Source organism: Heterodontus francisci, chromosome 23, assembly GCF_036365525.1.
Source record: "Heterodontus francisci isolate sHetFra1 chromosome 23, sHetFra1.hap1, whole genome shotgun sequence".
Classification (NCBI taxonomy): Eukaryota; Metazoa; Chordata; class Chondrichthyes; order Heterodontiformes; family Heterodontidae; genus Heterodontus; species Heterodontus francisci.
The window spans coordinates 52,700,084-52,844,262 of NC_090393.1; the positions used below are offsets into that span (position 1 = coordinate 52,700,084).

General features: G+C 44.8%; 1 protein-coding gene across 5 annotated transcripts; it reads right to left on the reverse strand.

Annotated features, from left to right (window-relative positions):
• Positions 1 to 14,697: 14,697 nt before the first annotated feature.
• Positions 14,698 to 100,256, reverse strand: si:ch211-102c2.8 (trichohyalin). Of its 5 annotated transcripts, none has more exons than XM_068055279.1 (17): positions 100,215 to 100,256; positions 99,112 to 99,210; positions 95,511 to 95,603; positions 93,454 to 93,566; positions 90,119 to 90,254; positions 89,386 to 89,556; positions 88,791 to 88,910; positions 86,330 to 86,578; positions 75,233 to 75,334; positions 69,342 to 69,524; positions 67,787 to 67,918; positions 64,701 to 64,948; positions 61,786 to 61,924; positions 58,320 to 58,522; positions 51,811 to 51,886; positions 15,939 to 16,160; positions 14,698 to 15,540 (listed from the first exon to the last, which is right to left on the reverse strand). In XM_068055279.1, the coding sequence occupies exons 1-17, from the start codon at positions 100,230 to 100,232 to the stop codon at positions 15,484 to 15,486; spliced, it is 2,361 nt and encodes a 786-aa protein (XP_067911380.1). In that variant the 5' UTR covers positions 100,233 to 100,256; the 3' UTR covers positions 14,698 to 15,483. The 5 variants fall into 5 exon arrangements, with proteins under 5 accessions (XP_067911380.1, XP_067911378.1, XP_067911381.1 ...); XM_068055277.1 differs by having other exon boundaries at positions 58,320 to 58,567; XM_068055280.1 differs by lacking the exon at positions 89,386 to 89,556 and having other exon boundaries at positions 58,320 to 58,567.
• Positions 100,257 to 144,179: the final 43,923 nt, after the last annotated feature.

Genomic DNA, 144,179 nt, shown 5'->3' on the forward strand with positions numbered 1-144,179 from the left:
CAATTGTCATGTCAATTACAGTTTTACATTTACAGCAATTGAGAATATTAACGATACAGTTCGAGGGGCTTCCCATGGTTCCAGCCCCTCAGTCCAGCTTGGTGGGGGAACCTTACACTGTGGTCTTTCCCCATTGAGCCTTTGCTGCGGCTGCCCCAAGCTTTAGTGCGTCCCTCAGCACGTAGTCCTGGACCTTGGAATGTGCCAGTCTGCAACATTCGGTGGTGGACAACTCTTTGCGCTGGAAGACCAGCAAGTTTCGGGCAGACCAAAGGGCGTCTTTCACCGAATTGATAGTCCTCCAGCAGCAGTTGATGTTTGTCTCGGTGTGCGTCCCTGGGAACAGCCCGTAGAGCACAGACTCCTGTGTTACAGAGCTGCTTGGGATGAACCTTGACAAAAACCACTGCATCTCTTTCCACACCTGCTTTGCAAAGGCACATTCCAGGAGGAGGTGGGCGACCGTCTCTTCCCCACCACAGCCAACGCGGGGGCACTGTGCGGAGGGGGCGAGACTTCGGGTGTGCATGAAGGATCTGACGGGGAGGGCCCTTCTCACCACCAGCCAAGCTACGTCTTGGTGCTTGTTTGAAAGTTCTGGTGATGAGGCATTCCGCCAAATGACTTTGACGGTCTGCTCGGGGAACCATCCGACAGGATCCACCGTTTCCTTTTCCCGTAAGGCCTTGAGGACATTCCGTGCAGACCACTGCCTGATGGACCGGTGGTCAAAGGTGTTTTTCCGCAGAAACTGCTCCACGAAGGATAGGTGGTACGGCGCCGCCCAACTGCATGGTGCGTTCCGCGGCAATGTGACCAGGCCCATCCTTCGCAACACCGGGGACAGATAGAACCTCAGCACGTAGTGACACTTGGAGTTTGCGTACTGGGGATCTACACATAGCTTGATGCAGCCGCACACGAAGGTGGTCATCAGGATGAGGGCCACGTTGGGTACATTTTTCCCGCCCATGTCCAGAGATTTGAACATCGTGTCCCTCCGGACCCGGTCCATTTTAGATCCCCAGACGAAGCGGAAAATGGCTCGGGTGACTGCCACGGCGCAGGAGTGGGGTATGGGCCAGACCTGCGCCACGTAGAGCAACAACGTGAGCGCCTCGCACCTGATGACCAGGTTCTTACCAACAATGGAGAGAGATCGCTGCCCCCACATGCCCAACTTTTGTCGTACCTTGGCTACTCGCTCCTCCCATGTTTTGGTGCACGCCCCGGCACTTCCGAACCATATCCCCAGCACCTTCAGGTAATCTGACCTGACGGTGAAGGGGACAAAGGATCGGTCAGCCCAGTTCCCAAAGAACATGGCCTCGCTCTTGCCGTGGTTAACTTTGGCTCCCGAGGCCAGTTCGAACTGGTCGCAGATGCTCATCAGTCTGCGCACGGACAGCGGATCCGAGCAGAAGACGGCGACGTCATCCATGTACAGGGAGGTTTTGACCTGAGTGCCTCCGCTGCCTGGGATTGTCACCCCTCTTATGCTCGCATCCTTCCTAATAGACTCAGCAAAGGGTTCAATACAGCAAACAAACAAGACCGGGGACAGAGGACAGCCCTGTCTGACTCCAGATTTGATCGGGAAACTTTCAGATTCCCACCCGTTGATTGACACTGCGCTACTGATGTTTGTGTAGAGCAGTTGGATCCAATTGCAGATTCCCTCCCCAAACCCCATTTTCATTAATGTGTTCCTTGCCCTCTAAGTGTCCACAATCATGTTTGGACCTAGCAAATACTGGGATATGCTGTTCAATGGTTGATGCCACCTTTTGGTCAGTGTGTAGGGTGTGCAAACAGACAAGCCCTTTTGATCGAGAATACTGAATGAATGTCCGATTCTTCAATCAATTCACCATCTCCTGCCTCAAACCAAATACAGCTCTGATTATAATCAACAACAGCTCCCATTTGGTGTAAAACATCGCTTCCCAAAATTCCACATCCATCCCTCATGCACATAAACATAGGTTCTTGAACTAATAAGACAGTTTGTCTGACCGAAAGATTAATAACAAATCCCAAGTAAACCAAAGCTTGAGCTGCAGTTACAGCAGTAACAGAAAAACAAGCCTTCTTCACCACAGCATGGCATTCAGGGTGTGGGTTATGAATGATGGTCACAGAGGATCCAGTGTCTACAAGCGTAGGTTGCTGTCGGCCCAAGGTGGCAAGACAGGAACCAATGGACATCCGTTCGCATCACTTCTGAACCCCACTTCAGACCACGCGTGAGGGGCCTGACCCCTTCAGAGCAGGTTATCTCCTGCCCTTGGGGTAGGTGGCAAGATGTTTGTGCCATCGGGCTGCTGCCCTATTGTGTGGAAATGAAGGTCTGCATTATAGTAGACAATTAGACAGGCTAACTGTATCAGCAGCCATCTTTTCCAAATTATTTGCTAAGGTGTCCACCTTAGTTTCAAGGGCACAAAAACAAGAAATGCTGGATTCACTCAGCAGGTCTGGCAGCATCTGTGGAAAGAGAAGCAGAGTTAACGTTTCGGGTCAGTGACCCTTCTTTGGAACCTTCGGGTCTTCACCCGAGTGGTTCTTGGAGGCTTCCTCCTCGAAGGAATCCCAATCTACCTCTGAGGAATAGGCATAGTTTGGATCACCGATACAATTGCCTGTTGTTTTCCCAATTGATTAACTCATGAATTTTAAGATGACGTTGTCTGTGGTCTGTTTCTCGACGGGGCTGCTGAAGGGCTTCCCTCAGAGCACCAGGCGAGTCTTCTAACTGCTGACCAAGTTTTTTGTTCTCCTGATTCATAACGTCTCACTCTCACTTAGCATCAAGAGACTGCGTAGCACTTCCTGCTAGTGCAGTGGTGACACACTGCTGCTGAATTATTGCTGACGGGCTAGCCAGTTGCTGTTGTAATGCATTCATTTGCCATTTCTGATCTTGAATTGTTTTATCTTTTTCTTGCACTGCCTGGTCGTTCCGTTGCACACAATAAGATGCCGCATAAAAGATGAGCTTAAAAGCATTAGCAACCTTTAAATTCTTCTCATCAACCCGTTCTTGAATAAAACAAACTACTTCCTCATACAGAATACGATCCCTAGTTTTGTTTAACCGCTCTGCAAGTCGGACCTGTACGTCCTCCATTTTAACTTTACTTTTGTTCTTGGCTTGGAAAGCCTTAGAAACAGGTTTACTCGCCTTAACTTACGTTTGTGAGAGAAAACAACTACCTGACTAGGCAAGTGACTAAGAGTCTCTATCTCAACAAAGACAAGGGGCTGGATTTTACGGTGGGCGGACGGGAGCTGGCCACGTCGGTAAACGTCAGCGGCGAACTTCAGTCCCCAGGCTTTAATTGTTCCGAGGCGGGACTTCCACCCGCTTGAGGAAGGGAGTCCCACCTCATTGAGCTGCCGGCCACTGCTGGGACTGCAGCTGTGCCGAGGACATGGAGCCAGGAGTCCAAAAAATTTGGTTTGCCTCGCTGGGGGTCATCGGTCAGGCCCCGGCGAGGCAAGGGTGGTTGTTTGGGGGGAAGGGGGGCCGTCTTGGGTCCTGGGGGTGGTTGGGGAAGCGGGGGCGGCACTCAAAATTGTCAGGGCCCATCCCCGGGGCGCGGAGAGGCCGACAGCTTTTCCCAGGCGGCCTTACACCCGCTTGCCACGCGTAAAATCCGCATGGAGGCGAGCGAAGACCCTTAAGTGGCCTGGGGGCGGGCAGCCCGTTTATCACCACTTCGGTTCATACTTCCCGAGCCGCTGTGGCATGGTCTTCTCATTTCAAGTGTTCTGGTGACTGTAATCTATCTTCTTCAAGTTTTTGTGCATTGATGTTTCTCACGTTCCTTCTTTTATCCTTCTCTATTGCTTCCTTCAAATCATATTAATCCATTTTTCAACATAGCTGATATGATTTGTCAGAGTTGATGTCATTATTCATACATTGTCTCTCTCTCTCTCGGCTAGCGGGTACACACTAACAAATGGATCCTGTTTATTTTAACAAGTTCTCTACAAAAGTTTACAAAGATCACATTTAATTGTCTTATCTCAAGGCCATTTCTGCTGTAATTTTCTTATCTCGAGGCCATTTCTACGATTGTACCACAGCAGACACAATGTCTTTCAGAATCTTTGCAACACAGCATACAAATATACATTTCATATAGCAAACATAATTTCAGACATAAGGTATACAACTTAACCATAAAGAATGCATTGATACACAGAGTACAAAGTAAAACTAACTATTCACTAGCAAAACTGTAACACTTCCTGAAAGTATCCCACTTTAAAATATAGCAGCTCATGCATTCTGCAGCAGACAACTTGCACAATTTCATTTAAGCAATACAGTAAAAACAAATTAACATAGCAGTTCATTAACCCCATAGTTCTTACACTACCAGGGTGAAATTCATGTCACCTGGAAATAGCAGTGACTGTGCAACCCCTGTATCTCTAATGAGAACAATTGGCTTGCCTTCCTTCCCAGATAAATCTGGGGATATTTCACCCTCAAACAGAAAACTTCTATAGTTTTCTGCAACCTGATTCACTCTATCAGTGAATGGGAGAGAAGCTACCTGCTTGATGTTAACATAACTCACTAGCACAGTATTTCTTTGGGGAGGAGGCGGTGTGCGGGGAGACAGCATTTGACTGTACAAATGTGACAGGCTTGTTTTTACACTTCCAACACAGCCTTCACATGCCCTTTTTTATGACAAAAACAGCATGTTGGCCCCCTCGAACTGAAATTGTTCTCCGGACTTTATCTTTTACTAACCTGAGGAGTGACTGTGTATTTACCTTTGCCATCTTTCTCAATAGAACCACATCTCTTTTTATTACCAAACTTCCTATCTCTCCAATTTCTCTGAAAGTTTCCAAATTGGAGTCTGTGACTACTGTTCTTTTGAATCAATTCATAATCATCTTCCACTCCTGTGGCTTCCTTTATTTTAAGAACTTTATAGAACCACAGAAAAGCTATGGCACAGAAGGAGGCCATTCAGCCCATCGTTTCTGTGCCGGCTGAAAAAACTAGTCGCCCAATCTGTTCCCACCTTCCAGCACCTGATCCATAGCCTTGCCGGTTACAGCACTTCAAAAGCACGTCCAGGTACCTTTTAGATGAGTTGAGGGTTTCTGCCTCCACCACCGATCCGGGCAGTGAATTGCAGACACCCACCACCCTCTGGGTGAAAAGGTTTTTCCTCATGTCCCTTCTAATCCTTCTTCCAGTCACCTTAAATCTGTGCCCCCTAGTAATTGACCTCTCCACTAGGGGAAACAGGTCCTTCCTGTCTACTCTATCTGGGCCGCTCATAATTTTGTATACCTCAATTAAGTCACCCCTCCGCCTCCTCTGTTCTAAGGAAAACAACCCTAGCCGATCCAATCTTTCCTCATAGCTGCAACTTTCAAGCCCTGGCAACATTCTTGTAAATCTCCTCTGTACTTCTCCAGAGCAATTGTGTCCTTCCTGTAATGTGGTGACCAGAACTGTACGCAATACTCCAGCTGTGGCCTAACCAGCGTTTTTTACAGTTCCAGCATTACATCCTTGCTTTTGTATTCGAAACCTCGGCCAATAAAGGAAAGCATTCCATATGCCTTCTTCACCACTCTATCTACCAGTCTTGCCACCTTCAGGGATCTATGGATATGCACTCCAAGGTCTCTCACTTCTTCTACCCCTCCCAATATCCTCCCTTTTTTGTGAATTCCCTTTGTTTGCCCTCCCCAAATGCAATACCTCACACTTCTCTGGATTGAATTCCATTTGCCACTTTTCCACCCACACAACCAAACCATTGATATCATTCTGGAGTCTACATCTATCCTCTTCATTATCAACTGGACGGCCAATTTTTGTGTCATCTGCAAATTTCCCAATCATGCCTCCCACATTTAAGTCCAGATCATTAATAAATACCACAAACAGCAAGGGACCCAACGATGAGCCCTGTGGAATGCCACTGGAAACCGATTTCCATTTGCAAAAACATCCGTTGACTACTACCCTTTGTTTCTTGTCACTGAGCCAATCCTGGATCCAACCTGCCACATTCCCCTGTATCCCATGGGCTTTTATTTTTCTGACCAGTCTGCCATGTGGGACCTTGTCAAATGCCTTACTAAAATCCATGTAGACCACATCCACTGCACTACCCTCATCAATCCTCCTTGTTACTTCCTCAAAAAATTTAATGAAGTTAGTAAGACACGACCTTCCCTTAACAAATCGATGCTGACTATCCCTGATTAATCTGTGCCTTTCTAAGTGGCACTTTATCCTATCTCTCAGAATTGATTCTAATAATTTATCCACCACCGAGGTCAGACTGACCGGCCTATAATTATTTGGCCTATCCCTCACACTCTTTTTTAAACAATGGTACAATGTTCGCAGACCTCCAATCTTCTGGTACCTCGCCGTATCTAGTGAGGATTTGAAGATGATCCTCAGAGCATCCGCTATTTCTTCCCTGGCTTCCTTTAGCAACCTGGGATACAATCCATCCGGCCCTGGTGATTTACCCACTTTCAAGAATGTCAGACCCTCTAGTACTTCCTCTCTCATTATGCTTATTGTATCTAATATTTCACACTCCCCCTCTTTTACTACACTGCATATTCCCTTTCCTTTGTGAAGATAGAGACAAAAAAACTCATTAAGATCTCTGCCCACATCTTCTGCATCCATGCATAAGTTCCCTTGTACATCTCTGATAGGCCCTATCCTTTCCTTAGTTATTCTCTTGCTCTTAATGTACTGATAAAATATCTTTAGGTTTTCCTTGATTTTACCTGCCAATAATTTTTCATGTCCTCTCTTTGCTTTCCTAATTTCCTTTTTAACTTCACCCCTGCACGCCTGTAGGCTTTCTAAAGTATTAAGTTTTTTGTGACTGTCATAAGCTTTCTTTTTTTGCTTTATCTTACCCTGCATGCTTCTTGATCACCAGAGAGCTCTAGATTTGGCCGGATCACATGTCTGTGCCTGTAGAAACTCGCTTTTGAATGCCTCCCATTGGTTTGCCACTGATTTTTCTTCAAGTGCTGTTAGGGAGGGAGTTCTAAGATTTTGATCCAGCGACAGTGAAGGAACGGCGATATGTTTCCAAGTCAGGTTGGTGTGTGGCTTCGAGGGGAACTTGCAGATGGTGGTGCTGCCACACATCTGCTACCCTTGACCTTCTAGGTGGAACAGCTCCAACAAAACTCAAGAAGCTTGACACCATCCAGGGCAAAGCAGCCTCCTTAGACTGTGACCCCTGGTCCTGGACTCCCCCGCCATTGGGAAATCCTTCGAGTAACTAGTCTGTCCAGTCCTGTTAGAATTTAATAGGTTTCTATGAGATCCCCTCTCATTCTTCTAAACTCCAGCGAATACAAGTCTAATCAACCCAATCTCTCTTCATACGTCAGTCCTGCCATTCCAGGAATCCGTCTGGTGAACCTTCGCTGCACTCCCTCCATAGTAAGAACATCCTTCCTCAGACCAAAAGTGCACACAATACTCCAGATGTGGTCTCACCAAGGCCTTGTATAATTGCGGCAAGGCATCTTTGCTCCTTGCAAACCCAAGACCTCTACCACCTAGAAGGACAAGGGTAGCAGATGCATCGGAACACCACCATCTGCAAGTTCCCCTCCAAGTCACACACCATTCTGACTTGGAACTATATTGCCGTTCCTTTACTGTCGCTGGGTCAAAACCCTGGAACTCCCTAACAGCACTGTTGATGTACCTACCCCACATTGACTGCAGTGGTTCGAGAAGGCATCTCACCACCATCATCTCAAGGGCAGTTAGGGATGGACAATAAATGCTGGCCCAGCCAGCAACGCCTATATCCCATGAACGAATGTAAAAAAAAAGGTCATGGGTTTGGAAGGTACCATCAAAGAAGGCGTGGTGAGTTGCTGCAATGCATCTTGTATATGATTCACACTGCTGCCACTGTGCATCAGTGGGGGAGGGAGTGAATGTTGAAAATTGTGGATGGGGTGCTGATCAAGCGGGCTGCTTTGACCTGGATGTTGTTTAACTTCCTGACTGTTGTTGGAGTTGCACTCATCCAGGAGTATTTCATCACACTCCTGACTTGTGCCTTGTAGATGGTGGAAAGACTTTGGAGCGTCAGGAGGTGGGTTACTTGCTGTAGAATTCTCAGCATCTGACCTGCTTTTGTCGCAACAGTGTTTATATGGCTTGTCAGTTCAGTTTCTGGTCAATGGTCACCACCAAGATGTTGATAGTGGGGGTTTCCGCGATGGTAATGCCGTTGAATGTCAAGGGGAGATGGTTAGATTCTCTCTTGTTGGAGATGGTCATTGCCTGGCACTTGTGCGGCGCGAATGTTTCTTTCCACTTATCAGCCCAAGCCTGAATCTTGTCCAGGTCTTGCTGCATATTGACACAGACTGCTTCAGTATCTGAGGAGTTGTGATGGTACTGAATATCTTATAATCATCAGCGAACATTCCCACGTCTAACCTTAGGATGGAGGGAAGGTCATTGATGAAGCAGCTGAAGGTGATTGGCCTAGGACACTACCTTGAGGAACTCCTGCAGTGATGTCCTGGAGCTGGAGCTGTACACTCTCCAGAGATGATTGTCCTCCAACAACCACAACCATCTTCCTTTATGCTACATATGATTCCATTCAGTGAAGAGGTTTCCCCTGATTCCTATTGACTTCAGTTTTGCTAGGGCTCCTTGATGTCACAGTCCATCAAATGCTGCCTAGATGTGAGTTCAGCTCTTTTGTCCATATTTGGACCAAGGCTGTAATGAAGTCAGCAGCCAAGTGGCCCTGACAGAACCAAAACTGAGCATCAGTGAGCAGCCTGTTGTTTAAGTGCCGCTTGACAGCACTGTCGACAACACCTTCCATCACTTTGCTGATGATCAAGAGTAGACTGATGGGGCGGTAATTGGCTGGAATTAGTCATAGTCCTGTGAAGACTCTTCTGAAAGAGACAAGTATGCCACCAAAGCTTTTGCTATGAAAACACTCTGTAGAAGCATTGTCCAAGATGATTTAGGCCAACTCAGATTTGTGGCAATTTTCTCAAAGGACACTATGTACATTTTTACTCCATCCTCACTAAATTTAGATCCCTGTTGAATACTGTTTGCCAAATCAAAACTATGAGTAGTTTGCTCTAGGTCATCCTCAGTTTTCTCCTCCAATACATGTTCATGGACTTTGAGCTTTTCCCTTTCTAATTCTAATTTCTCCCTTTCGCTTTCTCTTTCAAATTCAAGTTTTTTCATTTCTCTTTCTAATTCTAATTCAAGTTTTCACATTTCTCTTCTCTTTCCCTTTCCAATTTCATCTCTATTTCAAATTGAATTTTGGTTAGTTCTACTTGAACACGAGCAGAAACATCCGTTTCTTTATCAAGCTTCAAGTCAGGAGCCAATTCTTCAACGATCTCTGCCTTCCTAGACCCTGATTTTAATCTGACCCCTAGGTTCCCTCCTTTGGCTTCAAATTATCTGTTGTCAACTGTTTCAAGACACTAAGAGACAAACCCTCTTTCTGCACAAAAGCCTGAGCATCGAAGGTACTCATGTTGATTTCCCACTGAATACAGTAAAAATAAATGTGAAATCTTGTTTGTTTAAATTCTGGAAAATTCCAGTGAACTGGTTTCACAGCTTACTTTGGATTGATCCTGGATGAGCCCCCAATTTTGTTATGATCCCCATGGAGACCAACGAATCAAAAGAATCAAATTTGGCTAACGAGCCCAATAAAAACCAAATGGATAAGATGTCACTTTTATAACTTTAACAATCAAAGCAAAATTAACATAAATTAAACATGAATTACCAGACAAATCATGGTCAAGATATTACAAAATCACTATGAGATACAAAAAAGATGGATCTCTCAGATTTACTGAGCAGTCCACTCAGCATGTATGGTACCAAATTACAGTCACACAGTTCTTCACAACTCTGAAATTCCTCAGGTAAGTCTCCAGATCCTGTCTTCCAAGATGCAGCCACCAATTCCCAACTGACAGAAGTTCCCCTTTACCTCCACACTGCACAGGTACAGTCTTTACCAAAAAAAGCATAAGTCTCCAGAACCTTCTCAGTTCTGCTCAAGACAGGCTTGACGGCATAGATCAACCAGTATTCCCTTTATCAGTGCCCTTCAGTGACAACCTGTGCACCGTATGGCCAGGTCTGGTTAATCAGTTGGTCTAAATAACGGAAACTGCTCCTAGATTCAGTCGTCACTTGCTTCAACCTGTCTGTAAAACGCATCTTCCTGCCATTAGAGCCTGGATGGTTCTGTCTCCTTTTTATCTGCTTCCAACCAATTTTGTTCCCCTAGCAACCTGAAGTTTTTGTTGAAATTTCTGTTATGATAGTCTGTTCCAAAAAAAGAAACAATCTTTGCAATCAGGATCAGTGCACCTAACAGAACATTCAACAAGCCATGGGTTCAAAGGATAGCTTACACGTTCCCCAGGGTCCTGCAGACTGCAGATTCCATGACACTAAGGCTCCTTGATGCCACACTCGGTCAAATGTTGCCTTGATGTCAAGGGAAGGGAAATTACTCTAATGTCACCTCTGGAATTCAGCCCTTTTATCCATGTTTGGACCAAGGCTCTAATGAGGTCTGGAGTGAAGTAGCCCTTTGAAGGTGGCAGGATATATTAAGAGAGCAGTCAGCAAAGCATATGGGATCTTGGGCTTCGTAAATAGAGGTATTGAGTATAAAAGCGGGAAGGTATGCTGAACCTTTATAAAGCTCTGGTTAGACCACAACTAGAGTATTGCATCACCAAACCTTAGAAAATGTGAGGGTGCTTGAGAGGATGCAGAGGAGATTTACCACAATGGTTCCAAGGATGAGGGATTTTAGCTACAAGGTTAGGTTGGAGAAACTGGGCTTGCTCTCCTTGGAACAAAGGCAATTGAGGGGAGATTTGGTAGAGGTGTAGAAAATTATGACATATCTAGATAAGGTTGACAAAGCTGTTCCCATTAGCTGATGATACAAGGACTAGGGGGACACAGATTTAAGGTTTTGGGCTAGAGATGCAGGGGGGATATGAGGAAGAACTTTTTTATGCAGCAAGTGATAATGACCTGGAACTTGCTGTCTACGTGGGTAGTGGAAGCAGAGATGATGAATGATTTCAAAAGGAAATTGGATGGGCACTTGAGGGAGCTAAACTTTCGGGGCTATGGGAATAGAGCCAGCAAATGGAACTCATTGGATTGCTTTACAGAGAGCCACCACAGACTTAATGGGCTGAATGGCCCCCTTCTGTGCTGTAAATGATATTATGACACAAAACTTGGAAATATTATGTACAGTGAGGAGGAAAGTAATACACTTCAAGAGGACATAGACAGGCTGATGGAATGGGAGGACACCTGGCAGATGAAATTTAACGCAGAGAAGTGTGAAGTGATATGTTTTGGTAGGAAGAATGAGGAGGGGGAATATAAAATAAAAGGTACAATTTTAAAGGGGGTGTAGGAACACAGAGACCTGGGGGTATATGTGGACAACTCATTGAAGGTGGCAGGGCAGAGTGAGAAAGTGGTTAAAAAGGCATATGGGATCCTGGGCTTTATAAATAGAGGCACAGAGAACAAAAGCAAAGAAGTTATGGTGAACCTTTATACTGATTCAGCCTCAATTGGTGTATTGTGTCCAATTCTGGGCATCATATGTTAGGAAGGATGTGAAGGCATTAGAGAGGGTGCAGAAAAGATTTACAAAAATGATTCCAGGGATGAAGGACTTCAATTACATGGATAGATGGGAGAAGCAGGGATTGTTTTCCTTAGAGAAGGTTGAGAGAAGATTTGATACAGATGTCCAAAGTCATGAGGGATCTCGGCAGAGTAAATAGAGGGAAACTGTTCCCATTGGTGGAAGGGTTGAGAACCAGAGAATACCCATTTACGGTGATCAACAAAAGAAGAACAGTGACATGAAGAAATTTTTTTTCTACGCAGCGAGTGGTTAGGATCTGGCTGAGAGTGTGGCGGAGGCAGATTCAATCGTGACTTTCAAAAGGGAATAGGATAAGCAACTAAAAAGAAAAAATTTGCAGGGCTACAGGTGAAGGGCGGGGGAGTGGGACTAGGTGAGATGCTCTTAGAGAGAGTGGGCACGGACATGACAGGCCAAATGGCCTCCTGCTATGATTCGAAGTGAATTCCACATCCTCACAACTCTGTATAAAGAAGTTTCACCTGTATCCAAGAGAGGTTCAGACAAACACATTAAATATGGATATTATATTTACACACTAATTTTAGGGCCGATCAAAATGTTAGTGAAAAGCAAATGATTATGTGACTTTGAAGTGCTGCTTGCAGCAAGCATTCTATATTGTGGAATGCTAAGTGAAAGCCCCATCTACTGGTATAGAAAGACAAATGCAACAGATTTGGCTTTTTGTTGGGTCATTCTTGTACTCATCTTGTACTGCCTAGATTATGTCAACTCTCTGGAATGGGATTTGAATCCACAGCCTTCTAACTCAGAGTTAAGACTATCGCTGAGCCAGACTGACACAATCCTTTGTCTGCAACTTTAATGGAAAGAAAAATTGTTGCCAACTCTGATTGGAGGCATTCCTGGAGGGCAACTGCCTCTGTATGTCCTTTTGAAGTCTGTCACTGTTCCCCTCACAGTTCGCAATAGTTCCAAGTTTTGTCATCTGCAGATTTTGAAATTATGCCCTGTACACCCAAGTCCAGGTCATTAATATAGATTGCGAAAAGCAGTGGAGCTAGTACTGACCCCGGGAACCCACTGTAAACCTTCCTCCAGTCTGAAAAACAACTTTTCACCAACACTCTGTTTTCTGTCACTCAGCCAACTTTGTATCCTTGCTGCCACTGTCCTTTTTATTCCAAGGTCTTCAACTTTGCTGATAAGAATTATTTGGCACTTTATCAAATGCATTTTGGAAATTCATATACACCACGTCAACCGAATTACCCTCATCAATCCTCTGTTACCTCATCAAAAAACTCAACCAAGATTTGCCTTTAACAAATCCCTCCTGGCTTTCCTTAATTAATCTACACTTGTCTAAGTAACTGTTAATTTGCCCCAGATTATCATTTCTGAAAGCTTTTCCACCAGCGAGGTTAACTGACTGGTCTGTAGTTGCTGGGTTTATCCTTACATCCTTTTTTGAACAAGGGTGAAACCTTTGCAATTCTTCAGTTCTCTGGCACCATCCCTATATCTATGAGTTAATGGTTGAGGCAGAATGACATTTTCTCAGAACTGCATCTGCTCCACCATTGTATGTTCACCAGCAGCGCTCCATAAACTGTTCACACACTTAGCAGGATCAGCACTGAGGAAATTTCCAGCCTATGACAATGTTTAAGATTAGATTGGATGGGAGAAATGAAGGAAAAAGGTTGGAGATATGGGAGCAGGATGGATAAATGTGATTAGAACTATTTTCGCATGTGGAGAGTAAATGCTGACATGGACTGAAGTAGCCTCACTGCTTTCCTCCTTCGCCCTCTGCACTGAGCAACTTCTCATTCTTGGTGATTTCAACCTCGATCTCAACTCACCTTGTCCTCTGTATTCACTGACCTGCCTTATTTTATCCCTCATATAAACTCTCATAACCATATTCACGGCCATTTTGCTATCTCTCGTCGCTTCTCTATTCCCATCATCTCAATCACAGACAAGACCATAACTGATCATTTCCCTCACCACTCTTCAACCCCCTTCTCCCTTCATTGTCCCCACTCTTTACTAGTTATTAAGGCTTTCAACTAATTTTCACCAGCATCAAAAACATTAGAACTCAGAGCCACAATCCCACTCAGCATGCCCCATAATAAAAGCAAGATACTGCAGATGCTGGAAATCTCCGCTCAGTCCGAAAGCATAACCCCAAGCTTCCGGTTGCTTGCCATTTCAACACTCCCCCCTGCTCTCATGCCAACATGTATTTGGCCTGCTACAGTGTTCTAGTGAACATCAACGCATGCTCGAGGAGCAGCACCTGATCTTTCAATTAGGCACTCTACAGTCTTGCGGACTGAACATTGAGTTCAATAACTTCAGAGCAGGACTGGCCTTTTAAAAAAAATTTTTTTAACCATGTGCCTGATTTTCATGCAGTCAGAGTTGTTACTATTCTGCTATTAACATTTACTCTGGACTAATGCTTTGTCTTTCACCACAAGCATTAACACACTCTTTGCCTTTGTCCCAGGACAGCTTTGTTTTTTAATCTCTCCTGCCCTCTGCCCAATCAAACACCTTCCCCTTTGTTCTCTTCCCCCATCCTCCTCACTTGCTTAAAACCTAATTCTTTTCTCACATTTGCCAGTTCTGATGAAAGATCACAGACCTGAAATGGTAACTCTGCTTCTCTCTCCACAGTTGCTGCCAGACCTGCTGAGTATTTCCAGTACTTTTTGTTTTTATTTCATCGTGCCCCATATCCCTATCCTGCCCCCATCCGATTTCAGACTTGTGTTAGTAACTTCATCAAAGCCAGTTGGATCACATCAGTTCAGTTTTAAAGCTTCAGTTAATACAAATGCAAGGCTCATTCAGTGTCATTGTGAGCAGTAGGACAGCTGCACAGTTCTTCGGTAAAGGAATAAAGGACTCAATGATAGTAAAACAGAATTTAAAGTATATTCAAATACAGTTGCAATTGTAGAAAAAAAATTAAGAATACAGTGAAACTCCTTACTTTAATATTATACAGATATAGTTTTGCTCATGACAATACCCACAGAGTGTGTTAGCAGGATGGATTCCTACCTAGGCCCAAGGCACGCCTTCGTGTCATAATAACAGATTGGCAAAGGTCTCGGATTACATATAAACTCACTCTGCAACTGGCACAAACAAAGTGAGATCATACTTTCTCCCCTGACTGCCCCCTCCCTACTAGTTCTCAAACAAACCCAAGAGCAAAGGCAAAAAACAGACAATATAGCCTGTCAGACCTGAATTAGCCTCTCCTCCAGAGTGGAGCTCATCAATAGGCCCCAAGTCCAGAGGAGATTATGTGGGTTAATGGTGGGTGGGGAGGTATGGGTAGCAGGAGGGAGACATTTAAAAAGTAAAATCGAAAACACTTCGCGCTATACTGGACATGATTTGTATTGGTGTTCCGAGCAGAATTAAACTTGTACTAAGCACAGATACACCCAATTGGCCATCCCCCTTATGTGAACATACAACAGCAATGGTGTTCCTTGGTCCCTTGAAAGAGTGCACAATCAGCCCATGACATCATCAATGTGCACTACTGTCCAGTTGCCCACAGCGTGACTACGCTCCAACTCATTGAGAAGCTCTGGCATGTTGGCCAAGGTGTACTGAAAGTAAGTACGCACCCTGAAACAAGCTGACAGGTCACGTTCAGCGATGGCCTGTTCCACAGTGTCCATCTGTGGAAGGCGTGGCCAGCACTGTCTTGAGAGGTTTACAAATGTCACTTTCTGCTTTCCTTTCCCGCGAAGCACAATAATCTTTCTGGTGTCACTCGGCTCTGGGGAGGAGAAAGGAATAAGTAAATGTTTTAATTAATAGAACGGAATGGAAAGATTATGCAATGCCTGTCCAACAGTCAATCCTTCGCCAGTGATAGGCCTCCAAGTGCATGCAGCATTATCACTGGGCATGGCTGGCAATATTTAAATGGATGCCTGACCTAGAAAGGTTGCCACAGTTACCAGTAAGTTAGACAGGAAGTCCTGCCCCACCAGACTTTCATAGCATTGCTGCCTGAGAGGAAAGACCTAGTCTCTATGCCAACTCCTAACTCGGTGCAGTATTCTGTTCGATATTATTGTACAAGCCACCTTTCCTGAGCTAAATGCCTTATTGGTCGCCATCTCCCTGTGAGTCCTTTATCTCTAGTGTCCAACTGCTCAGTAAACTACTAACCATCTCTCTGTATGAGCTGCCAGCTGTGACATGCAGAATGTCTGGATCCTTTGGGTTGGCTCCATGGTAGGTAATGTTTTCTGCTCGGAGCTGCTTCACACGGCTCTGCAAATGTCGAAGTAGCTTCAGTGTCCCAAAATCCTTCTGTCTCAATGAGACCACTGCAGAGGAAGCCATTGATGGGGTGAAGGCAGACCGCAAATGTGAAGTTTCACTGTGTTCCTTTAAGGAATACAAACACACACGCATAAATAGATATATATATATAACTCAAAGTGCAGTATAATTCTGTTTGACTTTGCCACATGCGTATCTGTATCAAGGTCAATGTGTACCTGAGCCAGTGAACACTCAGTTTTTTCACTTGCTTTGTTTACTACTTCTGAGGAACTATGTCTTTCGAGACTGGCTGAAGGACTGGACAAGCACAGAGTGATTGGTTGAATGATTGGAGATGGTGGACTGGAAGATGGAGATAGAGGGACGAATGCACTGAGGGGTTGGAGGGATAGACACAGTGAGGGGTTGATTAGAGGGAGAAACACACTGAAGGATTGGAGATGGAGGGAGAGAGCCACACTGAAATGTTGGAGCTAGAGGAAGGTGTACACTGATGGTCTGTATGAAAATTACCACTTTATACTGAAGGCCTAGTGTCAGACCATCATAATGCTATTAATTCACACTTGGACTCAGCCTTCAGAGGTGTCCTGGGGCAGAAGTACAGTAGCCTCACTAAGTCACAAAGAAACTGATGTTCAATGGCCCAAAATACTGAACAACAATCACAATATTTCCAGTTAGGGATTAGAATAATTTTGGGAAATCGGTGAACATTTAGAGTTATGGATTGTTTCAGTCAGTTTTGTGCAGAGATCGCTAACTCATTCTATTTTTTTTGAAAACTAAAAAGACATTTATGTGGGAGCAAAGAAGTATAATGTTGGGTAACTAAGTGCAAGCTCATTGATGCCTGTGAATTATACTCAAGACTGCCACTGGCTATAAAGTAGAACATGTTATATTTCACAGCACTGTCCTCTCGGACCTTCAATAAATGAATATGCACACAAAGCCAGTATCCAATTAAAATCCACTGTGCTACTGATGGCGCAGTAATTATATGGATCCAACTACACCACATGCTGTCAGCTGGGGGCTGGAAGGGCTCCCATCTTCTCAAAATGCAAGTTTTAAATGTTACTGCCAACTTATTGAGCATTATTTGAACTCACTTGATATAGGCTTCATTTACTGAAAACTTGATGGAATCTGAAGTTAATAAGAGATAAAATATACCCTATCTCTCAGACTAAACCTTCACAAAAGGAAGAGCTACAAAAATACAGGCAGGACTACAGAAAGCAACAAAACAGAAAAAAAGACAACGAAGGGTTAGAAATAGATCAAAGGAATCACAGCTAGTTTAGAGATAGAGAACAAAGATGCTACAGGATTATAAAGTAGGGGAGATGGGTTGGAGGACTACAGACAGAAGGAGAGCTAGACTGAAGAATTGGGGACGGAAACAGATGAATTGAGGTGAAAGGAGAGATTAATTGATGGATTGTGGGTGGAAAGATAAATTGGAGTTGCAAGGATAAACAAGCTTAAGGATTGGAGATGGAAGGAGACACACTGATGATACTGTTTAGCCAGTCTTTCCTTTTGGGGGCCAATTTGGTGAAATTGTGAAAATGGGCTAAATGGGTGCTGTGCTGATAAGAAATCCCTGTTAGAAGGTGTGGATTTAGTTTGCAATTTTGGGGCTAATTGATGATAACCAAGATTTAAACATGCCTGTCCCTGCTAAAACAGACACCTGCACATTTAGCACTCAAGCGCTGATGTAATTTTCCATAAAATGTATAAGTAGCTTCCAATTATCCCCTTCCACTGAAGGCGTGGAGTGTGCGAGCTGGCAGACAAGTGAATGTTGAAGGATTGTGCAGGGACAGAGAGAGGGCACCCAAGCTCTCTAACGTGGCACGAGAGGTCCTGGTGGAAGAGGTCCAGGGAAGAAGAATGGTTTGTACCCGCAAAGGGGAAAGAGGCCTCAGAGGCAGCTAATGTGCCGCATGTGGGTGGTGGCATCTAGGAGCCCCAGCCCCAGAACATAGCTCCAGTGCCGCAAGAAATTTAGCGATTTGACACAATTGGTTAAGATAATATCCCATCTTACAAACACACTTTTTTATGGTGGTGGATGATGCACTTCCATCACCAGCATCACAACCTGAACACACATCATCCACCATCTAACTAATACACTGATTCACACACCCCACACTACTGCATCCTTCACAGGCACTGCTCACACCTCAGATGCAGCTCATAGCTCTTTAACCATATGAGGTATTACACACACAACACACCTGCCAAAACTTTCATTCACAATCACCACTCTTTCTCTTTCAGGATAGGATAGCACATAACAGGCAGCAGCAGGACCTGACCGGGTTAAGGGAAAGCATGCCTACATGACATTTTTAATTCATTCATGGGCATGGGTCTTGCTGGCAAGGCCAGCATTTATTGCCCATCCCTAATTGCCCTTGAGAAGGTGGTGGTGAGCTGCCTTCTTGACCTGCTGCAGTCTATGTGGTGTAGGTACACCCACATTACTGTTAGGTAGGGAGCTCCAGGATTTTGACCCAGCGACAGTGAAGGAATGGCGATATAGTTCCAAGTCAGTATAGTGTGAGACTTGGAGGGGAACTAGCAGGTGGTGTATTCCCTTGCGCCTGCTGCTCTTGTTCTTCAAGGTAGCAGAGGTTGTGGGTTTGGAAAGTGCTATTCAAGAATCACTTCCCTTGAGGGAGTTTTGAACATGGTTGGAGGGGGAGTGGGAAGAAGTTATGGCCATGAGAAGAGCAGGAAGCATATGGCCTAGACGTATGTGGCCATTCTAGCTTCCTTATACCTCTTTTTAAAATCTAACAATTTTTCAGTTTGCCTGAAAATGAGGGACTAAGTGCTACTAATGGAGGGGCACCACTAATATATGGTAACAAAAACCAAAAAACTTAAAAGGTAACTTAACAATTCAAATTAAAATAACATTCCCAGGGTTGATGGTGCATTCCACTCCCCCCTGGTGCCCACCAGTCGCGCAAGGCCTCAAGCAAAACAGCAGACACTGTGTGCTCCTTCTCCAGGGACACCCTGGTATGGACAAAGCTGCGGAAGAGAGGCAGGCAGTCAGTCAGACTGAACGACCCCCTTGACTGCCCACTGCCTGGACTTGTTGATGGCCACCTTGGCCAGGCCCAGGAGCAATCCTACAAGAAGATCCTCCGATTTGCCTGCTCTCTGCATCGGGTGGCTAAAGATCAGGAGCGTGGGACTGAAGTGCAGCCGGAACTTCAGGAGCAGCCCCCTCAGATACTAGCTTCCTTATAGATGCACAACTATTCCTGATCCCTCATCCCACAAACTTATCCTCACTCCGAAGCTCCAGATGGTCTCAGCACACACACCTTTCTATCGTGGCTACAAATACTGCACCCTTCTAGTTTTATCATTGCATGCCCCTAGGAGCAAGATCCAGTTTGTCCCCCCCACCCCCCAGAGGAAGTGGAAGATACCTTGTACTCCCACACGACTCCCTGAGGAAAAGGAGGAGAGTGAGGAAAAATGCACTGCGTCAATCGGCAGCCCTGTCGCAGACACCAACTCAGAGACTGACGCCATGTGTAACTTAGAGGCTTGGTTAGAAGAAGGATTATCACAGTGGGATGCATTGGGCACTAATGGGCAAGGTGTTACCTTACTGGGGGAGCAATATTGCATACTAGTTCTGCCGTAGAGGAGTTAAACGAGGACCTCATAGGACAAAGCTTCCGAAGAAGGCTGATGGGTCTGACAAACCAAATGCTTGGTGCAATTGACAACCTGTCTGAAAGCTTATAGGTTAGGGCTAGGGAGTTAGAGGAGTCCACCTTGGACCATGGCTTGATGCAAAGCCTGGAACCCATTCTGTCCAGCATGGAGAGGCTGGCCAATTCCTACCAGCAACATGTGAAGCCTGAAATCATGCAGCATCTGATAACTGAGATTGTAGCTTCCAATGCAGTCATTGCAGCTTCCATGGAATGATAACGTGCTGTGATGGAAGCTCAGATAGCTGCCATGGTGGCTCTGGGCTCCTTAGTTGAAAGGGGCCTTCAGTATGTCTCCAATGCCCAGAGATGAGATCTCCATCAGAACACTGGGCTGGCTGAACAGAAGCCTTAAGGCAGTGGCTATTGGCCTCTCTTCAGATGCCAGCTTTGCTGCTCCCTCCTCTGCCATACCACTGTTGTCTGTAAACCAGGCAGGACAGAATGCTGAGGCCCATGTTTGAGGCAGGGATATCATGGTCCAGAGCCTCTCGAGGGCGTCGTAGGAAAACATCTGAACTGCCGTTAGAAGCTCAGCTGCCATCCACCTTGCCAGCTTCTGCCATTGGGATTGCACTTAATAGAATCATTAAAGATGGCAAGCACACTTATAGAATAGCCAGTAGAGGTAAGCATCAGAGTGAATAGTTTAGTATTTATTATGTGGTGTGCCCATTGTTTGCTTTTGCTGCAGATAAAGATTGATTATTGAAATAGGGTAGTGATGGAATTGGTGGTCCTTTTTATTGCGATCTTCGTGGGGAACGGGTGGGAAGGGGTTGAAAGGAATGCATGCAGATAACAATAGCTTGCATTTGTATAGTGCCTTTAACAGAATAAAACGTCCCAAGGTGCTTTACCAGAGCATTAACAATGAGCCACATAAGGAGATAATCAGCCAGATGACAAAAAGCTTGGTCAAAAAGGTAGTGTTTAAGGAGCATCTTAAAGGAAGGAAAAGCAGTTCAGAGGCCGAGAGGTTTAGGGAGGGGGTTCTGGAGCTTAGGGCCACTCAGCTGTTTCAAACCACTGCAAAAAAGTTGAGTAAGAATAAAACCGGACAGACCAGCTGTCAATGAACTAAACACCAGAAATGACAAAGGCACACCCTGCTTAGACAACCCTGCAAAGTCCTCCTCACTAACATCTGGAATCTTACGACATAATTGGGAAAGCTGTCCCACAGACTAGTCAAACAACAGCCTGACATAGTCATAATCACAGAAGCATACCTTACAGCCAATGTCCTGAACTTCTCCCTGGGTATGTTCTGTTCTATCAGCAAGCCAGGTCCACCAGAGGTGGTGGCACAGAGATATATAGTCAGGAAAGTGTGGCCCTGAGAATCTGCAGCATTGACTCCAGATCTCATGAAGTCTCAAGGCATCAGGTCACATATGGACAAGGAAACCTCCTGTTGATTACCAGCTACCGCCCTCCCTCAGCTGATGAATCAATGCTCCTTCATATTGAACACCACTTGGAAGAAGCACTGATGGTAGCAAGGGCACAGAATGTACTCTGAGTGGGGGACTTCAATGTCCATCAGAAAGAATGGTTTGGTAGCACCACTACTGACCAGGCTGGCCAAGTCCTGAAGGACATATCTGCCAGAGTGGGCCTGCGGCAAGTGGTGAGAGAACCAACAAGAGGGAAAAACCCGACTTAACTTCATCCTCACCAATCTACTTGTTGCAGATTCATTTGTCCATGGCAGTATTGGTAGGAGTATCCACCGCACAGTTCTTGTGATGACGAAGTCCTGTCTTCATACTGAGGACACCCTCTTTCGTGCTATGTGGCACTACCACCAGGCTAAATAGGATAGATTCAGAGCAGATCTAGCAGCTTAAAATTGGGCATCCATGAGGTGCTGTGGGCCATCAGCAGTAGCAGAACTGTATTGCGCCACAATCTGCAACCTCATGGCCTCACTCTATCATTATCATCAAGCTAGGGGACCAACCCTGGTTTAATGAAGCGTGTAGGGCAGCATGCCAGGAGCAGCATCAGGCATACTTAAAAATAAGGTGCCAACCGAAGCTACAGCACAGGACTGCATTAGCATGCGGTTTAGCCTGTTCAGCATTATAGACAATCCCAAAACCAATGGATCAGATCAAAGCTCTGTAGACCTGCCATATTCAGTTGTGAATGGTGGTGGACAATTGAACAACTAACTGGAGGAGGAGGCTCCACAAAGATCCCCATCCTCAATGGTGGCATCACTCAACATGTCAGTGCAAAAGCCAAGGCTGAATTGTTAACAACCATCCCTAGCCAGAAGCACCAAATGGCTAATTCATCTCGGCCACCTCCTGAGGTCCCCAGCATTATAGATGCCACACTTCAGCTGTTAAATATTGGGAGGAAATGTAAAGAAAGACAGACAGAGCAAGATGGCCAGATCACATGTTTAATGAAATCATCATGCACCGGGCATGCTCATAACATAGGAATACAGTTTTTTTTCCCCTAGAATATGCAGTTTGCCTTTAAGGCTTGCAAAGGATCAGTTTTGCTTTAAGAACCAGCAAGCCTCGGAAGTTACGTTAGAAACAGCCATTTGGAGACCGAAATTCAAAGGGTGCATTCTCATTACCATAGATATAGCCACTGGGAGTGAGTTTCATGCGATACATTTGTTACAATTCAGTTTTGAACTGACTTTTTTGTTGAAGACAGTTTGTTCTAAGACACACAGAGGACACAGATAGCTGTGGTGTCAGAGCCTGGAAAAAGAGCTCTCAGCCATTTAAACTGAAGGAAGAGGATTTTAGTCAGTTTAATTATTGTCTCTCAAAATTCTAAAAAAAATTCAAGCTAAAACAGAGATCTCTGATAATTTAAACTGAAGGGAGGGAGGTTAGACTGTGACAATCTTTTATCCCTCAAAAATTCTGAAGTAGATTGATTCTGTTGAAAGTATTTGCAAGTCTTTAATTGTTGAAATTCGCTGGTGAAGGAAAGCATCACCTACTGAAGTTAGACTATGCACTGTTGTACTGTGGAAGAACCTTTTTTCCTTCATTGGACTGCATTGTGAGGACCTGAAGCAACATTGGACTGTAAATTTGCCGCAACATTCTGTGAGGACTTCAAGCAACATTGGACCGTAAAGTTGCAAGGACTCTAATTTTTTCTATTTAAAATGTTGTTTATACCTTCATAGTGTTTTAGAATTTAGTTCTTCTAATTAAAGAGTTAATTTGTTGATTTAAAGACACCTGGTTTGGTTAGCCTCATTCTGGGGGTTAATAGATGGCACAATTTGGCTGGGTCTCTCTTTAATTTGGAAAGTTTTAAATGATATATTAGCAGATCTGTGGAACGACGGGATTGAATTAACAGTGCGTTGGTCCCATCACAATCAATCAATTTGATTGAGGGCTTTGACAGGAGCAGTCAGTCGTAACATATTTATTGGGGGCTCATCTGCGACTTGAATAACATATTAATTGGGGGCTCACTCAAGATTTGAATCATATATTAATTTGGTTTCTGGATTTGAATCATATCTTAATTGGGGGCTTGCTCGCAGTTGAATCATATTTGATTCGGTGGCTCGCGTCTGGAATCAGAATCAGACTAATCTGGAGGGCTCACATTTGGAATCATAGTAATTACTCATCTCTGGGATAACATATTTAAATTGGGGTCTTGCGTTTGGCATCAGATTAATTGCTCTCGAGTCTGGGATCTTATCAATTGGAAACTTGATTGTTGGGATCTAAATCTGACACCAAGTACAAAGAAATTAAAAGAACCAGGTCTCTTGTATAATAAGGTACAGTCGATACCATTGCTACAACCACTAATGCCACAACAGAGTTTTTGGGAAAGCAGAATGTTTCCCTGAGTGACTTGATAACTTCAACTAAGAACAAATTAAAAGAATTGGCAGCGAAATTGGGGTTGGAATTGAAATCAGGTGCCAAAAAAGCAGAGATAATTGAGATAATAGCCGAACATCTGGAATTAGTAGAAGAAGATGATGATGATGTTGATAATACAGATGAAGGGCAATACGAGGAACAAGAAAGGGAATATGAGAGACATGAAGGTAATAGGTCCAAGACTGATGCAGTGAAATTGGCTAGGATTCAGTTAGAAATGAAAAAACTGGAGCTTCAGCAGGAAAAAGAAACAAAAAAACTTGAGGCAAAAAAAGAATTAAGAAACCTTGAATTGGAAAAAGAGGAATGGGAGAAAGAGACAGCATATCGGAGAGAAAGTGAAAGAGAGAGAATTTAGGTTAAAAGAGGTGGAACTAAGACAAAGGGGTAGTCTTAAATCCAGGGAAAATTAAGGTCAGGAAGAATCCGAATTTAGATCAGGACCCAGTGAGAAGTTTTTCAAATTTATATAGGCTCTTCCTAAGTTCGAGGAAAGGGACGTAGAGGCATTTTTCATATCTTTTGAAAAAATAGCCAAACACATGAAATGGCTGAAAGAAAACTGGACATTGCTCATGCAGGGCAGGCAGGTAGGCAGAGCTCATGAAGCTTAAGCCATGCTTTCTGAAGAGGCTTCTGCAGATTATGAGATGGCAAAAAAGGTTATTCTCGCTGCGTATGAGTTAGTCCCTGAAGCTTACCATCAGAAGTTTAAGAATTTACGGAGATTGACTGGGCAGACATATTTAGAATTTGAGAGGGTGAAGTAAATGAATTTTGACCGTTGGATACGGGCATTAAAGATAGAAATGACATATGAGAACCTTTGAGAATTAATTCTCTTAGAAGAGTTTAAAAACTCCATTCCTTCAGTAGTGAGAACTCATATAGATAACCTGAAAGTTTTGAAAGCTAGGCAAGCAGCACAGATTGCTTTTGAGATGATTTTGAGCTTGTGAATAAGCCAACCTATTTTGTCTGTCACCGCCATAAACCCGAGAAGGATAGAAAGTGGAAGAGTGAAAGGAAGGCAAGTAGACGGGGACAGGAAGGAACAGCTGGGAATGCCCCAAGATCACCTCCTCAGGTCAGAAAGGAAGGTGCTGAGGGTAGAAGTGAGGTTCACAAGCCAAAGTGTTATCATTACAACAAAACGGATCATCTTCGTTCAGAGTGCTGGAAATTGTGAGGTAAACCCATAGGGCTTGTTGGGTTACGCAATGTTAGTGCAGAGGAAAAGACTCCCTGACTGAGAGTATAGCAGACCAGGATATAGCTTTAACGACAGCTATGAATGTGAAACCAGATACTAAAACGAAGAGGAGTGTAGAGGTTAAGAATAAAATACCTGAGAGTTATAATGACTATTTGTCAAAGGGGAGAGTAACTCCATATCCTGTAAGTGAGGCAGGAAAACCTATCATTATACTCAGGGATACAGAAGCAACTCAAACACTCTTGCTGGGGAAAGATATTAGGTTTCCACCAGAGAGTGCCTTGAATGCTAAAATTTTAGTAAATGGAATTGGCAGGAATATATATCTGTACCTTTGTATAAAGTACGTCTAGAGAGTGACTTAATATCTGGGATAGTAACTGTAGGTGTTGTCCACAGTTTACCAGAAAAAGGAATTGATCTACTCCTAGGAAACAATTTGGTTGGATCAAAAATAGCAGTTTCTCTTATAGTTATAGAGCAGTCAACTGAAATTAAGGAAACGGAGCATTTACAGGAGCAAGTTCGGGGAATATTTCCTGCGTGTGTAGTTACCCGAGCAATGGCTAAACAGGATCCAATGTCGGAGGTAAAAGGGACACCATAAATAGATAATCAGGCATCTGAAACCTTATTTGAGGATTTAGATAATCCAATGAAATGTTTAACAGATCGTCTATCTTTGAAGCACAGCAAGCTGATACAGAGATCTACCAAATAGTACAGACTGTACTTCTGTCAGAAGCCGAGGTGAAAGGAGTTCTGGAAGGCTATTATATGGCAAACGGGGTTTTGTGGAGGAAATGGAGACCGCCTCGTAGACCTGCCAACGAAGACTGGACAGTTGCTGAACAGATAGTCGCACCACCTAAATATCGACAAGGATTATTAAGGTTAGCACACGACTTTCCTTTTGTAGGACTTAGGGGAATTCAGAAGACCAAATCACACATAAGCAAACATTATTACTGGCCAGGTCTTACAAAGGATGTGAGACAATTTTGTAGGGCATGCCACACCTGTCAAATGGTGGGAAAATCACAACCTACCATAAAACCAGGGGATGAGGTATTAGTGTTGTTACCGTCACAGGGAGAACCAGTGAAAGCACGGCTCAGTGGCCCATACAGAGAAAACAAAAGAGTGGGTAAGGTAGATTACTTGATTGACAGCCCTGATCGCTAGATGAAGAATCGGTTGTGTCACATTAATTTGCTCAAACCATATTACCGCAGGGAGGAGGATAAGCCAGTACAGGTATGTCAGGTAATCAGGACTGTGGAAAAGGAAAAGGATAGTGAGGATGAGGGAGAGTAGGCCTAGGAAATTCTCAGGTTGAACCTCCAACTATCACATTAGTGAATACAGAATGGCTAGGAAAATTAAAAAATTGGCTTTTACACTTAGAGGCAAAACAGCGTGAAGTCCTAACCAGGGTTTTCACAATGTTTCAAAATGCTTGTCGGGATAAACCAGGATGTACAACCTTAGCCACACATGATGTGGGTATAGAGGGAGCCATTCCTTTAAAACAACATCCTTGTTGCTTAGGTCCAGACAGACAGGCCCAAGTGGAAGCAGAGGTACAATGCATGCTGAAGGGCAGCTTAGATGAACATAATCAGGACAGCTGGAATTCGCAGGTGGTCTTGATGAGTAAACCTGGGGGGACGGCTCAAACTTGCATAGACTCAAGAATAGTCACTGTGGTAAAGAAGGCAGACTCCTACCCAAATTCTCATTTCAAGGACTGTATGGACAGAGTGGGCAACATAATGTGTCTTAAGGGGACAGATGTGTTGGAAGGATACTGTCAAATTCCTTTGACACCCCAGGGTATGATAAAAATCAGCTTCTGTTACACCAGGCAGGGTTTCCCAGTGTCAAGTGATGCCACATAGGTTAAAGGGTACTCGAGAAACTTCTCAGAGAATAGTGAACCCTGTATTGGTCAGTCTTCCTAGCTGTGCAACTCAACTGGCTGAGGTGATGGACAATAGGGACACTTGGAAGGAAAACACGAAACAATTGAAAGACTATGCTTGTAAATTTGAAATTGGGTTAATTGGAACAATCTTTTGAAAATTAAAAGCCGAAATGTTCTGGTGGAACTTGTTGCTGTAATCTAATCATTTTTTTTTTAGAAATGTGTATATCTGTAATGCGTGAAAGAAAAATGTTAGCGTTTTTTCAATTTGTTTTTTTTTAACCTATTGTAATGAAATCCATTTCAGGAATGGCGTTTCATTCCGCTAGAGGTGGAGGTGTCATGGTCCTGTAGTTTTTTTTCTGGAACATATAGTTTGCCTTTAAGGCTTGCAAAGAACCAGCAAGCCTCAGGAGTTATAGGAAGGTGCATTTTCATTGCCTTAGAAATAGCCATTTGGAGGCTGCAATTCAAACGGTGCATTCTCGTTACCATAGATATAGCCACTAGGAGTGAGTTTCATGCGATACATTTGTTATAATTCAGTTTTGAACTGGCTTTTTAGATGAAGACAGTTTGTTCTAACAGAAACATAGAGGACACAGACAGCTGTGGTATCAGAGCCTGGAAAAAGGAGGATTTTAGTCTGTTTAATTATTATCTCTCAAAATTCTAAAACAAAAAGTCAAGCCAAAACAGAGATCTCTGATAATTTAAACTGAAGGGAGGGAAGTTAGACTGTGACAATCTTTTATCCCTCAAAAACTCTAAAGTCAGATTGATTCTGTTGAAAGTGTTTGCAAGTCTTTAATTGTTGAAATTCGCTGGTGAAGGAAAGCATCACCTACTGAAGTTAAACTACGGACTGTTGTACTGTGGAAGAACCTTTTTTCCCCGCATTGGCCGACTGTGAGGACTTTAAGCAACATTGGACTGTAAATTTGCCGCAACATTCTGTGAGGACTTCAAGCAACATTGGACCGTAAAGTTGCAAGGACTCTAATTTTTTCTATTTTAAATGTTGTTTATATCTTCATAGTGTTTTATAATTTAGTTCTTCTCATTAAAGGGTTAATTTGTTGATTTAAAGACACCTGGTTTGGTTAGCCTCATTCTGGGGGTTAATAGATGGCACAATTTGGCTGGGTCTCTCTTTAATTTGGAAAGTTTTAAATGATATATTAGCAGATTTATGGAATGATGGGATTGAAATAAAAGTGCGTTGGTCCCACCACAATCAGAATCGTATATTTTGACTGGGGGCTTTGACAGGAGCAGTCGGTTATAACACTATGTATAGGTACACTAACTACACAGCTACCAACAAACAAATCTTTGAAAATATGCACACTTGGCAAAATAACAACTGATTCTTTTTCTTTAAACTATATCTGGAAATCAAGTTGAACAACTGGTTTACAAAGTCTCCTTCTCACAGGTTTTGGTGTAGAGTCAGGTTTTGGACTGTCTGCTTTCAGTTCAGGACTTACATACAGAAGATCTTGTTTCTTTTTCTGAAGCTGGTACTTCAGACACTGAAGTCTGAACTGGTTCACACTTTGGCAAAAGCGCACGATCAAGTTGGTCATGCTAAGGTTTTGGATCATCCCTTGCTGGGATCATGGGAACACTTCTCACTTTTCCACCAATTGCAACTAAGTACCTCTGAGTACCACAAACTTCTACAACATTTCCCACATCCTACCTGTGTGACTTGTGAGGGGGGCTCAGAACACTAATACGTTCATTTCCTTTGAAACTGCATTCTCTTTTATTCGTGTCGTACTGACATTTCTGACCACTTTTTTATTCAACTTTAGCTGTCAAATTTGGTGGCACTAAACTCAAACATGTTCTTAATCTTTGCTTCATTAAGAGCGCAGCAGGTGTATACACTATAGTTGAGTGTGGACTTTTTAAATATTCAGTAGAAAATTAGCTAATCTCTGTTTCATGCTGAAACTTGAACATCCATGCAGCACTTGCTTCTTGAGTGTTTCTTTGATTATTCTCACAGATCTTCCTGCTGCTCCATTTGATGCCAGATGATATGGAGGATTGAGGGTATGTTTGATACCATTTTGCTTTATGAAATTCTGAAAGAGCAGAACGAAATTGGGGACTGCTATTTGAGGCAAGCTGCTCCAGTCAACCGTGACAGCAAAAATAAACCGTAACTCGTCTATTGTCCTTTCAGCATTGATGTTTTGACCCATATGCTTTACTTCGATTCACTTAGAGTGGCTTGTCACTTTCCTTTTTGCAAAAGTTTACATGCGCTCTTTGAAATGGACAAGTCGCCTTCGACCTTGGTTGTAAAGGAGTTTTTGGTGACTTATTCCTGCAATTTTGATAAATGGTGCATTTGCTAACCAATCTTTCTAGATCACTGTCTAGACCAGATCAATAAACAAAACTTCTGGCTACGAATTTCATGCCAAATATGCCCAAGTGTTCAGTATGAGGTTCTGCCAGTATCTTGTCTCTTAAAGAATTAGGTACCACCACTCTGTGACCCCACTTATTGCAGCCCTGTTCACATGACAACTCATTAACGTTGATTGTGGAATAGTTTCAGTTCCTAGGCTGTACACCAGTCAAACTCTGTCCAACAATTCAAACTCTGTCCATAGAGTCTTTTTAGAACTAGGTCTTTGAGTTTCAGTAACAATTTCAGTTGCAGCGATTGGAAAATCCTCATCCACAACTCCTACTGAGAAGATTGCAGCTTCACAGCCTACTTTTGAGTCTTCATGTTGCAAACGCAACAGTGTGTTAGCTATAGCATTCTCCTTTGAACTACAATATTCAATGTTTTAGTTGTACTATGAGAGAAGTACAGCCCATGGCTGCGTCCTTGACACTGCCATTGTCGGTATTGCAGACATTGGACCAAGAATAGCTACTAGCAGTTTATGATTTGTAACTAGCGTAAAAGTTTCTACCCAACAACTGGCGAAACTATTTAGTTCCAAAGATGATTCCAAGGGCTTCCTTTTCTATCTGTGCGTAGTTGCGTTGACTCTTGGTCAGAGTAAGTGATGAAAATACTATGGGCTTCTTTTGACCATCATCCATGTCATGACTGATTACTGCTCCACTCCAACGTTTGAAGCATCATATGCTAGCTTCAGGTCACGATTTGTGTTGTGATGAGCAAGTAATGCATCACTGGTCAAGCTTCTCTTACATGCATCATAAGCACATCTTGTGCTTCAGACCATTCCCATTTCACAACTTTCTTCAACCACTCATGTAGTGGAGGTAACACCATCGCAAGCTCAGGCAGAAATCTCAAGCAATATTGGAACATGCCTAGAAATGACCGAAGCTCAGACATATCTTTTGGTTTTGGGGCATTGACTATTGCCTCTATCTTTTCTTTTACTGGCTATAGTTCTTTTTCATTGATTTTCTAGCCAAGGTACACTGCCTTAGATTGTATGAAGGCACACTTGCTCTTTTTCAATTTCAGATTGTGATCATTGAGATTTTTTAACACTTTGCCCTACACGTGAAGATTCTCTTCCTCTGTTGCAGTCACGATCAACACATCATCCTGATTACACAAGCAATGCGGCAGTCCTTACAAACTCTTATCCAATGTAGCTTGGAAGATTTTTGGAGAAGACTTCACACCAATAGGGGAACTCCATGTAGGAATATAACTCCATGTGTTTATCGTGAGATACTGTTCACTCTCTTGATCCACATTGAACTGCGCATAAGCATGGGACAAATCCAACTTTGTGAAAAGCTTGGATCCAGCTAACTCCGCATACAAATCTTGAGAGGTCAGTAGTGGATACTGCTCATCATCTACTGCCTGGTTGATTGTGACTTTGTAGTCCCTGCATAGTCTTACGGTTTTGTCTGACTTGAGCACTATTATAATTGAGGTTGCCCAATCACTGTGATCAGTTTTCACTAGCACACCATTCCTCTCAACCTGGGTTTTGAGAGCATAAGGAACTAGCCTAGCCTTGCAATATACTGGTTTTGCATCAGGCGTGATTCAGATGTGTGCTTTCACACCGATTTTACCTTCATAGCTGTCCTCGAAAATGTTACTGTAACTATTCAATAGCTGATCAAGCTTCTTATAGAGTCATAGAGTCGTACAGCATAGAAACAGGCCCTTCGGCCCACCGTGTCCATGCTGACCATAATGCCTATCTATACTAATCCCACCTGCCTGCATTAATTCCATATACCTCTATGCCTTGCTCATTCAAGTACCTGTCCCGATGCCTCTTAAATGTCGCTACTGTTCCTGCCTCCACCACCTCCTCAGGCAGCTCATACCAGATACCCACTATTCTTTGTGTGAAAAATATACCCCTTTAAAACCTCCTCCCTCTCACCTTAAATCTATGCCCTCTAGTTTTAGTCACCCCTACAATGGAAAACAGACTCTGGCTATCTACCCTATCTATGCCTCTCATAATTTTATATACCTCTATCATGTCCCCTCTCAGCCTCCTTCGCTCCAGGGAAAACAGACCCAGCCTATCCTATCTCTCTTTATAACTCAAGCCCTCCAAACCAGGCAACATCCTTGTGAATCTTTTCTGCACCCTCTCTAGCTTAATCACATCTTTCTTGTAGCGCGGCGACCAGAACTGCACACAGTACTCCAAATGCGGCCTAACCAACGTCGTCTTGGTCGTCTCAACTTGGAAAACATGCTTCCAGTCTAACTTCAGCTTACAAAACCAGTCTTTGCCCATTAATGTTGGGTTGTTGACATATCCTATTACAACAATGGGTAACTTGAGGGACTTGTTCTTATATTGGACATTGCACTCCATTTGTTCACCCATCTCTTACACCTCACAAGGATAGATTTTCAACTGAACTGTGCTCTCAGTTAGAGGTACGCCACTGAATATGCTCTCGTACGTGTCCCAACTCATAATGGAGCAATCTGCAGCTGTATTGATGTGCATATTGATGTACTGTTGTTTTACCAATACCTTTGAAAAAATTGACTCTGGCAGTTGAGTGATTGCCAGTGAGATAAATGGTGTACAGCCCTAGCTCCTCTTAATTTGAGCACTCTGGGTTCACTTCAAGATCTTGTTGTAAAATAACCTTTAGGGATGAGTGACCATAATATGATAGAGTGTTACATTATGTTTGAAAGTGAGGTAGTTCAATCTGAAGCCAGGGTGTTAAATTTGAACAAAGGAAATTATGAAGGTATGAGGGACAAATTGGCTGAGGTGGATTGGGAAAATATATTAAAAGTTATGACAGTATATAGGCAATGGATAGTTTTTAAAGAAATATTACATACTTTACAGCAACTATACATTCCTTCAATTTGGATGTGGGGGCCAAATGTAGTATTTTCAAGTTCGCGGATGACACAAAAACTAGGTGGGAATGTGTGTTGTGAGGAAGATGCAAAGTGGCTTCAAGGGGATTTGGACAAACTTAGTAAATGGGCAAGAACGTGGCAGATGGAATATAATGTTGAAAAATGTGAGGTTATCCACTTTGGTAGGAGGAATAGATGTGCAGAGTATTTCTTAAATGGTAAGAGATTAGTAAGTATAGATGTACAAAGGGATCTGAGTGTCCTTATCAACAAATCACTGAAAGCTCACATGCAGGTGCAGCAAGCAATTAGGAAGGCTAATGATATGTTAGACTTTATCACAAGAGGATGAGAGTACAGGAATAGTGAAGTCTTGCTTCAATTGTATAGAACCTTGGTTAGACTGCACTTGGAGTATTGTGTGCAGTTCTGGTCCCCTTGCCTTAGGAAGGATATTATTGCCATAGAGGGAGTGCAATGAAAGTTCACCAGACTTGTTGCCGGGATGGCGGGACTGTCCTATGAAGAGAGATTGGGGAAACTGGGACTGTATTCTCTAGAGTTTTGAAGAATGAGAGGTGATCTCATTGAAACCTACAAAATACTTAAAGGGATAGACAGGGTAGATGCAGCTAAGAGGTTTCCCCTGGTTGGGGAGTCTAGAACCAGGGGACATTATTTCAAAACAAAGAGGAAGCCACTTAGGACAGAGATGAGGAAAAATTTCTTTACTCAGAGGATTGTGAATCTTTGGAATTCTCTACCCCAGAGGGTTGTGGAAGCTCAGTCATTGAGTATGTTTAAAGCAGAGATTGACAGATTTCTAAATACAAATGACATAAGGGGATATGAGGATAGTGTGGGAAAAAGGCATTGAAGTGGATGATCACATTGAATGATGGGGCAGGCTCGACGGGCTAAATGGCCTATTCCTGCTCTTATGCTCTTAAAATTGTGAATTTCATTCGTGTTACACCACTGCTTTCCAATACTACTCGAAAGAGTTCTCGTTCCTGTTTTGGCCTTCGCTCAGCAAGCAGTTGCAATAAGACCTGGCTTTTGGCAATAAAATCATGTAGCTTTTCTGTACTGACATGCTTGTGCCGTGTGGTTGCCATTACAGCAATAACGAGTCACTAAGCTTTTATCAACAGCACTCTTCAGATCAGGTCTCCCCAGGTTAGACTTAGCAGAAGCCTTCTGACAGTGGAAACTGTACTAGTCACTTGCATTGGATGAAATTCCCGAGAATTCTTTGATGCGATTTCCATGGTAGAAGCAATCTTACTCCCTCGCTCAAACATAAACTTTTGTGCGTTTAGTGATTGACTGGATTCTTTCATCCACCGATCCACATACGGCTCTGTCTCGAAATGCATGGTCTAAAAATGTACAAAATTTGCAAAGTAATGACAAATTCTTCAATGCCACAATGTACTCACCAACTGTTTTGCTACTTCTCTAGTTTCTGCTTCCAAATTTGTAGCTTTCTGCTATCTCTATAGTGGCTTAGGCTTAAAAATGTTCTTCAACTTAGTGATAATTATTTTGAATGGACCATCTTTTGTCTTGCTAGGAGCAAGAAGGTTTGTTAGTGTGCCATACATTTCTGGGCTAATCTCTGTTAGCAAAATTTCTTTCTCATGTTCAAGAATTGCCTTATTCTGAGTCTGGGCCTCTTCACTTTCACCTTCAAGTTCTAATATATTATCAGCTCTGAAGGACATGTCCATTCTTTCAATGTACGAACCGAATGGTTCTCAAGCTCTATCATACATTCCTAGCCTTCCTATGTATCCCGTGGATGCAGCAATTTTGTCCCCTATTCAAATATAACACTTTATTGTGGCTGTCTGTAACAGTGATACAGAAGCTCAGTCAGCCTAATCGGAACAAATTCACCAAAGCCCATGTAGTGGGTAGTTGAATAAAATGGACACTATGACCCTGCAGAATTCATTCCACTGAGAAACAATGAGCCTCAACACAATTTAGTCGAATATCTTCACCCTTGCAGGTAGGTCGGTCACTGGGAGCTAGCTTATTTTGTTCATCATGGTCTCTACTGCCATTTGCTACAAAAGGTTTTGTACTTTAATCCCATTTCATCATCAAAATCTGTTATATATTGGGAGAAACGTGTAAAGAAAGATAGACACCAAAATGGTCAGATCACATGTTTAATGATGTCATCATGCACTGGGCATGTCCATAACTTAGGAATAATTTACATCAGGCAATCTGATTTACTGCATGTGATATCAAGAAATACATGAAGGCACTGGATACAGCAAAGGCTATGGGCCCAAACAACATCCTGACTTGTGCTCCAGAACTAGCCGTGCTCCTAGCCAAGCTGTTCTAGTTCAGCTGCAACACTGGCATCTACCTGACAAAATGGAAAATTGCTCAGTATATCCTGCACACAATAAACAGGACACATCCAATCCGGACAATTACAGCCTCATCAGTATTAATCATCAGCAAAGTGATGAAAAGTGTTGTCAACAGTGCTATCAAGTGACATTTACGAATAACCTGCTCATTGATGCTCAGACCTGTTAGGACCACTCGGCTCCAGACCTCATTACAGTCTTGGTCCAAACATGGACAAAAGAGCTGAATTCCAGAGGTGAGGTGAGAGTGACTGTCCTTGACCTCAAGGCAGCATTTGACTCAATAAACCCTAGTAAAATTGAAGTCAATGGGAATCAAGGAAAACTCTCCACTGGCTGGAGTCATATCTAGTACAAAGGAAGATGGTTGTGGTTGTTGGAGGCCAATCATCTCAGCCCCAGGACATTGCTGCAGGAGTTCCCCAGGGCAGGTACTTCAACCCACCCATCTTCAGCTGCTTCATCAATGACTTACCATCCATTATAAGGTCAGAAGTGGAGATGTTCACTGATGATTGCACAATGTTTAGTTACATTCGCAACTCCTCAGATACTGAAGCAGCAAGACCTGGACAACATTCAGGCTTTGACTGACAAGTGGAAAGTAACATTCATGCCATGCAAGTGCCAGGCAATGGCCATCTCCAAGAAGAGAGTCTAATCACCTCCACTTGACATTCAATGGCATTACTATCGCTAAATCGCCCACCATCAACATCCTGGGAGTCACCATTAACCAGAAACGTAACTGCACCAACCACATAAATACTGTGGCTACAAGAGGAGCTCAGAATTCTGCAGCGAGTATCTCACCTCCTGTCTACCATTTACAAGGCACAAGTCGGGAGTGTGATGGAATACTCCTCACCTGTATGGATGAGTGCAGCTCCATCCACGCTCAAGAAGCTTGACACCATCCAGGACAAAGCAACCTGCTTGATTGGCACCCCATCCACAACCTTAAACATTCACTTCCTCGAACTTTCATGCACCGGGGCTGCAGTATGTACCATCTATAAGATGCACTGCAACAACCCGCCAACAGCACCTTCTAAACCCACCACTTCTACCCCGTGGAAGAACAAGGGCAGCAGGCATATGGGAACACCATCACCTGCAAGCTTCCCCTTCAAGTCACACACTATCCTGACTTGAAAATATATCACTGTCCTTTCATCGCTCATTTAAAATCCTGGAACTCCCTCCCTAACAGCACTATGGTTGCACCTAGACTGCAGCGGTTCACCACCACCTTCCCAAGGGCAATTAAGGATGGGAAATAAATGCTGGTCTTGCCAATGACACCCACATCCTGTGAATAAATAAAAAGAAAATCTACCCTGTCATACCCTCTCAGAATCTTATATGTTTCAATAAGATCACCAATCATTCTTCTAAGTTCAAGAGAGTATGGGCCCAATCTACTCAATCTGTCATCAGAGGACATTCCTCTCATTGCAGGAATCAATCTAGTGAACCTTTGTTGTACCGCCTCTAAGGTAAGCACATCCTTCCTTAGGAACCAAGACCAAAATTGCACACAGTATTCCAGATGTGGTGTCACCAAAGCTCTGTACAATAGCAGCAAGACTTACTTATTCTTTGCTTACCTACTCATTTGCGTTCCTAATTGCTTGATGTACCAACATGTTAACTTTCTGTGTTTCATTTAGAAGGACACCCAAATCCCTCTGAACACCAATATAGTGTCACACCATTTAAAATGTATTCTGTTTTCCTATTATTCCTACCAAAGTGAATAACCTCTAATTTTTGTACATTGTACATTCTCGAGTCGTTTTAAACAGACTCTAGAAGCTGGCTGAGCGTGTCTACCCTGAGGCACAGTGTGGCTTTTGAGCAGAGAGATCCACCATTGACATGCTGTTCTCCCTTCGTCAGATACAGGAGAAATGCCGCGAACAACAGATGCCCCTCTACGTTGCCTTCATAGATCTCACCAAAGCCTTTGACCTCGTCAGCAGACGTGGTCTCTTCAGCCTACTAGAAAAGATTGGATGGCCACCAAAGCTACTAAGTATCATCACCTCATTCCATGACAATATGAAAGGCACAATTCAGCATAGTGGTGCCTCATCAGACCCCTTTCCTATCCTGAGTGGCGTGAAACAGGGCTGTGTTCTCACACCTACACTGTTTGGGATTTTCTTCTCCCTGCTGCTCTCACATGCGTTCAAGTCTTCAGAAGAAGGAATTTTCCTCCACACAAGATCAGGGGGCAGGTTGTTCAACCTTGCCCGTCTTAGAGTGAAGACCAAAGTATGGAAAGTCCTCATCAAGGAACTCCTCTTTGCTGACGATGCTGCATTAACATCCCACACAGAAGAGTGTCTGCAGAGACTCATTGACAGGATTGCGGCTGCCTGCAACGAATTTGGCCTAACCATCAGCCTCAAGAAAACGAACATCATGGGACAGGATGTCAGAAATGCTCCATCCGTCAATATCGGCAACCACGCTCTGGAAGTCACCTACCTAGGCTCAACTATCACCAGTAACCTGTCTCTCGATGCAGAAATCAACAAGCGCATGGGAAAGGCATCAGCTGCTATGTCCAGACTGGCCAAGAGGGTGTGGGAAAATGGCGCACTGACATGGAATACAAAAATCCGCGTGTATCAAGCCTGTGTCCTCAGTACCTTGCTCTACGGCAGTGAGGCCTGGTCAATGTATGTCAGCCAAGAGCGATGTCTCAACGCATTCCATCTTCCTTGGCACCAAGTGGCAGGACCATATCTCCAATGCAGAAGTCCTCGAGGCGGCCAACATCCCCAGCATATACACCCTACTGAGCCAGCAGCGCTTGAGATGGCTTGGCCATGTGAGGCGCATGGAAGATGGCAGGATCCCCAAGGACACATTGTACAGCGAGCTCGTCACTGGTATTACACCCACCGGCTGTCCATGTCTCCGCTTTAAAGATGTCTGCAAATGAGACATGAAGTCCTGCGAAATTGACCACAAGTCGTGGGAATCAGTTGCCAGCGATCACCAGAGCTGACAGACAGCTATAAAGGCGGGGCTAAAGAGAGGCAAGTCGAAGAGACTTAGCAGTTGGCAGGAAAAGAGACAGAAGTGTAAGGAGAGAGCCAACTGTGTAACAGCCCCGACAACCAATTTTATCTGCAGCGCCTGCGAAAGAGTCTGTCACTCTACAATTGGCCTTTGTAGCCACTCCAGGTGCTGCTCCACAAACCACTGACCACCTCCAGGCACTTACCCATTGTCTCTCGAGACAAGGAGGCCAAAGAAGAAGACTCATCTGCCTCCTTCTTGCCTACTCACATAATCTACCTGTCTCCCTTTGTACACTCCTTTGTGTCCTCTTCACAGCTTACTTTCCCACCTAGCTTTGAATCGTCATCAAACTTGGATATATTGCACTCAGTTCCTTCATTTAAGTCATTAATATAAAAACATAAGAAACAGGAGCAGAAGTAGACCTTACGGCCCCTCGAACCAGCTCTACCATTCCATACATTCATATAGATTGTAAATAGCTGCGTTCCAGCACTGAGCCATGCGGCACCCCATTAGTTACTCCTTGCCAACCTGAAAATGACCTGCTTATTCCTACATTCTGTTTTCTGTACTTTAACCAATTCTCTATCCATGCTAATATATTACCCCTACCCCACAAGCCCTTATTTTGTATACCAACCTTTTGGGTGGCATCTTATAGAATATCTTTTGAAAATCCAAATGGACAATATCCACTGGTTCCCCTTATCTATCCTGCCAGTTACATCCTCAAAAAAACTCTATTCGAGTTCCTTTTCATAAAATGCTGCTTCATCATATTATGATTTTTGAACTACCCTGTAGCCACTTCCTTAATAATGGATTCCAGAATTCTCCCAACGACTGATGTCAGGCTAACAGGCCTGTAGTTCCGTTTTCTCTCTCCCTCCTTTCTTGAAAAGCGATGTTATATTTGCTACCTTCTAATCCACTGGGACCGTTCCAGAATCCAGGGAATTTAGGAAGATCATAACCAGTTCATCCACTGTCTCTACAGGAACCTATTTTAGAACCCTAGGAAGTAGGCCATCAGGTCCATTATTTAAAAAGGGTGCGAGGGATAGGCCAAATAATTATAGGCTGGTCAGTCTGACTTTGGTGGTGGGTAAATTGTTAGAATCTATTCTGAGGGGCAGGATAAACTGCCACTTAGAAAGACACTGATTAATCAGCGATTGTCAGCATCGATTTGTTACTAACTTAATTGAGTTTTCTGAGGAAGTAACAAGAAGGATTGATGAGGGTAGTGCAGTGGATGTAGTCGACATGGACTTCAGTAAGGCATTTGACAAGGTCCCACATGGCAGACTGGTCAGTAAAATGAAAACCCTTGGGATACAGGGGAATGTGGCAGGTTGGATCCAGAATTGGTTCAGGGACAGGAAACAAAGGGTAGTAGTCGATGGATGTTTTTGTGAATGGAAAGCTGTTTCCAGTGGCATTCCACAGGGTTCAGTGTTGGGTTCCTTGCTGTTTGTGGTAAATATTAATGATTTGGATTTAAATGTGGGAGGCATGATTGGGAAATTTGCTGATGACACGGAAATTGGCCGTGTAGTTGAAGAGGATAGCTGTAGACTCCAGAATTATATCAATGGTTTGGTTGAGTGGGCGGAAAAGTGGAAAATGGAATTCAATCAAGAAAAGTGTGAGGTAATGCATTTGGAGAGGGCAAATAAAGCGAGGGAATACACAATAAACAGGAGGATATTGAGAGGGGCAGAAGAAGTGAGAGACCTTGGAGTGCATGTCCACAGGTCCCTGAAGGTGGCAGGACAGGTAGACAGAATGGTGAAGGAGGCATATGGAATGCTTTCCTTTATTGGCCGAGGTTTATCCTGCCCCTCAGAATAGATTCCAACAATTTACCCACCACCAAGGTCAGACTGACCGGCCTATAATTATTTGGCTTATCCCTCGCACCCTTTTTAAAAAGATGTATAGAATTCAAAAGCAGGGATGTAATGCTAGAACTGTATAAAACACTGGTTAGGCCACAGTTCTGGTCACCACATTACAGAAAGGACATAATTGCTCTGGAAAGAGTACAGAGGAGATTTACAAGAATGTTGTCAGGGCTCGAAAGTTGCAGCAATGAGGAAAGTTTGGATAGGCTAGGGTTGTTTTCCTTGGAACAGAGGAGGCTGAGAGGTGACTTAATAGAGGTGTACAAAATTATTAGGGGCCGAGATAGAGTAGACAGGAAGGACAAGTTTCCCCTAGCAGAGAGGTCAATTACCAGGTGGCAGAGATTTAAGGTGATTGGTAGAAGGATTAGAGGGGACATGAGGAAAAACATTTTCACCTAGAGAGTGGTGGAGGCAGAAACCCTCAAATCTTTTAAAAGGTACCTGTTGTACTGTAACCGGCAAGGCTATGGGCCAGGTGCTGAAAGGTGGGATTTGATTGGGCGGCGAGTTTTTTTTTCTGGCCGGCACGGGCACGATGGGCTGAATGACCTCCTTCTGTACCGTAATCTTTCTATGGTTCTATGGTCCAGGTACCTTTTAAAAGAATCGCGGGTTTCAACCTCCACCACCATTTCTGGCAGTGAATTCCAGGGAATTTGTCGGCATTTAATCCCATTAATTTATGGGATCTGTTGGCCCCTATGCCAATTTGTGCTTGACTCAGGTAGCAATATGGAAATTATTACCTTTGAAGTTCTGTTTATTAATTTGGACCCAAGCTCCTCAAACTCTCTCAGCAGAACCTCATTCTTCGTTCTATCTATGTCGCTGGTTCCGATGTTCACCGTGACAACTGGATCCTCCCCTCCCACTCCAAATTCTTCTTATGCCGTGAGGAGATGCCTTTAATCCTGACACCCATAGGGCAACATAACCTAGGAACTCCTGGTCAAGGCTGCAGAGAACAGTATCTATTCCCCTGAGGTACTGTCTCCTGCCACTACCAGATTCCTTTTCACTTTCTCCACTTTAGTGGCCTTCGATGCAAAGTTCAGTTTGCTCATCCACATAGCCAGCAAAAACCTTGTACCTATGAATAAGGGCAAAGGCCAAGCCTCCTCCAGCACTGCACCTGGGGTCCCCTTACTGGTCTGACTTGCAGTCACACTCTTCTGTCCATGACCACTATCCAGACCTGTACCACTTCCTAAACTAAAGGGTGTGGCTGCCTCCTGGATCAAAATGTTTTGGTAACTCTCCCCCTCCCTGATGCCCTGCAATGTCTGCATCTCAGACTTCAACTCAACAACTCTGAGCTGAAGTTCCTTGAGATGCAAACACTTACAGCAGATGTGGTTGTCCAGGGTTGCAATGCTCCCCACAAACTCCCACCCTTATCAAACCTTGTTCTATTTATTTGATTAATTGAAGTTCACAGGGGAAAAATTGGTTAAGGCCTGCTCATCTGAACATTTTCAGCATGCAGCCCAACACAGAATGTGCAGATAACTGGCTGAACACTCAACATTGCTAACACAATGCAGAGCTAGTGTGAACCTCTTAAAGGCAGCCTGCTACTTTTAATGGGGAACTGCACTCATGCAACAGGAGATGCTGTAGTTGTCGCTGGAAGGCTTGACTGGAAGAAAAAGCACAGCAAATGGAGCAACAGGCAAGAGAGAGAGAAAAAAAAGAGATAATGAAAGAGAGAGAAAGAGAAACTTGCATTTATATAGCACCTTTCATGATCACTGGACGTTCAAAGTTTTTACAGCCAATTAAGTATTTTTGAAGTGTAGTCACTATTGAAATCTAGGAAATGCACAGCCAATTTGCACACAGCAAGTTCCTACAAATAGCAATGTGCTAACGACCAGATAATCTGTTTTTGTGATGTTGATCAAAAGATAATATTGGCCAGGAAACCAGGGATAACTCCCCTGCTCTTCGAAATTGTGCCATGGAATCTTTAGCATTCACCTGAGAAGGCAGACAGTTTAACATCTCATCCGAAACATGGCACCTCCAACTGTGCAGCACTCCCTCAATACACTCCCTCCTGTCAGCCTAGATTGTTCCATTCAGGTCCTGGAATGGGACTTGAATCCACAATCATCTGACTCAGAGGCAAGAGTTCTACCAACTGACGCATGGCTGATACATGGCTCCCAAGTTTCTGATGTGGCATTAGAGGCATTAGTGATGCAGGTGAAAAGGAAAGATGCTATGTTCCCACAGGGAGCCAGGAGACCCTCAAGGTACATCGAGAAGGGAATGGGAGCAGGTAGCCGGAGAGGTCAATTCCCAGAGTCTGGTTCCGAGAGTTGGCTGCAGTGCTGGAAAAAGTTAGTGACCTCACACGGATGGTTAAGGACATTGAATGCATCTTCGCATGACATCTCCAACCCGTCGTTCCACCTACATCTCATGCTGTTCAATGTACCACACCCACATCACTCACTCATCAGCAATCAGGACTCACACCTAACATTTAAATAGTCTATCTCACCCTCACACACGCACCAATGCTGCCGGACTCTCACACATCTCTCGCTGCTTCCTTCAGCTATTCAGCTGCGGCAGGCACATCACGCAACCACAGTGGAACACACTCCTGGCATTCTTCCTTCGCACTTGCAGGATAAGAGAGCAGCAGAGAACCAGTGGGGGACAAGCAGGCCTGTATTGACTGAACCCACTGGAGGAGACACTGCTCTACATCATAGGGACACCTGTTACTCAGACCATTCCATCTGGCATTGCTGAGAACAGTCAGAATGATGGTACGTTCCTGTCTTACTCCCCTTCTTAAATCCCACCTTATCCTCATCCTGCTATCCGGCATGAAGTGCATACTGCAGATGGTGTGACCACAGACCTCTTGCTTTCCACCCTGCCCTCTTGCTTCACCCCAATCCTCCCATTCTGCATTTTTGCTTTCAGATACCCAAGAACTGCCACCTACAGCCAATGCAGCCTCGTCACGAAGGCTGAGAAATACTCCAGTCCTTTGATGAAAAAGCACTGTTACTTGATTCGACACTCATAGTCACCAACTCAGATACTGGAACTGCACAAACTTTAGAGGCTAGTGTAGAGTCAGGATCAGCATGTGGGCTGAACCAATCTGGGGGAAAGGATAGTATGTATGCCAGCTCACCAGAGGATGAGGTCTCAGACAAATTCTGCTGCAGGAGACTCAGATGAGGACTTCGATAAGGTGACGTACAGGAGAAGGCTGATGGGCATAAGCACTGAGATGCTTGCTTGGTGTATTGGTAGGCTTGCCACAGAGCTTCTTGTCACTGTCAAGGATCATGGAGGAGTCCAGCTCCAACTTGGCACAGTGTTCACCCACAGCTTGGAGTCCATCTTTTCCAGTGTGGAAGTGGAGGGCAACTCCATGACAACACTAGCAGACCCACCCATGATGCAGCAGTTGATGGCCAATATCTCAGCTTCCATTTCAGCACAAGCAGAGGCTACCCAAAGCCTCTGTGCTGCAGTGGAAGCTGAGACTGAGGTCATGAGAGCCACGCAAGTTCAGCTTGGTGCCATGCAGGATCAGACTGCTGCCACCATGGCTGTGGATACCAGTGCTCAAAGGGGTATTGAGGCTTGCACAGGAGTCCAGCAAACGGTCCTCCAGCAAGAGGTGAGGTGAGAGTGACTGCCTTTGACATCAAGGCAGCATTTGACCGAGCGTGGCATCAAGGAGCCCTAGCAAAACTGGAGTCAATGGGAATCAGGGGGAAAAACCCTCCACTGGTTGGAGTCGTGCAAAGGAGGATGTCTGTGGTTGTTGGAGGTCAATCATCTTAGTTCAAGGACATCACTACAGGAGTTCCTCAGGCTCGTGTCCTAGGCCCAACTATCTCCAGCTGCTTCATCAATGACCTTCCCTCTATCAGAAGCTCAGAAATGGGAATGTTTGCTGATGATTACACAATGTTCAGCACCATTCGCGACTCCTCAGATACTGAAGCAGTCTGAATCCATTTGCAGCAAGAGCTGGACAACATTAAGGCTTGGGCTGATAAGTGTCAAGTTACATTTGCACCATACAAATGTCAGGCAATGTCCATCTCCACAAGAGAGAATTCAACCATCTCCCCTTGACATTCAATGGCACTACCATCGCTGAATCCCCCAATATCAACATCCTGGGGGTTACCACTGACCAGAAACTGAACTGGACCACCTAAGTACTGTGGCTATAACAGCAGGTCAGAGACTGGGAATTCTGTGGCGAGTAACTCATCGCTTGACTCCCCAAATCCTGTCCACCATCTACAAGGCACAAGTCAGGAGTATGGAATACTCTCCACTTGCCTAGATGAGTGCAGCTCCAACAATACTCAAGAAGCTCGACATCATCCAGGACAAGGTAGCCCACTTGATTGGTACCCCATCCACCACCTTCAACATTCACTCCCTCCACCACCGATGCACAGTGGCTTGAGTGTATACCATCTGCAAGATGCACTGCAGCAACTGAACAAGGCTCCTTCGACAGCACCTTCGAAACCCGTGACCTCTACCACCTAGAAGAACAAGGGCAGCAATTGCTTGGGAACACCACCACCTGCAAGATCCCCTCCAAGCCACATATCATCCTGACTTGGAACTATATCTCCGTTCCTTCTCTGTCGCTGGGTCAAAATCCTGGAACTCCCTTACTAACAGTACTGTGGGTGTACCTAGACCACATGGACTGCAGCGTTTCAAGAAGGCAGCTCACCAGGACCTACTCAAGGGCAATTAGAGATGGGCAATAAATGATAGTGTAGCTAGTGACAGCCACATCCCTTGAAAGAAATCAACAAAAACGGTTTACTAGGATTGCTGAGGTGCCACCCCACGGGGATTGGCAGTGGTTCCATGGTGTCTCAGTATGACAGTAGTCATACTGCCACCCCTGCCACTCCACTAGTGCCCTTGCTGTTGCCTGTCAGCAAGCTAGCCCAGACGGCTGCCATCCATGCTGAGATAGTGTAGTCAAAAGCCAGGCCCTCAAGGGTGTCCTCCATCTGCAGTTTCCCTCACTGAACGTCAGGAGCCTTCCACCAGCCATGCTGCTTCCTGCCTGTGCAGGAACACTAGGACGGGCAAAGGCATCTATAAGACAGTCTCTAAGAGTATGCACAAAGGTAAATAGCTCAGTTTTGTGAGTAGTATTGGAAGTGTTTTTGGCTAGGATTTTGGCCAAGAGGATGGTCTGTGGCAGACGGATTGAAAAATGGCGAATTTTAAAACATTTAAAAAAAATATTTTTTCTATTTTTATTTTAGAGATACAGCACTGAAACAGGCCCTTCGGCCCACCGAGTCTGTGCCGACCAAGAACCACCCATTTATACTAACCCTACAGTAATCCCATATCCCCTACACCACCTACCTACACTCGGGGCAATTTACAATGGCCAATTTACCTATCACCTGCAAGCCTTTAGCGGTGGGAGGAAACCGGAGCACCCGACGAAAACCCACGTGGTCACAGGGAGAACTTGCAAACTCCGCACAGGCAGTACCCAGAATTGAACCCGGGTCCCTGGAGCTGTGAGGCTGCGGTGCTAACCACTGCACCACTGTGTCGCCCTGTTGATCAACTCTGATGTGTGATGACATCTCAGGGGAAATAGAGTCTGAGTATCCGCTCATGGACAGCCCACACGGAGCAGAGGGGTCACAGATGCCTCCTCCCTTTCTTCTCTTCATCCTGAGGTAGCCTCTGATCACTTGGTGGCCAGGGCTGCACCCTCATGATAGCAAGGAGGATGTAGTAGACCATCACGAGCTTGGAGATATGCTAGTTGAGTACTGGCAGACTCCCCCAAGTGGTCCAGGCAGCTTCAGCACACTGATGGTTTGCTCCACAATGTTCCTGGTTGCTCCATTTCATTACAGGCACGCTGTCCTCGAGTGGTCTGGTAGTGGAAGTGAGTCATAAGCCAGGTGTAGAGTGGGTAGCCCTGGTCACTGAGCAGCCAGCCCCTGTTCTTCATATTAGGTCAAAGATAGTGAGAACGACTGACTGCCACAGGATGAATGTGTCATGGCTACTGCCAGGGCATTCACCGAGGAGATCCTCTGACCATGGTTGCACACCAACTGGATGTGAATAGAGTAGTTACAGTTCATCTTCCCATGAACATATGGAGCCCACAGAGCCACATGCATGCAACTGATTGCACCCTGCACTATTGGGAATTCCGCCAGCCTACCAAATCCTTGTGCTCTCTCCTACTGCTTCTCTCTGGTCAGTGAGAAGATGATGAAGTCCCCGCTCCTTCTGTCCAGAGCTTTGGTCACCTCCTTAATGCAGCAATGAACAGTGAATTGAGAGATGTTGCTCATGTCGCCTTCTTATGCCTGGCAGGATCCACTGGTATAGAAACTATCGTCCTCGCCCTGCTGTGAGACTGCAGGTCGTGTTGTAGGAGGTAGCACAATTCAGTAACCACCTCCTTGGTGAAATGCAGCCACTTCACACACTGTTCCTGGTTGAGCTGGAGATAGAAAAACTGCTCCCAACAGATCCTTGGTGGGTTGGGTCTTCCATTGAAAGCCCTCCTCTGTTTCCCTCTGCACACAGCTTCCCCTCTCTGCTACCTGTGCTCCACTTCCAAATCATGCTGCAGCCTAAGAGGGACTGCAACTATAGCCCCCATTACTGAAGCAGATTTTCTCCTGATCGGTCAACCAACTTTGTCTAGATTCAGCGCCATTCCCTTGAAAATACAAAAAGTTGACAAAACTCCTCCAAAACATAGAACACAGTACTTCCACTAATGCTGCCCCAGCAAAAGTAAGTCAAAAGCACCTCACATGGAAGTTGTATGGTTAGCCCTAATGCTCGTGGGCGTTCCCTCATGCAGCTTAATGAATGTTCAGCTGGAAGTGATTATGAGAGGACATTAACTGGACCTGTGTAGTCCAAAAAAGCAGATCCTGTACCAAGTCAGCTTTAGAGGTTATTTGACATCAAGATCTGCTCACTCTGCATGCTTTCGGTGCACGCATAGCAAGCCCACGCAACACCCTGTCAGCCAGGTCGTGCCACACACACAGGCTGCTCCGAAAGTGGCCGAAGTGTTGTGGCTGTCATTTTTTGAGTTTGGAGTTTCTATAATGCCTGCAGCAGTGGCGTGCTGGAGTCGAATTTCATGGTCTATGTATTTATTCAACTTAGCTTCTAGTTTTTAATTTTTTGACTAATTACTTGGTCTAGTTTACATTAATAGGTAGATTAAATTAAGTATTTACCTGTAACATGAACCACTACAAGTACTGGAGGAAAAAAGCAACACCTCCTTCCCCCGCTGTGCCCAAGTTCCTACTTTCACCAAATTCCTAACTTTTACATAGTTTATGATGCACATCGTTTAAGGAAAAGATAGAGAGGGAAACGGGGAAGTGGAGTAGCTGTACTTATTAGAGATGACATAATGGTGACGCAGCCATCAGTGAGACAGAAATAGAATCCATATGGATAGATATAAAAGATAATCAAGGATCAATCACACTAATAGGGGTAGTCTACAGACCACCAAATAGTGGAAGGGAAGCAGAGGAAGATATATGCAAACAATTTAGGGAAATGAGTAGAAAGCATGGAATAATCATGGGATTTCAACTGCTCTGAAATTAGCTGGTCACGAGAAGTAGGTAAAAGGATAAGAAAATTGAGTTCCTACAAATGTGCACAAGATTCCTTTCAAACCCAGTATGCAAGAAACCCAACAAGAGAGGATTTCTTCCTGGCTCTAGTAATGGGGACTGAAGCAAAATAGATAACAGAAGTACAAGTAGGGGAACATCTTAAACAGTGGAGACCATCGTAAAATATGGTTTAAGTTAATGATTGGAAAAATCATAAGTATGACTAGGACCAGCGTAATAGATTGGAGAAAAGCCGATTTTGAGGTGCTGAGAGTTTGGGAAAATAAAACAGACAATAATATTGGAAATCAATAATGTAGAACAATGGGAAACATTTAAAACAATGTTCAACAGAGTCCAGGAAAATACATTTCACGAAAAAAGAACAAATGAATGAGACACCATGGATGAATAAAGACAAAAGGGAATAATTGAAAGTAAGGAAAGAAGCATACGCTAAGAACACGGACAACAGGAAACAGCAAGACAATGGAGAATACTAAGAGATAAGGAGGGAAGTCAAAAATGAAATTCGAAAGGCAACATGGAGCTATGAAGCTAAATTATCAAGGAACATAAAGTAGTAAAACATTCCATTGGCATGTAAATAAATAAAGGAAAGTTGAGATGGGAATAAGCCACTAAAGGATAGATCGGATAAAATCACAGACAGTGATAGGAAAAGCCAAAAATATTAAATAATTACTTTCATCAGTATTTATCAGGAAGACAGATCAGGTGGACATGACATCAGAGGATTGCGTAAAACAAAAGGAGAATATTAAATAAATTAATAAACTCAAACAGGGTAAAACTCCTGGTCTGGACGGATTATATCCGGTAAGAGGTACCGAGCCACTGCTACACAAAGTTAATAAATAGTTCGAAGAAGTTGTAGTGCCAGAGGATTGGCGGATAGCTAACATTATACCTGTATTTAAAAGGAGAAATATAAACCAGTCATCTTAACATCAGAACTCTGATGAAAGGTCACAGACCTGAAACGTTAACTGAGTATTTCCAGCATTTTGTTTTTATTCTTGGTTAGGCCACACTTGGAGTGCTGTGTACCATTCTGGTCGTCAAATTATAAAAAGGAGGCAGAAGCACTGGAGATGGTGCAAATAAGATTTACAAGGATAATGCCAGAAATGTGAAGTTTCTATTAGGAAAGGATAAACAGACTTGTCTCTTTTCTGTTGAAATGCAAAGGTTGAAAGGTGACCAAATAGAAGTTTTTAAAGTTATGAAAGGTTTTGATAGAGTAGGCACAGAGAGTAGACACAAATTTCCACTTGTGGTGAAGAGCAAAAATTGAAGCCATCAATATAAGGTAGTTGCCAAGAAATCAAATAGGGAATTCAGAAGAAACTTCTTTACTAGAGAGTGGTGAGAATGTGGAATTTGCAATCACAGAGAGTGGTTGAGGTGAGTAGTATAAATGCATTTAAGCGGAGGCTAGATAAGCATATAAAGGGAGAAAGGAATAGAGGGTTAGACTGATAGAGTTAAATAAGGAAAGATGGGAGGAGGCTTCAGCGGAGCATAAACACCAACATTGATTGGTTGGGTCAAATGGCCTATTTCAGTGCTGTATGTTCTATGCAATTTATATCTGCTTGAATGGTCACAGATAATTGCAAAAACAGGAAACACCAAAAAGGATTAAGTGGCACAGTCATAGTGATCTTATACATCAGAGACCAGGATTCAGCCATACTGATGAGTCCAGTATCTTTTATCTACTAGCTGTAAGGATCCTAAGTGAAATGAGTTGGGTGGGTCTCAAACCAGTTCCTAGAAAGCCAGGTCTACTTACAGAATTAGGGTGGGAAATGGAATAATGGCAGCACTGGCACAGTTTTGAACTGAGCCAATAATAATAAAAACAAGAAACGCTGGAAATACTCAGCAGGTCTGGCAGCATCTGTGGAGAGAGAAGCAGAGTAAATGTTTCAGGTCAGTGACCTTTCATCAGAACTGGCAGATATAAGAAATGTAAAAGATTTTAAGCAAGTAAAGCGGGGTGCGACAAGAGATAACAAAAGAGATGTTGATAGGACAAGGTCACAAGAAAGCTGACCAGAAGGTCATGGAGCAAAGGTAAACAATATGGTTAATAGTGTGCTGAAAGACAAAGCTTTAGTACAGATAGTGTGTTAATGGACTGAAAACTGAACAGCGACAAGCACAAACATGAAAAAAAACAGTGGGTAGGCACAGTACAAAACAATCTAAACAAACTAAAATAAAACAAACACAAAAAATATAAAAAAGAATAACTAAAAATAAAAGTAAATTGGGAGGCCAGTCATGCTTTGAAATTATTGAAATCAATGTTCAGTCCGGTAGGCTGTAGTGTGCCTAATCGGTAAATGAGATGCTGTTCCTCGAGCTTGCGTTGATGTTCATTGAAACACTGCAGCAATCCCAGGATAGAGATGTGAGCATGAGAGCAGGGGAGTGTGTTGAAATGGCCAGCAACCGGAAGCTTGGGGTCATGCTTTCAGACTGAGCAGAGGTGTTCCACAAAGCGGTCACCCAGTCTGCGTTTGGTCTCCCCAATGTAGAGGAGACCACATTGTGAGCAGCGAATACAGTATACTACATTGAAAGAAGTACAAGTAAATCGCTGCTTCACATGAAAGGAGTGTTTGGGGCCTTAGATAATGAGGAGAGAGGAAGTAAATGGGCAGGTATTACACCTCCTGCGATTGCAGAAGGTGCTGTGGGAAGGGGACGAGGTGTTAGGGGTAATGGAGGAGTGGACCAAGGTGTCGCGGAGGGAACGATCCCTTCGGAATGCTGATAGGGGAGGGGAGGGGAAGATGCCTTTGGTAGTGGCATCACGCTGGAGGTGGCGGAAATGGCACAGGATGATTGGGTGGAAAGTGAGGACAAGGGGAACCTTGTCGCAGTTCTGGGAGGGAGGGGAAGGGCTGAGGGTAGAGATGCGGGAAATGAGCCGGACATGGTTGAGCGCCCGGTCAACCACAGTGGGGGGAATTCTCGGTTGAGGAATAAGGAAGACATATCAGAAGCGCTGTCATGTCATCATCAGAACAGATGCATCGGAGATGGAGAAATTGGGAGAATGGAATGGAGTCCTTACAGGAGGCAGGGTGTGAAGAAGTGTAGTCAAGGTAGCTGTGGGAGTCGGTGGGCTTATAATAAATATTAGTTAGTTTAGTTTAGAGATACAGCACTGAAACAGGCCCTTCGGCCCAACGTGTCTGTGCCGACCATCAACCACCCATTTATACTAATTCTACACTAATCCCATATTCCTACCACATCCCCAGCTGTCCCTATATTTCCCTACCACCTACCTATACTAGGGACAATTTATAATGGCCAATTTACCTACCAACCTGCAAGTCTTTTGGCTTGTGGGAGGAAACCGGAGCACCCGGAGAAAACCCATGCAGACACAGGGAGAACTTGCAAACTCCACACAGGCAGTACCCAGAATTGAACCCGGGTCGCTGGAGCTGTGAGGCTGCGGTGCTAACCACTGCGCCGCCCAGTGATGGAGACAGAGAAGTTGGAAGGGGAGGGAAGTGTCGGAGATGGACCATGGAAAAGTAAGAGAAGGGTGGAAATTAGAAGCAAAGTTGGGGAGACCAAACGCAGACTGGGTGTCTACTTTGCGGAACACCTCCTCTCAGTCCAAAAGCACGATCCCGAGCTTCCGGTTGCTGGCCATTTCAACACACACCCCTGCTCTCATGCTCACATCTCTGTCCTGGGATTGCTGCAGTGTTCCAGTAAACATCAACGCAAGCTCGAGGAACAGCATCTCATTTACCGATTAGGCACAGCCTGCCGGACTGAATATGGAGTTCAATAATTTCAGAGCATGACGGGCCCCCAATTTTACTTTTATCTTCAGTTTTTTTTCTTTTTTGTGTTTATTTTATTTTAGTTTGTTCAGTTTGTTTCTACTGTGCCTACCCACTGTTTTTTTTTTCCATTTTTGTGCTTATGGCTGTTAAGTTTTCAGTCCATTAACACCCTATCTGTACTAATGCTTTTTCTTTCAACACACCATTGACATATTGTTTGCCTTTGCTCCATGACCTTCTGGTCAGCTATTCTGTGACCTTGCCCTATCAACACCTTCTCTTTTGTTATCTCTTGCCCCACCCCACTTTACTTGCTTAAAATCTTTTACATTTCTTATATCTGCCAGTTCTGAAGAAGGGTCACTGACCTGAAACGTTAACTCTACTTCTCTCTCCGCAGATGTTGCCAGACCTGCTGAGTATTTCCAGCGTTTCTTGTTTTTATTTCAGATTTCCAGCATCTGCAGTATTTTGCTTTTATTTTATGATATTGGAACTGAGCCACTTTGCTAGGGCAAAGGGAACTGTATTCTGTATCAGATCATGTAGTGTTTCCTGGTGTCCAAATGGAGCATGTGTTCCCCTAGCAATAACATCTTACATGTGCAAAAACATTCCTGGGGAGAATGGGGAAAAGCGGGATGGAAATGATTCAAAGGTACAAAATTGACCATGCTGAATCTTTCTTTATGCTCCCCATAATCCCCCAAGAGACCATCTGAACATACCATTTGGACGGTGAAAGTGAGGCAAATAAGTGAAATCAAATGTTTACCAATGGCAATGGGTGGATTTCATTTTCCAGCATTTCGACCTTCCTTTGATGTTCACTCCTATGCTTGTAGAGTCTTCTGTAAAGGGAAACAGTGTTTCTTTGTTACGATCATGTGGGAAACACTGCAGTCCAAGCATATCCTACCACTGAATAGCCATGTGCTCACATCCCAAGTCTTTCTCTTGTAAATTATTTTCCCCTTATTAAATTATGCCACCAAGACATCCTCTTTTTAAATAATATTCCCCCTTCCCCTACAACAATAAACTTGCATTTATATAATGCCTTTAATGTTGTAAAATATCGCCAGGTGCTCTACAGGAGTATTATCAAACAAAATCAGGCACTGAGCCTCATAAGGAGATATTATGCCAGACGACGAAAAGCTTGATCAAACAGATAGGTTTTAAGGCGCATCTTATAGGAGGAAAGAGAGGAGGAGAGGTTTAGGGAGGTAATTCCAGAGCTTAGGGCCTTGGCGGCTGAAGGCAGGGCCGCCAATGGTGGAATAATTAAAATCAGGAATGCTCAAGAGTCCAGAATTGGAGGAGGATCTTGGAGGGCTGAAGGGCGTTTGGTCATCTGACCTAATATCTCCTTTTGTGGCTCAGTGTCATACTATGTTTTATAATGCTCCTGTGAAGCCGATTTTATTACGTCAAAGGCGCTATATAAATATAAGTTCTTGTTGTTGAATTCTTTCAACTTGAACAAGAACCTACTGTTTATTTTAAAATATAATGAGCACCTCTCCTATCCTCCCAGCCTGGCAGCGCTGTTTTAGAAAATATTTTCCCTTTCTCTGGATGCCTGACCTTACTCTTCTCCTAGGACAGGGGTCTGCAACCTGTGGCTCTATAACATGTCATTTGCGGCTCCCAACCTTTTCTAGTTGGATCGCATTGACATGAAAAATGCCTAAAAAAAATTAAGTCAAGAAAAGTGAGGGCCATATTTTTTATGGTGGGATAAAAGGCAAATCATTTTGCTACACTTTATGGTTTTAAATGATTATTTTAATGAGAAACATCATCGTTCTCTAAATAAATCTGTTCAAGTAGTTATAGCTACACCATGGTTATAGACAATGTCTTTGATTCAAGGAACAGGTTTTATGGTTGCAATCATTATTGTTTCTAATATAGCTTAGATGATAAATTATTCTAAATGTGCTGATTGAAGCATTTTGTTTTAATCAAGAGAATCAACAGTTGAAAAAACTGTCTTAATTCTACACATCGTAAGTTAAAGTTTGTTTAAATAGATGACTTTACTAACAAAATTATAGTTAAAAAAAGTCAAACAAGGCAACAATTCACAGGTCTATTTAGTTTTTTGTTCTTCTGATACATAAATCCAATGCAAGTATTTTACTATATATGCAAATTATGCATTCTACCAGAGACACTTGTCAAATTGCCAAGTATTTGGTTTAGAAATGCCAAATTTTCATTTTGTGGCTTCCAATAGTTTTTATTTTTGGCATTTTCTTTAAAAAAAGGCTCTTCAGGTAAAAAAAAAGGGTTGCAGACCTCTGTCCTAGAACAGGTATTGTCCATATTCAGTCCGGCAGGCTGTGCCTAATCGGTAAATGAGATGCTGTTCCTCGAGCTTGCGTTGATGTTTACTGGAACACTGCAGCAATCCCAGGACAGAGATGTGAGCATGAGAGCAGGGGTGTGTGTTGAAATGGCCAGCAACCGGAAGCTCGGGATCGTGCTTTTGGACTGAGAGGAGGTGTTCCGCAAAGTAGACACCCAGTCTGCGTTTGGTCTCCCCAACTTTGCTTCTAATTTCCACCCTTCTCTTACTTTTCCATGGTCCATCTCCGACACTTCCCTCCCCTTCCAACTTCTCTGTCTCCATCACTGGGCGGCGCAGTGGTTAGCACCGCAGCCTCACAGCTCCAGCGACCCGGGTTCAATTCTGGGTACTGCCTGTGTGGAGTTTGCAAGTTCTCCCTGTGTCTGCATGGGTTTTCTCCGGGTGCTCCGGTTTCCTCCCACAAGCCAAAAGACTTGCAGGTTGGTAGGTAAATTGGCCATTATAAATTGTCCCTAGTATAGGTAGGTGGTAGGGAAATATAGGGACAGCTGGGGATGTGGTAGGAATATGGGATTAGTGTAGAATTAGTATAAATGGGTGGTTGATGGTCAGCACAGACACGTTGGGCCGAAGGGCCTGTTTCAGTGCTGTATCTCTAAACTAAACTAACTAATATTTATTATAAGCCCACCGACTCCCACAGCTACCTTGACTACACTTCTTCACACCCTGCCTCCTGTAAGGACTCCATTCCATTCTCCCAGTTTCTCCTTCTCCGATGCATCTGTTCTGATGATGACATGACAGCGCTTCTGATATGTCTTCCTTATTCCTCAACCGAGAATTCCCCCCACTGTGGTTGACCGGGCGCTCAACCATGTCCGGCTCATTGCTGCAGTGTTTCAATGAACATCAACGCAAGCTCGAGGAACAGCATCTCATTTACCGATTAGGCACACTACAGCCTACCGGACTGAACATTGATTTCAATAATTTCAAAGCATGACTGGCCTCCCAATTTACTTTTATTTTTAGTTATTCTTTTTTATATTTTTTGTGTTTGTTTTATTTTAGTTTGTTTAGATTGTTTTGTACTGTGCCTACCCACTGTTTTGTCGACTGGTTGTGACTAACAAGGAAGGGGTATTACTAGATTTGGTATTAATTAATGAGGAGGGGTTACACTGCATTTAGTATTAATGAGAAGGGGACAATGTTGGATTTAGTATTAAGATGGAGAGGTGATATTGGACACAGTATTCATTAATGAGGAATGATTTGGTATTAATAAATGAGGGGGGGCAATACTGAACGTGGCATTAATTAGGAGGGTTGTGTTACGACCGAGGCGGGATCCCAGCACATCAGTGCAAAAGATAAGGCAGAAGTATCTGCAACAATCTTCAGCCAGAAGTGCCGAGTTGATGATCCATCTCGGCCTCCTCCTGAAATCCCCAGCATCACAAATGCCAGACTCAGCCTATTCAATTCCCTCCGCGTGATATCAAGAAATGGCTGAAGGCACTGGATACTGCAAAGGCTATGGGCCCTGACAATATTCCGGCAATAGTACTGAAGACCTGTGCTCCAGAACTTGCCGCGTCCTTAGCCAAGCTGTTCCAATACAGCTACAACACTGGCATCTACCCTGCAATGTGGAAAATTGCCCCGGTATGTCCTGTACACAAAAAGCAGGACAAGTCGAACCCGGCCAATTACCACCCCATCAGTTTACTCTCAATCATCAGTAAAGTGATGGAACGTGCCATCTACAGTGCCATCAAGCAGCACTTGCTTAGCAATAACCTGCTCAGTGACGCTCAGTTTGGGTTCTGCCTGGGCCACTCAGCTCCTGAACAGCCTTGGTTCAAAAATGGACAAAAGAGCTGAACTCAAGAGGTGAGGTGAGAGTGACTGCCCTTGACATCAAGGCAGCATTTGACCGAGTATGGCATCAAGGAGCCCGAGAAAAATTGAAGTCAATGGGAATCAGGGGGAAAACTCTCCGCTGGTTGGAGTCATATCAAACGCAAAGGAAGATGGTTGTGGTTGTTGGAGGTCAATCATCTGAGCTCCAGGACATCACTGCAGGAGTTCCTCACGGTAGTGTCCTGGGCCCAACCATCTTCAGCTGCTTCATCAATGACCTTCCTTCAATCATAAGGTCAGAAGTGGGGATATTTGCTAATGATTGCACAATGTTCAGCACCATTCTCGACTCCTCAGATACAGAAGCAGTCCATGAGGAAATGCAGCAAGACCTGGACAATATCCAGGCTTGGGCTGATAAGTAACATTCGCACCACACAAGTGCCAAGCAATGACCACCTCCAACAACAGAGAATCTAACCATCTCCCCTTGACATTCAATGGCATTACCATCGCTGAATCCCCCACTATCAACATCCTAGAGGCTACCATTGAGCAGAAACTGAACTGGAGTAGCCATATAAATACCATGGCTACAAGAGCAGGTCAGAGACTAGGAATCCTGTGGCGAGTAACTCATCTCCTGACTCCCCAAAGCCTGTCCACCATCTACAAGGCACAAGTCAGGAGTGTAGTGGAATACTCTCCACTTGCCTGGATGGGTGCAGCCCCAACAACACTCAAGAAGCTCGACACCATCCAGGACAAAGCAGCCCACTTGATTGGAACCCCATCTACAAACATTCATTCCCTCCATCACAGACGCACAGTGGCAGCAGTGTGTACCATCTACAAGATGCACTTCAGCAACTCACCGAGGCTCCTTAGACAGCATCTTCCAAATCAGCGACCTCTACCAACTAGAAGGACAAGGGCAGCAAATGCATGGGAACACCACCACCTGCAAGTTCCCCTCTAAGCCACACAACATCCTGACTTGGAACTATATCGCTGTTCCTTCACTGTTAATGGGTCAAAATTCTGGAACTCCCTTCCTAACAGCACTGTGGTATACCTACCCCACACGGACTGCAGCGATTCAAGAAGGCAGCTCACCACCACCTTCTCAAGGGCAACTAGGGATGGGCAATAAATGCTGGCTTAGCCAGCGACGCCCACATCCCATGAATGAATAAAAAATAAATTAAAAAGTGCACCGTCAATTCAGTCCCATCACTCCACAGGTCGCAGCATATTATTAAGTTTTTCCCACCCAACCCAAAAACAGCCAAATTAAACACTCTAGTAACCCCCAGAATAAAACAGACCAAACCATGTATCTTTAGACAACAACAAATTAACTATTTATTAAACACTAAATCTTAAACACTATTAAGATAAACCTATGTCTAAAGACCTTATAACTTCTTATTTTAACCTAACTCCCCCATTCACACACATACACTCAAAAATCGATGGCTAACCGATTTTTAAAAAAGAATGATGTTTTAAAAATTAGTTGTTTCTTAATAAATAAATAAATAAACTGGGTTAATAAGTCTTTGCAGGTTACATTCCTCATGGGTGAGGTATTCTAATGTGAAAATAATCATATGCCAATCGAAGTCTCCAAGTGGATTTGATGAAATAGTCTCTTAGTAGATAGGCATTCAAAACACTTCGGCTGCAGCAGGCATCAAACAGTTCTTTCAACGATGAGCACAGCAATAGGTCTACCTGAATTTTAAAACCGACAGTCTCTCAGTCGAAACTTTACTTCAGCAATACAAATGGTCTCTTCAAAGGGTTTTTTCCTCCTTAGGCAATTAACCTGGTCTGTAGCTCCTTGTAGAATTTTTGCTGAGAGAAATAGACAGCTCTTTTCTTCAGTAGCATGCTTCGCTGGAGACTCTCTCAGAGCTGTTTTTTTCTGGTTTTTCCACAGTTAAATTGTTACAGTACACCATGTGACCTCTGTCTCTTGCTATGGCCTAGGTAACAAGTGCAGCTGGCATACTGCGCCTCAGAAATCCAAAACTTCTCTCCCTTTCTTAAATATACACTGTTTTTAATAGAGTGTTAAAGGCACATTGTTTTAATCCAAGGAGAAAATAAATACAGTTCCATGACAGGTGACATTGGATTTTTTTTATTAATGAATGAGGAGGGGTGATACTGGATTAGTATTAATGAAAGGGTGGTACTGGATTTAGTTTTAAGCAAGAGGAAGGGGAGATACTGGATTTGGTATTAATTAAAAGGGGTGGTAGTGAAGTTTATCATAATTAATCAGGAGGAACAATAGTTAGCATCTATATCGCCTTGTATCTACAATCATAGTTCCACTTAAAATAGTGCACAGGGTTATGTTTTGTTATTCCTCTTCCTATTTTATACTTCTATGAGTTCCTTTTTCAAGGTTGAATATTCTGTTTTTCAAGTGCTTCCTCATAAATCAATCAATCATCTCACACTAGGCTTCAATCTCATGATCCCTCTATCGATCACTTCCAAGGCTTGGGTGTTATCTTTGTGCATCAGTGACCAAATTGTATTGCTCAAGGCGAAGGCAGACCACAGCATTATACAATTTCACCTTCTAGATGGGAGGGAGTAACAATTAAAAACAAATGACATAAAATTAGACAGAGTGTTTGGTAGTGCTCTGGGATGTAATGACATAGACCAATGATATGCAGGTATAATTCTACACTCAACTGAGCTCTTTACATTAGCTGCATTCCTACAATTAGGGACTGAATCAAAGGTCTAGCAAGTCCTCTCCAGGAGAGTAAGAATGCGAGTCATCCCGGGATGCAGTTGTGTCACCTCACATCTGATTCAAAGAGGAGACGTACACCTATGGCTTCCTGATGTGCACAGTTCCCAATCTCAATCACCCTGCCAGGAAGAGATGCTGAATCAACTCCAAGCACTTCCTAACACAGACTGAGGGTAAGAATCAGGAAAGCAGTTTTCATGCTCCACTAGTGGCTGGTTCATGAGAACTGGTAGAAGCCTGGGACTATACAGTCCCAGAAAGGGATTATAAACAAGTTCTTGTCCACATTTAAAGAGGTGCAGATCTCACGTACTTCTCAAGTTCTGTATTCAGTTTTTCCTGAAACTTGCAGGTGTGCTTGCAGGCGGGCCCATCCTTCCATTTGGCCATGTCTGTCTGAACCACTTGTAACGCCTTCTCCTTCTCCTGAAGATGCTGTTGAAGCTTGTGCTCCTCTCTGCCCCTAGAGTCCTTCAGTTGTGGCCTCTGAAGCTTGCTGAGCTCCTCATTGTGATCCTGTGTATTGGACAATGCAGGGTGGGTCAGGCCCAAACATAATTTCTGTAAAACATTATTTAAAAACTTCTAAAACATTAAATAATTTAATGTCTGCCATGAATATTTAAAAGGTCTTTCAATTTATTTTCTCAGACATACAATTTACTTGCAGCATGTGATGAGCAGCCCCAAAAAGTAAAATTACAAATGGAATTTTTGGGCTTTTATATTAGAATCCAATCTGCAGAATGTCTCTCATTCTCTGGGTTCTCAGAATGATAGGGGAGTCACTGCAGTAGATGCTGTAGACTTGCTATTTGAGCTTAAACCTCTCATTTCTATCACTCTCCAACAGTTTGCAATGGATTCTCAATAACCAGCGAGTCCAAAGACACAAAGGAATTGGCCATTGTTTTCCAGTGAACTGTGTTTCTTAAACAAAAATCCTGCAAAACATTGGCGAAAAATAAAAATACAAGAGGAGTTGGAACAATTCCAGTATCGTGAATACCGTGAGCCAGGAGGCCATGGCTTCAAACTCCACTCCAGAGAGATGTGCACAAGATCTAGGCTGACACTCCCAGTGCAGTACTGAGGGAGTGCAACAGTGTCTGAGGTGCTGTCTTTCAGATAAGACATTAAGCTGAGGCCCCGTCTGACTCTCAGATGGACATAAAAGAACCCATTACATCATTTTTTCGAAGACGATCGGGGAGATATTTATTCCTCAATCAACATCACTAAAAACAGTTTATATGGCCATTATCAGAATATTTTTTTAAGGGAGTTTGCTGTGCATAAATTGGCTGCCATCTTTCCTAAACTACAACAGTGACTACATTTCATAAGTGCTTCGTTAGCTGTAAAGAATTTTGCGGATGTCCTGAGGTCGTCATAGGTGCTATATGAATGCAAGTTCTTTCTTTGCAGCACTATTAAGAATTCAGGCCAATTGCAGAACAAGCTGACAGTGCTACAGTGCTGAAATTCATAATCTACCCTCCGTCTTGAAATATCATGTTACTCCTGATATCAAAGAATAACCCAGATTTGGGGAATGGATGGAGTCACTTGGAACATCCTGTCCTTGAGGGCAGCAAGAGCCTCTCCTTTTACTAGCGAAAGTTGTTCTTGCTGTTGTTTGACCTCTCGTCCCTAAATAATGAAAAAAACAAAATAGGGTTTGCAGTAGTGAAGTTTGAAGAGTCGAACCACGATTTTACAGAAAGAAAGGTGGATCTTAAATACCTGCCCTGTCCTTCCTAAAAGGAAGGATTCCCCTACTGGGACTTCCTTATAAAGAATACACCACTTCATTGGGACTACCTCACGGGAAAGTTTCTTATCCTCTTGGTGCTTTTAATTTGCGTGTATATATATGTCTTGTCTTTCAGATGAGATGTTAAACCGAGGCCACATCAGCTCCCATAGATGGCACCAACGATCCCATATTTCCTGGTCAATATTTATCCCTCAATCAACACCACAATAAACAGATTATCTGATCATTATCACGTTGCTGCTTGTGGGAGTTTCCTACATTACAAAAGTGACTCAACTTAAAGGTGCCTATATTCTTCTTATTTAAAAACACAACATTTAAAAGGTACAGAATTTTTTTTTCTCCAATTCCTTTCTGTTGAAAAAATAGTCACGAAAATCCCAAAGTGTGACACAGCCAATGGGGAGGGAGACTTTCATCGTAGCAGCGTGTGCTGTATTCAAATGCAGGTCGCACAGATGAAATATGACATGCTGACTGCTGGACTCTTTTGCTCAAGATTACTTCTGTTAATAGTTGGTATGTGAGTTTGCCCTTAAACTGTTACTCTCTGTTTCTGGCTTGGTTGCAGCTTCTTTTAAAGATTTAAAGCGATTGACATCTTTACCAGCAGTCAGGAGGTTACTGCTTTCATCCACATGTCATAGATGAGAGTTCATTCACACCCCTTTTTTTTAAGCTTACACATAGGCCACAGAACCTTCCTGAAGGCTGAATGTACAATTAATGTAAAACTAATCAGCCAATCAGAAAAAATGCAATGGTTGTGCGGATCACCCATCAAGTCCCTTTCATAGGTGCAAATGTGCTACAACTAACACTGGGGTAGATGCTGTCTTAGTGTGATAGTGTTAAAATAAGGGGGAGTCAGCACGCTGTTTTACATCTCTCTTGACAATAGAAATAAAATGAGGAGAGATATAAAATGGGCTGCAGACTCACTGGCCGGAATTTTACAGTGGGTGGACGGAAGCCAGACTCTGACGTAAATGTCGGTGGCGAACCTGCTTCCACCCAGCCTGGGGATCCGTCCCGTATTTTACGGATCCCCAGGCTTTAATCGGCCCGAGGTGGGACTTCCACCCACTTGAGCGAGGTCCCGCCTCAGTGAGCTGCCGGCCAATCAGCAGGCCGGCAGCTCTTAGACTCAGCGGCATCCACGGGAGCGGTGGCCACTGCGGGGACTGCAGCCCAGCCGACCGAGGAGGATACCGAGGAGCCGGGACTGTAGGCAAGTTTGGGTTGCCTCATCAGGGGAATCGGTCGTGCCCTGGTGAGGCTATGGTGGTCATTTGGGGGGAGGGGGGAGTCTTGGATCCCGGGGTTGGGTTGGGAGGCGGGGGCGGCCCTCAATTGGGCACCCTGTGCCCGATTGCCATGCCCCCCCCCCCCCCGGGGTGCGGAAAGGCCAGCAGCTAAAGCTGGGCAGTCTTTCACGTCCCGGCACACCTGCTTGCCACAGGTAAAATACCCATGGAGGCGGGCAAGGGCCCTTAAGTGGCTACTTAAGGGTCTTGATTGGCCACGGGCAGGCGGGCCGTTTCCCACCCCCCGCCGGACCTCTGTAAACTTGGTCGGAGGCGAAATTGGGGCGGTAGGCCTCCCGGAGCCTGCTGCTAAATTTTACGCCGCCCCCATGCCACCATCTGACCCGCCGGGGCAGCATAAAACTCCGGCCCTATCTCCAGTTTACATTAATTCAAAATCTACCACAAACACTGGTGCCATACTCCAGCTGATACCAGCACTCACTTTTAAAGTGGCCAAACAACCAAATTTGTTTATTGCAGCAGACTTTAAAAAAATACTATAAAAAGTCCACAAAAATCACACTATCGAAGACCCCATACTTACAGAAACTACCCAGTCACTGGGGTTTGTTTGAATGATATGAAGGCAGTGGCTCAAACTTGCAACCCTCTATGCAGAAATCCAAGGCTGCACACTGGAGCAACCAGCCCAGCTTACACAACATGGGTTTAATCAAAGTGTCTGGTACCTTGTCCCTCTGGAGATGATGTACTGCGCACCGCTGGCTTTCCAGCTCCTGATGCAGGTCCATCACGAGTTGGCGCAGATCCTCACCGGCTCTGCGCAGTGTGTGAATGGCTTGTCCCAATGTCATTTGTGTCAGGCTTCTGCAAAGCAACAAGCAGTTGCGGTTAACGGGATAGACTTTCCTCTGGACCTTCCAACAGGTGCTCTCCAGGTGCAGCATACCTATTGGAGGAGAAGCACCTCAGAATTTCCTGTCCTTGACCATTTGTTTGGTTGGTTTGGGCCAAAGGCTTCAAAACAGGGCAGGGTACAGGAGGACAACAACAGCCAGAAGGCAGTGAAGGGGCTGGGGGTGAAATCTTACCAACATTGTTCTGGACTCCACTTCCATGTACTAGCTGCTCCTCAGACTATACAAACTCTTTGGTCTCTCTCAGTCCCAATGCAAGCTCCACTGACTGGTTACTTTGGGTGCTCCTTCATTAGGGCACCCAGTAGTTGGACAGTCAGGAAACTGAGGTGGGAGATGGGAATGTGTTCCCTGACTCATTTAAACAGGTTATGTTGGGCCTGCATCTACTCCAAGTGCAGGCCAAGTATTACCCAATTAGGAAACCCAAGGGAATCCCAGAACTTCCCTTTTACCTCCTTGCTGTGCCTAGGAGCTAAGCATTCTAATAATCACCGCAATGAGGAAGGTTTGCACCAACAATCCCACATGACTCAGTTTGTACCAACTCATTTAACCATTACTAAGACCAGCATCATTTCACAGTCTAGCACAGTGTCATATAAATGTCATGCAGAGTGAACCCCCACCTCATTCACACATCTTGTATCAAAATGTACATCAAATGGCCCAGTGAACGAACAGAGGCACATCTTCAAAGTTCAACTTGCCATATCACATCTCCCATCTTCCGTAAAGTGCAAACTGTGATCAAACTTGCCTATGAAAGATGGTAGAAGTGATCAAAGGTAGCTCACCCCATCACTGAGATCCATGTATAGGACCTCCACGGGTTCTCTCCCAACAAGACACTGAACCTGTAACCCTCTACTCCCTGCTGAATCAGGGATCTTCCCCGGTCCTTTTGGAATTCTGCACTCCTGGTGCTCAGTCACAATCCATTCATTAAGTTAACAGCTCTAAGGGTGTACTATGTTACCCCTTAAGTTGCATGTGACTTGAAGTTTCTTAAGTTTTATATTGATGTTCCTTGGTTCTCGTAGTTCAGCAGAAAGAACCTCTCTACATCGGCCTCAACATTTCCCTTCATAGTTACAAACAACATTGATCATTAACCCCCCTCCCTTCCCAGTTAGTGCTGCCTTTACTAAAAAGACAATGGGGCAGATCTTAACTTTGTGCAATACTGCAAAGCGGGTGCTAGAGACAGCAGCCCATTTGACATCTCTCTCAATTTTTTTTATTTCCATTGAAGTCTATTGTGAGAGATGTAAAATGGGCTGCCAACTTGCCATTGCCCGTTATATACTATCGCACAATGTCAAGATCTACCCCAATCAATTTACCAACATTAAATTATTTCCATACAATAAATGGCATTACAACTGTAGGCACAAGGAGGCCTCAAATGAATTTACTTGTCCAAATGCACTTTTCTGTTAAAGAATGACCTCGCTGTGCTTCTGTTTAGTTTAGAGATACAGCACTGAAACAGGCCCTTTGGCCCACCGAGTCTGTGCCGACCATCAACCACCCATTTATACTAATACTACACGAATCCCATATTCCTACCACATCCCCACCTGTCCCTATATTTCCCTACCTACACTAGGGGCAATTGCTAATGGCCAATTTACCTATCAACCTGCAAGTCTTTGGCATGTGGGAGGAAACCGGAGCACCCGGAGGAAACCCACGCAAACACAGGGAGAACTTGCAAACTCCACACAGGCAGTACCCAGAATTGAACCCGGGTCACTGGAGCTGTGAGGCTGCGGTGCTAACCACTGCGCCACTGTGCCGCTATGATGCAACCTGTCAATCATTAGACTTCGGGTTTTTGATTTGTTGAAAAGGCATCCTTCAGAGTTTGTTTTCATCCAATGTGAACCCTGCTTTTTTTTGCAAGTTACTCTCTTGCTTATTTTGAGATAGGAGCAGGAAAGAAAAGAAAGCAGAGCAAATATTTTCAAGTTAGAATTTTAGAGTCAATAAAGTGGAAATAAATGCATCAGATAGAAATAAATGTAAAATGAAGACTAAAATAAAGCTAGGAGATCAAGAGATCAGCCAGACTGGGGAAGCAGAATGAGCAGAAGGAAATAGTTAAAATATTTTAGCATAGAAATTGCATTGGGGTTCTCCCAACCTCGTCAAACTTGAGGAAGATCCGACAGATCCCCATGGAATTTCAGAGTCTTTACTTTTGTTGAAATTGTATTTGTAATGTATATTTTAGGTGTAGAGAGTCAGTATTGTTAGGTAAGGGTTTGAAGGGATATGGGGCAAAGGCAGGTATGATCTAACTGAATGGCAGAGCAGTCTCGAAGGGCTGAATGGCCTAGTACTGTTCAGAGTGTTCCTATTACTGTAATAAAGTTGCTCCTGATAGTGGAGCAGTTTTATTACTGTAACAACATCTTGTGTCACAGTGTTGGTATGAAAAAATAGCAAAACTGAATAGCCCAGGGGTACAGTCATCTCACTGGAGCTGAGGACAGTTTGTTAATTTATATGTAATTGAATAAAGTAATTTTCTTGCCCACTTCTTCCCTTTTACAGTTAGGTTACTGAACAGTCATTTCTGAGCAGAGTGGATTAAACATTTCTCCTTATCCTTCATGTTTAGCTCTACCTCTTCATTATGATCTACCTCCAGGGGAATAACAGATATGAGTGGGTGAACGAAGCTACAGGGGTTAGCCATGCTGGTGTTAGTGACATACCCCAGTTTACTGCGTGATGGGCTCACGGCTCTCCCCAAGGCTCGCACTTGTGTGCTCTGCATTAGCACCTGAATACGTTCACACTCCATCTTGATCTCGGATATGAAGGACCTCTCCACCCGCTCCCCCTGCATTCTGGCTTCTCTCTCTTTGAGGGAAGCTTCATTGTTCTCGGCCCGCAGGATCAGCAGCTCCTCCTCCATCAGGTCCATCTTCGAAGTCAGCCTCTCAAGTTCGTGTTTTTTCTCCTAAACTCACAACAGGAGGAGAAACTCAGAACAATCCCAAAGAAAATGTGAAAATTAAACCAATATTACATAATATTAACAGCAGGAAAATAATACAACCCCTACTACCTCTACAATAAACTAATAATTATCAGACCTAGCATTACCATGGATCAGACCCAGTAATACTAGGCATCAGACCCAATATTACCATGGATCAGACCCAGTAATACTAAGCATCAGACCCAATATTACCATGGATCAAACCAAGTAAGTTCCCTGGTTCAGATCTAGCAATAGTAGGGATCAGACCCACCACTAATAGGCACCGAACTCGCCAATAGTAGGGACCGGACCCACCAATGCCAGGGACCGGACCCACCAACGCCAGGGACCGGGCCCACCAACGCCAGGGACCGGGCCCACCAACGCCAGGGACCGGGCCCACCAACGCCAGGGACCGGGCCCACCATTTCTAGAGACCGGGCCCACCATTGCTAGAGACCAGATCCACCAGTACTAGGCACCAGACCGATCAGTACTAGGTATCAGACCCACCATTGCTAGAGACCAGACCGATCAGTACTAGGCACCAGACCCACCAATACCAGAGACCAGACCCATCAGTACTCGGGACCAGACCCACCAATACCAGAGAACAGATCCACCAATACCAGAGAACAGATCCACCAATACCAGAGACCAGACCCACCAGTATTAGGGACCAGACCCACCATTTCTAGAGACTAGACCGATCAGTACTAGGGACCAAACCCACCAGTACTAGGCACCAGACCCACCAGTACTAGGCACCAGACCGATCAGTACTAGGTATCAGACCCACCATTGCTAGAGACCAGACCGATCAGTACTAGGCACCAGACCCACCAATACCAGAGACCAGACCCATCAGTACTCGGGACCAGACCCACCAATACCAGAGAACAGACCCACCAGTACTAGGGACCAGACCCACCATTTCTAGAGACTAGACCGATCAGTACTAGGGACCAAACCCACCAATACTAGAGACCAGACCCACCAATACTAGGGACCAGACCCACCAATACCAGAGACCAGACCCACCAATACCAGAGACCAGACCCACCAATACCAGAGACCAGACCCACCATTTCTAGAGGCTAGGCCTATCAGTACTAGGGACCAAACCCACTAATACTAGGGACCAGACCCACCAATACCAGAGACCAGACCCATCAGTACTAGGGACCAGACCCATCAGTACTAGGGACCAGACCCACCATTTCTAGAGACTAGACCGAAGAGTACTAGGGACCAAACCCACCAATACTAGAGACCAGACCCACCAATACTAGGGACCAGACCCACCAATACCAGAGACCAGACCCATCAGTACCAGAGACCAGACCCATCAGTACCAGGGACCAAACCCACCATTTCTAGAGACTAGACCCATCAGTACTAGGGACCAGACCCACCAGTACTAGGGACCAGACCCACCAGTACTAGGGACCAAACCCACCATTTCTAGAGACTAGACCGATCAGTACTAGGGACCAAATCCACCAATACTAGAGACCAGACCCACCAATACTAGGGACCAGACCCACCAATACCAGGGACCAGACCCACCAATACCAGGGACCAGACCCACCAGTACTAGGGACCAGACTCACCATTTCTAGAGACTAGACCGATCAGTACTAGGGACCAAACCCACCAATACTAGAGACCAGACCCACCAGTACTAGGGACCAGACCCACCAGTACTAGGGACCAGACCCACCAGTACTAGGGACCAGACCCACCAGTACTAGGGAGCAGACCCATCAGTACTAGGGAGCAGACCCATCAGTACTAGAGATCAGACCCATCAATACTAGGCACCAGACCCATCAGTACTAGGGACCAGACCCACCATTGCCAGAGACCAGACTCACCAGTACTAGAGACCAGACCCACCAGTACTAGGGAGCAGACCCATCAGTACTAGGGACCAGACCCACCAATACCAGAGACCAGACCAATCAGTACTAGGGACCAAACCCACCAATACTAGAGACCAGACCCACCAGTACTAGAGACCAGACCCACCTGTACTAGGGACCAGACCCATCAGTACCAGGGTCCAGACCCATCAGTACCAGGGTCCAGACCCATCAGTACCAGGGTCCAGACCCACCAGTATTAGGGACCAGACCTACCAATACTAGGGACCAGACCCACCAATACTAGGGACCAGACCCACCAATACTAGGGACCAGACCCACCAATACTAGGGACCAGACCCACCAATACCAGAGACCAGACCAATCAGTACTAGGGACCAGACCCACCATTTCTAGAGTCTAGACCGATCAGTACTAGGGACCAAACCCACCAATACTAGAGACCAGACCCACCAGTACTAGAGACCAGACCCACCAGTACTAGAGACCAGACCCACCAGTACTAGGGACCAGACCCATCAGTACCAGGGTCCAGACCCATCAGTACCAGGGTCCAGACCCACCAGTACTAGGGACCAGACCCACCAGTACTAGGGACCAGACCCACCAGTACTAGGGACCAGACCTACCAATACTAGGGACCAGACCTACCAATACTAGGGACCAGACCCACCAGTACTAGGGACCAGACCTACCAATACTGGGGACCAGATCCACCAGTACTGGGGACCAGATCCACCAGCACTAGGGACCAGACCCACCAGTACTTGGGACCAGACCCACCAGTACTTGGGACCAGACCCACCAGTACTTGGGACCAGACCCACCAATTCTGGGGACCAGACCTATCAGTACCACCAATACCAGGGATCAAATGATGGTATAAGTTTAACCATTCTCTCTAAAGCCGTGAGTCTCAATCTCGTACCAGCTGCATCTCTTCCCTGAGCTGTTTGATCTCCTTCCGGTTCTCTTCAGTCAGCAGAGTCCTCACATTGCTCACAGCCTGATCCATCTCTCGCTGGAGGGAGCGGCACTGGAACTCCAGCTCCTCAATTCTCTGCCAACACAAATGGAGCAGAGTATTAGTGCAGGAACACAGTGCAGAACATATCATTTAGGTTAATCACAGAACACTAGAAGTCCAACACTCTTCTTGTTTTAGCCACTTAAATATTCTCTCTCATGCCCAAGTTATTTATTCTCAAAAGGATGTTCATGTGTTTATGTTAGTGACTAGCATCAAATCCATCGCACTGCCCAGTATAAATATTGGATGTGCAACAGGTAGATGCTGGCTTAGCTCTATATTTATCCTTGGCTATTTGTTAATATATTCTGCTGAACTCTATTGATCTCTTTCATATTGCCCACTGTTGTTTTACCTCTGTCAATATTTTTTTCCAGTTTAACTCCCTTAGCTCCATGCTCATAGCTGGCTTTTTTCCAAACTATTTCTTTGTCTTTGTACCATTTAAACTATCTGTACCTGACCTGTAAGGGTTTGATGTTGGTGCTGTGTGCCTCATAAGCAAAAGATGCATTCTTGGGTGTTTAAAATGGATTAGCTGTTACCATCCTCCATGCTGAGATCTTGTCTGGGTTGAGGGACTTGTAATTAGACAGTGAAAGCCTAAAAGGTGTTAGTTTCTGATCACTTAGCTTGGAATGGAGGTTAGACCTTCAACCATGTCCCCAAGCTTCATTGGACAGTTAACATTCTAATTGGAAAGTACAGAAAAGGCCAAATGATTTCAAATTGTGCACTGTTGCCATTATGATAAAATACTCATTACTCCCAGAGGCATAATTCTTACATTCTGTTGTGTTAAAGAGGCTACTAAAAGTTCAGAACATGGTTACCACAGCAATCTTTTATCCTGACACCAGCTCCTTGACTCTGATAATGTGCTTTTGGAGCCTGGAGGACAGTCGAGGGAGGGTGTAATGCTTTACTGAAGTATTACCAGGCAATGAGACTATACTCTCAAACAGAGAAAAATACACCAGCTATCCTAGACTAACATTAAATTAATGTTTCTAAAATTAAATCAGTGTCAATACCTTAAAAAGTACTTAATCGTCTACAACGCACTTTTAGACATCTTGAGGTGATGAAAAGTGCTATAAAAATGCCAATTCTTTCTTTATCAGCACTTAAGACACATATCATCTTCACTGCACTAACTCCACAGGATGAGTATTTGGTCAGGTAAGATATCCAAATAAAAAATGTCATGTCTCCTTCAATGAGTGAGGCCCTCTTGCAAGAAGAGGGAGTCTCATCCTTAGGAATTATTTTTAATCTCAGGCATTATCTATTATTAAGAGAAGAACAATACAACTATGTCTTACCCCCATCCACATACTTGACACTCTAATTCTAAGTTTTCTTAAGACTGACATGGAGTCTGTGCAAACTTGTATAAGTGAGCTAATCAGGTGCATGGCTGCTAATTTGTTCTGCTAAATTAAATGCCAACCTTCTGCAATTCAACAATTTTATTTTGTAAAGCTAGCGAGTTTCTCTTTTCTTTCTCCAGGTCCTCATTGGCCTGTTTAAGGGCTCTCCCATTCTCCTCTTCCAGAGAAAGACATTGCTGTTGAAGCTGTCCCTCCCGATCCTCTTCGCACCTCCTGTGGTCCTGGGCTAGGGCATTCTGAACCTGAAGATGCACACGCACATATATAGATATATCAAAACAGATGAGCACTCCCACACTCCACGCCAACTCCCACCTCCCACAGCAGATTCCCACTCATCGCAGTGAAGTCCCAGGTTTGAAATTTCTTTTACAAAAACTTTAAAAAATGTTCATTTAGGCAGCAGCTAGTGAGCTATGCCATGGAGGAGGGGGAAAAAAAAACAGTTGAGTGGGGATAGGATCGAACTTAAAACCGATCCACTCATGGCCAAATACTTAGGCTGTTAGACAGACAAAATAGTCAGTGTTCAGCAGCCATGTGAAGAATAGTCGTGTGGGCAAAGTATGAAGGGACATTGATGCTCATGGAACAGCACCACTGCAAGAGCTGGCACGGAGAGGAGGGTCAAACCAAATAAACCATCTGTTACAACCCGGTGAGAAAGGTGTCTCGGGGTCCCTTTCAGACTTCACCTGTTCTTACTGTAACAGGATTTAATTTTAAACACACCGTGTTTTACGTTCCCCCTTGGTGAATCCTTGTTCACCGCTTTCCAATTATAAGGCAAAGGAATGAGCACAAACAGGCTTTCTTAGGTTTAAAGAAGAAAAGTGAAATTTATTAAAACTTGAACTCTAATTCGGTTAACGCCTACGGATACACGCCGCACCCACACTAGCGTGCATAGGCGATACACACAGGCAAATAAAGACAGAAAAGAGCAGAAGAAAAATAGCAGAGAGGTTTGAGGCAACTCTGAAGAGGGTTTTTTTTTTTAAACTGTGCTTCGAGCTCACTGTAGTCCTTGCTTATAGGCAGATCTTGCTTTTCGTTGGGGCCCAGTATTCTTCTTAAACCTTGTTCACTGTAGGAGACTTCTCTCTCGGGGTTCATATGTCTTCAATGGATTCCGAAGCTAGTGAGAGAGATGAGAGCAGACAGGAGAGGCTCTTTACAATCCAGGAGCAAACAGCTTTCTGCCAGTTTAAAACTCTGTGGCAAGTTCAAATTCAAAAAACTCCAACAACCAATTAGTCATGTGACTAAACTGGTCTGACCACATCGGTTTGTGTATTCGGCCATCTTAGCAGTTAACCTGGAATGTGAGCTCCTCCACCTCAATGTCTGGTAATCAAAAGTCCATTGTGGATTGAAAGTGTCAGGAAATAGTCTTTTGACCCTTTTAAGCACTCTCTGTAAATATGCAAATATCTTTCTAGTCAAGGGTCTGGTGTTTTTTTTGAAAGTAAGTTCTTTTTTTACTCCAGTAACAGCTAAAAATCAATGTTCATGTGGCAAAATTAATGTGCCTTATTCTTGGGAGGTGGGGGCCTTCATGACACCTCCACACCCAGGGGAATGAAATGCGATTTGAAAAAAAAAAGGTGCCATTTCATTAAAAGGTTTGAGAGAAATATAACATACAGAAAGAAAACCATGCATTTCTCTCATTCATAACTCTTAAAGCTTATTAAAATTGTCTTTTCTGGGTGCCAGTGCTGCTTTAATTTCCCCTTTTTGGCATTCCAGTAACCAATTGGTTCTTTGGGGATGCTTTTCTTCAGTTTGCCCATTGCCAGGACTGCCTAGGGTCTTGGTTCTGCTGAGGTAATGTTTTTCTCAGGAGAGTTAGTAGTGGGTGGGTCTATCCTGAATTCTCTTTCAGTGCTTTGCTGAGTCATGCAAAGGCTTTTGACTTCAAGGGATGGGTGGTTCCCTCTCTCTCTGACTGTGGGGAGGATTCTTTGTTAATCTCCCCTTTGTTCTCTGGGACATTCCTGCCTGTAGGTATTTGTGCAGACTTGACTACTTTTCTGTGACATTTCAACTAGATGAGGCATCACTCTCACAGTTTCTGTGTCCCCTAGAGGTCTCTCTTTGTCTCTAAAGGTTCATGTAAACACTGTCAGCAACTCTGGTGGGGTGCTTCTAATGTCTGTATTTACATAGGACAATGTGGGGTCTAACGTTTCACATTTTTCGGGGTTGGCTAACCGGACAGCAGGGGTTTTCATCCGGGATTTCTCCCGGACTCCCTTTAACCTGCCCTCTTGATCACTTTTGCTCCTTTTCTTTCTAAACTTTTTGCAGCTGCGTGCCTGCCTGTTCCCTTTTGTTCTCGGTGGGGGTCCCTTACAGTTCACCAGCCCTTGGCTGGAGGGTCCTCCTAACACCGGTACTAGACTTAGGGGTGCAGGTTTCACTGTAGGTTGGGGTTTCCCCTCAACCAGGCACATGTGGCAAGTCCTACAGTACTCCACCACATCTTTGTGGAGTTTTGGCCAGTCAAACTGCTGTCTTATGCGGGCTTTGGTCTTTTGCATACTGGCATGTAGAACCACTGTAGTCTCGTGGGCCCTTCTTAATATTTCTCCCAGTACCTCTGTGGCACCACTAACTGGTGAACTTCTGCCCACTCCTTGCCCTCAGGTCTGTGAGGAGAACTCCATTTCCTCATCAGTACCTCATTCTTTAAATAGCAGCAATCAGGGACTCCCTCTGCTTCACTTTCAGACTGGGCAGCCTGTGCTAACTCTCGCGATACTGGGTCGGCTCACTGAGCCTCTGCTAGGCAAACTCCATTTAATTCATTCCCTGGGTCTCCTAACTTACAGAGAAATTCTCGGACAGGCAGACCTCATGGTCATCTGCCTGCAGTGCCATTGCAGTTTCGTCCGGGGGAGCTGGTTTGATCATGGCCTGACCAACTACACATTCGGGAAACTGCAGGGAACTGTCTCCTGCCACTGCCCTGTCTCTCTGACCTCCTGTGGTCTTTCTTTCACTACTAGGGGGGGGGCTACCACCTTCACCCCCGCCAGATCATTACCTAGGGGCAGGTCAACCCCATCCACAGGCAAGCTAGGGACAATCCCTACAGTCACCGGTCCCGAAACTAGGTCACACTCCAGGTGCACCCGATGTACAGGTACAGGCATACACTGGCCTCCAATACCATTCACCACCACTTTGGTGTTCACTGCACTCTCTTGGGGAAAGATCAGGCCTTTTCCCAGTAAAAGGGATCTAGTGGCCCCTGTGTCCCTGAGAATTACTCTGGGTTTGCTTGCCCCACTCGAGGGGTATGGTGTTACTTTCCCTGCAGACACAAAACCCCGATAACCATCAGGAATCCAATTAACTTCTCCTGCACTGGCCGTAGTGAGCCTCCAGGGTCTCACTCTTACTGCGGTTAAAGCCACAGCTTGTTCTGTGCTTTCCATCAGGGTCCTGTCGTCACTGAGCGGGTGTGCCTTGATTAACCCTACTGGTTTTCCCTTCAGTTTCCAGCAGTCAGCTTTTAAATGCCCTACCTTATTAGAATGGAAGCACACAGGTCTCTGGGTCTCACTCTTGCTCAGAGCACCCTCCTTTTTGTTTGGAGGAAGCGCCCCTGTGTCTCCTGCTTTCCTTTCTCTCCGAAGACTGCCTGGCTTCTATCACCTTCTCACCCTTTATCCTTTTCGGATTTGTGGGGGTGATTAGGAAAGGTTCGTACCTGGGAAACAGACTTATTTTATTTATTTTTATTTAGAGATACAGCACTGAAACAGGCCCTTCAGCCCACCGAGTCTGTGCCGACCAACAACCACCCTATTATACTAATCCTACATTAATCCCATATTCCCTACCACATCCCCACCATTCTCCTACCACCTATCTACACTAGGGGCAATTTACAACGGCCAATTTACCTATCAACCTGCAAGTCTTTGGCTGTGGGAGGAAACTGGAGCACCCAGCAGGAACCCACGCGGTCACAGGGAGAACTTGCAAATTCCGCACAGGCAGTACCCAGAACTGAACCCGGGTCGCTGGAGCTGTGAGGCTGCGGTGCTAACCACTGCACCACTGTGCCACCCAATTAAATTAAAGCAAACTCATCGGCCAGAATGCCCATTTGCCGGGCTCCCTGAACCCACTGCTCCTCTACATGGGTCTTTATTGAGAATGGGAGAGTGTTTTTAAATTCATCGAACAGAATTACTTCTCTGAGAGTCTCATTACTGAGCTGTATTTTAAGAGCCCTCAGCCACTGGTCAAAAGCCAGCTGCTTACTTCTTTCAAACTCCAGATAAGTTTGATTAGCTTGCTTCTTGAGGGTTCTAAACTTTTGGCAATAGCTTCAGATACTAATTTATATGCCCCGAGGATAGCATTTTTGGTTAGTTCATAACTTGATGAACTCTCATCTGGCAACATAAACAGACTGTGTTTGAAGTCTCCCTTGGTGAATCCTTGTTCGCCACTTTCCAGTTATAAAGGCAAAGAAATGAGCACAAACAGGCTTTCTTAGGTTTAAAAGAAAAGTGACATTTATTAAAACTTGAACTCTAATTTGGTTAATGCCTACGGATACACGGTACACCCACACGAGCATGCATACGCGATACGCACATGCAAATAGAGACAGAAAAGAGCAGAAGAAAAATAGTGGAGAGGTTTGAGGCAATCTCTGAAGAGGGGTTTTTGTTACTGTGCTTCGAGCTTGCTGTAGTCCTTGCTTATAGGTAGATCTCGCTTTTCGTTGGGGCCCAGTATTCTTCTTAAACCTCGTTCACTGTAGGAGACTTCTCTCTCTCTCTCGGGAGATGTCTTCAATGGATTCCGAAGCTGGTGAGAGAGATGAGAGCAGACAGGAGAGGCTCTTTTCAATCCAGGAGCAAACAGATTTCTGCCAGTTTAAAACTCTGGCAAGTTCAAAGTCAAAAAACTCCAACAGCCAGTTAGTTGGTCCGATGACATCTGTTTGTGTATTCGGCCATCTTAGCAGTTAACCTGGAATGCGAGCTCCTCCATTTCAATGTCTGGTAATCAAAAGTCCATTGTGGATTGAATGTGTCAGGAAATAGTCTTTTGTCCCTTTTAAGCACTGTCTGTAAATATGCAAGTAACTTTCCAGTCAAGGGTCTGGTGTTTTATTTTGAAAGCAAGTTCTTTCTTTACTCCAGTAACAGTTTAAAAATCAATGTTCATGTGCCTCATTCTTGGCAGGTGGGGGCCTGCATGACACCATCAAAATATACAGGAACACTGGGGCAGTCTTACACCCAGACATTAAACAACACCTAGGGAAGCAGAGAGAGGACAGTTGGGTGGGGAGATAGAACCTGTCTCTAACAGGCAGGTTCTGTTTGGGACGTGCAATCACTACACAAGCTTTCCTTCTCTACGCTCTGCACAGGTGGTGAAGATGACGGTCTACCTACTGAAAACTCAGGTCAGCCATCACTCACTTCAAAATATTAAGTTACTGAGTATAACTTGTAACCACTTCTTTATACAATAATAATCATCTCTGTGCACTTGCCTCAAGGCCTCCATTGTACAATTTGGGGCGGCACAGTGGCGCAGTGGTTAGCACCGCAGCCTCACAGCTCCAGCGACCCGGGTTCAATTCCGGGTACTGCCTGTGCGGAGTTTGCAAGTTCTCCCTGTGTCTGCGTGGGTTTTCTCCGGGTGCTCCGGTTTCCTCCCACAAGCCAAAAGACTTGCAGGTTGGTAGGTAAATTGGCCATTATAAAAAAAATTGTCCCTAGTATAGGTAGGTGGTAGGGAAATATAGGGACAGGTGGGGATGTGGTAGGAATATGGGATTAGTGTAGGATTAGTATAAATGGGTGATTGATGGTCGGCACAGACTCGGTGGGCCGAAGGGCCTGTTTCAGTGCTGTATCTCTAAACTAAACTAAACTACAACTCTTTGCCTAATAAAGATGTGCCTCACCAGCTCCTTCGCCTCCTGCTTCAGCTCCTCATTCAGTTTCTTCATTGACTTCTCCTGGGCCCAGGCCTGTTCTCTCAGGGTCAGGGTTTCTTCGTGCTTGGCCTGATTAAGACACAGTAAACATCAGCCACCAGTACTTTAACTCCCCCCATCCTCACCCCCTCTGTGGCTTCATTACTATGGACTACAGTGTGCGAGGTCTTAACTGGGGCTATTTATAAATATCTCATGCTTTTATTCAGTGTTTCCCCATGACAAAAATTGACTTTTTGTCCATGTTGAAATTTTAGCTTATATAGTCTTACTACTAGAAACATGCATAGAGGTTAATTGTGGCTGTGAGCTATAAGAAAATACACATTACATTAGAATCACAGAGTTAGACAGCACAGAAACAGGCCCTTCGGCCCAACGCGTCTGCGCCGACCATCAAGTACTCATCCAGTCTAATCCCATTTTCCTGCACTTAGCCTGTAGCCTTGTATGCTATGACGTTTCAAGTGCTCTAAATAGTGTTTAGTTTTTTAGTTTCAGAGATACAGCACTGAAACAGGTCCTTCGACCCACTGAGTCTGTGCCGACCATCAACCACCCATTTATACTATTCCTACACTAATTCCTACCACATCCCCACCTGTCCCTATATTTTCCCTACCACCTACCTATACTAGGGGCAATTTCTAATGGCCAATTTACCTATCAACCTGCAAGTCTTTGGCATGTGGGAGGAAACCGGAGCACCCGGAGGAAACCCACGCAGACACAGGGAGAACTTGCAAACTCCACACAGGCAGTACCCGGAATTGAACCCGGGTCGCTGGAGCTGTGAGACTGCGGTGCTAACCACTGCGCCACTGTGCCGCCCACAGTTCTTAAATGTTGTGAGGGTTCCTACCTCTACCACCCCTTCAGGCAGTGTGTTCCAGGTTCCAACCACCCTCTGGGTGAAAACATTTTTCCTCAACTCCCCTCTAAACCTCCTGCCCCTTACCTTAAATCTATGCCCCCTGGTTATTGACCCCTCCACTAAGGGAAAAGGTTTCTTCCCATCTATCCTATTCCCTCATAATTTTATATACCTTAATCAGGTCCCCCCTCAGCCTTCTCCGCTCTAAGGAAAACAACCCTAGCCTATCCAGTCTCACTTCATAGCTGAAATGCTCCAGCACAGGAAACATCCTGGTGAATCTCCTCTGCACCCTCTCCAGTGCAATTACATCCTTCCTATCATGCGGTGACCAGAACTGTACACAGTACTCCAGCTGTGGCCTAACCAGCATTTTATACTGTTCTAACATAACCTCCCTGCTCTAATACTCTATGCCTCAGCTAATAAAGGCAAGTATCCCGTATGCCTTCCTAACCACCTTATCTACCTGTGCTGCTGCCTTCAGTGATCTATGGACAAGAACCCCAAGGTCCCTCTGACCCTCTGTACTTCCTAGGGTCCTACCATCCATTGTATATTCCCTTGCCTTGTTAGTCCTCCCAAAGTGCATCACCTCACACTTCCCAGGATTAAATTCCATCTGCCACTGCTCCGCCCATCTTACTAGCCCTATATATTATGGCAGACAATCTTAATTAATCTGCATCAGGGCAGTGGTCTCTCTGAAACAAGGTGTTCTCATGTTAATACAGTCTGAGTTTGTTTTTAAATCACAGAATGATCAAACCGGGGGCAGACAACTTTGCTACTGTTAAGGATTGGCAGTTTTAACACTGATAAAGGAATACAGCTTTTTGGATCAATATAACTTCAAAGATGGTCCCATGCCACCCAGAACGCGGCTGCAGCCTAGGATAGTGGATTTAATTGACAGCTACATCTGAGATCTTTAAGAAGAGGACAGGGGCACTGATTGGCCATCGTCCTCTTTGACAGACAGCTATACCCTTACAAAATTTTACTGGATGTCAAGCTGGAATCTGGTTAGCTGCAGTCTTGGAGCCAGAAGCCTAACAGCTGAGTTTATTTTAAAAAAGTTTGGGGCCATGAAGGTAGATTGGCCAGACTGAGGCCGAGCAAGTAAGCTTCTGTTTAAAGCCTATGGGCTCAATCTTAACCCTACATACCCCCATGACGAGTGGAGAGAGGATGGTTAAAAATGTGAAAATTGGGTACATATTCCCAACTTGCTGTGTCCGTGCCAGCAGCTATTTCAGCTGCAATGGGTTTTGTAGTATGCGACTGTCCTGTCTCTCACTTCATTAACATATTTAGATCAAGCTTCCACAGAGCAATTGAGAGCCTGATTTCACTTAACAGGGCTTGTGAAACATGACAATAAAGTGGTGGCTGGCTCAAGATGATAAGTACCTTTTACAGCACTTCTTGTGGGTCAAGAGAAGCAGGAGTGTTTTCCCTCATCCCTCAATGAAATCGTCACTCGCTCCTCTGCCAATTATGGCCCCTCCTCTTGTCATGATTGGAGACTTCCCATCTTGAACCCACAACCTTCTGACTCAGAGGCATGAGTGCTACCAACTAAGCCACAGCTGACACCTTGTGAGGAAGATCTAGACTTCGGTTTGGGATCCCAACCTACGGATTGATCTCTTAGTCTCTCCTGTCCCCTACAGGCACACCATTATGACAATACAGTTAATATCTATTTTTTTGGAAATATGTTCATTCTCAGGATGTGAGCATTGCTGGCCAGGGTGGCAGCTGTTGCCCAGGGTAGCAGTTTGATCCAACTGAGTAGTTTGCTAGGCCATTTCAGAGGGTAGTTAAGAATCAACCACTTTGGTGTAAGACTGGAGTTACATAGGCCACATAGGGTAAGGATGACAGGTTGCCTTCCTGAAAGATTTTGGTGAACCATTTGTGTTTTTAGCCACTCAGTTCTAAAAGTAATCACTATGGTGATTAGCAATGGCCAGTAAATATGACCTTAGCACAGTCACCTACATAACAAAAACAAATTTAAAAGTGCTAGTCATAGAAGGGCAGAGTGAAGGAATGGGAGCATCTTTCTCACCTATCACTGACGACAGTTACTGCTTTCCAAGGGGGATAAAAATGAAATAAATGCATGGTATCCAAAAGCAATGTAAAAAAATGCACAGGCATCCTCAAAAAGATAACCTTAGATTGAAATCTCTACACCTCTATCAACTCTTCATCTTTTGTGATTTTCAATTCTTCTCTCACTCGGTTAATTTCAGACAGGTGAAATGCAGGTAAGGGAAATGTTACTGAACATCGCTGACTAACATCACCATCTGAGCGTCAAACTACAAGCCCTAGTAAGCATGATACGTACGCCAAGCCCCAATAGACAATATACTGATCCTGCCCCAACAGTTGACATGTGGGCCTAAGCACCAGTAGTCAAGATACCGACACTGAGCACCAGCAGTTGAGACATCTTCTCAAAACACAGACATTGAGTACCAGTGGATGAAGCACAGGCCTAAATGCCAATAGCTGAGTGTGTGTACGTACACATACACACACAAAAATCATGATTGTCACAGCAAAACTTTTATGTAAAGCATTAAGTTTCAGCAGGATGCAACTGTGCAGCTCTGGAGGCACATGCGGTGAGTTCCTCATCTTGACTGAATCAAGGACAAGAGGCCCAGGGGGGGAGCAGCTTCTATCCTACAGGTGAGGTGTGGAATGGACACAGAACAGCACAGGCCACCAGCCTGAGAGTAGGTCACCTGCTGCCACTGACAGCCTGCAGGTAGTTTGGATTGTTAGGGAGTCGAGAACATACGAAGAAACATGTTAATCAGCTGCAGATGGGCAGAATCAATGGCTGAACACTGGCCAAAATGATACACAGTCACCTCTGAACAGATGGAGTAGAGGCCAGAGGGGTGCATTATGGAAATTAAGCTGCCCAGTTAAATCTGTTCCTGCCTTATTATTGAGTTCAAATCATTACCATGCCCTAGGCATCGCTTACAAAGGAGCAATCATTGGAATGGGTGTCAGTGAAGAAAGGAGAGGAACCTCTTGGAAGAAATGAACACAGTAGCTAAAATAATTAATGATAACTGACTTAGTTCATTATCAAAAAACAGCCTCATGTCTAGTGAACTTAAGTGTATAAAGTTGGCACACAGCATTCAGTCTAATCTAAATACAGAGGCCAAAAATTCTGGATTAAGTATGATAGAAAAGAACCAGAAACATAACAGAAAGTGCATGGTGCTGATAACTTTGACCCTTAAAACTGAATGAGAAACATCTGGTGGCTTTCTCAATGATGTGGACTTTTAGGTCTATGGTATTTAAATATCCATTGGACACAATATGGTCACATTGACCATCTTGAATTTCTCCTGGTTTAGGATCCTGAACCCAATACAGGAACCAGTCCCTCTGTCATTTTTGTGAAGTACAAAATGGTTGCTGTAGACAATGTTCTCTCCTGATTCAGCAACTTTCTATTACACTTGGCACTTACGGTTTTTGACAACACTGTTTCTATGATCGGATCCAGGCTGATCACCCTACAGAATCATACAGGGGTGCTGGTGAAATGAAGAGGGTAACTCTCTCTGATTGCCTTCCAGATCCATGCGCCAGTACTACAACCCACCTAGATCTCCAGTTTTGGGTTCTTGTCTAACCCTGATTTTCATCGCCCCACCATTGGCAGCCTTACCTTCAGCTGCCTGGGGCCCAAGATCTGGAATTCCCTAAACCTCTCTGCTTCTCTCTGAACTCCCTTAAGTTGCTCCTTAAAACCTACCTCTCTGAGCAAGCTTTTGGTCACCTGTTGTAATATCTCTTTATGTGGCTTGATGCCAAATGTTGTCTGATATCACTCTTGTGAAGCACTTTGGGATTTTTTTTGACTATGCTAAAGACACTATATATAAATACAAGTTGTTGCCATTGTTTCCAAACTTGCATACAAATTCCTGCAGGGATACACCCTACCCAGGTCCCAGGTTAGGGGACATCAGGGGAGGGGAAGGAAATATCCACCAAGCAATTTATGTGAGGCCTGCAGAAGCCCAGATCCACAAGATGCTCCTTGGTGGGAGCCTTTCGGTGTGAATACTGAGCAAAAGGGAGGAGATACTCTGGAGCATGATGCTCAGGGATTCTGGGCAGCACCTCACAAAGGCTTCAGCTGAGCGGGGCTTTGCTGTAGACTTCTTGGTGAAGAAAGAAAAGGAATTGCATTTATAAAGCACCTTGATATAGCTCTCAGAAACATCCCAAAGACTTTCACATATATTAAATTATTTTGAAGTACTGTCACTGTTGTTGTGTAGATGAAATGTGGCTGCTTTTGCACTAAAAATGTCCCATAAACAGCAAGGAAAGGACTGATCAGTTAAGTTCTTCTCTTGGTGGAGAAGATGTTGTCCAGGAACTAGCCTGGCTCATCTCGAAATAGCTGCATGGGCTCTTCAATATCCAGCAAAATGACCAGAATAAGTGGCACAGCCTCATCTGAAGGATGGCAACTCTGACAATGCAGCACTCCCTCAGTATTGCACTGCAGTGTCAGTCAAGATTATGTGTATGGGTTTGAACCCATGACCTTCTGACTCAGAGGCAAGAAACAAACATTTGCAAAAGAGGGATTAAAATTAGAATTAGAACATTACTAGCGCAGTACAGGCCCTTCGGCCCTCGATGTTGCGCCGACCTGTGAAACCATCTGACCTACACTATTCCATTTTCATCCATATGTCTATCCAATGACCACTTAAATGCCCTTAAAGTTGGCGAGTCTACTACTGTTGCAGGCAGGGCGTTCCACGCCCCTACTACTCTCTGAGTAAAGAAACTACCTCTGACATCTGTCCTATATCTATCACCCCTCAACGTAAAGCTATGTCCCCTCGTGTTTGCCATCACCATCCGAGGAAAAAGACTCTCACTATCCACCCTATCTAACCCTCTGATTATCTTATATGTCTCTATTAAGTCACCTCTCCTCCTCCTTCTCTCCAACGAAAACAACCTCAAGTCTCTCAGCCTTTCCTCGTAAGACCTTCCCTCCATACCAGGCAACATCCTAGTAAATCTCCTCTGCACCCTTTCCAAAGCTTCCACATCCTTCCTATAATGCGGTGACCAGAACTGCACGCAATACTCCAGGTGCGGTCTCACCAGAGTTTTGTACAGCTGCAGCATGACCTCGTGGCTCCGAAACTCGATCCCCCTACTAATAAAAGCTAACACACCATATGCCTTCTTAACAGCCCTATTAACCTGGGTAGCAACCTTCAGGGATTTATGCACCTGGACACCAAGATCTCTCTGCTCATCTACACTACCAAGAATCTTCCCATTAGCCCAGTACTCTGCATTCCTGTTACTCCTTCCAAAGTGAATCACCTCGCACTTTTCCGCATTAAACTCCATTTGCCATCTCTCAGCCCAGCTCTGCAGCCTATCTATGTCCCTCTGTATCCTACAACATCCTTCAGCACTATCTACAACTCCACCGACCTTAGTGTCATCCGCAAATTTACTAACCCACCCTTCTACACCCTCTTCCAGGTCATTTATAAAAATGACAAACAGCAGTGGCCCCAAAACAGATCCTTGTGGTACACCACTAGAAACTATACTCCAGGATGAACATTTGCCATCAACCACCAACCTCTGTCTTCTTTCAGCTAGCCAATTTCTGATCCAAAGCTCTAAATCACCTTCAACCCCATACTTCCGTATTTTCTGCAATAGCCTACCGTGGGGAACCTTATCAAACGCCTTACTGAAATCCATATACACCACATCCACGGCTTTACCCTCATCCACCTGCTTGGTCACCTTCTCGAAAAACTCAATAAGGTTTGTGAGGCACGACCTACCCGTCACAAAACCGTGCTGACTATCGCACATGAACTTATTCTTTTCAAGATGATTATAAATCCTGTCTCTTATAACCTTTTCCAACATTTTACCCACAACCGAAGTAAGGCTCACAGGTCTATAATTACCAGGGCTGTCTCAACTCCCCTTCTTGAACAAGGGGACAACATTTGCTATCCTCCAGTCTTCCGGCACTATTCCTGTCGACAATGACGACATAAAGATCAAGAACAAAGGCTCTGCAATCTCCTCCCTAGCTTCCCAGAGAATCCTAGGATAAATCCCATCTGGCCCAGGGGACTTATCTATTTTCACACATTCCAAAATTGCTAACACCTCCTCCTTGTGAACCTCAATCCCATCTAGCCTAGTAGCCTGAATCTCAGTATTCTCCTCGACAACATTTTCTTTCTCTACTGTAAATACTGACGCAAAATATTCATTTAACACTTCCCCTACCTCCTCTGATTCCACACACAACTTCCCACTACTATCCTTGATTGGCCCTAATCTAACTGTAGTCATTCTTTTATTCCTGATATACCTATAGAAAGCCTTAGGGTTTTCCCTGATCCTATCCGCCAATGACTTCTCGTGTCCTCTCCTTGCTCTTCTTAGCTCTCCCTTTAGATCCTTCCTGGCTAGCTTGTAACTCTCAAGCGCCCTGAGCCTTCACGTCTCATCCTAACATAAGCCGCCTTCTTCCTCTTGACAAGCGCTTCAACTTCTTTAGTAAACCACGGCTCCCTCGCTCGACAACTTCCTCCCTGCCTCACAGGTACATACTTATCAAGGACACGCAGTAGCTGCTCCTTGAATAAGCTCCACATTTCGATTGTTCCCATCCCCTCAGTTTCCTTCTCCATCCTACGCATCCTAAATCTTGCCTAATCGCATCATAATTTCCTTTCCCCCAGCTATAATTTTTGCCCTGTGGTATATACCTGTCCCTGCCCATCGCTAAGGTAAACCTAACCGAATTGTGATCACTATCACCAAAGTGCTCACCAACTTCTAAATCTAACACCTGGCCGGGTTCATTACCCAGTACCAAATCCAATGTGGCATCGCCCCTGGTTGGCCTGTCTACATACTGTGTCAGAAAACCCTCCTGCACACACTGGACAAAAACTGACCCATCTAAAGTACTCAAACTATAGTATTTCCAGTCGATATTTGGAAAGTTAAAGTCCCCCATAACAACTACCCTGTTACTCTCGCCCCTGTCGAGAATCATCTTCGCTATCCTTTCCTCTACATCTCTGGAACTATTTGGAGGTCTATAAAAGACTCCCAACAGGGTGACCTCACCTCTCCTGTTTCTAACCTCGGCCCATACTACCTCAGTAGACGAGTCCTCAAACGTCCTTTCTGTCACTGTAATACTCTCCTTGATTAACAATGCCACAACCCCCCCCCTCTTTTACCATCTTCTCTGTTCTTACTGAAACATCTAAATCCCGGAACCTGCAACATCCATTCCTGCCCCTGCTCTACCCATGTCTCCGAAATGGCCACTACATCGAGATCCCAGGTACCAACCCATGCTGCAAGCTCACCCACCTTATTCCGGATGCTCCTGGCGTTGAAGTAGACACACTTTAAACCAGGTTCTTGCTTGCCAGTGCCCTCTTGCGTCCTTGTAACCTTATCCCTGACCTCACTACTCTCAACATCCTGTACACTGGCACTACATTTTAGGTTCCCATTCCCCTGCTGAATTAGTTTAAACCCCCCCGAAGAGCACTAGCAAATCTGCCCCCCAGGATATTGGTACCCCTCTGGTTCAGGTGAAGACCATCCTGTTTGTAGAGGTCCCACCTACCCCAGAAAGAGCCCTAATTATCCAGGAAACCAAAACCCTCCCTCCTGCACCATCCCTGCAGCCACGTGTTCAACTCCTCTCTCTCCCTATTCCTCGCTTCGCTATCACGTGGCACGGGCAACAACCCAGAGATAACAACTCTGTTTGTTCTCACTCTAAGCTTCCACCCTAGCTCCCTGAATTTCTGTCTTAAATCCCCATCTCTCTTCCTACCTATGTCGTTGGTGCCTATGTGGACCACGACTTGGGGCTGCTCCCCCTCCCCCTTAAGAATCCCAAAAACACGATCCGAGACATCATGAACCCTGGCACCTGGGAGGCAACACACCAACCGTGAGTCTCTCTCGTTCCCACAGAACCTCCTATCTGTTCCCCTAACTATGGAGTCCCCAATGACTAATGCTCTGCTCCTCTTCCCCCTTCCCTTCTGAGCAACAGGGACAGACTCTGTGCCAGATACCTGTACCCCATTGCTTACCCCTGGTAAGTCATCCCCCGCAACAGTATCCAAAACGGTATACCTGTTGTTGAGGGAAACGGCCACAGCCTTTTTTTTTAGTTAGAGGAGGAGGGTGGGTGGGAGACACTACACGTGTAGTGTCTCGGGTTCAGCCACTGCCCAAATATATAGTTTTTACTTCCCCAGCAGTCCCCTGGTCCTCCGAAAACAAAAGGGAATTAACTTTTAAACTTCCACTGAAATTGACTTCCCAGCTGTAAGCTCGCTCTCGCACCTCCGCTACTGTCAAGCGGCTCCATTATCCTTTCTGTAATTACTCATGTTCTGATTTTCCCAAGCCCCAGCTACTTGTCTCCTCAAAGAATCTTCCCATCAAAGGGTAGCTGAATTAACTGGGAGTTACATAAAGCCTGTGCATGCCAGTGTGTGGAGTAGTAGCATGAAAGCCATGATTCTTGCTCAAGTCCAGAACACGGACTGTCGTAGTGTGGTAGGCTGGCTTTTGGTCTTTGATCAAGGATTGAAACCAACTTCAGAAAGTGCCCTGGCCCATTTTAGCAGTGCAAAAAAGGTCCTTTGGTGAACAAATTCTATCAGGCAACTCCGGGGGTATATTGTCCTAACCCGAATGATGCTTGCTTGTAAATCCAGAAGCCCGGTGCATCCGTCCACTTGCACTCACATTCTGGAGACTAAAGGAAAGACTTGAATACAGCTTCTGTGTTGAGAGCTGGTGTACTATCCAAGAGTTTTACTCCATCTCGGTGGACTTTGTACTTGCTGTCGGGTTGGAGGGTGGCAATCCGTGCAAATTGGTTCAGACCTTTCTGATGGTGGCGCATAGGAATGCAACCTAGATGGAATACCATAAATTGACCTGCTTCAGTCTATGGTCTGCAGGAAGGATTCCACTCTAGGGCTAGGGCCGCTGCAGCCAGCACACTGGGGCTTTGGGTGATGCTCATCATAGATGGCTTTGTATATTTGGACCTTTGGTTTAACAACGGGCCCTCAGAAAGTACATTTCCTCCTCACTGTTCTGATGCTAGAGGCCCAGCCTAACCCCTCCAGCTGAATGTAACATTGTGCCTGAGTCCCTGATATGCTAATATGTGCTATTTGCCTATTTCATTTGCTCTCTATATATGACTCTTGTGTGCAGTACAGGCTTGGCAGCTGGTCTTACCCTCCCAGCTCACAGCTTTTTTTCCTTTTGTCTGCTTGTGCAAAAGAAGCCTACATAATATTCTCTGAATGCATCCACATACCAAGGATGAAAGACTTCAGTTATGCAGAAAGACTAAAGAAGCTTGGTTTGTTCTCCTGAGAGCAGAGATGGTTAGGGGGACATTTTATAGAGGTGTTCAATATTGTGAAAGATTTTGATAGAATAAATCGGGAGAACTGATTTCCATTGGCACGAGAGTCATTAACCAGATTTAAGATAATTGTCAAAAGAACCAGAGAGGGAGGATTTTTTTTGTTACACAGCGAGTTGTTGTGACCTGAAATGCACTGTCTGAAAGGGTGGTAGAAGCAGATTCAATAATAACTTTAAAAAGGGAATCGGCTATATACTTGAAAAGAAAATATTTGCAAGGGTATGGGGAAAGTATAGGGGAGAGGGACTAATTGGGTAACTCTTTCAAAGAGCCAGCACAGAAAGGATTGGTTAAATGGCCTCCTTCTGTGCTTTAAGATTCTATGAGGTTGGTCACAATGAGCCACCTTAGGTAACTTGGATACTTGAAAGAAAAAAGTGTGGACTGGCTAGATGAATTAACAAACCGAAGTTCATTAAACTTATTACTGTAGTGAAGCTGACAATTTCATACCAAACGTTTGGTGCGGAAAGATCAATCAATCAATGGCTGGTGGAAGGGGACAGGCCCAAAGGGCTTTAAATAACACGCAAGAAGATCAAGTGTTGCGCTATCTGCACCATCATGATTACATGCTTACGTGCACGCTCAGTAGATGCTTTCCCCAGAATCATTAATGCAGTCCCATTACCTGCTCCCAGTGCTTTTCCACAGCAGTTACAGTGAGCTGCCGTTCATGCTCCTTTCTCAGAGTTTCCATGGCAGAGAGCTGAGCCTTCTTCTCTGCCCTCAACACCACCACAGTCTCCCTCAGCCTCAACTGCTCAAGCTCCTTCTCCGACAGGATCTTCTCAAGAGCGCTGACCTTCAAGTCACGTTCTGTCAGCTGCGATGAGAGCTCATGGACATGGTTTGAGTTGTTGGAGTTTGGGGCAGCTCTCTGTCAAAATTGAAGACAAGGTAAGACTGTTCTTAGTATGGCAGGAAGGACTGTGCTCAGACCGACATTAATCATAACCTCTTTGTCATGGCCTGTAATCCCAAGCAATGTCTTGTTTGAGAGCGACTCTAAAGAAAGGTGCCAAATCCCTGTACCAAGGATTAATGGGACAAAAGGCTGTGCTCCCCATCACAAGATGGATACAGGTCATGGAGGCCATTTATCCATTTAATGTCATCCAAATATCTCTCAAAAGGGCTTCAGTCCCTTTACCCTACCTGGAAGATCATTTGGGTGTTGATCATTTTTTGCAACAAGAAGTTCTCTCAATGCCGGTCTCAAATTCTCCTTATATTGTTATGAATGCTGGACTTTGTAACATGATTATGTTTTAAAAACTGTAAATTGTAAAAGTTTAAGATGGAGTCAGAGAAGTCAGGTGACCTCACATCAACTCTGCTTAATGACAAGACAGAAATCTTGGTTACCAGGACCACAAAGATCCAAGATCAAAGACTTTTTTGAAAAAACAGAGACTACAGGGGTATAACACTGAACAATGGATTTCACCCTCCCAGATTTTCAGATCGTAAACAAGGAGTCAGTGATTCTGAGAATGCAAATGTGCATGGTAGCTGTTAACACCTGGAAACAATGGAAGGCCGAGATAGCTCTGCTGAAACCAGACTTCTGGACTTTGCATATTGGCAAAGGACAATGAGCTACTGTGATTTAGTCATTAGGCCGGTAACAGTGGTAATCATCCTGATTTGCACATTGAAAGGGTGGATTGGTTGCTAGGGAATGACTTAGCTGGGGATAAGGTATGGCATCATCAATAGTTTCAGAAAAGCCAGTTGAGGTTGCTGAAATGGAAATTTTGCAGGAGGAAGTTCTTGGAAAATTCTCAGATTCTGTAGTGACAAGATCCTTGGCTCATAAGATTAAACAAGATGAGAAGCTTGTGGAGGATAATTGGAGTGTTTGTTTGGCTGAAACTTTTTTCAAGGATTTGGATGGAGGTGTGGGTGAAAAAGGCTCCAAGGGTAGCAATGGTGAATTGTTTAGCAGATAGTCTTTAATTGAGGCACAAAAGACAGACCTTGACTTAAGAAGTTTGTCTCAAACTGTGTGTTCTGAGGCAGAAGCTGAAAAGACCCCTGAGTGCTATTATATCAAGAGTGACCTTCTAATGAGAAAGTGGAGACTTCCCCAGAGACCCGTTGATGAGGATTGGGCTATAGTTCATCAGGTTGTTGTCCCCTAGTTTCAAATCTAAAGAGGACTAGTTGCTCTCGCCTTTCCTCCAACTCAATCATTTGAAACTGAATCAATCTCTTCTGCATGGCTTGACTGTTTTGTTTGATATGCTACACAGGTTGTTGACGACTGAAGGCCAAGGATTTACCCATTGAAGGGAGGGGACAACAACACTCATTGCTCTATTACAACCATTAGTCATACAGGTTTAATGGCGTTGTTTCACACACTCCTGTGCTTTCCTTTAAGCGTAGAAAATTAAGGGGAGATCTGACCAAGGTGTTTAAGATATTAAAAGGATTCAATCAGGTACATACAAAAAAATTATTTCCTCTGGTGGGAGAATCAAGGAGGAGGGGACAAAATCTCAAAATTCTTCTCAGCTAGCCCATTTAGGAGCAAAATCAGGTTGTACTTTTTCCACACAAAGGGTAGTAGAAATTTGGAATTATCTGTCCCAAAGGGCTGTGGATGCTGGGGGACAATTGGAATTTTCAAGCTCGAGATCAATATATTTTTGTTATTTAAGGGTATCAAAGGATATGGAGCTAAAGTGGGTAAATGAAGTTGAAGTGCAGATCGGCCATGATCTAACAGAATTAACGAACAGATTTAACAGGAGCAAGTCGAGAGGCTCAATGCGCTATGATAACCCTGGCTCTCAGTGACATTCCCAGCTCTGCAGTGTCCAACACCAGGAGAGGTGTGAATGCAAATCTAGAAACACATACAGCACTGGGCTGTGAAGGTCAATTATGAAGGTGAGGAGGCCACATACCAAGCTGTATTAGGATCATCATTGATTTGGACTAAGCACCCTTAAAGGTAGGAGCAGAAACATAGAATAAGGAGCAGAGGAGAGTGGTAACCAGTGGTCGCTTCTCTCCCGCTGAGTGAGGCATCGGCCATTAATTTAGATTTGGAGATATTATCTGACAACGTTTGTGCTCACCTCAGCCTGCAGACTCTTCTCCAGTTCCCTAACCTGTGACTCTAGATTGCTGTTTCTCTCCAGTAACTGAGTGACCTCAGCTGTCCTCTGCTCCAGTCTCACCTCAGACTCTTCCAATTGCTGCAGGAAAAGAAATGAAAATGTAGCAGAGATAAGAAATATTCAAAGGCTGGAGGAAGTAGTTAAGCTGATGAAGGAGAGGCATGACAGGACGGGGACTGTCAGCAGTGACATTCCAAACTCAAGCTTTCTCTACACTTCTCCATCAAGAAGTTCCAAATCAGGTACAGAATAAAGATTGGGTGCAGCATTAGCTGAGATGCAGAGTCACCACCTGACAGGATGCCCATGTTCATTGCATTGGGCTCTTAGAGTTATAGAATGATACAACACTGAAACAGGCCCTTCACCCCTTGCTCTGCTGGTGCATTTCTTCCCTTTGCTCTGTTAGTGCAGTTTTCCTTTTGTTCTGCTGGTTTATTTCTCATTAACTCCATTGATGTATTTCACCCATGCTCTGAAGTGTTGCTGCTGCCTGCTCTGCTTGTGCTTTTTTCTTCCCAGTCCTTTCTAATCTTCTTGAAAGTTCCCTTACTTGCTGCAGTTGCTTGATCCTGATTCTGGTGCTCTGCTGCTCAGTGAAGAACTCATTCTTCATGCTCTTGAGCTCCCGCTCCAACTCCTGACGCTCCAGGAAGGACAGGCTGCTCTCCAGCTGCCGCAGACATGCCCTTAAGTCATCGCGCTCCAAGATGAGTGTCGCAATCTGTGGGAGGAGAGGCAGAACAAAGCAAAGGCACAAAAAGGTAAAAATTGCACAATCTTAAGAAGGGAACACAACTGGGGAACTGTCATGACAGCAAAGAGGTAAGGTTGCAGGGAAGGGACATGGCAGCAAGGTGGGAGTTAATAACCAGACGGCATAATTACAATCAGCAGCAAAAGAGTGAAGGGAGAGGTTTTTCACACAGTGGGTTCTTAGGGTGTGGAATATCCTACCAGAAACAGGGGTGGAAGCAGAATCCATAACAGCTTTCAAAAGAGAAGGGGATAAATATTTGAAGGAGAGTGTTTCAAAGGGGACTGAGGAAAGAACAGGGGAATGGCAAAAATGGACACCTCTTTCAGAGAGCTGGCACAGACACAATGAGCTGAATGGCCTCCTTATGTGCTGTGAAATTCTATGGGGCAGATCTTGATCTTGTGCAATGGTGTAATAGGATGAAAGTGAAATTGCAGCCTGTTTCACATCTCTTCTGATTGACTTCAATGGAAATAGAAATCTGTGCAGTACTGACAAATACAGACACTGTATTAAGGTCATGTACCTCGTTCTGCATCCTCCCTTGTGCGTTACTCTGAATCATGGCACTGTGTGGCTTCAGCAGTTCGCGCTCACCCTCAAGGTCTCGCAGATCCTGCAGGCAGCCATCTCGCTTAAACTCTGGCACCACCAGCTCCTTACTGAGGGATAGAGAGAGAGAGAAGCTCAGTGTCACACTCCTGACATGGAAGCCATTCTCTGCCATTGTGGCACTGCACAGCTCCAGAATCATCAGCTCCTGCCTCCCCCACAACACAAAACTTCAGGCGACACCCTCTTGCCAAGTGCAATCAGAAATGTCATAGTAGCCCTACTGACATATCACTGCATAGGCTGCACAGCAGACTGCATCACTGAATAGGCTGTCGGCTTCACCCTCTCACGTGTCAGCCATGGCTCAGCGGGCTGCAAATCTTGCCTCCGAGTCAGAAGGTCGTGGGTTCAAGTCCATTCCAGAGACTTGAGGACAAAATTTAAGCTGACACTCCAGTGCAGTGCTGAGGGACTGCTGCACTGTCAGAGGCATTGTCTTTCAGATGAGACATCAGAGGTCCCATCTGCCCCCTCAAGTAAATCAAAAAGATCTATGACACTATTTTGAAGAAGAACAGGAGAGTTCTCCCACCTGTCCTGGTCAAAATTTATCCCTCAATCAACATCATCAAAAACAAATCTGATCATTATCACGTCACTGTTTATGGGAGCTTGCAGTGCACAAGTTGACTCTGCTACATTACTACAGTGACAACACTTTAAAAGTACTCAACCGGCTGTAAAGCACTTTGTGCCATCCTGAGGTTGTGAGAGGCACCTTATAAATGAAAGTCTTTCTTTCTTTATTTGGGTGCGCTGTGAGTTACTGATTATAGATGCACTGTTGTGTTGTGGTGTGCTACACTACAGGGTAGGAAGGATAACCCACGGGATAGTCAGCCCTCTCGCTTCAGCCACACTTGTGCCCTTTTGAGGGGACGGTTAAAGACATAGCTCCCATGTGCAGGGTCCTCCCTCTCCATGAGGCAGCTCCTCCCTGCAGTGGCATAGCTGCAATAACAAAAACTACTTGAATTCATACATTGCATTTAACATAATAAAACATCCCAAGGCACTTCACAGGAGCATTATAAAACAAAATACCGCACTGAGACACACATGGAGATTATGGCAAATGGCGAAAAGCTGGGTCAAAGAAGTAGGTATAAGGAATATCTGAAAGGAGAAAAGTGAGGCAGGGAAGCAGAGGGGTTTAGGAAGGAAGTTTCAGAGATTATGGCCTAGGTAGCTGAAGTCATGGCCACCAATGGTGGAGCGATTAAAAACGGGGATGATCAAGAGGCCAGAATTAGAGGAGGGCAGAATACTCAGAGCTGTGGCACAAGATTAAAGAGATAGGAAGCAGTGAGGTCATGAAGGAAGAATTTTAAAATCGAGGCATTATTTAACTGGAAACCAAAGTCGATCAGCGAGTGACAGGGATGATGGATGAATGGGCCTTGGTGCATATTAGGACATTCACAGCAGAGTTTTGGATGAGGTCAAGTTTATGGAGAATAGAATGTAGGAAGCCGGCTAAGGTCAAGAGTCAGGTCTAGAGGTAACAAAGACATGGATAAGGGTTTCAGCAACGGATGAACTGAGGCAGGGCCGGAGCCGGGCAATGTTATGGAGGTGGAAAAGGTGGTCTTAGTGATAGTTAGTTATGTGGCCAGAAATACATCTAATAGGAACAGGAGTAGGTTATTCAGCTCCTCCAACATGTTCTGCCATTCAGTGAGATCATGCCTGATCTGCAACCTTTGCTCCATATTCCTTAATACCTTTGGTTAATATAAATCTATTGATTTCAGATTTAAAATTTACAATTGATCAATTGCTGTTTGCGGAAGAGAGTTCCTAACCTCTACCACCCTTTGGGTGTGGAAGAACTTCCTAATATCACTCCTGAAAGTTCTGGCTCTAATTTTTAGACTATGCCCCCTCGTCCTAGACTCCTCAACGAGCTGAAATAGTTTCTCTTTATCTACCCTATCTGTTTCCTTTAATTTCTTGAAAACTTCAATCAATTCACCCCTTAAACATCTAAATTCCACGGAATACAACCCTAGTTTGTGTAATCTCTCCTCGTAATTTAAACCTTGGAATCCAGGTATCATTCTGGTAAACCTACTCTGCACTCCTTCCATGACCATGACTTGAGGTGTGGTGCCCAGAATTGCTCACAGTACTCCAGGTGTGGTCTAACTTGCCCTTTATTTAACTGAAGCATGACTTCTACCCCCTTGTACTCTATTCCTCCAGATATAAAGGACAGCATTCCACTGGCCTTCTTAATTATATTCTATATCTGTTCATAACATTTTAATGATTTATGAACCTGGACCCCAAGTCTCTTCGCATCTCCACTGTTTCTAGCTTTTCCCCATATGGATATCAACATCAACATCAACATCAACACCAAGGTTGCGAACAGTCTGGTTCAGTGTCAAAAAGCTGCCAGGGAGAAGGATGGAATCGGTGGCTGGGGAGCGGAGTTTGTACTGGGGACCAAAGACATTGACTTCGGTCTTCCCAATATTTAGTTGCAGGAAATTCCTGCTCATCCAGTTCTGGAGAAGGAAAAGCTGTCTGACAATTTAGAGACAGTGGAAGGGTCGAAAGAGGTGGTGATAGAGCTGGGTATCATCAGTATACATGTGGAAACTGACATTTAGTTTTCGATGATGTTGCTGAGGGGCAGCATTTACAAGAAAAACAGGAGGGGGGGGGGGGGGGGGGGCGTCAAGGATACCAGAGGTAATAGTGCGGGTGTGAGAAGAGACCTTAAGGTACAGGGGTACGTGATGGCACATCACCCCTAACCCAGACAGGCATCATTTTTGATTGGGAGCAGACTGACAGCAGTCACCTCTGCTTATGCTGCTCAGCAGTCTAGTTCCATGGCCAGCTCGTCTATTACCCTGTTCAACAGGCCATGCAATGAAGTCTTTGTGCATAGAATGAATAACAAGTGGAAAGTTTGCATGTGGGACGAGGGGGAGGGGGGGGTGGATTTGTATGTTGGCTGCCAGTCAGCTGCCAATTTACTCCAACAATGTGTCCACACCTGCAGTGGGCCGCGGTTTGTACCACTGTTGACTGTCTCCTGGTCAGGTCAGGTTCCGAAACAAACCTTCTTTGGTGGAATAAACAGTGTTCAACCACATTTTTACCACAAGGGCTGTTATTCCCTTAACATGGCTAAAACCACCCCCGCACCCCACCCCCATAAAGAAGATGGTCAATTGGCCCCCATGAGTCTCTCTTTAAACTTTTGGCAGCTTGCATGCAACATTGCACCACCTGGCCTTTTCCGCCTCATTCTGTGGCCCTTGCTGTCTGGACTCCAGGGCTGTCGCATCCTGTTGACCTTTCTCCACCGTCTCCTTCAGGGACTGAATGTCTTGCATGGAATACTGGGAACAGAAGAAAAGGAAGTGACCATCGTTAATTCCACAAGGCCAAAGGTTGACCTCCTGTTCACTACAATGATGATGGGCATACCTTACTTGTTCCGCACAAATTGTTGCGTGATTCACGAGGCTTCGCCATCCTCTCACAGATCACTGACCAAAACCAGCGCTTTTGTTAAAGTGGCCTGAAAGGACGACTGCCATGTGGGTGAATCTGTGGAATTCTGCACACAGGCCAACAACAGGTTTGGGTGCATGGAGTTTTCGTGCACATGGAAATTGGAGAGGTTGGTTGAGGACCTAACATGTGGTCCCCACACTGGCTTGGCTAAGTATTCGGCAGTGGACTGGTGAAGGCGGAATGCAGCCTTGTTGAAATGGATAAAACTAGTGTGTGAAATGGTGAGTAAACATGACCTGGTCACAATGGGTGGGGGTGGGGGGTGAAATGAGAGAGTGAGGGAAGACCTATTCATGACATTTTAATGATTTATGAACCTGGACTGTCCTGAAAGTCATTCCGACCTATTCAGTCTGAGAAAATGAATTGGAGGATGCCTAGCAATAACAGTTTTAGTCCCTCACACACAGTAGCTTCATAACCTAGAAATTGATCCAGCAATGCTTCCTTCCTTGTTGGGCTAGAATCTTTATTGATTCTGCTGTACAATATAGAAACCTCTCCCCTTCTTGCTATTTATTTCTACCCGAGCTGATCTTTGGATATTCGAGGACACATCAGAAAACCAGTGGGTGTGTCACCATTTGGATGAACATTGATGACTCTAAGTCTGCTTCAGACAGTCAGGTTGGAGGAATTTTATGGATATGTTGAGACTGACTTCAAAAATCTCGAGTTGCCATGAAGTAACCAAAACCTTTTCTTTCCTCCCATCAATAGATTGCTGCTACCAAAAAAAAGCTTCAAAATATAAGAACAATTACCTACAAAATAGCAGTGTTGCCAACCCTCCAGGGTTGTCCTGGAATCTCCAGGAATTAAAGATTAATCTCCTGAACACAGCTGCGAGCAATTGGGAGAAAAACCATAGGGGCAATAAAATTATTGTGTGTTTCACAGATTTGCTTTGAATACTTTTGTTATTAGTTATAAAAATACTAGAGATGGGGAAAAATGTCTGGTTGGGTGGGGTGCTTGGAGGCGGGAATACATCCAATCAGAGTTGGCGACCCTAATGGCAGCTGTGCCTGGAATTTCTGCGGAAGACCTACAATCTCCCGTTGTACGTTCGGTAATAGATCTGCAGGATCCCCAAAGACTCAACGTCAGTGACCATTTCCACCGGGTCATTTCTGCTGATCCTGATTCCTGCCATAGCTACAGCAGGAGATCAGAAAGCCTGACCGGAAAGTCTAACCCACATCACCACCCCCCACCCCCAAGCCCTGAAAATAGTCTTCAGTATAATTGTGGACCATACCTTACTTTTTAGGCTAAAATAAAATGACAATGCCCATGTTCATTGTCCATTCCTAAATATGGGAAAGTGCACTAAATAAAGTATCAAAAGTCAACATTTTCTTGGGAGAAGAACCGCCAGAACCATTTACAAAATAAATCTTATGCTTCAATATCGTATCTCTCTTCAGGCTTCATGAACTGAATTCACTGGTCCCCCATAATGAGTGTAGGAATGCTGGATCTACCTACAGCTTAAGTTAGTGGCCCACTGCAATTTCAGTCTAACTGCTTGCTTTCGCATGTCAAAAACTCATTCAGGGCAGTTTTATGTGTGGTCAGCTTTTTCAAACTGATGATCAGCTAGTTTCCTAGGTTGCTGTCTATGGTGGAGTCTAGTGAGGGAAGAGAAAATGGGGCACATTATTCACCATACATGTTTTGCACACAAACATGCACAATTGTTAGCTTACTATGGACAGAATGCTAAATAACTAGTGGAGAGAAAATGTGATTGGCCACCTCACCTTACTCTGTTGCAGAACTTTAGATGGGGTCAGGTCGGCCTCTCTGAGCTGAGGTTTCCTCTCGATCAATTTCTCCTCCTCCACACTGAGGCCCTGAGTTAAAGACAAAGGTTATGAGCCCACCAACTGCTCGAGTTTGTAAAAGCCCCACACGGTGTGGCACTGAGCCTTACAGGACAAAGAAATCCCAGTTTCAATCATTGATTCTTCCCGAGATAGCCAGTCTCACCTGGCGTGACCATAGGGCCATTGCACCTGGCCTTAGTATCTTTGGATAGGGAGACAAAAAGTCAACCATAGCTCCCAGTTCTGATAGTCAACCACTGTTGTAAAGTGCACTTGTGTATTCAGGGTCAGGGTCAGAGTCAGGAGTGATGCCTCCATAGTTGAATATATTACTAACACTCATTTGCTTTGGTAGATGGGAGCACCTGTCATCTCCCTGAGATGGCCAGCTGCCTCCTAAGTTTCTGAGTCTTTGGCAAGATGGAAGAAGGGGTGGGGTTATAGTAATAGAGATATGCCTTCACACTACTAAAGGCTCACCGATCTCTCAAACTCCAGCTAGGGTCTGTGGAGGAGTTTCACTGTGGGAATGATCCCAGCACAACTGCCAGGATTGCACCCCCATGGAATTTGGGGGCTAATATCACAGGTAGCAAAAATTGAACCATAAATCAATCACAGTGCATTAGCGTATAAGCCTCAACTCAGTGGCAGCACCCGCACCTCTGAGTCAGAAGGTCCTGGGTGCAAGTCCCACTTGAGAGATTTGAGCACATAACTCAGCCTGACACTCCCAGTGCAGTACTGAGGAGGTGCTGCAGTGTCAGAGGGGCTGTCCTTGGGATGAAACCCAATGATCTTTGCCCTCTCAGATGTAAAAAATTCAAAGAAGAACAGGGGAGTTCTCTCCGATGTCCTGGCCAATAACTAGTGGAGTGCCACAGGGATCAGTGCTGGGGCCTCAAATCTTTACAATCTATATTGTTACAACCAAGGTGGGAGAAATGCACTGTTAATTCAGTCCCACTACTCCACAGGTCACAGCATATCAAGAAAGTTTTCCACCTACCAAAGAATAGCCAAATTAAACACTCTATTTATCCCCCAGAATAAAGCACGCCAAACCAAGTTGCTTTAAACAACAACATTAACTATTTACCGGAAAAGAAATCATAACTACTAATGAGAAAAATCTATGTAGATGAAAAACTCCTTATTTCCTTAACCCTCATACACACACAAATACATTAAAAAAAAAGAGGTTAATCGGGGAAAAGGATTTTTTGGTTTACAGCTGTTTCTTAGGAATAAAAAAGAAAAAATAAAATGATTTGAGTTTATCATGTTCTGGGAGGATGTCTTCGGTACAGTGAGGTGTCCCAGATCAAATAGTTGGATGCCATGCGAAATCTTTCCGGGCGAGGTTGATGAACAGTCTGTGATGGATAAGTGTTCATGGCAATTTAACTGCAACAAGCATCACACAGATCTTCCAGCAGATGTAGCAATGGGTTTGCTTGGGTTTTGAAGCAGCAGTCTAGTGGTAGAAGCTTTGTTCAGGTTCCAAGGTTTCCCAAAACACAGGAGGCAACAGGAATCTTGAGGCAGGGATTCTTCAAAGACTGGAGGCAATAGGAATCTGCTACCTCTGACATACAGGGGTTTCTTCTCCGAAAAGCAGTCTTCCTCTATAGAGAGAAGTAACTCTTTTTTTTCCTGATTCTTTTTTCTCTCTCCAGGCAGACACAGCCACATTTCAAATGCAGGATTTCTTTTCAAGAGATGCAAGTCTTCCTTTACAGACAGAAGTCTTTTTCTCCAGTCAGATTTCAAACTGCCTGCTCCTTGTCCAACTCACTGGTCTTTTCACAATCCAAAAGTGAAACTAACTTCAACAATCAAGTCACATGACAATGATAAATCTTGACCTGTCATTTCCCCGCTGAGTTGCTCGGAAACAGATGCCTTGCAGTCTGTGTATTTCACTCAGTTCAAACCCACCAAGTTTCAGCAATCAACGTCCACAGAGAAAAATCCTTTCCTCAGTTTTTAAAACACCTAGAATTCTAAGCTTTCAATACAAAACTCTTGTAACAATATCAATGACTTAGATGAAGGGACTGAATGTATGGTGGCAAAATTTGCCGATAACACCAAGATAGGAAGGGAATTAAGTTGCCAAGAGGAGGTAAAGAGTCTACAAAGGGATAGTAGATAGGTTAAGTGAGTGGGCAAAAATTTGGCAGATGGAGTATAATGTGGGAAAATGTGAACTTTTCCACTTTGGCAGGAAGAATAGAAAAGCTGTATATTATTTAAATGGAGAAAGATTGCAGAACTCAGTGTTACAGAGGGATCTGGGTGTCCTGGTACATGAATCACAAGATGTTAGTATGCAGGTACAGCAAGCGATTAGTAAAGCAAATGGAATGTTGGTTGTTATTGCAAAGGGAATCGAGTATAAAAGTAGAGAAGTGTTACTACAGCTGTACAGGACCTTGGTGAGACCACATCTGGAGTACTGCGTACAGTTTTGGTCTTCTTATTTGAAAAATGATATAATTGCGTTAGAAGCAGTTCAGAGAAGCTTTACTCGACTAATTCCGGGGAAGTAGGAACTATCTTATTTAGAAAGGTTGAACAGGTTGGACCTATACCCATTGGAGTTTAGAAGAATGAGAGGTGATGTTATTGAAACATATCCTGAGGGGATTTGATAGAGTGGGATGTTTCCTCTTGTGGGGAGACTAGAACTAGGGAACATAGTTTAAGAACAAGCGTTCTCCCTTTTAAGACAGAGATGAGGAGAATTTTTTTCTGTCAGAGAGTTGTTAGTCTGTGGAATTCTCTTGCCCAGAAAGCAGTAGAGGCTGGGTCATTGAATATATTCACGACTGAGTTAGATAGATTTTTGATAGACAAGGGAGTCAAGGGTTATTGGGGGCAGACAGGAAAGTGCAGTTCAGACCACAACCAGATCAGCCATGACCTTATAGAATGGCAGAGAAGGCTCGAAGGCTGAATAGCCTACTCCTCCTCCTAAGTCCTATGTTCCTATGTGCCGCATTGCGGTTTGCGGGATCGTGCTGTGTGTAAATTAGTGGCTGCATTTTCTACAGTGATGATGCCTCAAAAATAAAGTAATTCATTGGCTGTAAAGCGCTTTGGAATGCACTGAGCTTATGAAAGGCACTATACAAATAGCCTCAGGTTCAAAGGGCTGAATGGTCTACTCCAAGTCCTGTCTTCCTAATGTGAGTTTGTTCTTTCTCTTCTTTCTTATGTGTGTGGGGAAGAAACTCATAGATGTGAATCCCATGGAAACAAGACTCTAGCCAGACACACGCCTGTGGACTTGCAGATTCCACTGTGAAGTAGGTGCAGTACTATACCCAAGCAGAAGAACGTGATGGGCTGAATGGCCTCCTGCTGTGCTGTAATCATTGTATGATTCTTCTATGATTCTATGAGACAAAACAATAGCAAGGAGCAATCTGGCTTCTGCCACACCTGTAATGGGCTGTTTCATTTAGGGTGTTGCTTAACTGGATAGATCTGCTAAAGTTCCTCGCACGCTTCCAGGGATGTTACTCACTTGCTGCAGTTTTGCCGTGGATCGCTCTAACTGTGTCTCTTCAGTGCGGATGACATCAACCAGCTGGCACCTCCTTGGTCTCCTCGAAATCAATGGGCGCTGCATTGAAACCAATAAATCAGTCATGAACTGTGAACAGCTCGGCACAAAGTACACCGTATACCATTCTAATTTATGATTTGTGTGGAATCTCCTGCCTGTTCTCATCAAACAGGAGGGTGCCAATTTGTGTCAGGATCTTCCGAGCTGGGGAAAGTGCCAGCTCAGCATAATGCATTGAGCATGCACAGCAAGAAAGATAATAATATTGGCCTTGGAATCAATCCCATGCATCCTACCCAGTAGCCAGTTTCGAAAGGGCACTGGCAGAGGACTGAGTACAGATCAGTCACCCACGAGGCTGCGAGTTCTGTCCAGGTCCCCAGTTTATTTTAGTCTGAGGCTCTCCCTGCTCCAGGCTATGTTCGGCTTTCCCTTTATTGGATCTCCCTTTGCCATGCACATCCCATGCTTGGGGGCAGAGAGGCAGGGAGGGGACAACCAAAGTATTCCTATGCATCTGCCATTCCCGCGCATCCCTCAATCTTGCTCCCGCAGTTCCATAGATGCCTCTCTCAAGTCCCTTTCAAAGCCCAGGTCCCCACCAATGTCACTCCCACATTTCTTTCGATGACACTCCCAGATCTTTACCAGTGCCATTCCTAGGCTACTGTCAATGCCACTCCAAGATTTCTAACAATGTCAATCTCAGGCTACTGTTATTGCTGCTGCCTTGTGCCTGACAGTGCCAGTCCCACATTTGTCAATGCCACTTCCAGGCTTCTGTCAATGCCATTCTGAAACTGTCTTCTAGAAGGTCAGTGACTGTGACCCTCTGGATCCTCTCTCTGATTTTTTTTCCTGGTCTCCCCTCAGTCCTTCACACAGCGACACTCCTATGATCAGATATGGAGGGTTGCAGGGGCAAAGCTAAATTTTACTGTGTGGCATGGTGCATAGCAGGCCAGTCTGCTGTGTCACTGTGCTCTATTCATCATTATAATAAACAGTGATGATACTGCGTGACAGAATAAAGGAGTGCTTAAAGGAGAAATGTGCAGCACCCTGTAAGAGCCGGACATCTCGAGGGGTTTGTTCCGGTTCCAGGTGTGACCCGCCCATTCTTTCAAGCTGGGATCCCACTTAGAGGGGCTACTGGTCCTCCGTTCGCTGTCTGGCTCCATGAAGAACTGCTCAAAATCTTCTTCACCCATGATCGTTTTCTTGGAGACTGTGTCCCTGCAACAACCAGAATATTCTATCTCAGCACCACAGTGTCAAATCCTACCAATCCCCACTCCCCCATTTAACAGCGACAGACAAACTCTGCCAACTCAACATGATCAAGGACAGAAGCAACAGAATGGACCAGGAACACATGCCATATCCTTAGGGGTAGTGTCAGTGCTGAATTAGTTCTATAGGATATGTTTGATTGGATCCACCACCTTGATGGTAAGGCAGACATTGCATTTTGAGATGTAAATGGACAATTCGGGATTTCAATTTCACCCAACACCTTGGTTCTGCAACAGATTCCTGACAAGAGGCGTGCATTTACCTCACGGAGTGCCCAGGCACAGTAAGTAGATTCCACTTCTTTTTTATTAAATTTCTTCTCAGGTTTGGGTGACACTGGTGAGGAAGTATTCACAGTCCATCTCTATTTGCCCTAAGAGCATCAAGTCAAGAACGTATTGTGGGAATATGTCAGATCAGTTAGGGATAGCACGTTCCCTTTCCTGAAGGATATTAACACATTTTCTCTGGGGCCAGCCCTGATCCTACAGATACCTGTGTAACCCCACCCATCGTGGTACTCCATTCATCTGTGAAACAAAGGAAATCCAGACATATAGGCTGGAATTTTACGGACCCCCCCCCAACAAGTGGGCAGGGGGTGGGGGGTGGCATAAAATTGAGTGGGAGACGGTGGGGGGGGGGGGGGGAAAGAGGGTGGCCATTCCCGACCCATCCCAGCCCCGCTGCAATTTTATGAGGGACAGTGAAGGCGAGAAACGGCCTGCCCGCCCAAGACCAATCAAAGCCCTTAAGTGGTCAATTAACTGCCAAATAAGGGCCTCCTCCCGCCGCCGCAGAAATTTTTACCCTCGGCAGCCAGACGGCAAAGTGCCCCAACAGCCCTGTCCGGTTTTCCTTCTTGCAGGATGGGGGGGGTGGGGGGTATCCTGATCGGGCACCCTGTGCCCCATGGAGGGTCGCCCCCAAAACCCCAACCACCGCCAACGCACAACACACCCGACCCCCCGCCCCCAACCGACTCCACCCCCCCACCCCCGCCTTGCCTCGCTGGGGCCCGGCCGATTGTCCCTGGCGAGGCCCCAAAAACTTAGCCTGAGCTCCAGGGCCATCCTTCCTGTTGTTCCAATGGCTGGGTGTAGACCCAGCAGTGACCACTGCTCCCGGTGCCACTGCTGGGGCGAAGAGCTGCCGGCCCACTGATTGGCTGGCAGCTCCATTAGGCATGGCTTCCTGCCTCAAGATGGTGGAAGTCCTGCCCGAGACCAATTAAGGGCCTGGTGAGCGAAAAGTCCCAGCGTGGCTCCCCAGGCCCGGTGGAGGTGGGCTCGCCACTGACCTTTCAGCCGGTGGGCGGGACCTCCCGCCCAATGTAAAATTCCAGCCACAGTTTTATTTTTCTGTCATATTTGATTTTGTTGTCACAAATTTGTCTACTTATGACTGTGAGCAGTGTCAGTATTGGTGCCACTTTTGCCTCAGTTTCAGAGACAAATGCACTTGTGTCATGCATAATGTGGGTTGAGTACATCTAAACTGCATTATCCACAGATCCCTAGTCAGCTACAGAATGATGCAGAGTAAAGTTCCTTCATACTGTCTCCTATCTGGCAGATCACCACAACAGTGACTACACTCCATGGTAGGATGTCCCAAAGCAGGAGGACATGAAATGCATCCTATAAATGCAAGATTTCCCTCCTTTTGCTTGAGAGGATGGTATTCTGTTTTAAGCACTGACACTAGGGAACACGGATTGAAAGTTCTGGGCAAAAGATGCAGGGGGAATATGAGGAAGCAGATTTTTTATGTAGTGGGTAGCTATCCTGGAACTCATTGCCCACAAGGGTGATGGAAGAGGAGACGATCAATGACATCAAGAGGAAGTTGAATGGCCACCTGAGGGGGCTACGGGGATCAAACCTGGGAGTGGGACTGACTGCATAGTTCCATGGAGAGCCAGCATGGACTCAATGGGATGAATGGCCTCCTTCTGTGCCATATATGACTCTACGACTCTCACTTACAGGGATGAAGGCTGAACATTTTATTGGATTGGAGTCATTCTGTGCGCATTACATTTCTCTGACCTGCTCGGTTCCTTTGTGGAGCTGCAGCATTTCTTGACAGCACAACTCCCACTCACATCTCTATCAATCTGGATTTGCTCTCCTGCAAAGCAAGAAGACCACAGTGACATTCTCTCAAAGACCACCTTGATGGTCACTGCCTCAAACAAAATGGAAAGACCGTATAGTCAGGTAATGACTGCCTCATGTAATAAAAACAAAAATGCTACAAATACTCAGTAGGTCTGTCAGTAACTCTGAGTGAAACAGAGTTGACATTTCAGATCATAGAATCATATCATAGAAAGTTTAAGGCACAGAAAGAGGCCACTTGGCCCATCGTGTCTATGCTGGCCGAAAAACAATCCACCAATTCTAATCCCACCTTCCAGCATTTGGTCCGTAGCCCTGCAGTTTATGGCACTTGAGGTGCATATCCAGATTCCTCTTGAATCAGTTGAGGGTCTCTGCCTCAACTACCCTTTCAGGCAGTGAGTTCCAGATCATCACCACCCTCTGGGTGAAAAAGTTTTTCTCATCTCCCCTCTAATTTTTCTACCAATCACTTTAAATCTATGCCCCCTCGTCACTGACCTCTCTGCCAAGGTAAATTTTGTACCTTTCAATCAGATCTCCCCTCAGCCTTCTCTGTTCTAAGGAGAACAACCCCAGCCTATCCAATTTTTCCTCATAGCTCCATTTTTCCACTACTGGCAACATCCTCATAAATCTCGATGGCTCTTTGTCAGAACTGTTCTGATGAAAGGCCATTGACCTGAAACATTAACTCTCATTCTCTCTCCAGACCAGCTGCACATTTCCGGCATTTTCTGTTTTTATTTCAGATTTCCAGCATCTGCAGTATTTTGCTTTTGTACAGTTGCACACCCAACTCAGTTTGGGTGCACTTTGATGGACAAATCCCCTCATGCATTTGAGGGAATTAGAGATGGACACATCCAGCATTAAACCCTCATGCAGGTGCAGTGTAACAGACCATCAATATATTTGGGAGGGTCTGAGCAGGGGCCAAGCACTGCCCCACAGATAGGGAGGGAACATAAATGTAGTAACAGCAGCTGTTCTTTGGCACTGTGAGGAAAACCATACCTGCCAAGAATAAGGCATATTAATTTTGTCATATGGAAGATTAATTTTAGACTCTTACTGGACTGAAAACATGGCTGCACCTGCATTCTAAAAGGACAGTGGCTGGAAACATTTGCATTCTAAAAGACAGATGCCTGGAGAAGACAATGGAACTGCTCCCTGATTCAATTAACCAAATGGATTTTGATCAAAAGACATTGGATGTGTGAAAGTCAGCATTCCCACCCCCCCTACTGAGGATGTCTACTAAGACTGAAAGAATTCACAAACCTCGCCGGGCAGGTTGTTCCAAAAAAGGAGCTAATTACATGACTGGCCTGCTGGGCCAGATTTGGTTTGAATTGTGTTCACAGAACAGTTTGAGATTAGACTGCACTTGAAAAGAGGGCATCTCTCCCTGCTTCTCCCTCTCTGTCTCTCTCTCTCTCACACAAAAAGGAGAGTCGACAATTGGATTTCAAGAAGACAGCGTCTCCCAGTCTCTCTCGTTCCTTCTCACGCAAAGACAGGGACCCACGGAAGTAACAAAGCCTCAAGACAGAAAACCATTGAAACAAGTTTGAAAGTGTGCACTGGGCCCCAACGAGACAGCGAGATTTAACTGCAATCAGACTTTACATCAAACTCAAAAGACAGTAAATGAACTCCAGCTATTGCTTCAAACCTTTCCCCTTGATTCTTTCTCCTTTCCTGTCCCTATCTGCATGTGTGTTTATCACGTATGCATGCTTGCGTGGTCATGTTGCATATTTTAGCAGTTTTAACCAAATTAGAGTTTTAAGGTTAATAAACTTACACTTTTCTTGTTTAAATCTAAGAAAACCTGTATGGTTGATTTCTTTGCCATTACAATCGGACAGCAGTGAACAAGGATTCACTGAGGGAAAGCTAAAAACACAGTGTTTTAAAAATTAAACCAGGAAAAGACTGAGTGGGAGCCCCTTGACCCCTTTCTCACCTAGTTGTAACAGGCACCTTCTAGTAGTTAAAGAAAGGGCGGCACAGTGGCGCAGTGGTCAGCACCGCAGCCTCACAGCTCCAAGGACCCGGGTTCGATTCTGGGTACTGCCTGTGTGGAGTTTGCAAGTTCTTCCTGTGACCGCGTGGGTTTTCGCCGGGTGCTCCGGTTTCCTCCCACAGCCAAAGACTTGCAGGTGATAGGTAAATTGGCCATTGTAAATTTCCCCCAGAGTAGGTAGGTGGTAGGAAAAATGAGATTACTGTAGGGTTAGAAAAATGGGTGGTTGCTGGTCGGCACAGACTCGGTGGGCCGAAGGGCCTGTTTCAGTGCTGTATCTCTAAATAAAATAAATAAAGACTTACATTTATCTAGTACCTTTGACAATCTCAGAATGTCCCAAAGTTGTTTACAGCCAATGGTAGTCACTGTTGTAAGGTACAAACGTGGCAGCCAATTTGCACACAGCAAGGTCCCACAAACTGCAATGTGATAATGACCAGACAATCTGCTTTTTTAGGTGTCCATTGAGGGATAAATAGTGACCAGGACACCAGGGATAACTCTCCTCTTCTTCAATATACTGCCAAGGGATCTTTTACAACCACCTGAGAGGACAGATTAAATGGTTTAATGTTTTGTCTGAAAGTCAAGACCAATGACAATACAGCACTCCCTCTGTATTGCACTTGAGTGTCAGCTAGATTTTGTGTGCAAGTCTAGCTGGATTGAGGATGATATTGATGGAGGTCCCAGAAAGATTGATAGCTGCTGTCTTACTGCGCTACACAAGAAAGCAGAGAATGAACTTTTATGAGCAGATCGGGCAGGGCAGTGGAAGCAGTTGAGGGGGAACTTTTAGCAGAGCTAGCAAAATAGATTCTGGAGGGGAGTTATCCTGCCCCTTAACAAGAGTCTGCAAGCCTTTTAATTAGTACTGGTGGTTGAGGTTTACTTATGAAGGGTCTTGATGACTGACTGTTAATTGAGTTGTGCAGATTTCACATTATTTATTAGAGTAGAAATAAAATGAACTGCAGATTTCCACATTAATTCAGATGAATCTAGACTTCTGTTACTTTATCCTGTGCATCACCCAGTCTCCATCAGAGACAGGAGGAAAGTACTGGGAGGTGAAAGGACCAACCCTCATCCCAGTCAAACTGCAGCCTCTTCTTGATAACATCCGAAGCATGAAAGAGAGCGCAATCATTGAAAAACATGAAACATGTAGAAATCTATGGACAACCAGGAATCAGCAATAAGTTATGATTTACCACTGAAGTAATGAAGAATGGATTAATCACTCAACAGAGTTAATGCAATTATATTGAACAATACACAAGCGGTGGGAGAGGTCGTTTTTTGAAGTTACAACTTACCTGTCCTATGTGGAAATGATTTAGCTCTGATGCTGCCCAGTCCATGGCTGCCCAATTCCTCTCTGTAACCACCATGTGTGTTGCTACGTGCATGTGTCCATTTTGCTTTGGTTATGTGGGTGGAGCTGGTCAGCTTGCTCTGTGGCAAATCTGGCGATTGCATCCTCCTCTTGGGATCGAGTGCAATGTCTGAGCGGTGGTTTGGAGCGAGCTTGCTACAGCTACTGCCCTTCCGTAAAGAACAAACTGGTGGAGGATCAAATCCAGACAGACACACTGGGCTGTTCCTGCAACTCTTAGCAGCCAAAGGCTGAGACTCAAAGCCAGTGACAGCATCAGTCATCCTATTCCGCTGACCTGGAACGTTTGTTTTATCCGAATACTTAGCATTGCCTGCACTGTGTGCGGGCGAAGAACTGGCATGCTGTGTACAGCGAGGGGCCAAAGCTGGTGCTACGTGGCATGGTGAGAGGGTTCTATTCACCATCACAGAATGTTGCTGATTCTCCCCTGATTTTGCTGGCAGAAGATTGTGACAAGGGGCTGAGCTCTCCTGTTGTATTGGCAGTAGGTTACCAATGTCTCCTGTTGACAGGGCCTGTGGCCCAGGGTTAAGGTCTGTACTTAGCCTCTCTCGACTCTGAAACTGGCTCTTCAGTGTCCCCTTCATTTTTATTTCAATACAATCAAAATTAGTCCCCAGACCCTCTTGGGTTATCACAGCTGGATTAGGTGCCGGGGAACAGCTGGTTACCAAACCCTTTCCCTTCAGTGGATTTGAGTTTACAGGAGATTTCCTGGCTGGATTTGCAACAAGGTTTCTGTTCCCGGAAGGAACATCTCTTCGCTGCAATGATTGCTCTGACATATTGATCTGGCTGAGCTTTGAAATCCTGCCGCCCAAAGACTCAACACTCTGGGTCCTGCTGGTCAAGGACCTGGAAGATGCCTGCTCTGTCCACAAGGTCACAGCCTGTGACCTGGTCCTCTGCAGGATGTGTTCCAAGTCCTCTTGAAACTGTTGTACAATATCTAGCCTCTGAGCTGTAGAATTGACAGGTCCATCGGCCACATCGCCTTGAGGAGAGGCACAGCCTAAAAACTCATCATTCTCTGCTCTAGGTAGACCTTGAGCCGCTTGAATTCTTGCAGAGGTTTTTGGAAGAGTCCCACTGCGATTTTGCCTCGACGTGCGGTCATGTTGAGCACACTCACCATTGCATTCTTTCCCCCTGAATAGTCCTCGTCCAAGAGGACGGCCACAGGCTTCTCTTCCCAGATTTCCTTGTTGGGAATTAGATTCTAGATAAAGGCCGGCAGATTCCTCAGACTGTTCACTGAAGGAAGCATTGCTGATGAATGAACCCTCACTGTCTGGTTCCATGTCAAAGTTCAGTGCAGGGTCTACCATCCCCTCATGAAAACGGAAAGCAAAGTCTTCTGTACAAATGCTGTCCACAGTGTTGGTGTCACTCTGATCTCCCTGGATCTCCAGCTGTTGTGGCCCGAGTAGTTGCTGCACTCTCCATTCATACTGCTTCTTTCTAGACTCACTGTCTGCTTCTGCCTCTTGTCTCCCATGCTTAGTCAAAGGAATGTTGGGCTGGCTTCTTCTGAAATCTGGGCTTAGATCGAACCCTGCCGTAACATCCTGAGCTCCAGCTGGACTCCAGAAGATTTCCTTCTGATCTTCACATTCTGCAGTTGTAAGAAAACATAGATGCAGTCAATTCGAGTTCAAATATGAGTCAAATGAGCCCCAGTACATTCATTCCCCCTCCAGTAGGTGGGCAGAGTTCTCCAGATACCATAGACCCTCCAATACCCTCACCCAAACGGCCATTCTTCAAGTAAATATTGGGAAGACCGAAGCCAGTGTCTTCGGTCCCCGCCGCAAAATTTGTTGCCGAGACACCGACTCCATCCCTCTCCCTGGCAAATGTCTGAGGCTGAACCAGACTGTTTGCAACCTTGGTGTCGTATTTGAGCCCGGGATAAGCTTCCAACCACATATCCGCACCATCACGAAGACTGTCTATTTCCACCTCCATGGCGCTGCCTGACTCTGGCTCAGCTCATTTGCTGCTGAAACCCTCATCCATGCTTTTGTTACCTCTAGACTTGATTATTTCAATGCACTCCTAGCTGGTCTCCCACGTTCTGTTGCCCGGGTCCTAACTCGCACTAAGTTCAATTCACCCATCACCCCTCGTGCTCGCTAGCCTCATTTGGTTCCCGGTTAAGCAAAGCCTCAGTTTTAAAATTCTCATCTTTATACATTTAGCGAGACAATTTTTACAGTTTACACCATGTGAATTTCCTCTGAAAAGAGCAGTTGTTAACCTCAAAATAGATGAATTCCTGGAAAAACCGGTAGACCTCCATGTTTCAGATACCGTACTCTATCCATCGCCTGGAGAAATGACAGGACCAGGTGGAAAAAGGAGTTCTTCTTCTTCCAGTTAGCTGCACACAACAAACTCTACACTGACGGAGATCCTCCAGATCTGTGCAGCTCAATAGGAGTGAACTATCAGGGCTGCCAACCACAGTATACTGCCTCTCTTTTAAACTGTTAACATTTTCATTTAAAATGGTAAAAATATCCAAACAGATTCTTATCTCAGTACATCAGGAAAAATGAATAAATACAACTAGTAACACTAACATTACATGGGAAAGGGAACTGAGACTAATACTAAGAGCTTCAAAGATTTGTACCAATCAGCAGTCACTGCCGTGTATCAATGGGAGAACAGAACTTCCCCAATAGGGTCCAAACTTGAGGAGAATGTGATCAAGTTCCTGGCGAGAAGTCCACGCTCCGACAGCCTGTCAACTCAGAGGATGGATGAACGTATTGGACCTGAATCATGGGCCTAACAATGATCTCCCTAATGGGACCCAGTAACACCAGCACTGGGGATGAACCAAGGCCAAGTCTGCTATGTAAACTGAGTGTTGCGAGTTCTCAGACTGGTCCAGAGCTCGGTGCTCTGATAGTGTTCTGGTTCTGGGTTAACTAAAAAGCCCAGCATGCCCCAGGTTTGCATTTATACTTCAATATGTCCAAGAAACAAAAAATAATGTTAAGAACGACCACAGGTGAAAGTTTGGCTCTGCAGCTCCCAATATGTTTCAAAAGCAAGAAGTTGCATTAACGATGAAAAATGTCCCAAATGTTCCACAGGAGGTATAATCAGAAAGGCCCAGGAGAAGTCACAAAGCAGGAAGGATAACAAAAAGTTTTGTCTCACAGGCGTTTTTTTAAGGAGGGTCTTTCTTAAAGGAGGAGAGGGAGGTGGAGAGTCAGAAGGTTTAAGGGAGGGTATACCTTGGACAGTTGACAGTGGGGCCATAAAAAAGACCAAAGTCTGGGGAAGAGTGAGTTTGGAAGGGGGGAGGGGGGGGAGGGGGAGATGGATGGTGGTTACAGGGCAGGCGGACAATCACCATCATGTTTGCCCCTCCTGGAATGCTTGCTGGGAGTTTGTGTAGATCAAGCTGTGCTTTGATCTGATTCTGAATGGTTTGCTTGGTCTACACAGTGGCAGCTGTAGCTCAGTGTCAGAAGGATTTGACTTGAACAGACTTGGCTTGGCATGACTTGAACTTGAACAGTCTCACCCCAGACACCCGAGCACATTATCAAGGCTAACACGGCAGTGCAGTACTGAAGCTGTGCCATCTTTCTGATGAGACATTAAACCAAAGTTCCGTCTGCCCTCTCAGATGGGCATTAAGGATGCCATGGCACTATTTCGAAGAAGAGCAGGGGCATTCCCCTGGTGTCATGACCAATATTTATCCTTCAGCTATCATCACCTAAACACACTAACTGGTCATTATCACTTTGATGTTTGTGGGAGCTTGCTGTGCACAAATTGGCTGCCATGTTTCCTACATTACAACAGTAATGACATGTCAAAAGTACAACACTGCCTGTAAAGCCCTTTGGGACATCTGAGATCATGAAAGCCGCTATAAAATTCAAGTCTGTCTTTTCTTTCTTTACACAAGAGGGAGGCAAGTGGAAACAACAGTGGGGATGAAGGGCTCTCATGATGTGACACCTCATTTAGCCCAGGCACAGATGCAGTTTAATCCTACAGCTGGCTGGGAATGTCTGCACAGCCCTTCCTGGTTACATTGTGATGAAGAAATCAGTGCAGCTGTCTTGCAGAATCCTCACAACAAGGGGGTAGATTTTCAAGTTGGCCCCCGGATGTAAAATTAGCATTGGAGATTGGCTGCCCATTTAAAAACACACCCAATTTTCAATCTCCATTAGTTTCAGAATTGCAATGTCAGTTTTACGCCCAGGCGCCAAGTTTTAAGAGTCCATCTCAGAATTCCACAGCTCGTCTTAGCAGAAGTGGATATAACTAAGGATAACAAGACTGTTTATTGAATGGTAAAACAGATCCATCACTTTAATCTGCAGTTAAGATCAAAGCGGATTTGGCCTGACAGCTGGACTCTCAATGAAGTTCTTCAGCTCATTTTTCAACATATGCCACTCAGAAGGAAGGACTTTGTATCAACAAACAACACCACTCAGATCACAGGCTCTGTATCACCGAGTGACACTACAGTTATCACAGGCTCTGTATCACCGAGTGACACTTATCACAGGCTCTGTATCACCGAGTGACACTACAGTTATCACAGGCTCTGTATCACCGAGTGATACTACAGTTATCACAGGCTCTGTATCACCGAGTGACACTACAGTTATCACAGGCTCTGTATCACCGAGTGACACTACAGGGATCACAGGCTCTGTATCACCGAGTGACACTACAGGGATCACAGGCTCTGTATCACCGAGTGACACTACAGGGATCACAGGCTCTGTATCACCGAGTGACACTACAGGGATCACAGGCTCTGTATCACCGAGTGACACTACAGGGATCACAGGCTCTGTATCACCGAGTGACACTACAGGGATCACAGGCTCTGTATCACCGAGTGACACTACAGGGATCACAGGCTCTGTATCACCGAGTGACACTACAGGGATCACAGGCTCTGTATCACCGAGTGACACTACAGGGATCACAGGCTCTGTATCACCGAGTGACACTACAGGGATCACAGGCTCTGTATCACCGAGTGACACTACAGGGATCACAGGCTCTGTATCACCGAGTGACACTACAGGGATCACAGGCTCTGTATCACCGAGTGACACTACAGGGACCACAGGCTCTGTATCACCAAGTGACACTACAGTTATAACAGGCTCTGTATCACCGAGTGACACTACAGGGACCACAGGCTCTGTATCACCGAGTGACACTACAGGGATCACAGGCTCTGTATCACCGAGTGACACTACAGGGATCACAGGCTCTGTATCACCGAGTGACACTACAGGGACCACAGGCTCTGTATCACCGAGTGACACTACAGGGACCACAGGCTCTGTATCACCGAGTGACACAACAGGGATCACAGGCTCTGTATCACCGAGTGACACTACAGGGATCACAGGCTCTGTATCACCGAGTGACACTACAGTTATCACAGGCTCTGTATCACCGAGTGACACTACAGTTATCACAGGCTCTGTATCACCGAGTGACACTACAGTTATCACAGGCTCTGTATCACCGAGTGACACTACAGGGATCACAGGCTCTGTATCACCGAGTGACACTACAGGGACCACAGGCTCTGTATCACCAATGACACTACAGTTATAACAGGCTCTGTATCACCGAGTGACACTACAGTTATCACAGGCTCTGTATCACCGTGTGACACTACAGTTATAACAGGCTCTGTATCACCGAGTGACACTACAGTTATCACAGGCTCTGTATCACCGAGTGACACTACAGTTATCACAGGCTCTGTATCACCGAGTGACACTACAGTTATCACAGGCTCTGTATCACCGAGTGACACTACAGTTATCACAGGCTCTGTATCACCGAGTGACACTACAGGGATCACAGGCTCTGTGTCACTGAGTGACACTACACGGATCACAGGCTCTGTATCACCGAGTGACACTACACGGATCACAGGCTCTGTATCACCGAGTGACACTACACGGATCACAGGCTCTGTATCACCGAGTGACACTACACGGATCACAGGCTCTGTATCACCGAGTGACACTACAGGGACCACAGGCTCTGTATCACCGAGTGACACTACACAGATCACAGGCTCTGTATCACCGAGTGACACTACACGGATCACAGGCTCTGTATCACCGAGTGACACTACAGGGACCACAGGCTCTGTATCACCGAGTGACACTACAAGGATCACAGGCTCTGTATCACCGAGTGACACTACAAGGATCACAGGCTCTGTATCACCGAGTGACACTACACGGATCACAGGCTCTGTATCACCGAGTGACACTGCAGGGACCACAGGCTCTGTATCACCGAGTGACACTACAGGGATCACAGGCTCTGTATCACCGAGTGACACTACAGGGATCACAGGCTCTGTATCACCGAGTGACACGACAGGGACCACAGGCTCTGTATCACCGAGTGACACGACAGGGACCACAGGCTCTGTATCACCGAGTGACACGACAGGGATCACAGGCTCTGTATCACCGAGTGACACGACAGCGACCACAGGCACTGTATCACCGAGTGACACTACACGGATCACAGGCTCTGTATCACCTAGTGACACTACAGTTATCACAGGCTCTGTATCACCGAGTGACACTACAGGGACCACAGGCTCTGTATCACCGAGTGACACTACAGGGATCACAGGCTCTGTATCATTGAGCAAAACTGTACAGACTACAGACTCTGTATCTCTCTCTCCATCTGCATTTTCACCTTTCTCCAAATCCTTCTCTCCCCTTCGGTCTCTCACTCCTCTCACTTTCTGTCTCTCTACCCCATCCTCCATTCCTCCCTTTCCTTCTCTCTATCTTTCTCTGCCACAGAGCCTCTAGCCCCATTTCCCTTTTCTAAGTCATTCTCCGTATCCTCTTCTTTCCTCTCGTCTCTCTCCCCATCTCTCGCCCTGCCATCTATTCAATTCTTCCAATCTTTTTCTTTTCTCTCATCCATCTTTCCTTCTCCTTTCTCGCATTTCCTTTTTCTAGTTCTTTGTTACAACTCTTGTCGGCAGATAGTGAAGGATAGAATTGGAGCCTCATCTTTATACACTTCCAGGTTTTTATTTATAGAGACACACATTACACATTGCGTACCTCCAATCCAACCACTGCAGTCGCAGCCTGCTCTTTTATATATATCAACTACCTGAATACAATTACACACTCAACTATTATCCAATGAACACTTTGCTCACACTTTCTCCATCTCCCCAGTCTCTTTCCTCCTATTTCCCAGTTTCTCTCTTTTTTCCCCTCCTCTTTAAGCACTTCTATCCTCTACCACATCTTTTCAGTTCTCCCTCCTTTTTTCTCTCTGTTTCTACTCTCCATTATTATCTCCCTTTTTCGTCACTTAAGGCTGATGATTGACAGATTGTGATGCACTGCAGTAACTCACCAAGGCTTCTTCAGCAGTACCTCCCAAACCCACAATGTCAACCACCTAGAAGTACAAGGGCAGCAGGCACATGGGAACACCACCACCTTCAGGTTCCTCTCCTAGTCACACATCATCCTGACTTGGAAATATATCGCCATTCCTTCATCGTCGCTGGGTCAAAGTGCTGGAACTCCCCACTACAGCACTGTGACAGCAGCTTCACCAGATAGACAGCAGCAGTTCAACAAGAAGACCGACCACCACCGTCTCAAGGGCTAGTGGGATTGGGCAATAAACGGTGGTTTTGTAGTGACACCCATATTTAAATTTCATGACTGGAACAAAAGTTATGTAGCCCCTTCCCCAACGTAAATACCTTTACCCACCTGAAACACTGTTGCACTCTTGTATCATGGGTAATAAGACTCCTGTGTCTGAAAGGGTATCAGCAACATTGGCACTACCCAGTCTGGTTTCCCTAGTGCCAGACTGGCTCGTGTTCAGAGCTCCTTTACAGTTCAAACAAGGGAACAGTTACAACAGCAAGAAACAGTTGTATTACATATCGTATATCTGAATCAACTTGAGAATAGTATGTCTGCTGCGTCACTTTGCTGGGATACAGCTTCGAGCTCCTTCACTGCATTGCTGGGGAGTGGTCCTGAGTGAAGAGCTGGGGCAGGTGATTTCTCAAAGCTGCGTTTAGAACGGGTGTGCTGGAAATCTTGGAGCAGGCTGCCCACAATCCTTGCACTTTGTGTGTGACTTGTGGTGACAAAATAAGGGGAAGTTTAAGAAAAATGCCACCCAATCAATTGCTGTTTCTTCTCAGCAAAAATTCTCTAGGATCTGGGATTTACATGTACCACTAGCCAATCCTCCACAGGCTGTATCACCTTATCCTGTAAACAGGTGTCACACTGCCTCACACACTTACTGTCTGACCGTACCTCAGTGTCCAAGCATTAACCGAGGTTCAGTTGGTAGCATTCTCGCCTCTGAGTTAGGAGGTTGTATGAAAAATCTCACTCTGGGACTTGAGCACAAAAATCAAAAAGCTGACAGTCCCAGTGCAGTACTGAGGGAGTGCTGCACTGTCAGAGGTGCCATCTTTCAGATGAAACTTTAAACTGAGACTGTCTGCAATCTCAGGTGGATGTAAAAGATCCCACGGCACTGTTTCGAAGAAGGGCAGGGGAGTTATCCCTGGTGTCCTGGTCAATACTTATCCCTCAACCAACAGCACAAAAACTGGTGATCTGGCCATTATCACATTGCTGTTCGTGGGAGCTTGCTGTGCGCAAATTGGCTGCTACATTTCCTACATTACAACAGGGACTACACTTCAAAAGTGCTTCATTGGCTGTAAAGCCCTTTGGGACATCCTGTAATCATGAATGGCGCTTTATAGATGCAAGTCTTTCTTTTCTATTCCACATTGCTTACTGATATGTTGAAGCTGAGTGTCACCATCATTCTCCACTCTGCTGCTGCGTCCCTAGTAACTGATGACCATTCCCAATATCAATCAGAACTGTATTATTGAAATGATACTGGGTCTTTTGCCAATGAGATAAAAGCCTCACCCTAACAGCACACTTAGAGACAAGAGACAAGAGACAAGGACTGACCCCCATCTGCCCTTCCAGAAAGTTTTGTTGTGTTTCTAAAGGAGGTGTTCTCGGTCAGTCTGTTAGTTGCTGGCCGTCCTTGACCACTTAATATTGACACCTAAAAATGGATCACACAAAAGAATCAGAGTCATTATCACCATAACAAATTCAAGGCTAAACAGTTTCACATACAAATTACAATAACTGGATCATGAGAGTAGTTTAAATAATGAAGGGGACAATTCCCACAGACCGAGGAGACTGTCCCTACAGACTGGGGGTGGGGGGCATGGGGACTGTGCCCACAGACCAAGGGGTCTATAGGGTCTTTCCTGACAAGCTAACCAAAGCACATTATTGGTGTACAGTAGACACGAGTTCAGCCAGCAGTTCAGTCAGTGGACAGTAATTCAGTCTGCAGCTGACCTGGGAAGGTTTGACGCTGGCAGTTCACCTCTGACACCAAACTATAAAGACAAAACAAGCTTGGAAAAGGAACATGTCATCCTGAACAGACCTGAATTGAGATGAAGTCAAAGGTCACTCCAGTCTGAATTCACAGCCTGACTGGGAAAGCAGATGAGAACTGAAGCAGGAAGTGGCCTGAGGACACACACTAAGAAACTGTCATTCGGAGCCAACCCTGGTTACGTTTAAGGGTAGTTTTAGATAAAGTACGACTTCAAGATGGAGATAATTCAGTCTCTGATTTACCTGCAGTTGGCTGAGCTGAGCATCAATGGAGTCCATTAGATAGTCACAGTGATCTTTCAAGGGCTGAGACACAGTTTCACTTTGGATTTGACTCTCTGCCTCCATCCCTGTACAGGAAAAACAAGGCAAGTTATTTCAAATCAGCACAGAGGTTGTTCCTAATTGTTTATTTTCACAATTTAAAAAGCTGTAATTTTGAACTAGTTATATATTGCCACACCCCTTTGAAAAAGGAGACAATGCTTTCCAATAAACTTCTTCTCAACTCTTCATTAAGATCTTGTGAAGTTAAATTTCAGTCCTCATTTTATTGGCTTAGACAGCAGGGTCTGAAATTCTGAAGGGAATCTCCTGAATCTCCCACTGTAATCTATGGAGGAATGGAGTAAACAGGGATAAGGTACAGGGAAGCCTGCCTTTGGCATAGTGAGTAAGAGGATGAAATGATTCATTACTTGGTGGCAGTGTGTATAACAAATCAGATGTTGGGATGTATTAAAAGGTAAACGTTGAGCTGAATTAGTGAGATAACTCTGCCAGTTTATAAATCATTGATGTGACCACACTTAGATTACTGTGTATAGTTGTGGTTGCTACAGTATAAAAGGATGAAAGAATACAGAAGAGAGCAATTAGGATGATTGAGGAGATGGAGGGATTGAATCATGAAGAGCAATTTTGTAAATTGGGCATGTTCTCACTGGGAAACAGATGGTTGAGAGGTGATATGATTGTTGTTTTTAGAATTTTGAAGGGACTAGATAATGTAGAACACGACAAGGTATTTCACCTTGTCCAGAACAGTAGAACCACAGGACACAGCCTGCGTTTGAAGGGGATAAATTCCAAAGTGATATGCGGAAACACTATTTCAGTGAGCGAGTGATCAATCTATGGAACAGGCTCCCTAGGGTGATGGTGGAAGCATTGATTCATTCAAATCCAAATTATATAGATTTCTTTCCAAAAATAACATTTTGGGATCCAGTATATGAGCCATTTGAGACATGACATGTGGTAAGTGTAGCAGGCTTAGGAGAAACAGGTGACTTAAAGCTCTTCACCACTGGGATTTTCCTTGTGTCATGTCGGACTGTTATAGACTAATTGATAGAGACTGATTGCTATGATTAGTCAACAACTCCATTATCACTGTATCATGTGACTACCAGGATAATATATGCAAACTAGATGGACCATGATCTTTCTTTCACTTAGCAAATTTAATAACATCGCAGCAGGACCAGAGTCAATCACTGGTATCATGGTCAAAGTAGAATGGGATTGTTAGAGGCTGAATTATAACAGAAGCAAAATACTGCAGATGCTGGAAACCTGAAATAAAAACAAAAAAATACTAGAAACACTCAGCAGGTCAGGCAGCATCTGTGGAGAGAGAAACAGAGTTAACGTTTTAAGTCAATGACCTTTCATCAGAACTGAATTATGCAGAACACTTGTAATCAAGCTTGGCCAAAAGCAGAGACCAGCAGTGGCTGCTACTACACTCAACGATGCTCATGCTGCTGACTGGACTATTGTCACTTAATTGACAGCAGATTTTGCAAGCTTGCAAAGCTCAGTAGGGTCACAGGTCGGCAGGGTTCATGGTTTTCTCGCCTATGAGACAGCGGAGAGAGGCACAGCGTTCCAGTTAAAAGACACGGAATTCTATTTAAATCAAATCACTTACTGTTCTTAACTGGAATTAATGTCTTATAAATAGAGACAATTTATGAAGACACTCTGTCCCTGAACCTGACTGTGTCAATTACTTTGACTTTCAGGTTTTTTTTTGATTGTGCAATTCTTCCACCTGCAGACATTCACAACAGTTTTTATGATCCTATTTTATCCATTGTGCAAATCTATTAGATGCCAGATTTTACCAAACTTAACTGGAAGATGAAATTGTCACATTGTAATGCTGCAGTGTCCAATTATCGCCACTGGAGGGAGTCAGCAAGCTATGCACCTTATTTTTGGACTGTCAAAGTGAGTTTATATTTCAGTAATGTAGAAAGTAAATTCCTTTCTACCTTTCGCTGTTGGTGTCAGCATTGAGCACTGCCAGGTCAGGTACATCACAGGTTAAAGACGGAGTAAATCTCACTCTTAAACCAAAAGCAAAATACTACAGGCGCTGGAGATATGAAGTAAAAACAAAAGATGCTGCAAACACTCAGCAGGTCTGGCAGCATCTGTGGAGAAGGAACAAAATTGCATTTATATAGCAACTTTCATGACCTCAGGATGTCCCAAAATGCTTTACAGTCAATGAAGTACTTTTGAAGTGTAGTTATTCTTGTAATGCAGGGAAATGTGACAGGCAATTTGCACACAGCAAAGTGCCAAAAACAGCAATATGGTAATAACTAGAGAATCTGATTTTGTGATGTTGGTTAAGGGATAAATATGGAGGAAGGTGGGGTTAACATTTCAGGTAAATGACGAATGGAACTGTGTGATACATTAAGTGTACCAAAATAACACTGTTTGTTGTAACACTTCCACCTAATTTGAAGGGCAATGGGGGAAAGAGTAGGGGAGTGGGACTAAGTAGTTAGCTCTTTCTGAAATAAAAACAGAAAATTATGGAAATACTCAGCAGGTCTGGCAGCATCTGTGGAGAGAGAAGCAGAGTTAACGTTTCAGGTCAGTGACCTTTCATCAGAACATCAAGAGGTGAGATTTAGAAGAAGGGATGTGGTCGAAGGGAAGGGGAAGAACGATCTGGAGCGGTGTTGGTAAAACCACGAGTTATTGAAGCTTGCAATCCCGCACACCTGAAAGGAAGATAAAAAGATTTTTGTTAAGATTTCGGATGAGACGAAGAATGAATTGAAACTGTGGACGAGGATAGCTTTGAGTGGATCTCAGGATGTAGTGAACAATGGTCCGAGGAAGACTGAATGTCCAGGAGATATCCGTAATCATGGATGGATCCAAAACATGAAGGGTGGAGTTTCAATTCGAATCCATGTGGAATAAATCAGAGCTGGAGAGAGTCACTGAGGAAGGAGATGTGGCTGTGAAAATGAGTTTTGGTAAACACCTTATCAAACATCGGGAGGGAAATGGAAAGCAATGACGGTGAACAAGGTAAAAGAGACAAACAGAAATCCTGTCAAAGAGAAGAACAAAACTTTTTCAAGGTAAGCATTCTGGGAAGAGAGGTGGCAGCGAATGAAAGACTAAAATAAGGGTAAAATACTGTGGATGCTGGAAATCTGAAACAAAAACAGAAAATGCTGGAAATAGCAGGTCTGGCAGTGTCTGTGGAGAGAGAAACAGAGTTAATGTTTCAGGTCCGTGACCTTTCCTTCTGCGCTCTATCATTCTATATTAATCAATTTTACTTTACCAAAACAGTCTGTCAGAAAGAGCAGCTGCACCACAGCTTTAAAAGCAGACATTCCCTTGGTGACTTGTTGAGATCATCCAACAAGCAGCTGGGTTTCTGCGGAAGGTCCCAGATTTTACCCCCATGGTGGCAAATCCCTGTGGGGTTGCGGGGAGGGGATCTCTCATGATCGACTGGCGTAACTTGGGTGAAAGTTCCTGCAGAGACAGGTTAAAGAAACAGAACGTCCGCTCACCTTCTTCTGAAGGTCAGGCACCCCTTAGCTGATCTGGGTGGGTAGGAGGAAGGAGTGATGGTCAAGGTGCTACCCTAGGCTTCAGCACCCTTGGATAAAAGGGGGAAAGCTTAACAGCTTCCTGCTGCTGGTCCCGACCCAGCTGCTTGTAGCTGTGTGAGGAGATCAAAGGAAGACATGATTTGACTGGTTTGTCATGTGCGCCCCCCCCACCCCCCGCATCCCCCATCACTCACCTAAAATGTTTCTTTAGCCTACTGAGACTCAACTTCAAGGGACACACATGAATGAAGGCCACATGTATGAGGTCCCGTTATGATGGGACTGTGGCCCCAACAAGAAATCAACAACTTCAAGCACTGGGGGGCAGAGGTAAGAATAATGGTGGGAAACTATGTGACAAAATATTCTCAATTAACACGACACAGCAGGCAATGGCTGGCATGAGGGAGAGTCTGGGATACAGCTGGGGAGTCTGAGCACTGTCACAGGATGGTTATGTGGCCACACAGATCAGACAGGTGATGGCGGATAGCCTCTCACTCGCCGTGATCAGATGTAACAGGCCTGTGTGATAGCGTGTGTTCTAATGTGGTGTCTCCCTCTCCCAACACCCCTCCCCACCATCTGCGGCAGGCCATCAGTTTGCAGAGTACAGAAGTGCCTCCCATCCTGACACCCATTTTGGTATTTTAAAGGAAAAAGATGTTTGGTCCTCGAAATTTTGACTGGATTGTAAAATGAGCAAGATTTAGGGGTTCTAGCCACACAACAACAATTTGCGCTGATATAGGGCATCGCAAGAACATCAAACATAATTAACTGGAAGTGAATTGGCGTTTCCATCACAGAAACCCCACCCCCACTCTCGCTGTCAACATTCTGGGGGTCACCATTAACCAGAAACCTAATGGCCCAGCCATACAAATAACATGGCTACAAAAACGGGTCAGAGGCTGGGAATTCTGTGGTGAGTAACTCACCTCCTGACTCCTCAAAGCCTGTCCAACATCTACCAGGCACAAGTCAGGAGTGTGATGGAATACTCTCCACTTGCCTGGATGGATGCAGCTCCAACAACACTCAAGAAGTTCAACACCATCCAGGTCAAAGCAGCCCGCTTGATTGGCACCCCATCCACCATCTTCAACATTCACTCCCTCCATCACCGACGCACAGTGGCAGCTGTACCATCTACAAGATGCACTGCAGCAACTCACTGAGGCTCCTTAGACAGCACCTTCCAAATCCAAGGCCTCTCCCACCTAGAAAGACAAGAGCAGCAGATGCATGGCAACACCACCACCTGCAAGTTCCTCTCCAAGCCACACGCCATCCTGGATTTAGCATATATCACCGTTCCTTCATCATCTCTGGGTCAAAATCCTGAAACTCCCTACTTAGCAGCACAGTGGGAGCACTTTTATAATATGGACTACAGCAGTTCAAAAAAGTAACTCACCACCACCCATTCAATTGCACCTAGGGATGGGCATTGAATGTTAGCTTGACTGCATCCCAAGAATGAATAGATTTTATAAAATGAGAGCGTTTTGTGTGTTGGTCCTACCAACATGCCTGACATTACATTTATGCTATTTGTCAAACTCAACTATTCCAATGTTTACCAGACCAGCCCCAGCTTCTACCCTCAATTATTGTAATCTCATCCAAAACACTGCTGCAAAACAAGTATCCTAACTGGCAGCAAGTCCTGTTCACCCATCATCCCTGTACTCGGTGATCTGCACTGGCTCATGCACCACCAACACCTCGATTTTAAAATTCTCACCCTCATATTGAAGTCCCTCCATGACTCATCATTTCCTATCTGAACATGATTTGTTTTTATTTGTTCACAGGATGTGGTCATCGTTGGCTAGGCCAGCATTTGTTGCCCATCCCTAATTGCCCTCGTGAACACCGTGTGTTCTCTGAACCCGGGAGCGTGAGTGGTCTGCATTCTCTGAACCCGGGAGTGTGAGTGGTCTGCATTCTCCGAATCCGGGAGCGTGAGTGGTCTGCATTCTCCGAACCCGGGAGCGTGAGTGGTCTGCATTCTCCGAACCCGGGAGTGTGAGTGGTCTGCATTCTCCGAACCCGGGAGTGTGAGTGGTCTGCATTCTCTGAACCCGGGAGTGAGTGGTCTGCATTCTCCGAACCCGGGAGTGTGAGTGGTCTGCATTCTCCGAATCCGGGAGAGTGAGTGGTCTGCATTCTCCGAATCCGGGAGTGTGAGTGGTCTGCATTCTTCGAACCCGGGAGTGTGAGTGGTCTGCATTCTCCGAACCCGGGAGTGTGAGTGGTCTGCATTCTCCGAATCCGGGAGTGTGAGTGGTCTGCATTCTCCGAACCCGGGAGTGTGAGTGGTCTGCATTCTCCGAATCCGGGAGTGTGAGTGGTCTGCATTCTCCGAACCCGGGAGTGTGAGTGGTCTGCATTCTCCGAACCCGGGAGTGTGAGCACTGCATTTATTTACACAAGTGGGTTGGACCAGATTTCTGATTGTGCGTCTTGAAGGATAAGGCACAGCCAATAGTTTGTCTGGGATGTGTAATTTGATCCTGTCTGCTCCAGAGTAATTCAAGATCTCTGTATTGCTTAATTTGATTCAGTCATTGTCAAGCAGACTCCAGAGCTCACAGTGTGAACAGTCACCATGTGCTGAGGTTCCATCTGTCCCCGGTGTTACAAAGGATGGGTCAGGCTGCGTTGCTGCAGAACACTTCATTCAGTTGGACCATGCCATACCACCTGTCCCTTGACCGCATGCCCATCAGGCAGTGGTTCGCATGTAACGTCCTTGAGGCCCTGCAGGAAAAGGAGATGGTGGATCCTGTTGGATTATTCACCAGGGAGACTGTCAAACTCATTTGGTAATATGCCTCATCATTAAAGCTTTCAAACAAGCACCAAAACGTAGCTTGGCTGGTGGTGAGAAGGGCCCTTCCCGTCAGTTACTTCCTGCACGGCTGGAGTCTCAGCCCTGACGCACGCTGTCCTCGAGGCCGCTGCAGTGGGGAAGAAACCATTGTCCACCTCCTTCTGGAATGCACCTTTTGCAAAGCAGGTCTGGAAAGAGATGCAGTGGTTTTTGTCAAGGTTCATCTTGAGCAGCTCTGTAACACAGGATTCTGTGCTGTCTGGTCTGTTCCCAGGGGTGCACACCGAGATAAACATCAACTGCAGCTGGAGGACCATCAACTCGGTGGAAGACGCTCTTTGGTGTGGCCGAAACTTGCTGGTCTTCCAGTGCAAAGAGCTGTTGATGACCGAGTGTAGCAGACTGGCACATTCCAAGGTCCAAGACTATGTGCTGAGGGACGCACTAAAGCTCGGGGCAGCCACGGTAAAGGCTCAATGAGGAAAGACCACAGTGTAAGGGCCCCTTGCTGTAGTATACCGGGGTTGGGGGGGGGGGGGGGGGCTTGAAACTGTGTAAAACCTCTTGGGTTGTATGCAGTGGAGAATGTTTGACATGTAATGTAAATGTACATTGTAAATATAACCTGAAATGGCAAGTGAGTGAGGCAGCTCATGTACAGTATTGAAAGAAACTGATCTGTACAGTGCTTTATGTAATGTCAAATTTGAACTGTCATATAATCTACTTTTAGAAATTTTATGAATAAAGTATATTTTTGGGGAAAAAAAAGTACTGCTTTCAGAGAAGAGACTGGGCTCCCACCCACTGTGTTAGGAACACACACAGTGCTCATATTATCGAGTTCAGAGAATGCACTGTGCTCACACTACAGAGTGATTACTTGCAAGGCCCATCAGTCCACCAGTGCATATATACTCATATGGGGGAGTGTGAAGACCATCTGGGAAGCCTGAAAGCAGTTTTGGGATTGTGCATGCACACTCGATTGGCCGCGTCCATGCATGTATCTAGACTCTGGAAAGCCGATGAGAGAGGAAAGTGGAAGTCGGGCCTGCTGAAGCACATTGCCTTGCCTGGAACATGAAGCTATTAGCAGCCTGAAGCCTAAGGAGCTGGAGCCTGAAATTCCTTGATGCTTGAATCTTGGCTGTGCTTTGGTTTGTAGTTAACTCAGAGAGTAATTCGTAGAAGTATGCGAGAAATCAATCTTTGTCATAGAGTCATATACGGCAGAGTCATATGGGCCATTCGGCCCATCGAGTCCATGCCTCTGACAGTGGAGCAATCCAGTCAGTCCCACTCCCCCACTCGATCCCTCATGACCTGCAAGTTTATTTCCTTCAAGTGCCCAACCAATTTCCTCTTAAAATCATTCATTATCTCCATTTCCGCCACCCCTCGTAGGCAGCGAGTTCCAAGTCCTTACCACTCGCTGTCTCAAAACGTTCTTCCTCACATTCCCCCCTCATCTCTTGCCCAAAACCTTCAATCTGCATCCTCTATTCCTTGTAACATCAATCAAATGGAACAGTTTTTCCTTGTCTAACATATTTAAGCCTGTCATAATCTTCTACACCTCAATCAAGCCTCTCCTCAGTCTCCTTTGCTCAAAGGAGAACAACCCCAGATTTTCCAACCTAACCCTGTAATTAAAATCCCCCCATCCTTGGCACCACTGTGGTAAATCTCCTCTGCTCTCTCTCAAGGACCCTCACAGCCTTCCTGAAGTGTGGTGACCAGAACTGAATGAAATACTCTAGTTTTGGCCTAATCAGAGCTTTATAAAGGTTCAACTTAACGTCCCTGCTTTTGTACTGTATGTCTCTATTTATGAAACCCAAGATCCCATATGCTTTGCTGACTACCCTCTCAATATGTCTTTCCACCTTCAAGGATCTATGCACATGAATCCCCAGGGCCCTCAGTCCATGCACACTCTTTAGAAATGTGCCACGTAGTCTCTATTCCCTCTCCCTATTCCTTCTGCCAAAATACATCACCTCACCCTTCTCTGTATTAAATGCAATCTGCCACTTGTCTGCCCATTCTGCTAGCCTATCTATGTCCTGTTGCAGTTGACTGATATCGTCCTCACTGTCTGCCACACCTCCAAGTGTGGTATCACTGGCAAATTTTGAAATTTAGCTCTGTATTCCAATATCCAAGTTCATTATATTGTTACAACCAGGTGAGAAAGAGGTCTAGGGTTCCCTTTCAGCCTTCACCTGGTCTTACTGTAACAGGGTTTTTTTTGACACACTGTATTTAGCTCCCCCTTGGTGGATCCTTGTTCACTGCTTTCCAATTAGAAGGTAAAGAAACCAGCACAAACAGGCTTTCTTAGGTTTAAAGGTGGTGAAATGTTATTAAACTTAAACTCTAATTCAGTTGACGCCTACGGATACACAACGCGCCCACGCTAGCATGCATACGCAATACATACATGCAAATAGAGACAAAAAAGAGCAAAAGAAAAATTAAAGTGGAAAGGTTTGAGGCAATATCTGAAGAGTTGTTACGGTTCTTCGAGCTCACTGTCGAGTCCTTGCTTGTAGGTAGATCTTTCTTTTCGTTGGGCCCCTGTATTCTTCTTAAACCTTGTTCACTGTAGGAGACTTTTCTCTCTTGGGGTTCATGTATCTTCAGTCGGTTTTTGGAGTTCTGTCAGAAAGAGATGGGAGCAGACAGGAGGAGAGGAGATCTGCTTCAGTCCAGCATTCTGCTTTCTGCCAGTTCAAACACTGTCTCGACAATTTAAAACTCCCCATGTTGACCAGCAGGGTAGTCACGTGACTGACTGGTATAATGGTATAACCACTTCTGGCTTTGTGTATTGTGTGTCAGGGAACGGTCCTTTGTCTACAAACACTGTTTGTTACTATGCAAAAATGTCTTTCCAGCCAGGGGCCTGGCAACCCCTTGTAACAGGCTTTCTCCTCTTCCCAGCAATAATTTGAAATTTAATGTCCGTGTGATGAAATTAATGTGCCTTATTCTTGGGCCTGCATGACAATATATATACACAACAAAGTAGTGGTCTAGCACTGACCCTTGGGGAACACCACTGTCTAATATTCTCCAGTCTGAAAAATAACCATTTACCACACCTCACTGTTTTCTGTCCTTAAGCCAATTTTTTAGCCAAGCTGATAATGACCCTCCTATTCCATGAGCCTCAATTTTGTTAACCAGTCTTTTATGTGTGTTTAATTTCTGGATTGATTACTGCTTTAAGTGATTTGTGGCTTCCCAATGGTACTGCTGTGATTAAAATAGCAATCAATCCACAAATGGTTCATGTGTAGCATTACAAATTGCAAGCAAACAACTCACTACAGTGCTAGTAGCTACTACAGATTACTATTAAGGCTAACATGCAAATACTATGAACTCACAAAACACAACCGGGACTAAAGCAGCAATCAATCCACAATTTACACATAAAGATTGATTTCCAGCAAGAGGAAGGGAGATGGAAGAGAGGGGAGAACGAGAGAAAGGGAGAATGAGAGAAAGGGAGAATGGAAGAGAGGGGAGAATGGAAGAGAGGGAATGAGAGTGAGAGAGAAATATAATGATAATGACAGCAAAGTAAAGATGAATGGAGGCACAAGGAGCAAGCTGGCCAGACTGGGAAACTGGAGGGAGATGCCTGGGAGAGTTTGAGATATTGCAGTGTCTGTCAGCAGAATGGGAATGGAGGAAGAAGCAGTGAGCACTCACAAAGCACAAAAACACTGGCTGGTCTAGTCTATAGTTCGGTTTGTTCTCACATAACTTGTATCATCAGTACATATGGAATCAAATTAAACTTATTCACAAGCTCTCCTATACTGGTCTTAATTTGTTTCAGGAAAGATCCTGCCCTTGGTTTCTCCACAAAAAATATTTCCTCTTGAAACTGAATTTCACCCTTGGAGTTGAAAGACTATCAAGTTCAAGTGGATCAAGTCAAATCCAACTCAAAGAAAACATGAACCAGTTACAAACCAAGGCAAATACAAACCAAACACCAAGAGGAGGCTCAAACAGGAAGTGACCAGAGCCCTAACAAATCAACAAGAATGCAAATGAAACATAAACATAGTCAACCCCAGTGGGAACATCAATCACGATGAAGACAACTGGGACCAGAAAATCCAGCATGGACCAAATCCATACCAAGCACAAACGGTGGCTAACCCACCCAGATCAAGAAAAAAGCATTCCAAACACAGACCAACACTAGGAATGAATCTATCTCGGTACCTGATTCAATCTGATTGAGTTTGGGTGGGTTCTTGTTACAGCCTAGCAGCTAGACCACCCATTATGCATTGAGCAGAAGGCTCATCACCACCTTCTCAGAGGCAACTAAGGATGGGCAATGAATGCTGACCATGCTAGCGACGCCCTCATCCCAAGAATGAATTTTCTATAAAATAGATATGTCACCAGGACAAATATGGCAGACTGTGTTGAAAGGTCCCATCCCTCAGTCAAAAATATTGCAAAATATATTCCTGTCTGAAATCAAACTATTAAATTTCTAGTGGACATCCCAGGTACAAACATCCACAGAGTGATACACTGAAAGTTTCACCTACTCCCTGCTCATCCAATTCATTAGGGCGGCACAGTGGCGCAGTGGTTAGCACCGCAGCCTCACAGCTCCAGCGACCCGGGTTCAATTCCGGATACTGCCTGTGTGGAGTTTGCAAGTTCTCCCTGTGTCTGCGTGGGTTTCCTCCGGGTGCTCCGGTTTCCTCCCACATGCCAAAGACTTGCAGGTTGATAGGTAAATTGGCCATTATAAATTGCCTTTAGTATAGGTAGGTGGTAGGGAAATATAGGGACAGGTGGGGATGTGGTAGGAATATGGAATTAGTGTAGGATTAGCATAAATGGGTGGTTGATGGTCGGCACAGACTCGGTGGGCCGAAGGGCCTGTTTCAGTGCTGTATCTCTAAAACTAAAACATTACACTCAGACAAGACATCTCAGAGCAGAGAAGAACAATCAGAAGGCAGGTCAATCAGGAATTCACACCAACACCTCCACTTCCTCAATCTGGCAATGGATAGAATGAAATAACCTTCAAACAACAACTTGCACTTTTAAATGTAGCAAAACATCAGGAGCTGGGGGTAAGTTGTATGGGGGATGGGGGAAACAAAAAAGGCATAGACAAAGAGATAGGTTCTGGGGAGGCTATTGAAGATGGGGAGAAATGCAGCAGGTTGGATGGGTTTAGAGAGAGAATTCCAGAGTGCATGTTAACTGAAGAGCCTCTCCTCAGTGATAGAGCAGAGGAGAGAAAACATGCAGCAGACTAGGTTCAGAAGAGCTGAGGGTTCCAGCTTGGACAAAGGGCAAGAGGGACTTGGGGAGAGGGAGGTGGAGATGGAGCCAGGCATGGAGGGATTTGTGAACAAGGATTAGTATTTTGAGAGCTATAAGGTGGGCGATTGGGTAGTTGGTAAGTACAAGGTTGGTGGAAATAATAGGGAAGCGGGTACAAATTTGAAAAAGACAAACATAAACAGGTATGTGGAATGGATGGTGGGATGGGTCAAAATGGATCTCTCTTTCAGATAGGCAGCTAAGGTGGTCCTGTACTTAGTACAGGAACAAGGTACCAGAGCACTGGGTGAACTGGAATCTTTGCACAGTGGAACTGAGGAGGCTAGCGAGGAGATTATCTCCAAATAAAAGGTGTTGCTACGGATATCTGCATGGGTCCTAGCTATACCTGCCTTTTTGTGAGATATGTGTAACATTGCTTGTTCCAGTCCTACTTAGGCTCCCTCACTCACTTCTTCCGGAATACTGATGACTGTATTGGTGTTGCTTTCTGCTCCTGCCCTGAACTGAAAAATGTCATTGACTTTGCTTCCAATTTCCACCCTTCTCTCACCTTCACATGTTCCATCTCCAACTCTTCCCTTCCTTGATGGCTCTGTCTCTATTTCTGGAGATAGGCTATCAAGCAATATTCACTATAAGCTCACTGACTCCCACAATTACCTTGACTACACTTCCTCACACCCCACTTCCTGCAAGGACTCTATTCCATTCTCCCAGTTTCTTCATCTCTGTTCCATCTGTTCAGACTACACAACCTTCCATCCTAGCGCTTCCGATATGTCTTCCTTTTTCCTCAACTGAGGATTCTCTCCCAACCTGGTTGCTTGTCCCTTAAGCGAGTCTGTTCTATTTCACACACTTTGCTCTCACCACTTCTCTTCCTTCCCAGAACCACAATAAGGTTCTCCTTGTCCTCACCTTCCATCCCACCAGTCTCTATATTCAACGGATCATCCTCTGCCATTTTTGCCACCACCAACACATCTTCCCCTCCCCTCCGCTTTCAGTATTCCAAAGGGTTCATTCCCTGGTTCACTCCTCAGTTACCCGTTACACCCCCTCCCTTTCCTACAGCATCTTTCCATGCCAGCACAGGAGATGCAATGTCTGCCTTCCCACTGTCCAGGGTGCCAAACATTCCTTCCAAGTGAAACAGCAATTTACTTGTACTTCTTTCAATTTAGTATACTGAATTCACTGCTTACGACGTGGTCTCCATTACAACGGGGAGACCAAACCCAGATTGGGTGACCACTTTGTGAAACTCCTTCGCTCAGTCCCCAGATGTGAGTCCAAGAGCCTGCAATTTTAATTCTGCACTTTGACCTTTCTGTCCTTGGTTTCTTGTAGTGTTCCAATGAAGCTCAACACAAGCCCGAGGAACAGCACCTCAACTTTTGACTGGATACTTTACAGCCTTCTGGACTCAACACTGAGATCAACAATTTTAGATCATAACCTCTGCCCCCATTTTGTTTCGTGTTTCTTTGCTGTTTTTTTTTCTCATTTCTCTTATTTCTTTGCTATCAGACAGCAGTTTTCAGGATCTTGCCATTCACACCTCCTCCAAACTCATCTTTTCATCCTTTATTTTTCCCATTACCACTCCCTTTGGCCCTGCACCATGAAACCTTTTGTAACAACACAAAAGCAAAATACTGCAGATGTTGGAAATCTGAAATAAAAACAGAAAATGCTGGAACTACTCAGTGGGTCAGGCAACATCTGTGGAGAGAGAAAAACAGAGTTAACATCTTGTTATCTCTGTTTCTCTCTCCACAGATGCTGCCATCAAACCTTTTGCCATTTAATCTTACCTGCCCTCCACCCTATCACAGACTTTCCCTTTTGTTCTCCTTCCCAACCTCACCCATTTCACTCATTCAAAACCTATTACATTTCTAACTTTTCCCAGTTCTGATGAAAAGGTCATCGACCTGATACATTAACTCTGTTTCTCTCTCCACAGATGCTGCCAGACCTGCTGAGTATTTCCAGCATTTTCTGGTTTTATTTGAGAGAGAAGTCAGTCCTAGAGATGATGAAAGGTTTGAAAGGCAGTTGGGTTCAGGCAAGGACAGACAGGCACAATTACAGAGATGGAGGCAGGCAGGTCGATGAAAGGTCACTGACCTGAAACGTTAACGCTGTTTCTCTCTCCACAGATGCTGCCAGACCTGCTGAGTATTTCCAGCATTTCTTGTTTTTATTTCAGATTTCCATCAACCACAGTATCTTATTTCTTTATGTTGTGGTAGTCCTGGTGATGGATCAGATGTAGGATTTGAAGCTCAGATCGGGATACAGAAGAACACAGAGGTTACACACCGCCAGGTGTGGCCTGAGTAAACAACTGGGAAAGGGGTTGGAATCGGGGGTTGAGCTGGTAAATAGGCCTGAGGCCCATATAATCGTTTTTAAAATGATTTGGACTGAAATTTGTTCCAGATATTATGAATTGCTGTAACTGACGATGACAAAGAACCATAAAACCTGTCCTTCAGTGGACAACAGTTCTGACAGGGCAGAGATTAAAATCTCAAAAAGAAAACAATGTAGAAAATGCAGCAGCCAATTTGCACACAGCAAGATCCCACAAACAGCTTTGTGACGAATAACCAGACCTGCAGTTTTTTGCTGATGTTGGTTCAGGGATAAGTATTGGCTAAGACACCAGGGAGAACGCCACTGCTCTTCTTTGAAAAGTGTCATGAGATCTTTTACATCCACCTGAGAGGGCAGACGTGGCCTCAATTTAACCTCTCATCCAGTAGACCTTTTGTTATTGAAACAACTGAAACCGATTTTGGAGAAATGAACAAAATGCAGAATCCCAGTGGGCTAATGTTTCACAGAAGCAGCGTGACTCCATTAAAAAATAGCTAAATGTAAGGAATCTCATTCAGGCCTCTTCGGAAAAGGTGTTCCAAGCACCTGTTCTGTGGTACAAGCTACTGATAACCTTTCCGTTCCAGTTTCCCTGAACTGGAATGCAACTAACTGGCTTCAACTGCACAGGCTTCTCTCTTAAACGGTCGTTGCCCAGGTAACGTGTACCATTAAAGCTCTACAACAACTTGACATGATCCTTTCTTTGGGTCAATGGTAAACAATTCCTTTGCTGTCCATTTAGGAGTTTCTGAAGTGGTGATTTCAACTGAAATTGTACAGTGTTGCAAAAAAGCTGAGAGTTCCCAGCTTCTCTCAGGGTAAGGAGGAGTCACTGTGTATAAAACCACCAGAATACCAGGTACACTCAAGTTCTCCTGGAAGGAATATCTTAAATATAAAAACAAAAGCATGTGCAATGACTTCAAGGTAGATTTACAGGGTCCTGTTCCACCACTAGCAGTTCAGCCCAAGAAATACAACTGATTTACAGGGTCCCGCTAAAATTCTCACCCTCGTGTTCAAATTCATACATGGCTTCACCCTTCCCTAACCTCCTTCAGCCCAACAACCCTCCAAAAACTCTACATTTCTAAACTCTAACCTCTTGTCCAACTCCCTCCCCTTTGCCCCATTATTGGTGGCTCTGGCTTCAGCTGTCTAAGCTCTGGAAATTCCTTCCCTAACCCGCTTTGTCTCTTTCTCCTCAATCTCTGTGTCCACCTGCCCAAATATTTCCTTCTCGGCCTTCTCAGTATCAATTTTGTCTGACTACCCTCCTGTGAGGCACATTGGTTGTTTTACTACGTTCAAGTTCGTTACCTATTTAAAGCAAATCATGATTAATTTTGAAGGGGTTTCAGGTGGGTTAAGGCTGAATAAATGTTATTGAAATAAAACTGCAGGACAGGCATCTGCTAATGGCTCACATCCAAATATTCAATTGTTTTTTTTCCTCTTTTTGACGCTGATCAGTTTGCTGTACAATTGAAACCTTCCTTGTTTTCAAAACCTTAACATCCGAGGCTAGAAATTACAGTTGGTGTCAACAGCGGACGACTAATACATTGATACCACACTCTTGTGTCACAGACATTAAATCATTCAAAATAAACAGGCTAATGCCTCCATTCAAACAGTGAGAGGAATGCCCAGAGAATGTGTAAAGGGCTTGTCTGCTATTTCTGCCAAGTTGTTACTGGTTTATATTGTTTTTTTGCCCGGTCACCCAAACAAGGTGACTCATAAGTTGAAACTCGGTTAATTTGAAGTGCTGATGTTCAGTAATTAGGACCTGGAGTGGGGGCTGGGTAGAGTGTCCAAACTGCTGCCTTAGATTGTTCAGAAGTGCAGAATAGAAATGTGACAGGCGATTCTATAATTAGGGAGAGAGATAGCCTCCTCAGCAGCCACAATTGACAGTCCTGAAGGGTGATTTGCCTAGTCAGTGCCAGGGTAAGGGATAGCATGAGGTGGCTGGGGAGGAATTTGGAAAGAAACAGGAAAAATCCAGTTGTTGTGGCCCAGGTTGGAACAAACACCATTAGTAGGAACAGGCAGGAGGTCCTGCTAAGGGATTATCGGGAGTTAGGAGCGGAACTAAAAAGCAGGACATCGAGGGTAATAATCTCTGGATTATTGCCCCAGCCATGTGCAAATTGGCAGAACAGACACATCTGGAGAATTAACACGTGGCTAAAGGGCTGGTGTGGGAAAGAGTGGTTACTTTTCCTGGGACACTGGCACCAGTTCTGGGGCAGTAAGGATCTGTACCATTGGGACGGGTTCCACCTGAACTAGAATGGGACTAGTGTCCTAGTGGAAAGGGTAAATAGAGAGATGGCTAAGGCTTTAAACTACTAATATGCGCAAAAGGAACAAGAAATGAAACAAATCTAAATATAAATGAAACAGGAAGAGAGAGGATGGAATAAACTAAGGGATGACATCAATGGCCAGGGAATATTTGGGATTACTGAGACATGGCTACAGAAAAATCAGGACTGGGAATTAAACATTGTGGGGTATAACATATTTAGAAAAGATAGAGGGAGAAAGGGGAGGTGGAGTAGCTGTATTTATAAAGGATGACATAGAATCACAGAATCGTTACAGTGCAGATGGAGGCCATTTGGCCCATCTTTTCTGTACTGGCTCTCTGAAAGAGCAATTCCCTCAGTTCCATTCCCCCGCCTTCTCCCCATAAGCCTGCACATTTTTCCTTTTCATATAACTGTCCAATTCCCTTCAATTCAATCCAATGCTTCAATTGAACCTGCCTCCACCTCACTGTTAGGCAGTGCATTCCAGACCTTAACCACTCGCTGCATGAAAAGGTTTTTCCTCGTGTCGCTTTTGCTTACTCTTAACAAATTACTTTAAAACTGTGCCGTCTCATTCTCGATCCTTTCACGAGTGGAAACAGTTTCTCTCGATCTACTCTGTCCAGACCCCTCATGAGTTTGAATACCTCTATCAAATCTCCTCTCAGCATTCTACTCCAAGGAAAACAGTCCTAATTGCTCCAATCTATCTTCACAACCGAAATTCCTCATCTCTTGAACCATTCTTGTGAATCTTTTTTGTACACTCTGCAATACCCTCACGTCTTCGCTAAAGTGCGGCACCCAGAACTGGACACAAAACTCCAGCTGAGGCCGAACTAGTGTCTTATACAAGTTCAACATAACTTCCCTGCTCTTGTACTGTATGCCCCTATTAATAAAGCACAGGACACTGTATGCTTTATTAACCGCTCTCTCAACCTGTCCTGCCACCTTCAATGACGTATGCACATATACACCCAGGTCCCTCTGCTCCTGCACCCGCTTTAGAATTGTACCCTTTATTCTATATTGTCTCTCCATGTTCTTCCTACCAAAATAAATCACTTCACATTTCTCTGCATTGCACTTCATCTGCCACCTGTTTGCCCATTCCACCAACATGTCTATGTCCTTTTGAAGTTCTGCACAATCTTCCTCACAGTTCACAATGCTTCCAAGTTTCTTATCATCTGCAAACTTTGAAATTGTGCCCTGTACACCAGCGTCTAGGTCATTAATAATTACCAGGAAAAGCAAGGGTCACAACACTGATTTCTGGGGAACTCCACTCCAAACCTTCCTCCAGCCCGAAAAACATCCATTAACCACTACTCTTTGTTTCCTGTCACTCAGCCAACTTCATATCCATGTTGCTGCCGTTCCATTTATTCCATGAGCTACAAGTTTGCTCACAAGTCTGTTGAGTGGCACTGTATCAAACACCTTTTGAAAGTCCATGTACACCACATCAACAGCATTGCCCTCATCAACCCTCTCTGTTACCTCTTCAAAAAACTCCAGCAAGTTAATTAAACATGATTTTCCCTTAAGAAATCCATGCTGGCTTTCCTTAGTTAACTCACATTTATCCATATGACTACTGATTTTGTCCCGAATTATTTTTCTAGAGGTTTTCCCACCACCGAAGTTAAACTGACTGGCCTGTAGTTGCTGGGCTCATCTTTACACCCTTTTTTGAACAAGGGTGTGATGTTTGTAAATCTCCAGTCCTCTGGCACCACCGCAGAGTCTAAGGAAGACTGAAAAATTATGGCCAGTGCCTCTGTAATTTCCACCTTCACTTCCCTCAGTAGCCTCGGATGCATCTCATCTGGCCCTGGTGCTTTATCCATTTTAAGTACAGACAGCCTATCTAATACTTCGTCTTTATCAATTTTAAACCCCTCTAGTGTCTGACTTATCTCTACTTTCAACATTGCCTGGGTTGCATCTTCTTCCTTGTTAAAGACAGATGCAAAGTATTCATTTAATACCTCAGCTATGCCCTCTGTCTGCATGTGTAAATTCCCTTTCTGGTCCAAATTCGGCCCCACTCCTTTTACCACACTTTTACTATTTATATGCCTATAGAAAATGTTGGGATTTCCTTTAATGCTAGCTGCCAGTCTCTTTTCATGCTCTCTCTTTACTTCTCTTATTTGCTTTTCCACTTCCCCTCTGGACCTTCTATATTGAGCCTGGTTCTTAATAGTACTTTCTACCTGGCATCTATCATAAGCACACTTTCTCTTCTTTATCTTAATCTCTACCTCTTTTGTCATCCAGGGAGCTCTGGATTTTTTTGCCCGACTTTTCCCCTTCGAGGGAATACACCTTGACTGTGCCCAAATGATCTCTTCTTGCTCATCGACCGGTTTTCCTGCCAGCTTTTGACTCCAATTTATTCGCCCCAGCGCCATTCTTACCCATTGAAATTGGCCTTCCCCCAGTTAATTATTCTTACTCTGGATTGCCCTTTGTCCTTTTCCATAGTCAGCCTAAACCTTATGCTACAATGATCACTATAATGGCTGGAATTTCACGCGCCCCCAAAGAGCGGGAAGGTGGTGGGGGGTGGGGCGCATAAAGTGGAGCGGGAGGCTCAGGGAGCCCTTCCCGACCCGCTCTTGCCTCCACAGCCACTTTACGCAGGGTGGCGGCGGCGGCGAGAATAGGCCTGCCTGCCCCAGGCCAATCAAGGTCTTTAAGTGGTCAGTTAACAGCCACTTAAGGGCCTCCGCCTGCCACCACGGGGATACTACCCTTGGCTGGCAGGCGGCCCAGGCCCGAGAAAAGCCACCTGTTAAAAGTAGGTGGCTTTCTGACGGCCTGGGGGGGGGCCCTCCCGATCAGGCACCCTGTGCCCGACGGATGAACAAAGATGTAAGGGAAAAAATGAGGGTAAGGAAAGAGGCATAAATTAATTATATGGCCAGTAAAGGAGAGCATGACAAGGGACAATACGAAGAGATTAGGAGAGATGTAAAAAAAAACAATTGGGAAGGCAAGGAGGAATTATGAACAAGGAAAATAAAACAAAATAGTATGATATTCCACCAGCACATTAATAAAAAGGAAAGCTGGGATTGGAATAGGTCACTAAAGGATGGACAGGATAAAATCACAGGCAGCGATAGCTGTTAACTGTCATTTAAATACATACATGTAATGATCATTCACATATTGATAATAATATAGCAACTACAAACCATACTAATGTCAGTCTCAAATTATTCAGCCTTTCCTCCAAAAAGGTAGAAACTACACCGGATGGGACTGGGCACAGTGAGCAATGGTCAGGGTATTTGTGAATGGGACGGAGAGCTGTGGGTTGAATCTACAACCTTATGACTCAGAGGGGACCGTGCTAACACGGAGCTACAATTGACACCTAAACCAGAAGCGATTTGACTCATTATTAAAAATTAACACTGTGACTTCTGCTTGTAAAGATCACCCTGTATGTTTCCCTTGTGGTGAAGCTTGTTGCCTGAAGGAATCGCAGAAATAAGCTTGATTTCTGATGCTCTCTGGCACTGTGCTCTGGAACCCCAGTCTGTCACAGAGCAGCAAGTCATGGGGTTGGTCTGAGATCCTCCACACACACGGTCCTAGAATTTGCTGCGGCACGAAGTTGGCAATGCTCAAGGTAGAAAAATCATTCAGTCCAGGTGTGATGCATCCTAGGTCACAGAGGGAAGTCAGAATGGAGATATTGGAGGCTCTGGCCACAATCGTTCAATCCTCCTTAGATACGGGAGTGGGTCCCAAAGGACTAGAACATTGCAAAAGTTACAGCCCTGCTCAAAAAACGGGAGACGGATAAACGTGACAATCGCAGGCCAGTCAGCCTAACATCAATGGTGGGGAAGCTCTTAGAAAAATAATCTGGGACATAATTATTTTTTATTTTATTTTTATTTAGAGATACAGCACTGAAACAGGCCCTTCGGCCCACCGAGTCTGTGCTGACCAACAACCACCCATTTATGCTAACCCTGCAGTAATCCCATATTCCCTATCACTAGGGGCAATTTACAACGGCCAATTTACCTATCAACCTGCAAGTCTTTTTTGGCAGTGGGAGGAAACCGGAGCACCCGGCAAAAACCCACACGGTCACAGGGAGAACTTGCAAACTCCACACAGGCAGTACTCAGAATCGAACCCGGGTCCCTGGAGCTGTGAGGCTGCGGTGCTAACCACTGCGCCACTGTGCCGCCCTTAATTAATTGGTACTTGGAAAAATGTCTGAATAAGTGACAGCCAGAACAAATTTCTTAGGGAGAAATTATGTTTGATTAACTTGATTGAGATCTTTGATGGAATAACGGAGAGGGTTGATGAAGGTAGTGTGGTTGATGTGTTAATGGACTTTCAAAAGGCGTTAGATGAAATACCGAATAATAGACTTGTTCGCAGCATTGAAGCCTCTGGGATTAAAAAGGGCAGTGGCAGCATTGTTACAAAACTGAGACAGAAAGCAGAGTTGAACGATTGCTTTTCATACTTGTGGGAAGTATACACTGGTGTTCCCCAAGGGTCAGTGCTCGGACCAGTATCTTCTTGATATATGTGTTTTCTGGAACTATGATCCCAGAAAGGGAAGCATAAAAATGATTTACAGGATCCTTTCTTAATGCGTTACCCTATCCCTTTCTCACCCAATTTCCCTGAGTTTCCTCTACTTTCCTGTTGTTCACTCTTTGAACCTGCCCCTGTAAATATCACAGAGCTCTACAATGAAGGCGGGACTATCCCAGTGATCCTCACGATGTGAAAGCGCCCTATTTATTAGACAGGTTAAGATTCTGATGAAACCTTTTTGCAGGTTAAAATCGTGCGGCCACCTGGCAGGTGGTCAGGAATAACACGACTCGTGCCACAAAGACACGAGACAAAAGCCACACAAGACTCTGACAAACCCTTTTAAAAAGAGAATGTTAATTTGTAGAAAGTGCTTTAATCCACTTCCCAAATCACAACCCAGCCCCCTCCCACCGAGCCCCTCCTTAAAGGCTCATTCACCAAATGAGCTTCCCCAAAACGTCAGCCGACAGAAAAGGTCTGGGATTGCACAATTACAATTGAAGAGAAGACCCTAACCGCTCGAAGCTCTGGTCAGGAGATTTCCTGCAGCGATTTGTGAAGCACTCCCTCAAATAACTGCTGTCAACATAACAACTTGCATTTGTATGGCGCCTTTAACCTCGTGAAAATTTCCAAGGCGTCGGGACTCATCTATTCACAATCACTTTTGCTGCAGGTTTGAGACGTCGAGTCAAACTACTAAAAACAAACTATTCAAATAGGAAAATGATACTTTTCCATTAATCCAAATCTATCTGCTTTATGTATTGCACGATCAGTTTACACGATTCCGATTAAACACCGAACAGTTGCAATTGGCTCCGTTCATATTTTCACTCGCAGAAACAGCCCGTTTCAAACTATTTGCGAACAATCTGCAGGTTCTTACTTTAAAAACTTGCGCCGCTCTGCACTCAGCCGCTCCGCTATGATCCCTCACCGCAGCTGCGACTCTGCACGGCTGATTGACAGCTCCCAGGGGGGGTCGCCTAGCAACCGGCGCACGCCGGACGTCCCCGCCTTCCTGATTGACAGGTCGAGTCCTGGTTACCTAGCGACAGCAGGACGCCGGAAGCAGCGGGCGGGAATTTTAGCGCCGAGTGAAGCGGAGCAGAGAGAGCATCACAGAGCAGGAGGAGGCCAGTTAAAAACTATCCAATTAGTTCCCCCCATCTTTTCCCCATAGCTCTAATTTTTTCCCAAGTATGCAATGCCCTTTTAAAGGCTACTATTGAGACTGCTTCCACCTCCCACTGCATTAAAGAAATTCTCATCTATCCTTGACTTTTTTTTTGCCAATTATCTTAATCTGTGATGGTTACCAACCTTCCTGCCAATGGAAATAGTTCCACCTTATTTACTCCATCAAAATCACTCCATTTTGAACACCTCTATTAAATCTGCTCTAAGGAGAGCAATCCTAGCCCCTCAAGTCTCTCCACATATCTGGTGTCCCTCACCCCTGGTATTATTCGAATAATTGTCCTCTGCACATCCTTCCTAAGATGTGATGATTCGAATTGAACTCTCACTGAGGCCTCACCAGTGATTTAAAAGCAAGGTTTGCCAATGACTTAAAAGCAAAATACTGCAGATGCTGGAAATCTGAAATGAAAACAAGAAATGCTGAAAATACTCAGCAGGCCTGGCAGCATCTGTGGAGAGAGAAGCAGAGTTAACGTTTGAGGTCAGTGACCTTTCATCAGAACCGAACACTGACCTGAAACATTAACTCTGCTTCTCTCTCCACAGATGCTGCCAGACCGGCTGAGTATTTCCAGCATTTCTTGTTTTTATTTGCCAATAACCTCCTTGCTTCTATATTAAAATAATAGGTAGGCATGGATTCTGAAAGTCTAAGACATGCTTAACCAACTGGATATAATTCTTTGACGAGGTAATAGAAAGAGTAGACAAAGGTTATTCAGTAGATGTCATATACTTGGATTTTCATGGCAGGGTCATGACAAAGGTTAGAGCTTGAGGAGTCAGGGGACAAGTAGCTGAAAGGACAGTAAATTGGCTAAAAAAATTAGAAAGCAGACAGTAGAGGTAAAGGGTACTAATTCAGATTAGAGGATGGGTAGAAAGCAGTGTTTCACAAGGATAAGTACTGGAACTACTGTTATTCATAATTTACATTAATGATTTGTAGACTGGGCAGTTAAATGGCAAGCTAACTAACTTAGATAAATGTGAGGTGATGCACTTTAGTGGAAAAAACAGAAACATCACCTACAGCTTAGAAAAAAAGAGATTGAATGGGGTAGAAGAGCAAAAGGATCTAAGGATACAGGTGAATAAATCTTAAAGTGCATCATAAGCCAGCAAAGCAATTAAGAATATCAACAAAGCACTGTTATTTATTTCTAAGGATATACAGCAGATTTTATTCTGGCGACAGATGTCCCGGCAGCAGGCCGGAAGGCGAGCGGAGAACCCCCCTTGGCCCTCCATCGAACCCCCGTTGCTATTTAATGGCAGGCAGCCAATTACTGCCCATCATCAGGGACAAGCTCTTGCCTCCAGAGCCATCAGCCAATCGGAGTTCCTACAGCTATGTAGTAGCAGCAGCGCCATTGGGAGCAGTAGCCACTGCCAGTACCGAGGACATCGGAGACTCCGGGACAGGTAAGTGGGGTCAGAGTCGCCAGGGCCATTCAGGCAGGCTCTAGCGAAAGGGTTGTGGGGGTGTGGTTGGTGAGGGTTAGGGGAGTGGATCTTCCTGGTTGGGGGGGGGGGGTGCCGCAGCATCGCTGTCAGGGGGGTCCCTGGATTCGCCCCAAAGGAGGGATTCACCCCCCACCCCACAACTTCACCAGGAGGCCGCCAGGAAGTGATGGGCTCTTCTGCCTTCAATAAACTTGGTGGAGGCAGGAGAGGCCCTTAAGTGGCCATTAATTAGCCCTTAAGGGCCTTAATTGGCCTGGGGTGGGAAGGCTGCCCTCGACCTTCTCCAGCCTGGACAAAATGGCAGGGGGCCCCGGGAATGGCGCCCCTTGCCATTTGTTTGCCCCCCACCTCTATGCCCGTTTCCAAGGGCAGAATAAATCTTCCCATAGAATTCAAAAGTAGTGAAGTTATGTTAAACTTGTAAAGGACCCAGTCTAGAACCCACTTAGAATACTGTGCACAGTTCTGGTCTCCATACCATAAAAAGGACTTTGAAGCACATGAAAAAGTACCAGAACTGAGAGATTACAGCTATTGGGAAAAATTGAACAGGCTGGGCATTTTTCTTGCTCGCAAAAGGAAACAAGATGAGCACATGAGAGAAAAGGGAATAGAAATGCTGAAAGGTTGGGTTAGATAGGATGAGAGGAAACTCATGTGGAGTATAAATACCAGTACAGACTAGTTGGACCAGAAGGCCTGCTTCTGTGCTGTATATTCCATATAATTCTTTGCAAGTTATTCCTCTATTTATTGATATTTATCACCATGTTTTGCTACCTTCAAAGATTTGTGGATGTGAGCCACCAGGACTCTATTCATGCACCTCTTTTAAAATGTAGCCATTTAGTTTATACTGCCTCTCATGTTTCTTTTCAAAATGCATCATTTTATATTTCTCTGCATTCAACTTCATCTGCCATGTGTCTGCCCATTTCACCAGTCTGTAGATGTCCTCCTGAAGTCTGCTATCATTCTGTTTATAATAATTTAAAAATTTGTGTCATTTGTAAACTTTGAAATTATGCCCTGTGTACCCAATTGCAAGTTATTAATTCTATCAAAAATTGCAGTGGTCCTAATACTGACCCCTGGGCAACACCACTGTATACTGCCTTCCAGTCTGAAAAATGATTGTTCACCACTGCTGTGCTTTCTGTTGCGTGGCCAATTTCATATCTATGCTGCCACAGTCCCTTTAATTCAATGGGCTTCAGTTTTCTTAACAAGTCTATTATGTAGCACTTTATCAAACATCATAAAAGTCCATATACACATTACTGACATAAAAACACATGTAATTTACAACACAGAAATAGGCCATTCAGCCCAACTCTGTCCATGTTGGCTGTTATTTATTAACCCTTGTTCAACCGAAGTGACAATTAATTTTGACCCAGATTATGGTCTCTAGAAGTTTCTGAGTAGCCTGTTGCTACCAGGTTTATCTGTTTCCCTTTTATTTGTGAACAGCGGTGTAACATTTGCAACCCTGCAGTCCTCTGGCACCACTATCTGATCCAAGGAGGATTGAAAGATGTAGTCAGAGGCTTCAGCTTTTTCCACCCTTACTTCCCTCAGTAAGATAAGATGCATCTCATCTGAACCATGAGACTTTTCTAGTTTAAGCACTGCCAAATACCTCTTTATTTACTTTTGGCCAATCCTCCTCTTTAGTGATGGAAGATGCAAAGTACTCATTTGGTACCTCCACCATGCCCTCTGCTTCCACAAAATTTTCTTTAACTATCCTTTTTTCTTTAGATGTTTATTAAATACTTTATAATATTTATAATAATAATTAATATTTAATTACTTAAATACTGACACGGAACACAAAAGTCCAAGTGTATCAGGCCTGTGTCCTCAGTAACTTGCTCTATGGCAATGAGGCCTGGACAACGTATGTCAGCCAAGAGCGACATCCCAATTCATTCCATCTTCGCTGCCTCCAGAGAATCCTTGGCATCAGGTGGCAGGACCGTATCTCCAACACAGAAGTCCTCGAGGCAGCCAACATCCCCAGCTTATACACACTACTGAGTCAGCGGCGCTTGAGATGGCTTGGCCTCGTGAGCTGCATGGAAGATGGCAGGATCCCCAAGGACACATTGTACAGCGAGCTCGCCACTGGCATCAGACCCACCGGCCGTCCATGTCTCCGCTTTAAAGATGTCTGCAAACGTGACATAAAGTCTTGTGACATTGATCACAAGTCGTGGGAGTCAGTTGCCAGCGATCGCCAGAGCTGGCGGGCAGCCATAAAGGTGGGGCTAAAGTGTAGCGAGTCAAAGAGGCTTAGCAGTTGGCAGGAAAAAAGACAGAGGCGCAAGGAGAGAGCCAATTGCGTAACAGCCCTGACAACCAATTTTATCTGCAGCACCTGTGGAAGAGCCTGTCCCTCTAGTATTGGCCTTTATAGCCACTCCAGGCGCTGCTCCACAAACCACTGACCACCTGCAGGCTCTTACCCATTGTTTCCCGAGACAATGAGGCCAAAGAAGAAGAATAAAATACTTTTGTGTTTCCTTTATGTTACCTACTATTCTGACACATTGGGCTGCATTTTAAGAGTTCGCTGCTGACGGCGGACGTAAAAAATTCTGCCCGCCCGCATGGGTGCCGTGTCACGGAGCCGCCACAATTTTGAATGCGGCGGCTCATTAGCATAACTGCGGCGCCCGCCCCCCTCCGGCACTATTTTTAAAGGGCTGACAGCCCTCAATGCACATTTAAAATTTAAAGGGACAGGTAAGTTTAAGTTTCCTAAAACTAAATAAAATAAACGTACCATGCACTCTCCCACCCCTCAATGGCAAATCACAACATTCCTGCCCTTTTCCCTCACAAAGTTTGACACCTTTGCCCTTTACCCCTTTCCATCAACCACCCCCGACCAATTCGCAACATTTTAACCCCGCTGCCCCCTCCCACACAGAGAAAGAAATCCTCCTCACCCCTCCCCACTGGTGTTGTCGGCTGCCCGAGTGAAGATTGGTGCGGCGATTAAGGAGGCAACGGGACCCTCATTAAATCAGGTATGTAAATTAGTTTCCATATTTAAATGGGAGTCCGGGCGCCGAGCAGTGAGGCGGCTGCCACGAGGCCTCGCCTCTGCCGCCGAGATCAAAACAGGGCCATCGGGGTCGGTGGGGGGGCCTCTTCCGCACTGATCTTCATTGCCTCCCCACCAATGTTCACAATGGCGAAGGGGCTTTAAACTCCAGCCCATTATCTTTGCCTGTCTGATTTCCTTATTCAGTTCTCCTCTGCACTTTCTGTATTATGCTTGATTCTCCACTATATTATGAATCTGACATTTTTCATAAGCCAGTTCTGGTGAAAGGTCATTCACCTGAAACGTTAACTCTGTTTCGCTCTCCACAGCTGCTCCTCGACCTGCTGAGTATTTCTGGCATTGGCTGTTTTTATTTCAGATTTCCAGTATTGTGCTTTTGGATTTATCATAAGCCTCTTTTTTCTTTTTCAATTTATTCTTCATTTCTCCAGTCATCCAGGGAGCTTTAGCTTTGGATGCCTCTCCTTTGCACAATGCAAGGTTGTGTCGACTCTGTACCCAAACTCTCTCCTCCTTGAAGGCCTCCCATTGTTCAATTACTGTTTTATTTGTTAATCTTTGCTTCCATTCTACCTGGCCCCTTTTCAACTCACTGATATTAGATCTCCTCCAGTTGTTCCTTGTCCTTTTCCGTAACTACTCTTAAACCTAATTGTGATCCAAGAGAACCAGAGAAGAGGGTATACAATTGGTTGGCAGTGAACCCTCAACAATAACTCAGGACCCCATGTCTCAGCTTCAAGGCGTTAAAAGGTCAAAAATATCTCCTGATAATTACCTTCGCTGTACTAAACTGGAGAAAGGATAGAACTAGCTGCCTAAAACTGGGCATCCATGAGTTTATGTGTGGCAGCAGCATGATCTGTAATTTCTTGGTTTAGTCAATCCTACATTCCTCCATCACCAAACTGGGCATTCAATCCTGCTTAAATGGGCAGTGTAGGATGGGTTGCCAGGAGCAGTATTAGGTATAACTTAGAATGAGGCACCAAGCCAGTGAAGCTACTACACAGGGCTACCTACATAGAATCATAGAATGGTTACAGCACAGAAGGAGGCCATTCAGCTCATCATGTCCATGCTGGCTCTCTGCAAGAGCAACTCAGCTAGTCCCACTCCCCCACCTTTTCCCTATAGCCCTGCAAATTATTTCTCTTCAGATAATTATCCAATTCCCTTTTGAAAGCCACAATTGAATCTGCCTCCACCACACTCTCAGGCACAGCGTAGCAGATCCTAACCATTTGCTGCGTATAAAGATTTTCCTCATGTCGCCTTTGGTTCTTTTGCCATTCAGCTTAATTCAGTGTCCTCTGGTTCTCGACCCTTCCACCAATGGGAACATTTTCTCCCTATCTACGCTGTCTGGACCCTCATGATTTTGAAAACCTCAATCAAATCCCCTCCCAACCTTCTCTTCTTCAAGGAGAACATGCCAAAGACTTGCAGGTTGATAGGTAAATTGGCCATTATAAATTGCTCCTGGTGTGGGTGGGTGGTGGGGAAATATAGGGACAGGTGAGGATGTGGTAGGAATATGG

Bases quoted from the DNA above. Each gene is read 5' to 3' on its own strand.
- si:ch211-102c2.8 (XM_068055277.1), bottom strand. The intron at 88,911-89,385 runs GTAAGGGAACTT...CTTTTCCTGCAG, and splicing joins GGATCAAGCAACTGCAGCAA to CAATTGGAAGAGTCTGAGGT. The intron at 61,925-64,700 runs GTATGTCACTAA...GTTGCTTTGCAG, and splicing joins CCATCACGCAGTAAACTGGG to AAGCCTGACACAAATGACAT.